This window comes from Talpa occidentalis, unplaced genomic scaffold (assembly GCF_014898055.3).
Source record: "Talpa occidentalis isolate TD23 unplaced genomic scaffold, MPIMG_talOcc4v2.1 talOcc4.10, whole genome shotgun sequence".
Classification (NCBI taxonomy): Eukaryota; Metazoa; Chordata; class Mammalia; order Eulipotyphla; family Talpidae; genus Talpa; species Talpa occidentalis.
The window spans coordinates 24119158-24248442 of record NW_023600993.1 but is presented as its reverse complement, the minus strand read 5'-3'; the positions used below and the strand labels follow the sequence as shown (position 1 = coordinate 24248442).

The following is a 129285-nucleotide window of genomic DNA, read 5'->3' as shown; positions in this document are numbered from 1 at the left end:
TATCTTGTGTTAAGCAGCTTTACTGAAGTATGATTTACATTCCATAAAATTCACCCATATCAAACTGCAATTTGAGGAGTTTTGCTAAATTTATACAGTTGTTCAGGCATCACCACAATCCAGTTTTAGAACACTCCTTCACCCCACAAATTCTTTCATGCAGGAAATCATCATTCCCTCCCAAACAACAGACAACTAATCCATTTTCTATCTCTTGTAGTTTTGCCTTTTCTAAAAATTCCATGTGACTGGGACCAGCATGTGCTGTCTTCTGCATCTGACATCTTTCCACTTGTCAAAATGTGTTTGAGGTTCACACATGTTGTAGCATGTTCAGGAATTTATTCCTCTTTCTTGCTGAGTAGTATCCCACTGTGGGAACAGACCACATTTTGTTTGCTGGTGACACCACGTTTGTCAGCTGGTGAGTGTTTTAATTGTTCCTAGTTTGGAGCTATTGTGAATAATGCTGATCTGAACATCCACTGCAATTTTTTGTGTCAGATGTTTTCCTTTCTCTTGAGTAGATACCTAGGAGTGGAATTGTTTAGTCACAGGGTAAACTGTTTGACTTTTTAAGAAACTGCCCAAGGATTTCAGAATGTCTTTTTTTTTTAAAGATTTATTTAATTATGCATACAAGAGCTGGGGCACAGGCCAGAGATGTGGGGCGTGAGAGGATTCACCAGATACAGATTCACTGGGGAACAGAACAGGCAGACTGACTGAAATATACTGCTGAAGCGAGCAGCGGGTGAGTCAGGAGAGGTCTGCTGCACCATGTGCGTAGCTCCCCGGCCAACCAGGGATCGAACTCGTGCAGCAGAGGCTGCAGATAGCTTCATAGTGTGTTGCTTAACCCCTTGCACCACCAGGGAGGCCCTCTTTTTTTTTTTTTTTTTTTGATTTTTTATTTATTTTTGCATAGAAGAACTGGGGTACAGGACAGAGGTGTGGGAGTGGTGGTGGTTGAGAGGATTCACCAGAGACAGAGCGGGGAATAGAACAGGCAGACTGATGAAATACACTGCTGAGGGGAGCAGTGGGCGAGACAGAAGAGATCTGCTGCGCCGTGTGGGTCACCTCCCTGGCCAGGGATCAAACTCAGGCCGTCTCAGTGCTGAGATGGTAGCACTGAGACTTAACCCCCAGGCTACCAGGAAAGCCTCCAGAATGTCTTTTTTTGAGACTAACAAGTAATAAAGAAAAGGCTGAGACACATTCAACAGAGCCCCCCATCCCTAGTTAGCACCCCTTCTACCCTTTTCCCTTCTCTGCCTTAAGCTGATTATTCTCTCTCTCTCTCTCTCTCTCTCTCTCTCTCTCTCTCTCATCCAGCTTATTCAGAATGAAATAATTTAGTGTTCATCTGAGTTTGTGTTTTTTGATTGCTTCCCCAATAAACAATGTATCTTCTATCAGACAACACAAATAGAAAATTATCTGTGTAGTCTCTTCTTCTTGCCTTAGGAACAAAAAAGTCATTTTCTGAAATCACTTTTTTAGTCAGTGTGAGGGATTCTGTCTGGCCTGCGGTGGTATACCACAGCTGGTGTGGGCCACAGCCTATGAGCTCTGAGCAAAGTCCTGTCAACATCCAGATAATTGGAGTGAGGTGGTTCTGGGTTTAGCCCAGTCCCTGCTCTAGGTCTGCCTGAACATTACTGTCAGGACTGTCCCTGGTCCTCCAATCTTCACTCCTGAGTTTGTTAACTGGACACCCAACAGCTGCCTGGTTGCCTGTAAATGCCTAGTGAAGATTCTGCACAAATTCCCCCTCCAGGTAGTTATTCTACTTGTACCCTGAGGGACTTCCCCTGTGGGAAGCTTCCACCAGCTTTAGTCCTCTGAACTCCAGAACCGGAAGCCTGAGGAGAGAGATGCAGGGATCAAGGTTTGCTCCAGAAATTGTATTATTTTCATTTAACTCTTATCCTCTGAAGTTTCTAGGTTATGGTCTTAAATGTGAATGATGCTTAATAATAATAAGCACATATAAATTACTTTTTAACATTTTTTATTTGCATACAATATCTCATTCAGTCTTTCTAAGAATCTTTTGAAGACATGGGATAGAGGTTGTGCCCCCCTGATTTGTGGTTCAGGAAAACTGGAAGTTGGAAGGATTCTGTTTTACTCAATATTGGGGGAGCCAAAATTAAGACTTAAATCTCTTGCTTCCCAGTTCCACACTCTCTTCCCCATGCAGGTTTCCTTAATTGATTGGGACACAAGGAGCAAGTTTTGGGTCCCATTTGCAAAAAACCCCAAACACAAGAATAGACTATTTCAGCCATACATCCTGATTTCCTGTCAGCCCAGGTATGAGCAGTGGCCCCAGGTTTGGTAAATGAGCCATGAGTAGGGCCCTGATGGACACAGGTCAGGAAGTGAGGACTCAGCACGTGGGTGATGGCTTACTCCCAACGCTGGGCCTCCCTCCCTGCCAAAGCTCCAACCACAGAGCCCAGCTTCTCTTCTGCTAGAATTTGTCCTTTGACATTCAGCAAATTCCCCAGGAACTTAGCTGAAAAGTCTCATGAGCACAGGTTTCTCTGAGAGAAGTGAGCGGAGAAGCATTACATGGAATTATCGTTGAGTAGTTAAATGGGGACTCTTGGAGGGAGCTCCTTCTCGAGGACAGATGGACAGAGGATGCTGGGAGTGGGTAGAAAGCACTACAAATTGACAAGTCAAGTGCTTCTGTCGTTAAGAACCTCGCAGCTCTCCTAGTGGCTGGGCTCATCTCTGCTCTCTGCCTCGCCCAGGAACACCAACACACATTTGCAAAGCCCAAAGAACAAATACAGTAAAACAATTGAGAAGCCACACAGGAGAGTTCATTTGCAGTGATCAGAGATTGTTGGGCCACCCCTAGAGCCCTCAGTGAGATTGCCTGGTAACTAAATGCTAAATCGTTCCACTAGGTCAGATTTTTGCAATACTAAACATGAGAAAGAAGAACTAGATGGCAGACCACTGGGTAGAAGACTAGTTTTGTCTAGCTTTCTATTAAAAGTCTCTGATTGCCAGGCCTCCCCGGTGGCGCAGCGGTTGAGCACTGGGCTGCGAGGCTGCCCGCAGCCTCTGCAGCGCCGGTTCGTTCCCTGGCTGCCGGCGAGGGTCCCACAAAAAAAAAAAAAAGGTCTCTGATTGCCTAATAAGCTGACAATAGGAAAGTATTTATCGGACTACATCTTCCAGGCTCTATCCTGAGGTCATAGCAGAGTCATCCAGTCTCATGACATACCCTGCAGAAGCCAACTTGGCTAACAACTGAATTCTGGTCATTCAGAAGGAAAGAGGCAGAAAATGGTCTTTTATTAAGAGTTACTCTGGGCACGCAAATAGCAGTGCTTTGGAGGATAACCAGGGTCCATGTTACCTAGATAGCAACATATTGAATGTGACCACCACAGAGCAGCTCTGACCCAAACTTTCAGCCCTGCGCACTGAGCGGAGCACCCTTCAACCCTTCAGCATCAACTTGGTCTTGTCTTTTTCTTGTTAGCAAAATTTTGCCATTTTCTACTCAGTCAGTCTGCTTGTTCTGTTCCCCACTTTGTCTCTGGTGAATCCTCTCACCCCCCACACCTCTGGCTTGTACCCCATAAATAAATAAATCTTTAAAAAAAGAAATTAATGAAATAGAAAATGCACATTTGATAGAACATATAACAAAGCCCATAGCTAGTTATTTTCAAAGAGTGATAAATTGATAAACATAGGGAAGAAGTTCCTCTGCCCCTTTGTAAGCGTTTTAGCCCAGAGCCAAAGACAATCTCCCTTTCTCAGCAAAGCCAGAATCGGCCCTATAAGACAACCCTCCTTGACTTCACCGAGCCCCAGAGCGCAAACCCATAAGGGAGCTCCATTTCTCTAGATGTATAGCTGTATCATGAAGCAAAGAATTTTGAGTCCAGAAAGGGGAAACAAGCTGCAAAGACACGGCAGTCACAGCACAGCGAACACAGGTCTCGGGATTACCCTGCCCCTCTTCTCCCCTCTCCCCTCCCCTTCCCATCTTGACCACCTCAGGGTCATCACATATAGTATCAGCTGGTTAAACAAGGCCTCAGCCTGGCATCCTCTCTGCTAAGTTGCCCCAAAGAGCAATTTGCCTTAGGTTTGTTCATCCATTAAAAGAGGGCCTCCCTGGTGGTGCAGGGATTAAAGTCTCAGCCCTGTTAAGCTATAGCCAGCTGAAGCACTGAGCTCGATCCCGGCCAGGGAGCAACCCTCATGGCACAGCAGACCTCTCCTGTCTCGCCCGCTGCTCCCCTCCGCAGTGTATTTCAGTCAATCTGCCTGCTCTGTTCCCCACTCTGTCTCTGGTGACTCCTCTCACCCCCTACATCTCTGGCCTACATCTCGGTTCTTGTATGCGTTAAATAAATAAAAATGAATCTTTAGAAAAAGAAGATTTTTAAAAATAATAATAAAAGAAAGGGAAGAAAGAAGACTTGGACTTTGGGCAGGACCGTTACCTGATTCCTACTGTGACAGACTTCCATAAATTCCTCTGTTGCAGGACTCACCGTGTAGGGTAAGGAAAAATGTCAGGCTTTTCTGCCTTCCCGCCATCAGGATAGATGACGGATCCTTGCGGTCCTGAATGCATGCCTGATGGCGGGCACCTGGAGTAGGGTGTGGGCATAGGTAGATGGGATTCACCTGGGCTGAGACTGGGCTTTTAAGGGCGGCGTCACGGGGACAACAGCAGAAGCTGAAAGAGAAGCAAAAGCCAAGAGAAGGCCAGAGAGCCCAGAGTGAAGACCTGCTGGGGGCTGGGAGGCCTGCCAGCCTATCGGCCCCACAGCACCTCTGCCTGCCATGTACCTGGTAATCTAAAAAAAAAGCCTGCAGGGCCTCCCCGGTGGCGCAGCAGTTGCGCGCTGGGTTGCGAAGCTGCCCGCGGCCTCTGCGGCGCCGGTTCGATCCCCGGCTGCTTCCCAGCCACTGGAGGAGGGTCCCACGTGGCGCGCAGACCTCTCCTGCCGCCCGCTGCTCCCCTCAGCAGTGTACTTCAGTCCTTCTGCCTGCTCTGCTCCCCGCTCTGGCTCTGGTGAATTCTCTCACCCTCCCACGCTTCTGACTGTACCCAGTGCATGTATAAACAAACCATCAAATAAAGAAAGAAAGAAAGAAAGAAAGAAAGAAAACATGCCTCTATTAAAAAAAAAAAAAAAAATCTCTCCAAAACCACTGAGGACTCTGACTCCTCCTTTACCCGGTCTGCATGGGATCCTAGACAACCTGCTCAGTGGTCATTCCTGCCCTTACACACGGTTTCTCGCCTCAGCTTTAAACTTAGAGACTGTGTTTTCTGGGGCAGGGGAAAATAAAAAGAAAATGTGTTGTCTTCTGATTGCTGTTCCAGGGAAATGCATAGGGAAGAACTGTTCTTTTAAATTCCCATTTAAAGAAGCTGACATGTCTCATAAAACCTCTCCACCTTCACAATAAATGTGTGAAGATCTGACAGTTTCTTTGGTACAAACGCCCCCCACCCACCCCCGACTCCAAAAAGAGTGTTGGATCCCAAGCTAACTGGGGACATCAGGACAGTTATCAGTTATCTCACCTAACGGTTTTTGAAATAATGGCCAATGCGTGTTTTGACGACACTTGCACTTAATCCTTCGCTCTCCCGTTAGCTTGGCTGCAAGGTTGTGATGTGGATGCACAGAGCTCCCGCAAGACAGTCCTGTGCTCAGGAAGCACACTTCATGAAAGTAACAATGACAACAAAGAAGAGAAATGTCCCTCTTTTAAAGGCAAAGGTCATATAAACAATGATCCAAGTCACTGAGTCTGAGGTTTGGGACGTGCATATTAGGACCATTTTGGCAAAATACTCTGTGAGCCTCGGAGGCAGAAGACCTGGACAGGAGAGCGAGCTTTCACTGTCCTTTAAGAGCCAGATTGCCCTTGATGTTCACTGCGGCAGGGGCTGTTCCTGCTTTCTCAGCTTCACTCTCTGTGGCACTTAGATCATTATATTCTAGTGATTTATTTACCATTCACCGAGAGCCTTCCCGGCTAGCACCGTAAGATTGCATTTCTTGTATGCTTGGTACCTAGTACAGCACATCCTGCCCACAACAGGTCCTCCAGCAGTGCTTCCTGGATGAAAAAATGCTTCTATGACTACATTCACAGATTGAGGGTGGGCCCACATGCTTCCAGTTTTTACGTACAGGCCCAGACGTCAGCTGATGGGTCAGCTTTAGCAACTGACATAAGATTTGTACTAAAAACCTTTCCAAGATTTCCACAAACTCCTGGAGGGCTGGCTTTTTCATAATAAGCCTAGATACTCTGCCTCAGCTTCCACTCATTTTATTCAGTTCTTGAACCATCTCACCATCCCACACATTCTTTTGCAGTAACTTGACTCAAAAGTAGAGTCCCTGAGTTTCATGAAAACCTCACCCACATTGGGCCTTTGTTATCTTTAGCACTTTACAGAAGCTTTGAAGAAATTGGGGACAAAAGGGTGGTCTATATTGCAATTTATCAATAGCATTGAATATAATAAAGTCCAGTGTTTTTTTTTTTTAAGATTTATTTTATTTATGCATACAAGAACTGGGGTGTAGACCAGAGGTGCGGGGTAGAAGGTGTAGGAGTGTGAAAGGATTCATCAGAGACAGAGTGGGAGCAGAACAGACAGATGTACTGAAATACACTGCTGAAGGGAGCAGCGGGCGAGACAGGAGAGGTCTGCTTCCCCATGTGGGTTTCTTTCTGGCCGGCCGGGGATCGAACTCATGCTGCAGAGGCTGCGGATTTCTTCATAGGGCGGTGCTTAACCCCAGGCGCCACCACCAGGGAGGCCCAAGAAAGTCCGGTTTTTATAAGACATTTTCGTCATGCATGTGGGTTGGCCATCCTTTTAGCTTCACCTCTCTCCTCCTCTTTGTCCACTCCTACCACTGAATTTCTAATAATTTAAAAATTAAACACGCCCACCTATAATCCTGAAATGACACCTATGCCTTTCTCCTCCAGATCCAGCTTCCTCGCAAGCACCCTGAGAAACATGAGGCTCCCCTGAATTAGCAGACAGAGAAAGAGGAGTCAGAAGGAAAGTAAAAAAGACAGTTGCTAGTTTGCATCCCTGAGATGAGTAGCCAGGCCCTGGGGGTGAGGAATCCCAATGGAATCCCCACCAAGGTGTTGAGATCTGAGCAAATTATTTAGAAAGAATGATCAAACTGTTTTCCAAATTGGCTTTTGTACCAGGGCCTCCCCGGTGGCACAGGGGTTAAGACGCAACCTGTGAAGCTGTCCACAGCCACGCAGCATGAGTTCGATCCCTGCCCAGGGAGCAACCCACATGGTGCAACAGACCTCTCCTGCCTCGCCCGCTGCTCCCCTCAGCAGTGTATTTCAGACATTGCTCCTGTTCTGTTCCCCACTGTCTCTGGTGAATCCTCTCACACACACACACACACACACACACACACACACACACACACCCCTCTGGCCTGTACCCCAGCTCTTATATGCATAAATAAATCTTTAACAAAAATTTTTTTTAAATTGGCTTTTGTACCTATCTTTTAAAGGTCTCTTGTTAAATGTTACCTATCATCTCAGAGGAAAACCCTCATTGTAAAGTGCTCGCTGCACTTTAATTGGAAGTCTTCCTAGTGGTGGACTCAACGAGTCTGTGCCCTCAAAAAGTTTTCAAGATTCTTTCATTGACAACTTAAATCCATCCCCCTATATGTTCACTCTTTGCCCAATGCACAAACCCTCTGAAACTCCTCCTCAGAAGTGTGCTTCCAACAGGACCGCAGTTAGGCCACAAAATACATCTCCTCAACCACTGTGCATTTTATTTGCACGTAATGTTTTCATGGTGATGTTATTAAAATTAAGAGGAATCCCTCTAACCAGTTAGAGGCGCAGGATGGTCACAAAGCAGGTTTCTATGATTCGAGCAGACCTGGGTTAAGGAGGAGTCCTGGAGCCCTCCATGGCTTTCTCGGGCTTTTATTGAGCTTTACCTGTTGTAGTGCCAAGATGGGCTCAGGGCAGGATGTCTATGATCCTGCAGACCTGGGTAAAGGAGAGTCCTGGAGCCCTCGGTGGTTTTCTCAGGCTTTTATTGAGCTGCACATGTAGTGTGGCAACCAGGTACACGGCAGACAGGGGTGCCGGGGGCCACTAGGCCTCCAAGCCCCAAGCAAGTCTTCATTCTGGGTTTCTCTGGCTTTCTTTCTCCCCTTCTCTCTCCTGCCTCTGCTTCCCCTGGTGACTATCTCAACACTCCTCCCATGGCCCACAGAAGTAAATAACACAACAATGTAACAAGAGCAGGTGCCCCATCAGGCAGGGCAATCCTAATGGTGGGAGGGCAGAAAAGCCTTAAAACCATGTACCCCACAGTCCACCCCCTCAGGGTTTTCTGCCATACATTCTATACACAAGTAATTACAAGTTTCCTTTAACAAACACAAACACAGCAGCCATGGCCCACAAAAGAAAATACAACAGAACACAAACAATTCCAGACAGGGCACCAACCTAGTGGCAAAAGATGATTATTGGCACCAGCCGATGATCCACCACTTCTGCTGCCTAAGGCACTGCTCACACAAGGGGGGAACCACCTGGCTGTGGTCTCCACCACAAACTGCACACCACATCCACCCCCAGCATGCACTTACTCTGGTATTGGCCATTCTGTACTCTTTGGGGGTAATTGCCCAATCCTCAGGGTTTCTGTCTGCGGTCACTCCAACACTGGGCTTTCATAGCCGCCAATGCACACGCAGACCCCTGCACTCAGGCCAACGCACTGCACAAGCACCTGGGTCGGTGATCCGTGGATACAAGCTCCACATGCAGCCTCTCTTCGGTCTCCTCTTCGGCTGTGGGCTCCACCACAAGCCACGTTCCCCACCTGTCCCCCAAGGACGGGTTCCTCAGCTCCTCACCATTACTTAACAATGAGCAAGGCATCACCCACAGGTGATTTGAAGAGAGTCACTGGCCTTCTTTAGCATGCTTATGCTGCTTAACAGCCGCTCACGGCTGCCCAATCTCAGCACCAGCTTTTGCCTTGCTAAGCTGGCCTGTCCTCTGCCTAGCTGCTGGGCAGTACACAGGCTGCTGATGGCCACCGAGGCCCACTGGCCACCCCCAGATTCCCATCTCCTGGGATGTACAAACAATACCATCCTCCCCCAGGATTCCCAAAACAGAACATTACCCTGCCAAAGTTCCTCCACCCCCTGGTGGGATTATCAGTCCAAGTCCATCGGTCTTCTCCTGCATCAGCAATGGGCGAGTTCCAAATCGTGGTCCTTCTTCCTGGATGTTTCTGCTGCTCAGGGGTCCTGGGCTGTTCCTCTCAGGCCGTCTCCTCCTCCAGGCAAGGTCTCGTCCCGCAGCTCCCGGACCTTGTCCACCTCCTATGCTGCAGCATCTCTACTTTTCCCTCAGCTCCTGGACTCTGGTCACTACCTGTGCTGCCATGGCACGTCCAGCGTTGTCACAGCCTCACAGTCTGCTACTCCTCAGTCACTCCTGAGGTCTTTGGTGGGCTCCACACCCGTCTGCTTCAAATTACCTTGCTGACTTACAGCAATTGTAGGGGCAGGATGGTCACAGAGCAGGTTTCTATGATTCAAGCAGAACTGGGTAAAGGAGAGTCCTGGAGCCCTCGGTGGCTTTCTCAGGGTTTTATTGAGCTTTACAGGTAGTGTGGCAAACAGATACACGGCAGGCAGAGGGGCCAGGAGGCCAGAAGGCCTCCAAGCCTCTGACAAGTCTTCACTCTGGGCTTCTCTGGCTTCTTTCTCCCCTTCTCTCTGCTGCTGCTTCTCCCGCCTCTGCTTCTCTGGGTGACTATCTCAGTACTGAGCCACGGTCCACAGAAGTAAATAAGACAGCTTACAACAATGTAACAAATGCAGGTGCCTTATCAGGCAGGGCAGTCCTAATGGCGGGAGGGCAGAAAAGCCTGAAAACCATTTACCCTACACCAGTGCAACCATGGAGAGGTTGTACAGTCCAGTCTTGATGAAGATCTTTTTCCTGCCTGGATGGACTCCATCTATAGGGCTGGTTTACCTCCTGTGTGATCAAAAGAATGAGAACATGCTGCAGGCCCCTACTACATGCTGTCTTGCATCCATCTCAAGCCATAGGCGCTAGTGCCCACCCAGGTAGGTATTACGTCACGCCCAGGGCTGACAGCATCTTCTGCAGAGTCTCTACAAGCGGGTGTCATATCAGGATGAGCACCTCCTACTAACCTCATCTATGAGTCACGTTTTTATAGAATTTCTCTCTGTACTTCATTACTAAGTTTTCCAAAATCACAAGTCTCCCTCATTTTTCCCTAAAATAGAAACATCTCTATTATTTTGGCAGATTTTGAAAGTAACGCACGTTTATTTAAAGAAATAGACGGCTAATAGAGAAAGCATAATCCTTCCCTCTATAGAATGACTAACATCCATAATATCTCAACCAAGCTCAAAAACAAATGTTTTAACAGCATCGACCCAAATTAATCTTACTTCTTACTTCTGGACAAGATCTAAATGGAAAAATGAAACGACAAGAAAATAAAGGTGGATACATTTTCCTGGAGTAGTTTAGGACTTTAAAAAAATATTTGCTTTTTTTCTTTGTTTATTGAGGTAACATTGGTTTACAACACTGTGCATGTTTTCGGGGAATAAGCTCACCCCTCCACACATGGATGTCACCACAGCACCCCCACCATCCAAGCACCCATAACCCTTTACTCTAGGCTGCTGGGCCCCTCTCCACTTAGTTCCCAGCCCCACCCACCCTTCCCTCTAGCAGCCTGTAGGGTAAATGGTTTTCAGGCTTTTTTGCCCTCACACCATTAAGATTGCGCTCCCTGATGGGGGCACCTGCAGTTGTTACATTGTTGTAAGCTGTGTTATTTACTTTTGTTTTTAAAGATTTATTTATTTATGCAGACATGAGCTGGGGTACAGGCCAGAGGTGTGGGGGCTGAGAGGATTCACCAGAGACAGAGTGGGGAACAGAACAGGCAGACTGAGTGAAATCCACTGCTGAGGGGAGCAGCGGGAGAGTCAGGAGAGGTCTGCTGCGCCATGTGAGTTGGCCCCTGGTGGGGGGGGGGGAATCGGAACTTGTGCTGCAGTGGCTGCAGTTAGCTTCATAGGTTGCAACTTAACCCCTTGAGCCACCAGGGAGGCCCCTGTCTCCTTACATCTTTAACTGGGATGCCTCTGGGGAGCCCATTTAGCATTTTGAGCTGAGATAGAGATTGACCATGTTTTTGAAATTTATATTCCCACACCTCTATACTGTTCCTATCCTGACTTGAGTCACATTTTTCTTAGTGTCTGCCGTTTGTTAAGGGTGCCTAAGTTTGTACTGTGTGGTGTGTGGACGTGCCGTGGAGGGGCCGGGGAGAAGGTAATTTTGCAGGCTAGCTGTTTTCACACCCCAGGCCGCCACAGAGACAGGCTGACTCCAGCAAATTTGCTAAGTTGGCAGATCTGCCTCCTGTGCTCTCAGAACCAAACTGAGACGAGAAGGGCTTTGACAAGAGCGTGCTAGCTGGAGTCTCTCCACCTCCGGCGTCTCCTCCCTTCAGGAAACGCGCTGCAGACGCCTCTCAGGTCTGTCCCCTCCCACGCGGCTCCTCTCACCACCTTTTCCTGGACGGTCCTTGCCTGATTGCAGCTGCTTTCAGAGACTGGACACATATTTTGGAGGCTGAAACCTCTCTCTTTCTCCAAGTTTTATTTAAAATGGAGTTTGGGCCTCCCTGGTGGCTCAAGGGGTTAAGCACAGCACTGTGAAGCTATCCGCAGCCTCTGCAGCAGGAGTTCGATCCCCTGCCGGCTAGGGAGCAACCCACATGGCGCAGCAGACCTCTCCTGTCTCACCTGCTGCTCCCCTCAGCAGTGTATTTCAGTCAGTCTGCCCGTTCTTCTCCCCACTCTGTCTCTGGTGGATCCTCTCACACACACACACCCCACATCTCTGGCCTGTACCCCCAGCTCTTGTATGCATAAATAAATAAATCTTTAAAAAAATAATAAAAAAAAATGGAGTTTGGGGTTTTAAATTCATTGTTTCTGCTATGATTTTACAATTTCCCGGAGAAGGCAAAAATGGAGACTTCTGTTCATACCAAAAGTCTTAATGAAGTAATTTTTCACCCAAAGACCGCCCACTTATTTCTGGAAGTAGGAGGCAATTCAATTAATCTGTGACCTCTGTCATATTAAGTTTTATTAGAAATATAATGGGGATTTTGCAGAGGACCAGTGACCTTTGTGTAGTGAAATAGAAACTAGAATTGCCAGTATATAACAATTAAGTGATAAGGAAAAATTGATTCACTGAAAAATAATTGAGTAACTGCTTGTGCTGGAGAGTTAGGTGATGGTAATAGTTGGTACACTTAGTCTAATTTATGATTAACTTTTTGTTTCCTATTAGCCTCAACTTCTTGTGGTAATAAAGCCAACCTTATCGGGCCTCCCCGGTGGTGCAGCGGTTGAGCGCTGGGTTGCGAAGCTGCCCCAGCCTCTGCAGCGCCGGTTCGATCCCCAGCTGCTCCCCGGCCACCAGAGGAGGGTCCCACATGGCGCGCAGACCTCTCCTGCCACCCGCCGCTTCCCTCAGCAGTGTACTTTGTCAGTCTGCCTGTTCTGCTCCCCGCTCTGGCTCTGGTGAATTCTCTCACCCTCCCGCGCTTCTGACTGTACCCAGTGCTTGTATAAATAAATAAATAAATCTTTAAAAAATAATAATAAAGCCAACCTTACGCCTTTAAAGAGGTGGAAATGGGTTTCAATATAAGGAAAGCAGTAGGTGGATTTCTGATTTTCTGAAAGGGGAATTTGGACCTCCTTGGATCCATTGTCAGCTTTTATTTTTATTTTTTTAAAGATTTATTTATACAAGAACTGGGGTACTGACCAGACATGTGGGAGGGTGAGAGAACTCACCAGGGACAGAGTGGGGAGCAGAACAGGCAGGCGGACCCAAGACACTGCTGAGGGGAGCAGCGGGCTTGGCAGGAGAGGTACGCCACGCTATGTGGATTTCTCCCTGGCGGGCCAGGAATCGAACCCGCGTTGCAGAGGCTGCGGACAGCTTCACAGTGCTGCGCTCAACCTGCTGCACCACCGGGGAGGCCCCCCATTGTCAGCTTTTAAAGAGTAAAGTATTATGATCACAAAAATGCATGGAGCCATGATTGGTTGATTTGAATGGAGGAAGCTGCTGATCAGTACAGGATATAGGATGTCAGGTGATTGTGGACCAGTCAAGGGTGGAGATGGGCTGTGACTATAGCAAAAAAAGAGTGGTGTAGGGGGCCTCCTTGGTGGCGCAAGGGGTTATGTCACAGCACTGTGAAGCCATCCGTAGCCACTGCAGCACAAGTTCGATCCCCAGCCAGGAAGGTGACCCACATGGCACAGCAGACCTCTCCTGCCTCACCCGCTGCTCCCCTCAGCAGTGTATTTCAATCAATCTGCCTGTTCTGCTCCCCACTCTGTCTCTGGTGATTCCTCTCACCCCCCTGAACCTCTGACCTATACCCCAGTTTTTGTATGCATAAATAAATAAATCTTTAAAGAGAGAGAGAGACGTAAGGGAAGATGCCTTAGCGTCGGGGCAGGCACGTCATGGGAGTAAAGTTGAGATTGATCAATAGAAGCATAAGAGCCAAGAGTCAAAAGGGATTGATAATCAAGAGGTCAGTGAATGACCAAGCGCCCTCATTTTCTCACACCCGCGGTTAATTTCTATTTATATAGGAGCTCCCTTGCCCCAAAGGAGATCTGCCAGTCCCTGTGTCAATTGGGGCCCCTGGAACCTGACTCTGAGATCAGCATAACCGAGATCTATGCTGAGTCCTTTTGGGACTACACGGTCAAGGCAGGGAGGAAGGGCAGTAGGAGAAGCTGAGCAGCAGTGTAGTCGCAACAGATGCCTCAGCTAGTCTTATGGGGAGCTAGGGAACTGCAACGCCTCTTCAGGGTTGTCCCAAATTAAGGTAAGGGGACAAGCGTTTGCCCCCGCTCACTGTGCTGCCCCCAGGAAGGATACCTGAGAGGGCTGCTGACAGCTTCCAGGGATCTCTGCCTCGGGGAAGCTGGTAGGATGAGGGCTCCGGTGCTACCCAGGGCGTGTTTGGACAGCATGCCCTTCCCAAGCGCCCCTGCGGTCTGAAGTACCATGGAGGATGGCAGCTGATTCAGTAGCTCAAACTACTATCTCTTAAGTCTACAATTATTCTTTGTTTTTTTTTTCTTTCCCTCCTTGGTCCCTCACCCTGCCCACATCACCCCACCTTATTCACATTAACTCCAAAACACCTGCTCACCTCTCCCTAAACACACCGTGCTCTCTCTTCACCCCTGGCGCCTGCCTTTTCATCCGCTGTTTCTTCAGCCTACAATGTTCTTCCTCCCTCCTTCCAACAAACTCATGCTCTTTTCACAGGACCTACATCAAAAGTGAATTGTATTATGAAAAATTGAACATGAATCGCTTTCCCCTTCCCCTGCAGTCCCGAAACATTTTGTTTATAACTCTGAAATGAGATTTGTCCCACTTGCATTGCAGTTGATCTTGTGTTTTCCCTTATCAGATTGGAAATTCCGTGAGTTCAGAACTTACTCTTTTATCCTATTATTTCCTCTGTAACCTAGCAATCAGCTAGGCACAGAATAGACATGTGTTCAACAAATAGGAATTAATTGCATCAAATGCCTAAATTGTTGTGAAACTTTCTCAGGAAAAATCTCCCTAAAGGTTTGGCATCACCCTATAATTTTCCTTCTTGTGGAGAGAAGATGAAATTTATTTATTCCATAGAATTTGAGTGCTTACTGTGAGATACAGGGCAATCTCCTATCATGCTGTTGTTGTAATCATTTACTATAATCACATAATTATATAATCACATAATAAAAACAAATCATGTTTAAGTATCCAGTGCAGTACATTAGTACATTCTCAATCATTACATTCTCAATGCCGTACATAGTCATCTCATAGTTCCAAAATGTTTACATCACCCCAAAAGCAAACCTCTTTCTATTGTACTTAAATTAGACCTGGTCTGTGTTCCCCAAAAACCAGGCATGTTGCAACAAGGAAGGGATGTGTCTAATGTCTAAACATTCATAGTTACACCTACCTTTGTGCAGAGATCCTGGCTTGCTTTCCATGTTTCTGTTATTAAAGAGAAAGAAACTTTCTTTTTAGTGTTCTGTTGTTAGTGGGCAGAAGGAGAGGCACCCCCCCCCCAAATGCTAAATAGATTCTGCCATTTGCCACACAAAGACGAACAGACTTTTAGTAAGACCTTCAGTAGAAGAGCACTTTAATAGAATTTGGGTGCAATAAAAGGAAGAGAAGAAAAGATAATTTCTAATCAAATACCCAAAGTTACCCATCCAGGGTTGGCCCAACACAGGGCCACTGAGGCGCAACAAATTGCCAGAGGTCTAAGGCACCTTCTGGTGGGAAATCATAGGAGAGGGAAAGAAGGGGCCAGGCCAAGTCTGGAGGGAAAAGAACAAAGTCAAAACACAAGTCAAGATAAAGGCTCGTATCAGCCTTTATCAGCCTCCCCAGGGGCCTCTCACCCACATCTTTTTCAAGTGTCTCTTTCCATGCCCCCCAAGTCCCTGGTACAAGACCAAGGCTGAGAAGCAAGGGTGGCTTCTTCTTCACATGTCTCTGCTCCACGGGCCTCCTGGGGTTCTCTCCTCCCAACCTTCTCTCCCAAGTCCGTTTTAGCTTGCCCTGGCATCTCAGCTCCACCCTTCTTTAGGTGGGGCAGTGAGCCCGGAACCTCCCCTTTCCGTGGGGGATTACACTGTTACACTGAGAGGGTCTTGTCTGGGTGTCACCGAGCTTCTAAATTCCTAGCCTGGGGGATTGTTCCCCAAGTTTGGAAGAAGGGAAGCCTTGGGTTGGATGGATGACCCCACACGCAGGTGGAGAAATGGAAGCTGGGTGGACTCCGCCTCACCCTTGTTTCATACTGTATGTGATGGGGCATCAAGGGAGGGTTAAACCCCTTTGAGCAGCGTTTGTCTCTGGTGCCCTAACACTTCTTTCTTAATGTGACTCAATGAGTAAAATCACAGCTCTACTAGGAAAGAGGAGGCAGCCATTGGCTGAGCAGATCCCACAACACACTTTTCTATGACCTAGCAACATAAGTGCTTTGCTTTAATCAACTTCTCTCTTTCAGTCACCTGGAAATATGTTCTACTTTATAGATGAGAAGAACTGGAGGTTAAGAGAGGAAAGGATCTCATGGAATACAGGCCTAGGATTAGCATATCCTAGTATGCCACACAGAGGTTTTTCTAAAGAAATGCTGCACAGAAACCTGGCCCACCGCTTACTTCTTATCTGTGCTAATCTGCAGCACACAGAGGTGGAGATCTTTGTGGTAAAACCCTTTGATTGCTGCCATGGGCAAATCCATGACATAGACATTCTGCCAAGCAGTGGGAGCCTCAGGTTCTCATGCCCTCAAGGCATCAAACACAAACATGAGCAGGCAAAAAGGCTCTGTGGGACTATATACAAGTTTATTATTTTTCTATAAAGGCAACATCAACTTACCCTTCTAAAATTACTTTTCTGAAAATAGATTTTTCTGGAAATACTTTGCTTAGAAACATAGTGCATGCAATAAATTGTAAACTTACAGAGTATTTAAAATGGGTTAACCCAGGGCCTCCCCGGTGGTGCAGCGGTTGAGCGCTGGGTTGCGAAGCTGCCCGCAGCCTCTGTAGCACTGGTTCGATCCCCGGCCACAGGGTGAGTGTCCCACATGGCGCGCAGACCTCTCCTGCCACCCGCTGCTCCCCTCAGCAGTGTACTTCGGTCCTTCTGCCTGTTCTGTTCCCCGCTCTGGCTCTGGTGAATTCTCTCACCCTCCGGCGCTTCTGACTGTACCCAGTGCATGTATGAATAAGTGAATAAATCTTTAAAAAAATAAAATAAAATAAAATGGGATAACCCAATTAGTAGCTTGCAAGATAAGCTTTGTTTCTGGAGGGATTACAGGTGTCCCCAGACATTGTTAAAATCTTTATTTAGGGCCTCCCAGGTGGCGCAGTGGGTTGAGCACCGCACTGTGAAGCTGTCCGCAGCCTCTACAGTGTGGGTTTGATCCCAGCCGGCGAGAATCCCACATGGTGTGGCAGACCTCTCCTGAATCGCCCGCTGCTCCCCTCAGCAGTGTAGTTCTGTCGTCTGCCTGTTCTGCTCCCTGCTCTGTCTCTGGTGAATCCTCTCACCCTCCCGTGCCTCTGGCCTCAGCTCTTGTATAAAAATAAATAAATCCTTAAAAAATTTTTTTTAATTAAATAAAATCTTTACTTAATTCTGATTAATTAAGGCTGAGAGTAAGAACAGAGATTTATCTTAATGGTATGAAATTATTAATTATGTGATTATTTGACTGAAAGGAAATCAATGACCAAACTTTTTAATCTTACCAGAACTTTAAAAAAGGAGATGGCTATTTTCACAATTTCATAATTTTTTCTTTTTTTTTTTAAGATTTTATTTATTTATTTTTGCATAGAAGACCTGGGGTGTAGTCCAGAGGTTCGGGGAGTGACAGGATTCACCGGAGATAGAGTGGGGAACAGAAGAGATGGATCTACTGAAATACACTGCTGAGAGGAGCAGTGGGAGACACAGGAGAGGCCTGCAGTGCCATATGTGGGTAGTTCCCTGGCCAGGAACTGAGATTTAACCCCCAGGCCACCAGGGAGGCCCTTAACAGTCATTTTTATGCCACATCAGCAAAAATTTCTACCTCAATTGATGAGAGCACTTCAACATAATTAAGGAGACAATTGCATAATTTCTTAGTCCTCATTATTAGTTTTGGAGACAATATTTATAAACAAGTAAAAGACCCCAAATAAATATACATGGAACAATCTATTTCTTTGACTATTCATCTGTTATGATTAAAATAAAAACTGTCCATGGGCATATGAAATTTCACAATAGAACTTGAATTTTCATAAGTACGTTTGAATTTTGAATGCCTTGTACTTTTTGTTTGGAAATCAGACCACACTAATGCCTCCATGTCCTTACAACTTGTAATCAGCACAAACAGTTTGGCTTCCAGCAACAAATAATCCTTTGCAATGAAAGCATCAAAATCTAGGTTCGTGACTTCACTAGCTGCTGCTGCATACACCTCGCTTCATGGAAATACCATGCTTCAGATAGATATCTAGAAAAATTTTAGAACAGTGTGCCAAAGTTTTCTATATTGTATCCACAAAATCTAGAAATTAATAAAGGGTCCAGTTTTCACAGCAAGACATAATTTCACAGCAGTCCATAAGTCAAGTCTCTGCACTTCCCTTTGGAGAACCCCATTAGCTCAGGGGAAAAGGGAATGGTCTTTCCTTTCCAATATTTTCTATAACCTCATTGAAACTGTACTCAGAATTATAAGATTTACTTATTGCTGCAGGTAAACATGGAGTGAGAAAGGACACACCTCAGTACAGAACTCTTGCTGCACTGAACTCCTACATGACCTGAGAAAAAGCTGACTGCAGGGTAAGAACCCCTCCTTCTGCAATGGATTGTCAGTCTTCTTCCTGAAATTTGCTGAGACCTCTTCCTAAAATACAATTTCAAGTAAACGCTTAATTTGGGAATTTATTCACCCTGTTCTTTGCAATTTCTTTTTTTTTACAGAGCATCATGGAAATCATGATCCACGGTGGACTGTGTGTAAGATGAGCTCGGGGTATCAGGGGAGTAATTATGGAGGAGTCTACAGTATTGGCAGAACACAAAAGGGCCCCTGCACGTTTTGAAGAGCTGTATGATGTACTTGCGAAATTTCTGTCCCAGGAAAAAGTAGATGACTGGATTAAGGCAGCAGTGAACAAAAGCCAGGGTCTCTGTGGCCTGAATGGCATAGTCCAGGTGTCTTTCAAAGGTGCAGTCCTCAAGGACCCCCAGCTGCACCAGGCCCTCCAGGAAGAGTACTATATTGTAGGGTGTCCAGAACCCCAGGAAGAGGACCACCACGGCAAAGATCATCTTCACCGCCTTGTTCTTCTTCTCGTTTTTACAGTGCTGCAAGGTCCTGATGATCTTACAATAGCAAAACAGCATGATCCCAAAGGGGATCACCATTCCTACTATGTTGATCTGCAGGATGCTCACAACCTTCCAGTTTGTGGAGTTATGAGGGTACTTGGTTCTGCAATAGGTATGGTTGCGCTCAGTTTGACAAGTGCTGAATAAAAGCCCTGGAAGGGACACTAATACAGCCAGGGACCAAATGGCCAAGCTAGTGATGACCCCATAAGTCAAGGTTCTTGCTCTCAAGGAAAACACAGCGTGCACAATGGCCAGGTATCTGTCGATGCTCATGAGCACGATGAAGAATATGCCACTGTAAAAGCCCACCAAGTACACCCAGGAAATCATCTTGCAGAGACCTAGTCCAAAAATCCACTGGTCTGCAGCATAGTAGCCCCAGAAAGGGAGGGAGAACACGAACAGCAGGTCCGAGATGGCGAGGTTGAGCAGGTACACGTCAGTCATGGACTTGAGCCGCTTGTACTTGAGCAGGACCAGAACCACGATGGCATTTCCAAGCAGACCAAAAAGAAAGACCAAAACGTAGAGTGGGGGAAGGAAGAGCCCCCCAAATGCCTTGACTCCTTGTTTGGTACAAGGCTTGGGAATATTCATATCTAGATAGTAACTGTTGTAGGCAATTTCATCCAGGGTAGTGTCCATTATATCTGTGGGGTTCATTTTCAAGCCTATACGTTTCTCAAGCCAGGTCTGGCCCAACCAGAAGACCCTAATGAGGGGAAGAGCAAACAAGATTTCTAAGAACAAAACAAGAGCAAAACAGTGTTGAATGCACAGGTCCGCAGCTTAAAGTTCTTGCCCCGGGTTATAAGCACCCTTCCTAGCCCTCCCCAGAGGAAGGACTCAGTTCCGCCCAGGGAAGTGCAACCATGCAAATGAAATAATCCCACCCTTTGGAGTCAGAGTCCAAATCCCATCTCTGGCACTTCTCTGCCCCTCCTGCTGGGGGCTTCAGTTCTCTCCTTTGTAAGTGGGGATAGTGAGAGCTCCTTTACATAAAGGGGTTTTTCAAGGATTTATTTCTAAAAGATATTATGTAGTCTAGTTAATGAAATCACTTGCAGGGAAGCCAGCACCCACTGATCTCCCCAACAGCACTGTACCCAGGACTTTGCTGACACAAAAACCCAAACATTTATAAATCTACGCATGTTTCCCCTGTAACTGGTAATTCAGTAATTGCTTAGGTAATCACTGGGCTAGAAGAAAACCAGACTGGTCACCTGCCTTTATGTAAAAGTTCTGATACCTCCTGTAAGCTTTGTAACTCCTAGGTTTCAAAACCTATTCACTGGTGGTGCATTTAATCCCAGTCCCGTGCTCCTATCCATCCCACCCCCAACAAAAATCCAATACTATAAGCCAAGCAAGTATACTGAGCCACGGGGTAGAAGAACTCATGAAAGATTCAAAGAAGTTAAATGACTTTGAAAGACCACACAGCTGTGTGTAGAACTTTCGCTTTGGGCCCCAATTCTCAATGTTGCTCCGGTAACCAGATTTGGGGTGGTAAAGGGATAATGTCTCTAACTTTAGGCATTTGCTGCTTTCTGTGGTGTAAATACTGTCACCCAAGTCATCCCTGGTGGTGCAGGGGTTAAGTATTAGAGCTATGAAGCTATCACCAGCCACTGAAGCCAGGGAGCTGACCCATGTCGGCAGCAGACCTCTCCCCTGTCTCACCTGCTGCTCCCCTCAGCAGTGTATTTCAGTCAGTCTGCCTGTTCTGCTCCCCACTCCGTCTCTGGTGAATCCTCTCACCCGGCTCTCCGCACCTCTGGCCTACACCAGCTCTTGTATGGCATAAATAAATAAAATAATCTTAAAAAAAAAAATACTCCCACCCCAAAATTCCTGACTATTTAATAGTCAGCTCTTGGGTGTTAGTACAAGCTGCTGCGGCATGCCACTGCCTAGCCTCTGCTCACTCTAGAAGCACCATGGGGGTGATATGTTGACGTTCCAGGAATGGGTGGCTAATCATTCCTAAGCCAATTGGACACTAATGCAACAAGTTTGTTTTCAAGGCCCTTTAGAAAGCTGCAGTACACCATGGGTAAACTGAGGGAAATTTGTGGTTTTTTGATCAGCCCTGCATATAAAAATCAATCCTATACACTGTCCAAGGGGAATTAGCCTGACAGATCTAGAAAAGGCACATCGTGGCCAGAAACAAAATCTCCACCTCCCCAACCAAACAACCCTAATTTCCTCTGTAAATTGGAAGAAGGGGCTAAAACCTTCTGAAAGCTACACACATGCACCCAACCACTGTCAATGCCTTCCTAAGTTGGCAGATGAATCGGTTACAATCTTCTGAAAGTTACATACACGTTGGCATGTGAATCAGAGCAATTCAAAGATGATGAACTTCAGACTCAAGACCACCTCCTCTTTTTTCTAACTGTTCAGTAACTCACATCTACTCTACTCCCTACCTCCCACACTCACTGCCATACACCCAAACTATGTGTTCTCAAGAGAAAGATTTTGGTTCACTCCTGCAAACGGATGCCAAAGGCCTGGTACATCACAGCATCTCAAAAAAAAGTTTGTTAGATACATATCAATTCTACTTGAATGAACAACCCATTCTACTCTTTCTCCACCGTTTTGCCAGTGAAAATGAAAAGAATAAAAGTTTAGGAGTTAGGTGCTAATCAGGAGGACAAACAAAACCAAACATCACTAATAAATGTATGGAATTATTTTGTAATTGTAATTTCTAGGGTGTTTCTTAGCCTGGGGGTCTTGAGAGCAGGTTGTATATTTGATGAAAATTATCTGTGGGTTCTGAGCATGGGTGCTTTGGCCAGACGTGTGCAGGGCCAGTCTTGTGTGTAAGAATGCCCATCAGTTGCAGACCAGGAGGATGTGGGAACAGGTAGATGGTATGAGATCCAAAACAGAAGCCCACTGTGAGCACTGGAATGACCAAGATGCCTGTGTTGTCACCAAGTGAGTGGCTGGCCAGCTTTGAGGGCTGCCAAAGTCCACATGCCTCTCTAGAAAGCAGTGTATGGCCAGAGCCCCTGAGAATAACCCCCAGTCCCCACTTACCTTGCTTTTTTCTCCAAGCGCCTCCGAAGAAGGTCTGTGAAACAATGACAGGCTTACTCAAAAAGCACAGCACTAAGAAAGAGAGGTGCCTTTGAAGGGTATGTGGCTTCCTGTCATCGCCAGCTCCATCCCTCATTTGTCTATGCTGTTTAAGCGGCTTTAAACAAAAGGCATAAAATTGACTTGTTAGTCACTCTTTATCCCAAATTGAAAGTGAATAGCTTGCTAAATTAAGGGAGAAAATGAAGTCAGTTTTTCAGAAGAAAAACTCTTAGTTTTAAAAAATTTGTTGGGTTTTTAATTTTAAAAAATTTCCTTTTAGCTGGTTAGATGCAGTAGAAATGATCTTTATATTTTGCATAGGTGAGCTGTTTGTTATTTCCCCATCACGGATGCTCAGTGCATCCATGGTGATAAGTGATGTTCTCCAAACAAGTGGGATCTGATGTGGTCAGAGAGGCTAAACTACAGAAGAAAAAGGGTATTCACAGTAGAAAAGAGAAAAATATAACCAAATGTGTGCATCTGGGAGTGACTTTAGTCCACTCCATTGAAGCTGTGCAATTTCTACCTGATAGTGAGCTAGGTTCACAGAGTCCCTTGGGTTTGAGTAGCTGTCGGAGCCAAGGGGCTGACTGCAGACCTAAGTCTTCTGAGTACCACAAAAAAGCTTCTGCCAGGGGCCTCCCTGGTGGCACAGGGGCTAAAGTCTCAGCGCTATCAAGCTATCACCAGTAACTACAGCAGGAGTTTGATCCCTGGCCAGGGAGCTACCCACATGGCACAGCAGATCGCTCTTGTCTTACCTGCTGTTCCCCTCAGCAATGTATTTCAGTAGATCCACCTGTTCTCCCCATTCTGTCTTTGATGAATCCTCTCACCCCCTGCACCTCTGGCCTACACCCCAGTTCTTGTATGCATAAATAAATAAAATAAATGTTTGGGGGGAATAAAAGCTTCTGCCAGCTTCCAAATGGCTTTTTTTTTCCCTCTGTGTCTATAGTTGCTTAGCTAACGAGTTCAACTTAAAAGAGCCACAAATGTTATTTTTCCTGTGGAATGCATAGGCACTAAAAAACTGAGCCAGAACAGAGTTTATCAACTTTTTATTAGCACCGCTTTAAAGGAATCTTTTCAGATGTTTTTTCCTAATCACCTCTGAGTGAAATTTGAATACCACAAGTAAACTGCTTATCTGTTGATGTAGTGTATATAAATTTGTGCTTTATACATAAAAGAAATGATATTTTTACCTCCAAGAACCAATTTTTGCCTCCTTGAGGGCAATATTGCCTCTATTGAGAAAGCATGTGTTTCAGTAGTGATTCTCAACCATGTTCTTTGCCCCCAGGTGACAGAGAGCACTATTTTCAAACATTCTAGTTTGGCTTTGGGGAGTTGCTCCTGAATTCTAATGGGAAGAGCCTAAAATTTTTACAATGAACAGAATAGCCCTTCCTAATAGTTATCCAGGCCAGATTAACTGAGGTTCAGAAAACTTGACCTAGAGCAATGTTCCCTAGTATGTGAGCTATGGCACCAAATCCATAGACATCCTGCAAAATATAAATGCTGATCCATAGTCAAATAAACTTGGGGAATGCTGGAAGTGGGTTGAGTGTTTCACTGCAAGGCTGGTGAGGGTTTTCCAATCATTGTAAACTCTGGAGGGCAGAAACAGACTGAACATGTCTCAAGTGTCTCTGGTTTATAGTTGCTTGTTGATTTTTATTTTTACTTTATTATAATTAGTAATTTTCCTGTCCCTTATTTAGGTTTTCTAAATTCCTGCTATGAGTGAGACCATCTGGTATTTTTCTTTTTCTTTCTGGCTTATTTCACTGAGCATGATCCCTTCCAGCTCCATCCATGTTGCTGCAAATTGCATGGGTTTATCTTTTTTGATTGCTTAGTAATATTCCATTGTGTATATGTACCACATCTTATGAACAATGATGTAAAAATATATAAAATTTAAAAAGTAATTAAAAACAGTCTCAAGTGTCTTTGCCCAGTTAATCTATGCCCATCACGCGCAGAAACTAAGGAAGTTTCTATGTTGGAATAAAAGATGTTGCAGGACAAGCAGGAGAGCTGAGGGTACTGTGAGGAAGATGTGAGGCATAAGCCCTGGCAATTTCCTCGAGCACTTTGCCTGAATCCCCATGGACACTGGCCTGGGGTAGGAGCAAAAAGGTTCTAGAACATGAAATACCTAGAGATTAAAATCATTATAAGTGATCACTGGTTGGTGGCCTGAAGGTGATCCTTTATGGTCTAACTGAACCTGGCCATGTGATGGGATTGCATTCCTGAGGGAGGGAAAGACAGCTCTGGTAGCCCTGTTGGTTAAGAGCACTTACTTTGAGTTCAACCAACTTTATGTAAAAAAAAAAAAATTATGAAAAAGGGGTGATAATGCATGAGACTTGTGGGAGGACTAATGAGTTTACGTTTGTAAAGCATTCATCAGTCCTGGTATGTATATAGGCTCAATAATGGCATTAGTTGTAAAAATTAGGATAAATTACATGCACAGAAATCATTTTCTCTCATAAAACACCTGAGTCTGGTATGTTGCCCTTAGACATAACTAAGAAACAAGAAAATATTTGGATTTAGACTCGATGGGCCACATTCAATTCCCGGGTGATTCAAGTTAAGTTTCAAATGTCTAAGTTACAGTGGTTACTGCCCTCAGGAAAGTCAATCTTCCTTCAGGTTTGCAAAGGAATAGTGTTACTGTCCTGGAGAAACACTAGATAGGTTTTCCCTCCAAAAAGCATTTCAATACTAAATAACCCTCCACTTCACCCCAAGTGATCAAATTTGTCATAATACCTATTTCATAGACGGGTGGAAGAAGAACCCAGAGCGAGGAGGTGGTGTGTTCAAGAGACCATAGCTAGAGACATGGTCAGGGCTAATGCCTGCAATCTTGACATTTTCATAGATATCATCTTCCTTTGGGCTGAGTTTCTGAAATATGACCAGCAAGAAGCAGACTAACAAAAGATATTGGTGGCTAAACCCACCCCCAAACCAAGGTGGTAAGAGGGCCTGTACAGGCATCCAACAAGAAAGCAAGCAGAATATGAAACTACTGCGCCCCCTAGTGTACCAAGCCTTATTTTTACACCAAAGATGGCAAAGAACTTTCCCCTGGCCCCACATACCACACCAACCCACAGAAACCATAAACTCCCAAACCCTTCAGGAGGAATTTCATGGGATCAGCTGCAATGCAGTGACAATTTAAAGATGCAAGCTTTAGTGTCACACCTGTTATTTACAGCTCAAAATGAGAGAAAGCTGAAGGCAGGGTCACACATATGGCTGTACCTGGCCACAGTTGTTTGATACCTGGGCACAGGGCTATTAGGGCTGGTGCATAGCATCCCAGAGTATAAAAGCCTGAAATCAAGCAAACCTGGGGGGTGGGCCCTCATTCAACACTTATAACGGCAGGACATCACCCAAAAGCAGAGACAGTGTGAAACAACAATAAGAGGATTTATTTACACAGGGAGTGAGAAAAAAGAAGAAAGGAAGTAGGGTAGGTAGTCACAGGCTGGCATGTGGCCAGACACTGCCTGTCCTAACCCAGATAGCACCCAATGAGCAGAGACTAAAGCTGTATGTGGCAAGGTGGGGGCTTCTCCACACACAGCCCTCCTCACCAGTTCAACTGACCCAGAAAAAAACCCTCACATATATGGACAATTATTTTCAAAAAGGGTGCCAAGATCATTTAATGAGAAAAGCACAGACTTTTCAACAAAAGGTGCTAGGAAAACTGGATAGTCACCTACAAAAAATTAAAGTTGGTCCCCTAGCTTATACCATATTCAAAATGAATCAAAGACCTAACTATAAAAGCAAAAACCAAGGGGGCCTCCCCGGTGGCGCAGCGGTTGAGCGCTGGGTTGTGAAGCTGCCTGCGGCCTCTGCGGTGCCGGTTCGATCCCCGGCTGCTCTCCGGCCACCAGAGGAGGGTCCCACATGGCGTGCAGACCTCTCCTGCCACCCGCTGCTCCCCTCAGAAGTGTGCTTCGGTCCTTCTGCCTGTTCTGCTCCCCGCTCTGGCTCTGGTGAATTCTCTCACCCTCCCGTGCTTCTGACTGTACCCAGTGCATGTATAAACAAAAAACAAACAAATAAAAATAAATAAAAACATGCCTCTAAAAAAAAAGCAAAAACCAAGGGTCTCCCTGGTGGCACTATGAAGCTATCCGCAGCCACTGCAGCATGAGTTCAACACCCGGCCAGGGAGGTGACCCACATGGCGCAGCAGATCTCTCCTGTCTAGTCCGTTGCTCCCCTCAGCAGTGGATTTCAGTAGATCCGCCTGTTGTGCTCCCCATTGTTGCTGGTGAATCTCTCACACCCCGTATCTCCGGCCTTTATCCCAGCTCTTGAATGCATAAATAAATAAATCTCTGGGGAAAAAAAGCAGAAATCATATAACTCTTTGAAGAAGACACATTGGAGATGGATTTGGTGATAATTTTTTGACATAACACCAAAAGCATATGCAAAAAAAGTAAAAACAGATTGAGTGGACTACAACAAATTTAAAATTTCTAGGCATCCAAGGACATTGAGTGAAGACAGTGCAAAGAATGGGAGAACATCTTTAAAACTCATGTATCTCATAAGAAGCTAATATCTAAAAAATATTTTTAAAATATCTATCATTGGGCCTCCCTGGTGGCACAATGGGTTAAGCACAGCACTATGAAGCTATTCGCAGCCTCTGCAGCATGAGTTCAATCCACAGCCAGCCAGGGAGATACTCACATGGCCCAGCAGACCTCACCTGCCTCGCCCACTGTTCCCCTCAGCAGTGTATTTCGGTCAATCTGCCTGTTCTGCTCCCCACTCTATCTCTGGTGAATCCTCTCACCCCCACACACACCTCTGGCCTGTACCTCAGTTCTTATATGCATAAATAAATAAATCTTTTAAAAATATATCTAACATTGCAGAATTAGGGCCTAGAACCCAATGGCACAGAAGCCAAGAAACCAAGCCACCAGCTTTTTTTAAAAATTACCAGTTTAATACAATGTCCTCTAGAAGGAATCTGAAGCAAAAGGTATTAATTAAATCAGTCTCCCCAAAGATGGGGCTTTGGCAGTGTTTGTGGTCTTGAAGTAAAAATATGGAAAATGCATGTTGGTAGAGGCTGATCAGTTGCTTTCTGCTAAATTGTGGGGTAACTTGAATTTGGGTCCAAAGCTCCCCTCACTTCTGATTTTGCCCATTTAACCAAACACCAAACCAAGCCTTTCACCTTAGTTCCATGTTCCATGGATAATTTTGGTCCTAGCAATAACAGCTCAAGGGCCTGCACTCTTAGACACAAGTGGTCAATTTATGAAAGAACAGGTTTTTTCCCCCTTTTTTAAAATGGGTAGGAGAGTTTTTGTCCCATTGTTGCAAGGCCGCCCTGCTGTTCTTGCAAGATAAGCAGAAACAGGAAAAGACCATTATGACCACCATGGTTTCAGTATAAGGAAGACCTGAATAAAGGAAAAAAATTCATAGCCATTGGAAGTCAGCATCTGCATATTGTCTTAAGGCTTCTCTGCTAATGCAGTTTCATCTGTGTCACAGAGAAAAAGTTTTGAATTTTATTCATAAAACATCAGGCTTCGCACACCAAAAATAAAGGCGACAAAAGCAAAACTAAACAATAGGACAAACTAAAAGGCCTCCGTGCAGCAAAGGAAACCATCCACGAAACAAAACGGCAACCTAGCAAATCAGAGGGGAAAAATACAAATCGTTTATCTGATAAGGGGTTAATATCCAAAGTATATAAAGAACTCACATAAATCAACAACCCAAAAAAAAAATGTCCAATTACATGGGCAAAGGATATGAACAAACATTTTTCCAAACAATCCACACAGATGGACACCAGGCACACGAAAAGATGCTAAATATCACTAATCATCAGGAAAACACAAATCAAAACCACAATGAGATACTCTTAGGATGGCTACTATCCAAAACAAGAAATCACAAGTGTTGGCTAGGATGTGGAGAATAGGGAATATAAATTATTATACCGTTATAGAAAACAGGATGGAGGGCATTGAAAAAATTAACATTAAAACTACCATGTGACCCAGCAAATCCACTTCTGGGTATTCAAAGAAAATAAAAATACTAGCTCAAAAAGATAGCTATACTCATATTCACATGGAACTCATCTAAGTGTCCATCAATGGATTAATGGGTAAAACAGGTGAAGAAAAATATATGTTTAATATTTTTATCTTTAATAAAATCTTCATGTACATTTTTTTTAAGAGGCATGTATTTTTATTTATTTATTTGTTTGTTTGTTTGTTTATACAAGCACTGGGTACAGTCAGAAGCGCGGGAGGGTGAGAGAATTCACCAGAGCCAGAGCGGGGAGCAGAGCAGGCAGAAGGACCGAAGCACACTGCTGAGGGGAGCAGCGGGTGGCAGGAGAGGTCTGCGCACCATGTGGGACCCTCCTCCGGTGGCCGGGGAGCAGCTGGGGATCGAACCGGCGCTGCAGAGGCTGCGGGCAGCTTCGCAACCCAGCGCTCAACGCCTGCGCCACCTGGGAGGCCCTATTTATATAGTCTTGAGCCATTTATGTAGCCTTGAAAATTATATTTAGGCTATTTAGTGATAAATGAAAATGGTTACATTTCAAACATAACAAAGCATGGTATAAGCTTGTTAGCACCACGATGTAAATTAAGCTAAAGCAGCTTGTTGGAATAATTGTAGCCACACACAGGTAAGTGGAACATGTACACTTATGGAAAACAAAAATGTAACCCCCAAATTAAGGTAATTGTAACCACACACAAAAAAATGTGTTTTGGAATATAAATTGGAACAGTCTTTTAAGCAGGTCAATTTGAGAGTGTATGTTTCAGATTAAACTGTACCTATCCTTTGACTAAGAGATTTCTTCTAGGAATTTAAGCTCTGACCAATTCTCCTATGTGAAAAATCATTCAATGATTCAACGTAATTTCCTGAACCCTCCTACACACTGGAAATTGGGGATTTCAAGATGAAGTATCCATGTTCTCAGGTTAACAGTCCACAATAGGTGATGGACACAAGTATATGAGGGGACATAATAGTGTATAATATGTAAAATATAAGATTGAGGAGAATTATATAGTAAAATAAGCAGGTAATTTCATAAAGCACAGTATTATATTTCATTCCCTCACAAAAGAGAAATCATACCTGGCTTTGTTCGTTGGAATAAAGAGAGAATTCTAAGCAGAGAGTGCAGGGACTTGCAGATCTGTTCTCCTCTCCTTCCTGGCCCAAGACCTCTCCCGTAACCACAGTCCACCAGATCCCCAGTCAGGCCATGAAGCATCCTGGATTGGTCCCCTGCTCTTCGTATTTGTTGGAGCCAGAGGGACTGGAGCAGCGCTGCAAGTCATGTGTCTGGCTTTGCTCAATCCCGATGTCAGTTGGGACAGAAAGAATAAACTAGAACCCAGAACCTGGAACAAACTGGGTCCCAATGAGCAATACAGTTCTATTCTACTGAATGTAGATGCTGGCAGACTAAGAAGGAAGGTCCAGACCTCTAAATATTTGACTATAAAGCTGCTTAAAATGAAGGTCTTCCAGGGCCTCCCTCATGGCACAAAGGCCTACATTTCAGCATTATGAGGCTATCAGCAGCCACTGCAGCACGAGTTTGATCCGTGGCCAGGGAGCTACTCACATGGAGCAGCAGACCTCTCCTGCCTTACCTGCTGCTCCCCTCAGCAGTGTATTTTTCAGTCAATCCACCTGTTCTGCTCCCCACTCTGTCTGGTGAATCCTCATACCCCCCCACTCCATACCTCTGGCCTACACCCCAGCTCCTGTATTCATAAATCTTTAAAACAAAACAAAAAAAAAAAAGTGTCTTCATCCTCTTCTTTCAAACTGAACATTAGCTCAGCTGTGATTGTAGCAAAAAGAGAGTGGTGTAGGGAGCCTCCCTTGTGGCGCAAGGGATTGATTAAGTCGCAGCACTAAGAAGCACGAGTTCGATCCCCGGCCAGGGAGGTGACCCACATGGCACAGCAGACCTCTCCTGTCTTGCCCACTGCTCCCCACTCTGTTTATTTCAGTCAGTCTGCCTGTTCTGCTCCCCACTCTGTCTCTGGTGAATCCTCTCACCCACTGCCCACACCTCTGGCCTGCACCTGAGCTCTTGTATACATAAATAAATCTTAAAAAAAGAATGTCAAAGACTAGAGCATGGCTGGTGAAACACATGCCTCTTAATCTTTGCTGTATTAATCAACTGAAACATATATGTAACTATTTGGCTTTTGAGTTTGTTCACTCATTCCTCAATTCTGGAGGCCAATTTCAATGACTTTGTTTCAGAGATATACTTTTTACATTATTAGGATGCTCCCCAAATAATTGTTTTACTACTAGACTCTAGCCCCTTTGGTGAAACTGCAGCTGTTTGACACTGGGAGCCCATGTAGTAAAACACCGGGAGACTACTGATGGGCAACAGCGGCTCTGTGGAACAGTGCCTAGTGTCAACATCATCACCCAAGGAGTAGTATTCGTCAGGACATACACTCTGCACATACACTTCCTCCTCTAAAGTGACATACTCAATTCATACACACACACACACACACACACACACACACCATCCACCAAATCATGTTTCTAGAATAACCAATTCCCTCTACCCTGATTTTCTACCGTTAAGTAAGGCCTGGCTGAAGTTCTTCTTCCTTAACCCCAAGGTTCTATACCTTCCTGGTTAAACGCAGCTGGAGACACAAAATGTACACATACAGGTTCTTTTAAGGAGTAGATTTTTTTACTTTTTTTTTTTTTTTTTTAACATTCAGTACAGTTTTAACACTGCCATCTTATATGTGAGAGGGGCAGTAGAGAAAGAGTATCACAGATATTTCCATGACAGAGAAAGTTCTGACTTTCAAGAAGGTGACATGAGGCACCACAAGGAGAGAAGTTGGAAAAAAATCTTATTCCTACAGCTCTGAAAGCAGAGCTCCTCTGGAAGCAAGAGGTGGCTGTGGAGACTGGAAGACAAATTGCAGAGATGCACCATCATTTTTTGGTCTAGATTAAAGAGAAAAAAAAATATCAGAAAATAAGGGAACCATGATGAGTCAAATAATGAGACCAAGAACTGCAAAACCTACAGATTTCAACAAAGAGAAATGAAACTGTTTAGAAGCAGCAGGAGAAATCATGGGCCATATTCCGCAGGAACACTCCCTCCCTTAGTGTTCCCAGATGTCGAACAGTCTCTCCCATCCTTTAGGAATAAATATCCTTGTCCTCCTCTCTTCCCTGTCCTCCATCCCCTGCCATTTCCCTGACACTCCCACATCAACACTCAGTCCCAGAATCTGGGTAGCCGCACAGAGCTGTGGGCTGGGATATACTAAGCCTCTCTCTGTGCCAAAATCAAATGGAGAAGGAGATGAAGCAGGAAAGACCAAGGATTTACCTTATGTCCACATGGCCACTGAGGTTCTCTTGTGCCATATTTGAGAACATGGCGAGGTAAGAACAGTTACCTGGTATATAAAATAAAATCTATTTTAATAAAAAACATTTTCACATATTACCAGTGCTACCAAAATCTCCTTTCTGAAAATATTTAAACCTTATAGAATAAACACAAAGTGATTCTGTGAAGATGTTTTCTAACAAGAATGTGTATGTGTGTGTGTCCCTATTAATAGAATTTTGGATGAAAAAATTATTAGATGAACAACATTCACACTTATACAATGGCCTTATGTAAGAAAGCTCACGAGAGAAAAATGTATCCCTGGTACTACAGTATGTCTTGATCATAAAAGCCCTATTCCCTTGGACCTTTTTGAAACTTGGCTCAGTTTACTTTATGAGACACACATAATGTTAGTTCTTCCAAGATATATTTATTTGAATCTCTTAGCTTATTTACGGGGAAAAAAGGCTGACTGATTATGATTAATTACTGAGAGCTGGGAAAGGATTACTCTTGCATATAATTGAGAAGCAGGACTGATTTGGTCAAAAGTGTCAGTCAAGCTCTATGAAACATCTCAACATATGAAACTGCCTGTTCTGGTCCCCACTCTGTCTCTGGTGAATACTCTCCCCCACCTCTGGCCTATACCCCAGTTCTTACATGCATAAATAAAATCTTTAAATATATAAACTCACCCATTTAATATGCTTAAAAATTACTATAGCTTCTTTCACCTTCTCTACTAGCTTCTCTTTAGTGCTCCTATTGTCTCCAGAGTCCATTGCTCCTCCAATCTCACTGTCACATCCTCATCTGCATACTAGGGCCTTTCTTAGGTCAGGTGCTATGGAGTAACAAAACCAGCTTTTCAGTTCAATCTTATATATATAACATTTAAATTGAAAAGTTCAGGGGCCTCCCTGGTGGCGCAAGGGTTTAAGATGCAACCTATGAGGCTATCGGCAGCCTCTGCAGCACGAATTTGATACCCAGCTAGGAAGCTACACACATGGAGCAGCAGACCTCTCCTGTCTCGCCCACTGCTCCCCTCAGCAGTGTATTTCAGTCAATCTGCCTGTTCTGTTCCCCACTCTGTCTCTGGTGAATCCTCTCACTTCCCACACCTCTGGCCTGTACCCCAGCTCTTGTATGCATAAAAAAGTCTTAAAAAAATTAAACTCAAAAGTTCAAAATTAATTTATAAGATCTAAAGAATACTACACCATTCTCAAAAACACGGAAAATTTACATGTGAGAGATATATACATTTCTCATGAAAATGAGAGCTAAGTTTCATAATTCTTACATGTAGCATGTAAAGAGAATCATCAACAGTGCCATTCTAACACACCTCATGGTTTAGTAGTCATAGTTTGTTATTACAGAGCTCAGAAAATTTAGGAAGAAAATCTTACTACAGGCTAAAACCTAAAAAACTTCAAATAATTCTATGGTAAAGATATCACACCAACTATTATATTATATGGCAGTTCTTGACCCAATCTAGAATTTATTAGTTCTGTTTTGGCAGTTATTTAAGCACCAATGCCTGATTATATTCATGTGCAACCATTTCATCACTGACTTTAGAATAAAAAAGATTAAAACAGATATAATGTACTAATTTAAAATAAACTTGAGGGTCTCCCTGGTGGTGCAAGGGTAAGTCTCAGCACTATGAAGCTATCTGCAGCACGAGTTTGATCCCCGGCCAGGGAGTTACCCACATGGCACAGCAGACCTCTCCTGACTCGCCCACTGCTCCCCTCAGCAGTGTACTTCAGTCAATCTGCCTGTTCTCCTCCCCACTCTGTCTGGTGAATCCTCTCACACACACATCCCCACAACTCTGGCCTACACCCCAGTTTTAAAATAAATGTTTAAAAAAATTGCAGGTTCAGCAGCAGAGACTGGGAAAATATCTAGTTTGGAGACAAAAATGTATAGTGTGGTAGATCACAGTAGTCATCAAGAGGAGACATAAACTGAAGTTATCATTGGGGATCAGGATCCTTTTCAAATATGAAAAATCATCATCTTATTCTCTCACATTCACATACATCACATGAATAACAACTCTAACATGAATGCTTGGATGTTTACCTTGTGACACACACTCTGTCCGGCATACACTTAATCTACGACTGCTCTCTAATCATTCCTCACAACAACTCTTTAACGTGGGTTATTTCATTATCTTCCACATGTTGGTAGGGAAACTGAAATGCATTTAGTTGCCCCAGCAGCATCACAGCACTGGGAAGTGATGGGCCTACATTAATACCCAGGGCTGAGCTCTGAACAATTTTTTTTTAAAGATTTATTTATTTATGCATACAAGAGCTGGGGTACAGGCCAGAGGTGTGGGAAGTGAGAGGGTCCACCAGAGACAGAGTGGGGAACAGAACAGGCAGACTGACTGAAATACACTGCTGAGGGGAGCAGCGGGGGCGACAGGAGAGGTCTGCTGTGCCATGTGGGTAGCTCCCTGGCAGGCTGGGGGATTGAACTCATGCTGCAGTGGCTGCGGATAGCTTCACAGGTTGCGTCTTAACCGCTTGCACCACCAGGGAGGCCCAGAGCTCGGAACGATTTTTTCCTTCACATCAGCTCTGACACTCGGAGGAGTCAACCCACACTCAGGGCATCACTAGATAATTTATCATCTTCCACACCCGCCCTGCCCTCGAGGCCAAGGGATGCCTGGGCCCCAAACACCTCATCCCCACCCCTCAGCCTGCCCAGGTGTTACAATTAGAGAGTCACTAAAGGGCAAAAACGACTCAGGGTCACCCGCTGGAAGCGGGGGAGGGGGTTTCTATACACCGAGGTGGAGTTTGGGGGAGTTCCCCCCAATTTTTTGAGCTCCAGTCGCCCCACAACTTAGCCTTTATAGGGGCAGTGAACCCACTTTCCAACGCTCAGAGGCAGGTGCCTCTGCCCAGCCCCTATCGTTGCTCCTTCCCACATCCCGGGCCCAGCCTCCCGCTGACCCAACCGCGCCTCCAGTCAAGTTACCTCTCTCAGCGCCCAGAGAGCTTGAAATGAAGTAACTCGGCACCTGGCGGTTGGGCCGTTTAACGGTCGCGGGTTCACGGGGACTCCCAGGTCGCAGCTGGTGGCCGTTCTGGGCGCGCTCTTCCCAGCCAATCAGAGGCAAGGAAGACAGGTGGCTGCCTCTGAGTGGCTCATCTGGAGGCACCGGCCTCGCAGCCAATCAGAGTGCAATGAGCCCCTGCGACGCCGGAGGCTGTTCTCGCTGGCCTCGCAGACGCGCGGGAGTGACGTGTGTCGGGTCGTTGGCCTTGTGACCAATCGAGGCCACAAAGAGAAGCGCGTCTTAGGGGCGCTTCTGGAGTGAGAGCCAGAGGAACAGCTCGGTCGAGCGCGCTGTCAGCTCAGCGCTGTGAGGAACAGGAGGCTGAGAACTATGTACTACCCCAGCCCAGCTCACACTGTCCCATCTGACATCAGTTCCCTTCTCACTTTCCCCCAAGTTGACTCCAGTTCTCTCCCCAAAGACCTGCTTGGTGTCACCACCTTTTTTTTTTTTAAGATTTATTTATTTATGCATACAAGAGCTGGGGTACAGGCCAGAGGCATGGTGGGGTGAGAGGATCCACCAGAGACACAGTGGGGAACAGAACAGGCAGACTGACTGAAATACACTGCTGAGGGGAGAAGCGGGGGAAGCAGGAGAGGTCTGCCTCGCCATGTGGGTAGCTCCCTGGCTGGCCGGGGATTGAACTCATGCTACAGAGGCTGTGGATTGCTTCATAGTGCTGTGTTGAACCGGTCGCGCCACCAGGGAGGCCTGGTATCACCTTCTTTAAACCTCATCCAGCCTGGGCGACTACACTCTCAACTCACACAAGCCAGCCATCTTCATCCTGCATTGAGACTGCCCTACTTTTGTCCTTCCCCATCTGACTAGGGGTTTGCCACACAGCCAGGGAGTGGAGGTAGAAAGGGTACAGGAACAACTTGCAAAAGTTTTGGAGTAGGAAGTCCAAGCTTCGTGTAGAGCCAGGTTCCACCGGCTTTCTGCCATGTGACCTCAGGGCAGGGAATCAAACCCGAGATGAGCTTTCTCATGCAGAAAGGAGGAAGATAGCAATGTCTCCATGTGCCTTGCTGGACAAAATGAATTGTAAGTAAACAGGCAAGTAAATCCAGCTCAGAATCTTGTAATTTCTAACCTTCTGAAGAATGGGAGGAGGTCAGGCTAGGGTGGAGGGAGACTGATTGTAGCTCCTGCTACCTAGAGTTCTTTGGGAGCAGGCATTTCCAGATTTGGGGCAGATCAAGATGGCTTTGGCAGGACTGGGCCCAGCCAATGGAAATCCCAGGAAATGTTCTTTTAACAAGAAGAAAATGGGGCCTCCTCTGGTGGCGCAGGCAGTTGAGCGCCACGCTGTGAAGCTGTCTGCAGCCTATGCAGTGTGGGTTCGATCCCTCAATGGCCAGGGAGGGTCCCACATGGCGCAGCAGACCTCTCCTGTCCCACCCGCTGCTCCCCTCAGCAGTGTATTTCATCAGTCTGCCTGTTCTGTTCCCCACTCTATCTCTGGTGAATCCTCTCACCCTCCCGCGCATCTGGCCTATACCCCGTTTCTTGTATGCATAAATAAATAAACCTTTAAAAAAAAAAAAGAAAATGGTTTGGGTGTTGGGAGGTCGTGGGGGAGGCGTCTCCATACTATGAGAAAGGAGGGTTCTTGCTCAGGTGGGACAAGAACTAGACAGGAGCCCTCAGACCATCCCAGACCAAACCTGTGACTGAGAAGGGAATTGCCCCTGCAGCACTTTCCTCTCTGGGCACCAAACCTCTTTTGTTTCTTCTTTTTTTTTAGATTTATTTATTTACGCATACAAGAACTGGGGTATAGGCTAGAGGCGCAGGGGGCGGTGAGAGAATTCTCTAGGGAGTGGGGAGCAGAACAGGGAATGGGGAGCAGATCTACTGAAATACTGCTGAGGGAGCAGTGGGCAAGGCAGGAAAGGTCTGCTGCGCCATGTGGGTAGTTTCCTGGCCGGGCATTGAATTCATGTTGCAGTGGCTGTGGATAGCTTGATAGTGCTGAGATTTAACCCCTTGCACCACTAGAGAGGCCCTATGATACCAAAATTTTTAATCCAACAGCTACTCACATGGCGCAGCAGACCTCTCCTGACTCGCCCACTGCTCCCCTCAGCAGTGTACTTCAGTCAGTCTGCCTGTTCTGTTCCCTGCTGTATCTCTGGCAAATCCTCTCACCGCCTACCCACCCCCCCAACCACGCTTCTGGCCTGTACCCCATTCTTGTATGTATAAATAAATCTTTTTTAAAAAGGCAGAATCTTACCATTCCTCTCCCACCAATTTCACCTGTCACCATAACTACAGATTCCTACTAACATGTTTTCCCCTTGGGTTTTCTTAGTCTGAGCTCTCCTTACCTACCCCAGGCTCCCCTTTGAGACTGTCTCCTGCTTCTTACTCACTCTTGGCCTCTTGCCTATAGAACCAGTCTCTCCCAACCCTGCCCCTGCAACATCCCACCCACCAAAATCAAACCACTGTAACTACAAGGCCCCTCTGTCTTCTCTCAGAACCCTTTCTTTTCCCAGAAGCTGAACTCCTCCCCATCTATACCTCCCACAGAATCCTTCCCACCCCAGCATATAAGCCCCCATCTTCCAGAATTTCTCCCAATTTAGTCATCTCTCCTTTACACTGCAGCCCTAGGTTTTGAGAGTCACAGTTTGGGGCTAGGGTTTTCTCTGCTTTGGCTAGCTACGGCAACTTCTCTCAAAAGGTGGTTGTGGAGAGAAAAATGAGGTAAGTACAGGAGTTAATTTAAAATGTTATGAAACCATTGTAAGAGCTGTAATAATACTTAATTTTATATAAATTTCTTCCAGAAACTCACAGAACAATCTTCCACTCTACAAGGGATTGCTTTCTGATAACCCCATCTTTTTCTTATACTTCTGGCCTGTTTGCAACCCAGTTTCCCAAAAAGAAATTTGTTTTGCTTGGTGGCATGGCAATCTCAGAATGTTTGGAGTCAGGAAGAACTAAGGTAGAATTCTGGCTTTCCCACTTATTAATTCTGTCTTAAGCAGATAGATTACCACTGATTCCTCACCTGTAAAATTAGCATATTATTACTTCATTTGTTTGTTGTGATACTTAACAAGAAAATTCTTATTAGGTGTTTGACAAATAGAAGTTTTCCTTCTTTTCTTTTTTTATAAGATTTTACTTTTATTTATGTATTCAAAAGTTGGGGTGTAGGCCAGAGGTGCAGGGGGTGAGAGGATCCAACAAAGACAGAGTGGGGGGCAGAAGAGGCAGATCGACTGAAATACACTGCTGAGGGGGCAGCGGGCAAGTCAGGAAAGGTCTGCTGCACCATGTGGGTTAGCTCCAAGCTGAGGATCGAACTTAATGCCTCAGTGGCTGGCGATAGCTTGATAGCGCTTAGACTTTAAGCCCTGCGCCACCAGGGAGGCCCTTCAAGTTTCTTGATGACCAAGTCCAGTGTTCACTGGTGGAGACAGAAGCCATCTTGTCACTAAGCACAGAGCATCAGACTGCACAGAAGTTTATGACTTCCTTAACCAATGACTGGTCCAGTTTCCATGCTCCTGTTTAGGACAAGCCTGCATATGTGCTTTGCTATTTTCAGTGCTCTCCTATGTGAGATGAAGTCTAAGTTATCCCCTATGATACCTTTGCTTGACCCCCCTCCCCTTTCCTTCCCATCCTCTAGTCCTGCTTTTTCCGGATAAAACGTACAAAAATCTTCATTTCATAGTCAACTTCTGGTCGACACAGCCCAAACCTAACAAAGGCTCGTAATACCTATCTCAGGCTACTGCGGATAAGGGCATGTATATGACACACAGCGCCTGGTGCTCGGTAGGTGACTGACACGATTCCCATCACAGCATAAGCTGCCATCTTCCAGAAAGTGCCAGCAGACTCTGGTGTCAGTTGCTGGAAGGGGGCGTACACCAGCTATGCCAGGAAATGGGAAGGGGATCTCAGAGGACACAGAAGAGGAACAGCAGTATCTGCTATACTCCCTGATGACACGGGTGAAGAAACTGTCACTTGGCCCAAGTGCTATCAGCTTGTGAGTTACAGACCTGGGATTCCCAAGCGCAGGTCTGCAGCGTGGTAACAACACAGGAGGAAATGCCCACGGGGAAGATGAGGCCAGGAGACTAGAGACAGCAGTGAGGAAGCCGTGGTAATCGCACCAACAGGGAGAAGAAGTACAATGAGAGTGGCAACGTGGGGACAGCATCATTTCAGGAGAAATGACATGTATGCTCAGAGACTGAAAACAGGAAATGCAGCATGTGGGCTCCATGAGAGCATGGAGTTCTGTCCCTGTTCACTGCAGTACCCCTAGTGCCTTGAACAGAGCCCGCTCATGGAGCCATGTAAGAAATATTTGCTCTAGGACAATGCACAGAGTGACCACAGATTTAAAAAAAAAAAAACAAAAGCATAAGTAGTTGAAATTTAACTGCTTCCTAAGGTGTAACATCTTACATAGATTTCTTCATTCACTTCATGTATGTATTCAGTTTTTATTCTATGCTGGACACTATTTAGGTACAGGGAATACAGCAGTGAATGAGCTCAACAGAGGGTGATGAGGTAAAAGATAATAAATAAATCAATATACAAGATAACCTAGGGCCTCCCTGGTGACGCAAGGGGTTAAGCATAGCATTGTGAACCTATCCACAGCCACTGCAGCATGAGTTTGATCCCCAACCAGGGAGCTACCCACATGGTGCAGCAGACCTCTCCTGACTCGCCCGCTGCTCCCCTCAGCAGTGTATTTCAGTCAATCTGCCTGTTCTGTTCCCCATTTTGTCTCTGGTGAATTCTCTCACCCCCCCCATACACACACCTCTGGCCCATACCCCTGTTCTTGTATGCATAAATAAAATCTTAAAAAAAAAAGATAACCTGGTGATAAGTGCTAGTGAGCAAGAAAGAAATATTCAACAATAAAAGGCATTGTCGGGCCTCCCTCGTGGCACAGTGGTTGAGCGCTGGGCTGCGAAGCTGCCCGCAGCCTCTGCAGTGTCGGTTCAATCCCCCGCCAGCCAGCGAGGGTCCCACATGGCACGCAGACCTCTCCTGCCGTGCCCGCTGCTCCCCTCAGCAGTGTATTTTTTCGGTCTGCCTTTTCTGCTCCCCGCTCTGGCTCTGGTGAATTCTCTCACCCTCCTGTGCTTTTGACTGTACCCAGTGCTTGTATAAATAAATAAACAAATCTTTAAAAATAAATAAAAGGCATTGTCAAAGTTTCCAAGTGTAACAATAGAGGTATCCCTGGCAGGGATGGGGAAGTTGCAGAGGGAAGCCAGTCGATGGGGAAGAAAGACGGATTCATTTTTACAGCACGTCAAGTTTGGTGGTGGCAGATACATACTAGTGAGCTGAAAAATAGGATGATGAGCCTTTTTAGGTTCACAGTTATGCATCTGCACATGCTTATCTAAGAATAAAAATATTTAAAAGCAGAACCCAAATGAGTAAAGAAAGGCCCTTAAAAAAATAGAGGGTATTAACTGGCCTGAGTCCCAACTGGGCAAACTGTCCCACCCACAAAAGGCACACACTGCCAATACTATTTCCCACTTCTTCCAGGTGGTCTTCTGCCAGGATCCTGGCCTGCCTTGCTTTAGGATAAAAATGTCCTGGAGGGACTTTTCAAGAGAGGTTATGTTATGTGGAAAGTGTAGCAATAACAGGCAGTACTGGAATCACGACAAAGCCTGTTTCTCAGAGAATCTGCTGGAATTGGCTGAGAATGTTGACATGCTGGCTCCTGCCCAGCCTTCCGTACATGAGGGGTGTAGAACAGTGTGTTCTGGGAGGGTCCCTCACCCTTCCTCTCCTCATTCCCATCACAGAACTTTAAATTGTGGGCACGTTCCTAAACTTGAGTCCCCAAACCTGAACTGACCAGGTCAGAATTCCAGTATTACCCCATTTTTAGCAAGCACTCCTGGTGCCAGCCCTCCAGTTAACTGGACTCAGCTGGCAGATGACCCAGCATGCTGTTGAAATTTCCCTGTGCATTAGGGGCCCCAAAACAGTGTAGAAACATTAAAATTTCAGATTCAATGCCAGTGAGATCAGCTCAGAGAAAATACTGTCTTCAGCCAGGGATAGTACATCTTGGTAGAAATAGGTCTGAAGAGATTGGATAGGCATCTTAAAATACATGGGGAGGGCCTCCCTGGTGGCGCAACCTATGAAGCTATCCACAGCCACTGCAACAACCGATGAAGCTGTCCACAGCCATTGCAGCACGAGTTCGATCCCCGGCCGGCCACATGGCTCAGTAGACCTCTCTTGTCTTGCCCTCTGCTCCCCTTAGCAGTGTATTTCAGTCTGCCTGTTCTGCTCCCCACTCTGTCTCTGGTGGATACTCTCACTCCCCATTCCTCTGGGTTGTGCCCCAGTTCTTGTATGCATAGATGAATGAATCTTTAAAAAAAAAAAAAAACAAAACATGGGGAATACTTGACTGTAGAAGTTGCCAAGATAAGCCTCAATCATTAAAATCAAAGTTGACATATTTTGAGCAAAACACCAGGAAATTACCCCACCCACAAAAACAAAGTTGCCAGGACACCTGTCCTAGCAGGCTCCAAAAGGGCTTGGCTGAGCAAAGCACATCCACATCACAGAACCCACCAAGCGAAAGCATATGAATACCCAGCCAAAAACCATGTGTGACTTTGAGCTAAGATCATATTGAGAGGAGTATTCATTTCCAAATCCTGCTCCAAACTCCATACATCCTAGTCCCTATCAAAAAGCTACCATCCTCCTCCTTGATTACGGGTGTGCCTTCATTCCGGCAGCAGGCTAAGCATGTAGGATCAGATTAAGTGTAAGTCATAACCCTGCCTTAAAAATCAGACTTGTTGGGAGAATTGAAAAAAACACCACAAGGTCTCCCTGGTGGCGCAGGCGATTGAGTGCAGCGCTGTGAAGCTGTCCGCAGCCTCTGCAGTGCCGGTTCGATCCCCGCTGGTCTCAAAGCAACCCACATGGTGAGCAGACCTCTCCTGTTTCTCCTGCTGCTTCCCTCAGCAGTGTATTTCATTAGTCTGCCTGTTCTGTTCCCCGCTCTGTCTCTGGTGAATCCTTTCACCCTCCCATGCATCTGGCCTGTACCCCAGTTCTTGTATAAATAAATCTTTTAAAAAAAGAAAAAACCACCACTGGAAATGGTTAACTGATAGAGACTATAATTGATTTTAAATCATCCTAAACAATGCCTAACCTACCACTCACTGACTATAAAGTAGGAATGAGCCATGACATCCCAAATCCTTTTGCAGTTGGGGACATGAACTTGTTTGTATGTGGAACTGCTGGAAGTCAGCCACAAATTTAGTCCCCAAACTTTGTCCTTGAACTAGTCCTTCAACTCCTGAACTCCCCACATCGTCTAATATTTATTCCTCAAACTATAATGCACAAAATGTTTGCTGACATTATAAAATATATAAAGTTCATGCTTAAAAAATAAAGCCCATACATTTATATATACAAAAGAATAGTATTTTTGTATGAAGTACTTCTGTAGAAGAGATTCCTCTGTAACTGACTTGAAAAACTCTGGGAATAATTCAATGAACGCACAAAACTTTGATAGTCCCTTTCTAAAGTTACTAACTTCTATAATAAGGCCACTAATTCATGATTGCCTACGTATAGTGACATGGCATTTTTGTTGAGCTTTATGGGAAGCAAAACGGTTGATGTTGAGGAGTAAGGCAATGGGGTGAGGTCACTTTCTTGGGTTGCTCAGGCTAAAACCAGAGCCATTCCATACCTGGACAGTAGAATCTCCATTGACTCTGACATTTTACCATGTGTTGTATTTATTTTGTGACCTGCAGTGAAAAGAAATTTAAACTTTTATTCTTAGTTCACTCAAGATTTCACTATTATTTTTAGTGGTCAGAATGCAAAGACCATGAATAATTTGTACAGAATTAACATAAACATGAACTTCTGAAGTTATGTAAACTAGTTCTTCTGAAATTTCTAACCACTTTCCCCAAATTTATAGATTTCCCATAAAATGAGTACTTGGAGTTTCCTACGACATGGTTTTGCTTCAATCCATTAAAATGTTAAATTTTGGTGTCTTTTATGGAGTTTCAGAATTTAATGACACAGCCAATATGAAAATTAAGGAGGAAAACAGGACTACCCATTATCAGAGGGAATATCAAAGGTTTATGATAAAGCCAAGGCTAAATACAAATTTTATTTAAGAAAACATTATACTTTATTTTTTAAAAGATTATTTATGTATATAAGAGCTGGGGTACAGGCCAGACATGCAGGGGTGTGAGAGGATTCACCAGACAGATTGGGCAATAGAACAGGCAGATTGACTGAAATACACTGCTGAGGGGAGCAGCAGGCATGACAGGAGAGGTCTGCTTCACCATGTGGGTTGCTCCCTGGCCAGCCGGGGATTGAACTCATGCTGCAGAGGCTGTGGATTGCTTCATAGTGCAGTGCTTAACCCCTTGCGCCACCAGGGAGGCCCAAAATAGAATATTCTAACAAGTTATGGAAAGGAAATATAGTAAATACCTGACAAATACTCATGTTCAATGGTCATTAAAAAACTGATAAAAACTAGTAGATTGGAGATTAGGGCGACGGTAACTAGTAATAGAGCTAAGCCTAGGACAGAAAAAGTACATTAGTGGGTAAACTGGTGAAATCCAAAGAGTCTGTGGTCCAGTTAATAACACTGTACCAGGGGCCTCCCCGGTGGCGCAGCGGTTGAGCGCTGGGTTGCAAAGCTGCCCGCAGCCTCTGCAGCGCTGGTTCGATCCCCGGCCGCTGGGCGAGGGTCCCACATGGCGCGCAGACCTCTCCTGCCGCCCGCTGCTCCCCTCAGCAGTGTACTTCATCAGTCTGCCTGCTCTGCTCTCCCTTCTGGCTCTGGTGAATTCATTCTCTCACCCTCCCGCGCTTCTGACTGTACCCAGTGCTTGTATAAATAAATAAATCTTTAAAAAAAAAAAAAAATAACACTGTACCAATGTTAATTTCTTAGTTTTGATATGTTAACATTAGAAGTTGGGCAAAGGGTATACTGAAACTGTATAATCTTTGCAAATTTTTGTAATCAAAGTATTTTGAAATAGTTTAATAAAAAAGCAGCAAGAAAGGGCCTCCCTGGTGGCACAGGCGGTTGAGCGCAGTGCTGTGAAGCTGTCTGCAGCCTCTGCAGAGCTGGTTCGATCCCCTCAGGCCACGGAGATTCCCACATGGCATGGCAGACCTGTTTCGCCTGCTGCTCCCCTCAGCAGTGTATTTCGGTCGGTCTGCCTGTTCTGCTCCCCGCTCTGTCTCGGGTGGGTCCTCTCAGCCTCCCACATCTGGCCTGTACCCAAGTTCTTGTATAAAATAAATCCTTTAAAAAAAAAAAAAACAAGAGGGCCTCCCCGGTGGTGCAGCGGTTGAGCGCTGGGTTGCAAAGCTGCCTGCAGCCTCTGCAGCGATGGTTCGATCCCCAGCTGCTCCTCGGCCACCAGGTGAGGGTCCCGCATGGCACGCAGACCTCTCCTGCCGCCCGCTGCTCCCCTCAGCAGTGTACTTTGGTCCTTCTGCCTGCTCTGCTCCCCGCTCTGGCTCTGGTGAATTCTCTCACCTTCCCGTGCTTCTGACTGTACCCAGTGCTTGTATAAATAAATAAAATAAAATAAAAAATAAATCTTTAAAAAAAAAACAAGAGAAAAAAAGCAAATAAAAACACAGTTGGTAGAACTGTAAACTGATGCAACTGCTATTGAAAATAGCATGTTACTCAGAAAGTGAGAAGATTACTATGTCCCATCAATCACACTTGTGAGTGTGGTTTTACATCAAACATCATTTTGGGCATGGTGGATCTATGATGGTGGTGCCTGTGCCACCTGGGTTTGTCTAAGTAACACTTTGATATTCACAAAATGATGACATAACCTAATGATGCATTTCTCAGTGTTTCCCTGTTAGACAAGGTATGAATGTATATATCCAAAGGATACAAAGCAGGATCTCCAAGAGATATGTGCATATGCTCATTCACTGCAGTATTATACACAAATGCCAAGAGGCAGAAGGAACCCAAATGTCCAGCAATGGGTGAAAGAAAAAGGAAATGTCAGGTATACATACCAGAATATGATATAGCCAATAAAAGGAGAAATCCTTACACATGCTATAATATGGATGAACCTAAAAGAACATTGTGCTCAATGAAAGAATCCAGTCACAAAAGGATATATATTGTATGATTCTACTCATATAAAGTATCTAAAACAAAATCATGAAAACAAAAAGCAAAAAGGCACTAGACAAGGGCTTGGAGTGAGGAGAGGGAAGAACTTGTATTTGGATGCATATAGATTGTTTTGCAAGACATCCAAGTTTTAGAGATCAGATGTACAATAATGTATAGTTAAACACTGTTTTTACAATATAAAAGATTAAAAATTCAACTAAAATATTTTAAAAGTTAATTTAGTAGATGGGTTTTAAAAGTAGAGTAGACACAACTAGGAATTTTGTGAACTGGAAGATGGGTTAAAAAAAAATGAAGCACAGAAAGACAAAGGATGAAAACACCAAGTGAGGGTAAGAAATACAGAGGAGATGTGATATGCCTTTAAGAGTCCCAGACACAGGGCCTCCCCCGTGGCACAGTGGTTGAGCACTGGGTTGCTCCCCGGCCACCGGAGGAGGGTCCCACATGGCGCGCAGACCTCTCCTGCCGCCCGCTGCTCCCCTCAGCAGTGTACTTCGGTCCTTCTGCCTGCTCTGCTCCCCGCTCTGGCTCTGGTGAATTCTCTCACCTTCCCGCGCTTCTGACTCTACCCAGTGCTTGTATAAATAAATAAATCTTAAAAAAAAAAAGATTTATCTTTAAAAAAAGAGTCCCAGACACAGAAAATAAGGTAAAAGCAATTATATGAAAATATAAAATTTCCAAAATTAATGGAATGCCATGTCAAGCTATTGATTGAAAACAACTATGAATGTCAGACAACATAAATAAAATGGAATCCCCATGTAAAACCATCATACTAAAACTGCTAAGAAACAAAGATAAAAAGAAAATCATCCAAGAGAGTGGACATTAAAATAAAGTTACCCTCAAAAGAACCATGCTGAGGGCCTCCCCAGTGGCGCAGCGGTTGAGCGCTGGGTTGCGAAGCTGCCCTCAGCCTCTGTAGCGCCGGTTCGATCCTAGGCTGCTCCCCGGCCACCAGAGGAGGGTCCCACATGGCGCGCAGACCTCTCCTGCCCACTACTGCTCCCCTCAGCAGTGTACTTCAGTCCTTCTGCCTGCTCTGCTCCCCGCTCTGGCTCTGGTGAATTCTCTCACCCTCCCGCACTTCTGACTGTACCCAGTGCTTGTATAAATAAATAAATAAATCTTTAAAAAAAAAAAGAGCCATGTTAAAATTGACAACTAACTGACTTCTCAACAAACAACAGAAGCCTGAATACAACAGTTCCAAAAGGCTAAGATTGTGGTGATGGTTGTGTAACATTATAAAAGTACTTAACGTCACTGAATACAAAATGGTAAATTGTTGTATTTTAGCACAATAAAAATTTGGAAAAGGCTGTAAGAAGCTAACTTCAACCTATATTTCCAGCAAAAATATACATGATTAAGGGCAAAATAGACATTTTTAGACACACAAAATGAGAATTTATCCATGGACTTAAATAACACGATATTCTTCAGGCAGAAGGGAAATGATCCCAGATGGCAGCTTAAGGTTGCAAGAAGGAATGAAGATAACATGTCAATAAATCTAAAATATATAATGCCCTGTGGGTTCTTAAAAGAGTATTAAAAACATACTTCAACAGACATACAAGTCAAAGGTTGATTAATGAGGTTAGTATCCTTGCATTGATGACAAAAGTATAAATTAAACACTGGACATTTTAAAATGTTTTATTTTAAAATAAAATTGATAGACAAGTCGAAGAAATAGCACAAATAATTCCAGTATTTCATTTATCTAGATTTGCCAAATTTTAACATTGTCTTATTGCTTTATTTCCTCCCTCTCACCCTTTCTTTATGTCTACACATATTTTACTGAATCATGCGTTGGTTGCATTTATTATATGCCTTTAAATATTAAGACATTTTCTTACATAATCAACATACTTTCCAAATTTAGGAAATTCAACATTGATATAACATATCTAATCTACAGGCCATTTTTCAACTTTGTCAATTTTCCCTATAATATCCTTTATAGTAATTTCTTCAACAGGATCCATTGTATTGTTTCAGTTGCCACATCGCTAGGTTTTTTACATTGTTCTTTCATCAGTATTTTGAATGACCAACTATTTTATAGAATGTAATGTAACATTCAATTTTGACAGGTTAAGATGCCTGTTATAATCACATGGATATTGACCAAAGGCAGATTTAAGGTGAAGCTAGTGATCTAACTTCTGTCTACTTCAGGAAGGAGTTAGCTGTGGCACTAACTCCACTTGGGGATCCCCGAGCTGTGGGAAAGGTCACAAGTCCAGCAATTTCTCCCCGGCAACAAAACAACCCATGGTGGCTCTCACTGCATGTCACACAAAGTATATGACTTAAAGAATTTGTAGTTATTTCCTCCCTAAAAACCTACCTTTATATAGTTACTACCTGCTCCCCGCATCTCCACCCTGCAGAGGCCCCTGGGGAGATGGGATGCAGAAAGCAGAAGCATCTCAGGAGCGGGGAGGACCTGTACTACCTGCTGGATCACTGCGTAGCCAAGGGCAGGGGAATGGTGTGCATGCCTCCCCGCCCAAACACACTGAACGAGGGACATGTAGCATAATGTGAAAGGAAATGTTCTTAAACTACCAATTATGAAAGGAAATGTTCTTAAACTACCAATAATAAAAGACAAACTTAAATCAATTCTGCCAGGTAAAATAATTTGTTCCCTTAAAAAATTATCAAAAATCATTCCTCTAAAAAAAAAAAATCATTCCTCTATGAAGAGGCAATTAGCGAATTCAGTCAAAAATACAGGGTAAAAGTATTAAGAGATGTGTTGTCAGTTAACAAGTTTCTCTACTTTTCTCATTCTACATGTTCTTATTTGTATTTTTATAGAGAGCCCTGAAAATTGTAAAGGCTTCAGACTCGACTAGTTCTAGCTTTGTCAGTGGTTAACCAGTACATAAGAACAGGAATATATAGTTTAAAAACTAAGAGAATGAGAGAATCATTAGAATCCTTACATCAAAAAATTAAAAGGAAAGAAAAATAACATTGAACAGCAAGAGCAGTAGAAAAGCACATAGTAAGCTGGTAGGGTGAAATTAAAATATATCATTACATTAAACTAAAGCTAAACAGACAATATTTCAGCTTAAAGAAAATTATTTTCACACTGGGAATTTAAAAATGTATAATCCTGCTATACATTATTTAAAAACACATATGTAATATAAATATACTCAAGAGGGAAGAGAATAGTCCTCCCATAGCATATCTTTAAAAAAAAAAAAAAAAAAAAAGCTTCCCAAGATTTCAGAAATTAAGATTTTAAAACCTTTATGCTCTTCAATGTTTCCTATTATTTTAAAATACTGGTATCCACTTACTAAAAAAAGAATCATTGCTCACCAGCCAGAATGCCACCTCTGGGCCCTCTCCCTCAGGATCTCTCCCCAGGGAGTAAAGCACATACGCCCTTACTTATTCTGGAGTAAGGATGACACGGACACATATTTCCATGGAAAAACCCTCTTGTTTATTTGATTAAACAAAAATAAAATAAGCTGCATAGGAACAATTTTAAAGTCCAAAGAGACACCAACTTTGTTTTAAGGCTGCAGTAGCTGATACAGCATCTCCTTGCTACCTTCTCCAGCCTTCTCTATGGACCACAGCGATACATTCAGAAGCCTGTTAGCTAACACAGGAGTTTTTGAACACTTTTCCATTGGTTCTTCATCTGCTCATTGCCTGTCATGCCAGCGGCCTACAGTAAAACAATTTAGGATTTTAAAATAAAAACCCAAAGGGTGGGAGAGACCCACACTGAACAAAAACCCATTTTAAAGGTTTTGGGGAAAACCTTTGATTCCCCATTCTTCACTTAACTGATGGGATCCACACCATCACAGCAATGTCTATTTTAAGCAGTCACAAGAGGCAGTCAGCACCCCCAGATGGGCTTGCAGTATGGTTTCTGTGGCCCAGGGAGTTACTCTGGTGGTATATATTCCTTATATCTTCTCTGCCTTGGACAAATAGAAAAATAAAAACTTAAGTCATTCCAACATCAGGCAACACACCCATGTTAACTCTCCCAATTCTGCATTTTCCTTTCTCATCAAAACAAAAACAGCAACAACAAAAAAACACTCAGATCTGAGTCACAAAAATTAAAGCATTTTGCTGACCAGGCATGACAGCTAATGGACAGTATTATGCAAGATTCATAAAAAAATACCAACATCCCTCCCACCCACCCAAATATACCTAACATGCTAGTTAAAAACAACATCCCTTACCCACCCCACCCTCTCACCTGCACTGATTTTAGGGGGAAAAAGAAACCATACCACCCTAAGGAATAAGAAACCCCAGAAACGTGAAAAATCTTCCTCTGAAGAAAGATAACTACAAAGACTGCTAGAAACATAAAGAACTATTACAGAGCTGGTTATTTAAAGAAAGTAAACACTTTGCTACACATGTTAACATTCAGTCAGTGTGCTCTGAGATAGAGCTGTAAGACAAATACTACCTGAGCTTGAAAGTTAATACAATCATTAAAAGGAGGTCTAAGACCATGTGGATACACACAACTTTTAGAACCATTACTGGTTAAATGATGATGGAAAAACATCCCACCAGGCTGGCTGGTTAACCCGTAAGATCAGTTTTAAAAATAGACATCATTGAGGTATTTCTTCACCATGACATTTAAACCCAATTCACAATTACAGCGGTCTTAGGGTCCTCTCTTCCAATCAAAACAAAAATTAACTAGAGAAAGGAGAGAGGTGGAGAGGCAATACAGTATTATCATGGTAATGTGCTTCTCAACTTTATCAAGTATTTAATCAACAAGCAAAGGAAAAGAAAACCCGTCAACATGTTACCTTTGGTAGAAAAAGAAATTAAAAACAAACAAAAAGCAACACAGACTTCACCAGTCACTGCTCAGCACAACAGTAAATGTTGCAATGTCATGGTGATGGACATCATGCCTGGGTCCCGGAAAGCTACAAATACAATCAAGAAGTCTAAAGAATTCTCATTCCCTTCAAATATTTGATGTTTCCAACAACTAGACCCTTGGAATTGCTCCTAAAAGGGTAAATTTGTAGACATTCAAAATATAAAATATTTTTCTCTTGAAGAGAAAAAGAGACCTAAAGGTCTCTATTCGCAGTTAAGTCCTCAATAAGTCACGTGAACCAGTAGTTTCATTAATACTGAGCAATATGGTGGTGGTGCGCACAATTCCTGGCAGGGGAAGAAAAAGCCAGACTGGTATGAAATACTTTTTATGACTACATATGCCTGAGTTTAGGAATAATTTGGTTTCAAAGTTTATTTTTCAAGGTCAAAAACAGTTCTCCTGGGAGAAATCTGTTCTGGATTTATGAAAACATTTCCTTCTAGAGGTAGCTTCCCATTCCCGCCGACTCCCTAGTGGATTAATACTATTTTTTTTCAGGAACTGTCAGGTGCTAATAACATGAGGTAGATGATCTTCGCCAAAAGTGAGGTAGAAACTAAACAAAAGCAGAGGTATTGTGGGAAGTGATGTGTGTCCTGTGCCCCTGGCCCGCAGGAAGCCAGAGAAAGCTAAAGAGCCTCTGGAGGTGCTGGCTCTACGATATCATCACACGCAAGTACAAGAGTTTGACTTTTATACAGCCCCAGACTGTTGGAAACTCGGTAAGAGTGATGTTTTAAATAAATACCCTAAATACTTTTTGGCACCATTAAAAAAAGAAAAAAGAAAAGAAAGAAAGAAAAACAAGCCTATAACTTTGGCATATCTTTTACTATCTACCAGAACACAGCAATCTTAGAATCTTCCAAAGAGGAAGACAACACATATACAAACAGTATTTTGCTGCCTCAAGTCTAAAAGACTCCTCAAATAATTAAGCTTTGGCTTAACTAGAGTAAAACAGACTGAGCCAATCTCAAGCTATTCTCCTACAACTCCATCACAAAGTGCCTTAAATCTGGCAACTTGTTTGGCCCAACACATAATTTAAAATCTGTTTATGGTACCCTTATATGTGTTTCCCCAAATAAGTTAGACTTAAGAGGGCATCCATCAAGCAAAGAGTTAGTGCACTTGGGGTACTGCCCAGGCCACTGGGCTCCAGTCAACTTGCGTGCCACCTGCCAGCCACGTAATACAGCACAGGTTCTAAGAGCACATTACTGCTCAGACCACATTTACAGAGGAATCGTTTCTTCAAAAATTAACACTTTGAAACGTTAAGTCAGTGTCAACCAAAAGTGGTTTTTACCTGTGGGTTAAATTTCCTTTAGTCATCTCAAACCTATACATCTAAATCTAATTGATATCTCCATAGATAAACTGACCTTCCACCCCATACTCCAGCACCTGTCCAAATCAGACATTCATGGGGGTTATTGTGTCAATATCAGTGACTCACCAGTAACATTTTATCCTCCTCCCTCACAGCACCCAGGACCCTATCTTCTAACCATGTTAAAAAGACCCCCTCCCATCCCCTCCCCATGCCCCTTGACCCAATTCCTATCTGCCCTAGCATCACCTCATAATGGGCAGTGGACACACATTTAAATATTCCTATTTTTAAACAGCCTCACTCACACTAGGGAGTTCTAAACATTTGCTTTTCGCATCTCTTTGATTTGGAGCATTCTACATTGTACAATAAACACACTCCAAAGTGCTTTGCACCAGTCCACGTGGGTCAGGAGTCAACCATGGGCAGCCACAGATGGCCAATGTTTTAAAAACAAAAGCTTCCCAAGTGTGACCATGCTTCTCAAATGGCAACCAGGCATAATTCTGGGTGCAAAAGGTAAGGCGGTGTGCCGCCACTGAGAACAGGGAGCCAGGACAACACCCACTTGCACACTCAAAGTCAGGGGAGGGCTTACCAGCTTTAAGCCTGCGAATCGGGTCAGTCTTATTAAGACCTTGATTTATTTCAGCCATGCAAAGAAACCCTGGCTTTACAACCAAATCCACATAAAAATTTTAACTAATAAAGCAGTTTTAGTTACAGTTATTCACTAAGAAAATCTCTCACTCAGGTCCCAAGATTTTCCCACATATGGAGAAACTGGGAAGACAAAAGTAAAGATGATGGATAGTACAAAAGTGAGGATGGAATAATCAAAGCAGCAACTACCTGAAGTAAACTGCCCCAGTCATTACCTAGGTTTCTGAGAAACTTTAAAGAACTTTTAAGATCATTTCCTCAGTAAAAAATATTTAAGCATTTAAAAGCAGTTGTCTTTGGTATTTAAAGGGTGATATGGGGGTGAAGGGTGGTATGTGAGGGAAGGAGGATTAGCACCAAGTTATTCTGAAATAAAAACCAATAAAAAATGTTTAATTGCATGATGTCTTTACCAAAGAGCTTAGGGGACAAAATAAAAGGCAACTGAGTATGAATTGGAAAGGGCTCATCATTAAATTCTTCAATAAAAGGAAAAGGCGCTTTTACAAAACATGATTTCCTAACTCCTCCCCACCCTGTAATGCAGCAGCTGGGAGGCAGCTGTGTGAAGCTACTTTTCAAATTTTTGAATCCATTATTACATACCGCTCTCCTTTATGAAGCAATGTTTCTCTCCCTTGGTCACTCAGAAACTAAAGCAATGAGAACACACAGGTACCTTTAAGCAGAAACTGAATGGCCAGAAGAGGTGGATGGGGGAAAAGACCTTGATTAGTTCTCCACATTGTTCCCCATCATCTCCTTTTCTTGGGATGAGAAAAAACAAATTATTTGTGAATTTATTCTGCTCATTTAAAACTACATATTGCAACAGAAATTTCTCTTCAGTAAGGAATGGAAACTGATGTCAGTCTTTTTAATGAAAAGGACTTTCACTTGCAAACCTTGCTTGCCAAATGATCTTATTAGTCCGTGTGTGGAAAGAAGAGGTCTCCCGGTACTCCACTGCTGTCTGAAAACACCTCTTTTTCCTGAGGTGTGTTACTCTGGAAAGTAGTTCTTACTTCATTGTGGGAGAACACAGGGACCCATATGGGTTTTGACAAGCAGGGTATTTGCTTTTACCTACTTCCCAATCAAAATACAGGTAATGCCCAGAAGCATAGGTTTTGTACCTAGTTTACCACAAACACTGTAAAGTGACAAATGCCATCCCACAGTACGGCAGTGGGAGACTGGCTTAAATTTGCATTCTTTGGTACCAAGAAGTAAGTTTAACAGAAGATCTTAGTCCTTACATTTCAGGCTGGGGCAATTTGGTTTACAAATCCTTTACATTCAAAGGCCTTGCTGGGGGAGGGGGCTCAGGTTAACCAAGAAGTCCTACAGCATAAAAGCAACCCTAGCAAAGGGTGTGGGGGTGGACTGTAACTATTAATGTGACTTCAAACATTCAATTTCCCTGAACATCCAAAGCAGGAAAAAATTGTGCTTTTAAAATAAAAGTATATCCCTTTGCCTACTCTTCCTAGCAAAACAAAGAACTAGCATTACAGAAAAACATTCAAACTAAGGTTAGGGATTGGCCCATGCCCTCCCACAGTTTGGGGGTGCCTTGCTTCTTTATCGTGCTCTCCACTTACTACCCAGCACATGCATGTCACCCACACTTATGTCCACATGTCAGTCCAATGTCTGAAAACCCTCTTTATAACCAACAGCAAACTTGACTGTTTAAGAATACTTTTGAAAAAATCCTGAACTACATCTACTTTCTGGTGGAAACTAAAGTGTAAAAAGAGGTTTCTTTAGGAGGTGGCATATCATTTTCAGCTTTACTATTTCGGTGCAAGATGGCTTACACAAATACACACCTATCTTCCCTTAAAAAAAAAAAAAATTACATATCCTAAAATAGGAATAGTCTGCTTTTCTCAGCTAGTAAGTGACGGCCACATCGTCTAATAAGAAAAAACTCTGAACAGGATGATAAACACTGAGGTATAAAAGGAGAACACAGCAAAGTTATCTGTTGCAGCATTTCAAAAAGGAAACAAAATTTAAAAAAAAAAAAAAAAAGATTTTTCCAATAAGATCACACAACACAATCTAACTCCATAAACATAGTATTCTCACGAACACAGAAACTCTATAAGCATTTTAAATCCTATTTTTCCATGTCTTATAATTTTTTGTTTTTACTTAGTAGTTTTTTTTTGTGTTTCCTTGGCTCAATCTACAGAATTCACCCACCACACACATCCAGTGCCCTCCCAGCCACAGAGATGCGAGGCTTGTGCATATCACGCCCCACCGGAGAGGAAAAGGGAAGCGTGAACTCCACGGAGTGAGGACAGGAGGAGGGGGCAGAGGGCCTGCTGGAGAGGAAATGTACAGATTGATGAGGTAGATAGAAATTATCACTTCACAGGCTCAATCCCTGCAGAAAAGATAAGTACATTCATCTGTAAAAAAATAAAGATGAGGTAGGACTTAAGCAATGTTGTACTCTTCTTGTTCTCTTTTAAACAAAAGAAAAAAAGAAATTTCCCTGAGACTGTTTCGTCTTTGAAATTCAAAAGGAGAGAGAGAGACGCACACATGCACACCCCAAACACAGAAGCCTAGAAAACGTGATTAGAAGACGAGGATTCGATTGTTGCCAAAGTCCACCACAACGATCATTCCGTCTGGGGTGACGGCGATGCCGGAAGGGCGGTCCATCTGTCCAAAGCCGCTGCCCTGAGCACCGAACTTGCACAGGAAGCTGCCGTTGGACTCAAACATCTGTACCCGGTGGTTCCTGGAATCGGCCACGATGATGCGACCCTCCTGGTCCACGGCCACACCCTGCGGGCGCAGGAACTGCCCATTGCCGGTACCCTCCGAGCCCAGGAAGCGTGCTGACTGGCAATCGGGGTGAATGACCAGGAGCCGGTGGTTGTTGAAGTCGGTGACCACCAAGTGGCCCTCGTGGTTGAAGGTCACACCCCGCGGGGAGTCAAAGTGCTTCCAGAGAGCTCCCTCGAAGCCGTACTTATTCAGGAAGACTCCATCCGGCCCAAACAGCTGGATCCGGTGGTTCCGAGTGTCAGAGACCAGGATCTTGCCTTCAGGATTCACAGCCACATCCCAAGGGTAGTTGAACTGCCCATTCTTGGTTCCTTTCTCACCAAACTTAAGGAGGAACTGGCCCTCAAATGTGAAGATCTGAATGCGATGATTGTCCTTATCCGCCACCACAATTCTTCGGGAGGCGTCGCAGGCCACTCCGGCTGGTCGGTCAAACTGCCCGGGCCGGGAGCCCAGGGTGCCGAACTTGTGGTGGAAGGCACCACAGGGCTTGAACACCTGGATGCGGTTGTTGCTGCGATCCGCGACAATGATATAGCCCTCCTTGTCCACACTCACGCCCCAGGGGCGGCAGAGTTTGCCGTCGCTGTCACCTTCACTGCCGAAGCTCAGGCCGGGAAGCCCGATGCCTACGTAGCTGCGACCCGACTTGACCACCACCTTGAAGGGGCTGTTCTCTATGTGCTGGTTGCACATAGTGACGGACACCAGGTGCTCGCCCTCTAGCTGGGGCCGGTAGCTCACCACATAAGTCCCATTCTGCTGATCGCTCACCTCTGCGCCAAACAGATTGCCATCAGGGCCGAGGACCACGGCTGACATTAGATCACCTCCGGAAAGACGAGGTTCCCCATCGTGGTCATAGCCGATGACGGTGAAAGAAGCCACCTTGCCCTGGAGCGCCCTCTTGAGACCATCACCCGTGGCCTTGGTGAGTGGTGCAAAGGCCCCGCTGCTGACGAATCCGAAGGACTTGATGGCGAGATACAGTGCCTGGTCAGGGGGTGTGAACATGACCCGGTCATCTTCCTGGGGCTGCAGGAGGCTGCGCACGGTCTTGAGCTCCTGCACCTGGGCCAGCATGCGGTCTCGGGCCAGCAGTATGTCCAGCGCCCGCCCCTCCTCCAGGACCTGCTGTACAGCGCTGATGGTGCTTTCCAGCTTATTTAGGTTTTGCCGCAGCTTCTCCACCTGCAGGTATAAAGACTTGGCTTTCACCTGTCGAATCTTCTCTACCTGGAGGAACAAATGAGAATAAGGAAAAGAGGCCACAGGGGCTTAGAACCAAGCTCAGAAGGCAACACATAACCCAGGCTCTACTCATGAAGCCTCACAAACCCCCTTCACCAAGGAACACAAAACACAACTGGTTTAACACGCTTCAAAAACGACCAAATCCATCGGCAGAGGAAAGCTGAGTAACTTCCAGATTAAAAGATGCTAGAAACATGACAACTACAGCTGTGCATCACTCACCAACAGGGATGTGTTCTCAGAGCTGCATCACTGGACACTCCATCTTTGTGTGAACACCACAATCTAACGACGCAAATGGAGATCGTACTGTCTACTTCCTATAGCCAGACTGCATGACATAGCCAACTAGGACCACTGTTGTATATGTGGTCCGTTCTTAACCTGAATGTCATGAAGTGATGCATGATTGTAAATGCAAAGAGTGATCATGGATTGGAGGGGGGCACATTAATAGCTCTTAAAGCCATTATGGAGAAAATTGGTGAAATCTGACCACAATCTGAGGACTAGACACTAACAAAAGCACCAAGATTCCTGATTTTGATAGCTGTGACAACTCTGGACTATATAAATGAATGTCTTTGCTCAGAGGAATGGAACACTGAAATGTCTACCCACCACATGTCTATGCATACAGAGGATGATGAAGATGGAGCAAAATGTAAATGACTGAGTCTGGGTCAAAGACATACACAATTCTCTTACTATTCCTAAACTTTTCTGTAAGTTAGAAATTATGTATAAATAAAAATGAAAAATTAAAGTCATCCAACAAATGTTTACTGTGTACCTACTTTGTGCCAGGCACAAGTACACTCCTTGCTCTCACAGAGCTTTCAAAATGACAGATATTAGGCAAGTAAACAAAGAAAAGAGCTAAGATAATTTCAGAGAGTATAACAACAGGGTGTGAAATTCAAGTAACCTGGAAGGCCTGATTTAGAGGGCTGTCAGAAACCGTTCCTTACTGGAGCTGAGACTTGAAGATTGACACAAGCAAAGGGAGGTAAACAGAGACTGACCCAGGCAGAAAACAGAGAGGCAGGCACTTATTTGAATTTTTTTAAAGTTTTTAAGATTTATTTATTTATGCATATAAGAACTGGGGTGCAGGCCAGAGGGGTGGCGGGGGTGAAAGGATTCATCAGAGACAGAGTGGGGAGCAGAACAGGTAGACTGACTAAAAACACACTGCAGAGGGGAGCAGCAGGTGAGACAGGAGAGGTCTGCTAGGCCATGTGGGTCAGCTCCCTGGCTGGGGGATCGAACTCATGTTGCAGTGGCTGCAGATAGCTTCAGAGTGCTGTGACTTAACCCCTTGTGCCACCGGGGAGGCCAAAAAAGCCAGTTTTAAGTAGGGAGTGACATGGACAGATTTGTTTTGGTAAACGTCAGCTACATAAGTGTGCACTAGAGAGAAGCAGCAGATAAGGAAGGAGATGAGACCCGTGATCATTCAGGTGAAGGAAGGTGGTAACACAGGCAGCCTAGGGGGCTGTGGAGGTGGAGAGAAAAGCAGCAGAACGGATCCTGGAGTCAGAATCAGCAGAGCTTCCTGATAGACTGGAGGACAAAGCTAGTCATGCAATCCCCCCCAAAGTGAATGTTGAATGCTGCTACAAAGAGGCAGAAGATAGGAGACAGTGTGTAGAGAAAGCAAAAGTATTTGGTGAGGACCTAATTCAAAGGTACAAAGTCCCCCGTTTCTCTAAGTGTCCTCTTTTCACATCTGAATCTTAAGTATAGGTTTTAGAAACCTTCAACAGGGGAGACTGAAAGGTCCCACACCCCAGATTTAGAGATAGTTTGTGGTAACTGCTAGCCTGCGTTGTTTCTAAAGGAGCCCTTCAAATATAAGATGCTAAAAAACAAATATAAGATGCTGTTTTACATAAACATGGACCCTAACCCACCAAAATAATCCCAGCTTCATAAATTCTGAAACCATGGTCATTGGGAATGTGGGATTTTGTCTGACCACGAAACTGTCATCCCTCCGTTCTAATACAATAACTAATCAAAGTCCTCTAATTTTAAGTGATCATTTCCCTCATGAAGGGAATAAACAAGCCGCCTGGCTAGTTCATGCTCTCCTGCAGAGGACCATGACACTTTGGAGTGCTCCACCAAACGATCTGAAATCCACAGAAAGTCTTAAGTGTCCACTATTGGGTGACCAAGGGTTTAATTTTTCCTCTTGAGGGGCGAGGAAGTGATTTTTGACCCATTTATGCTTTCTCATCTGTCTACTATGAAGGCAGGACGTGTGTGTGCACATGCTCCTGTGGGGACAGATCAAAGAGAAGCTTCATCCTTTGGTCTTGAACTGGGTCAAAGCTCTGGGCTTTATGATTCTTCAAGAGCTGCTTGCAGCTAACCTTACTGGGGAGGTCAAGTCCCCCGGAAATTTTTAAACCACAAGAATGAAGAGATACATGAGGAACTGGTACTCAAGTAACTCATGTCCAATAACTAAGGATACAAGAAAACAAAACACAACAAAACTCAGGCAAAAACAGGCAAGAAGGCTTTGTTGGAAGTGAACAGAAAAATCAGCAATTAATAAAAGAGAGGGGGTATGCCCACAGGCTTTTGGGCAACAAAACGTAACCAAGTGTAAAGTGAAATGAGACCCAGGTGTGTCCAGAATGAGCAAGCCTATTTTGGAGTTATCTGAGAATGAGCTGTTTATCCTTTTTAAGATTTGACGCTTCTTCCATATTTGCTTTTCCTAGAGTAAAAATTTCCTTTCCATTTGTCCTGGAAAAAAACTGCCTTTAGAGAGGACCCTGAGTCAGCCTCACAGGAGGGAGGGCAACTAAGGTGAAATCTGCAGAAACTCCTACACACAAAGGCCTTTTCATCAGCAAATCCAGAAGAGCAAGTTTGTGACAGAGCTCACCGCAGAGCTCTCAGGTTGCAAGCAGGCCCCTTTCAGCTATAATTAACATTCGTGGGTGGCATGAGACTGGCAGACCACGGGGACATCTGAGTGTCTGTAAACCATGTCAGGTCCACAAAGGTGCCTGAATAAAATATAGCTGAATTAAATCTTGGACTTTTCCCACCCAAAGAAAGGACTTTTCTTGTCAAAAGTAACTAAGCCAGATTCCTTGAAAGGTTGGAAGAAGCAGAAAGCAGCTAATTATTAGCTAACTAAATGAAAGCTGCAATGTGAAATCCAACATGGCCTTCTAGAACATGCTGGCTGGATGCAATAATTGCTAAGGGTCACTTTCAGAAACTACGATGTCATCTGTATCACCATATAGTTTAGATGATCAAAACAAGCTTGCTAGCTTGAGTGCACCCCTTTAACTGGCTATGTATACAGTCTAACTCATGTCTTCAGGTAATGAAATTAAAGTGAGCAGGTATTGGGCTCTAGCTCACGGACAGGTATAGTCCCCTCTTCTTCCTGAGTGGGAGTGAAGCATCAGAGAAGGAAATATTGGGGTGGTGCCTTGGGTGGAGAGTCTTTCCAGATTCCTGATTTCCTTCTAAAGAGCGCACCCACATGCTGCTCAGCTCTCTTTGTTGCTCCAACAGAAAAAATGGCACATGTTGACTGCCCTCCTATGTGGCAAACTGCTTTTCACAAGGGGTCAGGAAGCGCAACCAGCCAGGACACCAAAAATGAAGGATGCTCTCATAAGGACATTCTCAATTATATTCCTTTCTTTCTTGCTGCCTCCTTTTGAGTGTGTGGAATATAAAACCTGAGACTCTGTCCAGTCTTGGGTAGCCCCCAAGTTCTGGAAAGACTTATTGCTTCACTACATGGACAGCACCCAGTTTTCTAGAGAACCCTGCCTGTCTCTGCCAACAAACTTTTGAACACTACTGAAAGTTTTCTTAACTCAAGAGCCGGGGCCAGGATCTGATGTGAGAATTCTAGTCAAGTTTTACTGAGGTTCACAGAAGAAATATTGGCCAACCACCTAGGAGGCCAAGTGGGGGGCAGCCGAGTGGGGGTGGCATGCTCTCCATTACCTTCCACAGCAGCTCACACTCCCGCTCCTCCAGGGCCTTCTTATGTCTTGCAGTCACGGCTTTGACTTCTGACTGTACCACCTTTGCCTTCATCTCCACCTGTTCTGCCACCGTCTGGGCCTGCTCGATGCTCAGCTGGAAAACCAAAAACAACCTCAAGGCATCTGAAGGAACTTCTTCACTCATCAGACAAGACATTTAAGTCCAGGCACTTTTTTGGACCTGGGAAGTGAACAGCCTTCCTTGGCAGCCCCCATACTGCACAATCCACTTCCTTGGAAAGAAAGCAGGGACTTAGGGAGAGAAAGGCAGCTCTTGGACATGTAACTGAAGAAGCTGCTGGCAAGTGCTGGATTTTTTTGTATGAGAAATGGCACCTACGCTGTGGATGACAGGACTATTAAGAGATACGTCGACACAGTGAAACCAGTGTTGCTGGGTCACAGCCGAACACTGGGAATGAGGATCAGATGCAAAATATACTCTGGACGCAACAACTTCCCACAGACTTTGCAGGAAAGCACAAGGGCCTGCATATCTCTCACATGCGGGGACAAGTGGCCGCCCTGCTCCTTCCAAGAGAACCAACACAAAGTGCAGACTGAGAACATCACTGGACCCAGCTCAGAAACCACGTGCGAGTCCATCCTGCACTACTATATACCCCACCCTGTACCACCAGCCCCAGTCAGTCAGCTTAATCAGACGTATTATTGTTCATAAAAAATTAATCGAGACAGAAGGCCTAGTGTTTTCATTAATATTACATTACATGTCTTGAAAAGCCATAAGGATTGAGAGATTGAGGTATTAGATCAGGGAGGTGACAGTGACCACTGCTGCCGGTGCAACACGTTTTAGAGCAGGTGTCCCCACCAGGAGCAGGGTCTGGATCCTGATGGGGTCTCAGGAACCAGGTCATGGTAGCCAAGCCCCCACATGCCCTGCCTGGATGAAGGATTTCAGATATGGAATACAACTAAAACTTGGACAGGCTGAGTAAGCAGGTTAGATGGGTCTTCATAGGAGTCAGGAGACCGAGGTTCAAATCCTGGCCTTCTCCATCCTTGGTGAGCCTGAGGAAAAGGTAGAACAGTACCAGGCACAGAGCAAACCACTGCTATTACAGGGTGTTCTGCAGGCTAGTAAGACCATTCTTTGCTGCACCCAGCTCAGCTCCTGTCATGCAAGCAGGGCCAGGTAACCTAGGCCTATTTGCACTTCTTGCCTTACTGTTTTTAAATCATGGTAAATACAAATAACAAATTTTACCATTTGTGAATCTAGCACATTCAACATTGTGCAACCATCACTAGTATCTGATTCCAGAACAATTTCATCACTCAAAAAAGGAAACCCCACGCCCATTAAGCAGTCATTCGTCATTTACCCCACAGCAACCACAGTCTACTCTGTCTCTATAGATCCGTCTACTCTGGATATTTCACATAAATGGAGTCAAACAATACATGACCTACTTTACATTTATGAATATAATTCCCACTAAACAGTTGTGACTTGTCTTAATCACTTCTAATAGGGGCCCCTCTTTGCCATCTTTAATCCTCTCCATATGAATGACACATTATTGGTATGGGAACCACACCCTCATTGCAGCTACCCCAAACCACTCGTGGCTGACAGGCCTAGCAGCTCACTACATTTTTGCCCCAGTCCCCACAAAGCCTAAGGGTCCACTGAGTGGATCAGAGTTGGCACTTGGTTGCATGGCCTGGAACGCCTTCATCACCAAGTTCCCCAAAAACTTCAAACTAGCTTAGGTGACGCTTCCTTCCTAAAACTGGAAATGAAGGACACTCTCCCGTTGTGTTTTATTACTCCATCTTTACAATCCTGCCCAAGAGTCACTACATATCAAACTCAGAGGAGATTTAAGAACAGAGTCCATAGTACTAAGCCACTGGGTTGCAACAGGAACACTGCACGCATTTCACATTTGCTTGTGTCTATGCCATAATGACACAAAAGGCACCAAAGCAACTTTGCTGGGTTAACGATTCAGGTAAATTCAGGCCCATCTGAAACCTGAGAATGTTGAGCTTATTTGGAAATAAGTTGTTTGCAGATCTAATTAGTGAAGATGAGGTCTTCCTGGATTAAGCTGAGTACTGAGTCTAAAGACTGGTATCCACAGAAGGCCAGATGAAAACAGAGATGGAAAATCACATGAAGATTGGGGCAAAAACTGGGAGATATACAGCTACCCCGCAAGGAACAACAAAGCACTGCAGGCCATAACCGGGAGCAAGGAAAGGAGGGACAAGGAAAAGTTCTTCCCTGGAACCTTCAGAGGGAACATGGTTCTGTTTATACACCTGATTTTGGACTCCCATACTTGAGATAATGAGAGAATTAATTCCTGCTGCTTAAAGTCTCCCTATTGTTAGACCAGCCTGAGAAAAGGAATATGGTAGCCAAGAAAATGAAGCAGATGCATATATTCAAATTACCCCAAAGATAAGAAATTAGAATGGCCAATCAATGAGGTATACCTATGAGCAGGTATTACAATGGAGTTGGTAAATTTCCAACACCTCAGGCTATCAGTCCTTGTTGATTCAGAAAGAGAAACTTCACTAGACATTTTAAAACTGCCAAGGCCAACAGCGCCCTGAGGACTAAAGACACAGTAACTGCAGGAGCTACCTGCCCTGGGACTGGAAGTGGGGAATGGAAGGGGAGTGGGGGTGGGGAGGGTTTCACAAGAACCCAGAAATATGTAGACGTTATGTTCTACTCATGCTGGGAATTGCAAAACCTGGAAGTTGGAACCAACCTCTGTTATCAGGATGAAATAATGTTGCTGATAATGAACAGAAGTCAAAGGGAAGAAGCAATTTCTTCTTCCCACTTTCAGATGTGTGTGGTTTGATGCACTGCAGTCCTAGTATCACATGGATAAGAACTTAATAACCAGTACACCCTGTTTTCAGATGTGCTGGTTATTAATTAGCATAGAGCTACTCCAAGTAGCATGTGACCCACATAACAAAGCATATGTCATACTATTTTTTAATTCCTCAGTGGAAAGCACGGGTGGCAAATTGCTTTCTACCTGCACCCATGTCATGTCATTTACCAAAAAGATTTTTCACAAAAAACCAGAAATAATAGGCTCATAGTTGGTCAGGGCAAGAGAGGCTGGAGAGCAGTGATCACCCTGTACCCCAAGAGTGGATTCACACAGTGTCTCCTCCCTCTCCCCGAACTGTCTCCCAATCAGATATGCACTCTGGTGTATTCTTGCCAGTTCCTTGCAGATGCTAGGTTGGGAACGCCTATGACAACTGTTTCTTCCATTCTTCAATAGAACTGGTACAAAAGGGCTTACAAATAAGTTATTCCCAAGCATGCAAGGATAATATTCCTAAAGTTAAGAGTCATAAAAAAAAGTCGTATGTGTAGACACAAAATGGACCTTTCTGCCCCAGACAGTACACAACCCAGTCAAGGACTGCATTCCAGGATGTGCTGAGATGGATCCCTTTCTCTAAAGCAGGTAGGAGGTAGGTGGGTGAAGGAAATAAATGACAATGTGTGACCAGCAGCCATAAAATACAGAAAACATAAGTGATACACTACTGGACATCAACCACAGAGACGTATTTAGGGACACAACTCCAACAGCAAGAGAAACAGAAGATGGGACTACATCGAACTCAAAAAAGCTTTTGTTTCACAGAATAAACCACCACCCAAAAAAAGGGGTGGACTGCAACATAAGGACTGGGAGAAGCTATTTGCACATTACATAAAGAACTCCATACACCTCAACAACAAAAAGCAACCCAACCAACCAACCAACCAACCAACCAACCAACCAATAAATAAATAAATAAATAAATAAATAAATAAATAAATAAATAAATAAATAAATAAAGGGTAAAAGACCTAAATAGACACTTCTCCAGATTAAGGCATTCAGATGGCCTGTAGGCACATGAAAAAAATTACTTCAACATCATTTATTATGAAGGAAATGCAAATTAAAACTGCAATGAGATATCATTTCACTGCTACATCAAAAACACCGGGGGGGGGGGGAATCAGGTAGGTGAGGATACTGAGGAAAAGAAACACTTGCCTACTGTTGGTAGGAATGTAATATCGCATTGCGTCTAATGGAGAGCCCTCAAAAAAAAATAAAATCAGAAACACTGTATGATTCAACAACACTACTGCTAGGTAATTACCCAAAGAATATGAAAACTAATATGAAAAGATTTGTTAACTCCTATATCCAAAGGAGCATTATTCATAACAGCCATGAAGATATGGAATCAACCTAAATTAAAGAAATTGTGGGAAGATTACTCAACTATTAAGATTACTGATTTACTAACAGAGGGAAAGTAATAAAAGTTTGTATCTCATTTAAGATTATGGTGAGCCTGCAATGAAACCCACTGTGCATAACCAGTATGATACAAGGCTGGGTTGTAGTCAATGGCTACAAGAAATGCTATGCAAGGCTTCTTCTTGAATCTCTATAAAAGGCTGGAAGAGTATGCCCACTTCTCTTCACTGTCCAGAACGTCAAGGTGACAGACTGAGTTCTGGCAGCCCTTTTGAGACACAGGGATCAATGTCAACACCAAGGAATGGTGGGACAGAGTTGAAGGCTTCTCCATCGACTGCCTGTATCACAAGACTTCTTTTTTCAATAGGAGAGATGAAATCTTGAGATTTAAACCGCTATTCTGCGACGCAGTGAGGACCTTCAAAAATTCATTGCTGGGGCCTCCCTGGTGGAGCAAGGGGTTAAGTCTCAGCACTACGAAGCTATCCACAGCCACTGCAGCATGGGGTTCAATCCCTGGCAAGGGAGGTGACCCACATGGCGCAGCAGACCTCTCCTGTCTCACCCACTGTGTCTCTGGTGAGTCCTCTTACTCCCTACACCTCTGGCCAGTACCTCAGTTCTTGTATGCATAAATAATCTTTAGAAAAAATTCATTGCTAAATTCATTCTGTAGCTGATTCAAACAAAACAAAATCTTCATCTATCACAGAAAGCAGATTTAGTGGTTATCTTGAAACAGGAAAACAGAAAGGAAAGGAATACCACTAGGAAACTTGTGGAGGTTCATAATCTTGACTGTGGTGACATTTTCAAGGGTGTCAAATCTATGTTGAACACTTTACATATAAACGGATTATATACCACTTTTCCTCAAGAAAGTTGAAACAATTTTGCTTCCTTCCAATCATATGAAGAAAACACTATGATTAATATTTTGGTCCATTTTTATTATCCTCCCCTATTTCTTGCATTCTTTTCTGGGTTTCCACAATTTTTTCTTGAACCAACTTCATGGCTTTCTTGTTTTCATGAACACTATGTTTTGTTTTATGTGGTCACAAATTTTATTTTCCCCCAGAGCAATAGAAACTACTCTTGAAAAGTTGTGAAATACAAGTGAAAACTAGCTTCTATTTTTTAACCTTAAGGGGGAGTTATATGTGTATTTTTAAGAAAATACCACTCCCCCCAAAATTGTATGTTGGCTGACTACACACTTTCTGCTCCAATGTTCATACTAAGAACAGAAAACAGTCTTCACAACATCTCCATTGTACTCTTTAATACAAACACTATTAAATGACAACATAAACAGCATACAGTTGGGCATCCTATTTCATTAACATTTTGACTAAATGTCCGAAAGAATCAAGAGCCCAGTGCACTGCACACCCAAGACAGCATTTTAATGGCATTTCTACATCTCTTCACCCCATGGACCTCATGTCAAGATTTCAGTGACTGTCGTTTTTTTCATTGCTTAGGGAAACCAATAAAGGAGGAAATACTTATTCATACAAATCTAATAACTATATAAGCAAATAAAAGCATACCCTTGTGCTAGAGCCTTTCCCAGTATCTTCCAGATGCGCTTTGTAAGTGACTTTTGGAGACAGGGAATCCACCTGAACCTCTCAGAACAGGGTTCTCCCTTAACATAGAGGTTCAGGTCAATATTTGCTGAACACAAACTCCTGTTCTCAGTGAGTTTCAGTGACACATAACTACATCATCCTGACCCCTACTAGGAAAATGAAAACTGGGGCCACACCAAATCTCTTGGCCTTGGGGACAGAGCTCATTTCAGTGGCTTAAAAGGCAACAAGCTAGCTTTTTGGCAACTGGTTTTTAAGCAAGGCTAAGAGTCCTCAATCTTTACCTCTACTTCCCCTCCCTGCCCTAAAGGTGGGTGCTGACATTACAGAGTTAACTCAGAGGGAAAGAGCTGTTGTGTTTTTTAACCAACACCCAAGGACTTCTTTCTTAACAGGTATGGGGTGGTAGAAGGGGAGAAAGACATGCTCTACTTTCATAGAAGGTCTCCAGACAGTTTTCCAAGTAGAGTCAGTGTGCTCAGGATCTGATGCGCCTTTCAGATAGAAGAAAGGTGTACTAGATCACTGAATGCAGTTTGTGTGATTCCATAAGGGCTTTCTAATAAGTGAATTCACACTTGTGCAGTTGGTATTCCGCAGGTGCACAGCAGTGTGGCCATACAGATTAGCAAACTTAACTCCCCCTGACCCCAAGTACCAACCAACCACCTGGCTCCTCTGCCCAAACTGCTCCATGATCCAGTATTTACATTAGCACCAGGTAGGTAGTACCACTAACATTTGGTTTTCATTCCAAGGTTATTTTCACTGTTACAGCAGAATCTCAGCTGACAGTGTATCTGCTTTAGAAGGTTAAATATGGGGGCCTCCCTGGTGATGCGAGGGGTTAAGACGCAACCTATGAAGCTGTCCGCAGCCTCTGTAGCACAAGTTCAATTCCCAGCCAGCCAGGGGGCCACCCACATGGCACACAGCAGACCACTTCTGACTCACCCGACACTCCCCTCAGCAGTGTACTTCTGTCGATCTGCCTGTCCTGTTCCCCACTCTGTCCCTGGTGAATCCTCTCACTGCCCCCCACCTCTGGCCTATACCCCAACTCTTGTATGCATAAATAAACAAATCTTTTTTAAAAAGTTGAATATGGTAAACAAAAACCTTCTGCACCCTCTCTGCACAAAAAACTACAATTTCCACTTCCCTGAGATTTCATCATTTTAAACACAGATCTCTCTTAAGCCTCCAGCAAATCACGACAACTCATCTTTCTCCCCTGAGTGTTTCATGCCAAAAAGGACAGAGAACACCAACATTCTCTCAACTGTGTCAAGGGCACTCTTAACTGTTTTCAAATATCCATGAACAGAAAGGAGTTAATAAGATCATCCTGCATCAAGGGGATACACCCAGAAACCAGTTCTTAGTGTTCCCCAGATGATGCCAACAGCAGCCAATGTCCAAGATGCATCAGCAAGGATAAGCATTTGACAAGGTCCTAACTGCAACATAGGAAAATGATTCATGGAGACAGGATTGAAACCACCTAAAACTGTGCATGCCAGCAAAGAAGAATTTAGCAGCAACTAAGAGACACTCTAAAGCCATGAAGGAAAGGAACTCTGACACAAAAATATGACAAAAATCAGTCTTTCAAGAAATATGGACCCTCAAACTTCAAATTTTATGACTTTAATATCAGATAATCTGGCTCATCAGAAAGATTTCCTCAAAATCATGCATAGGAACTTGATAGTTGCTGAGAAACTTATTTTAAAAACAGGCCTCTCTGGTGGCACAGGGGTTAAAGTCTCAGCACCATCTAGCTATTGCCAGCCACTGTGACATCAGTTCAATTCCCCACCAGGGAGCTAACCCACATGGTGCAGCAGACCTCTCCTGTCGCGCCCACTGCTTCCCTCAGCAGTATATTCAGTTTATCTGCCTGTTCTGTTCCCCACTCTGTCTCTGGTGAATCCTCTCCCCTCCGCACCTCTGGCCTACACCCCAGCTCTTGTATGCATAAATAATTAAAAAGAAAAACTGAATAGTAATGGTCTCTGTCTAAAAATCACTAAGTGTTCAGTCTTTCTGCAGTCCTGACTGAAATATACTAATATCCACTTGGATTGGGGGAGGGAGCTGGATGTGAAACAGGCAGATTAGGTGATAGGGGCCCGGTCTAGGTCTGAAAGCACCTTACAAGCCCTGACTGGCCACATCCTTCTATCTTCACAAGACTGCTAGAAGACATCTCCCCAGCCCCCCAGGGTACACATGGTATCACACGAACTAATCTGGGTCACTGTTCCATGGTCCTTACAAACTGGCATCTGCCTAGTAGTCTGCACATGCCATTTGAAAAGGAGTGGGAAAAGCTTTGGGGAAGGACAGGGTGTGAAGGGACTGACCTGGATAGCCTGGCGGCCCTGCTGGGCGTCAGCCAGCAGCTGGATGGTTAGTGCCCGTGAGTCCTGCAGCGCCTCCTGGAGGTAGATGAAGCTGTGGCCCCCATGCCGGCCCACTGTACACTCACGACAGATGGGCACTGAGCAAGTGTCACAGTACAGGTGCAGCACCTGGAGACCAAAGAGGGAGACAGGCATCAATGAGAGGTGCGGGGTGGGGGCAGCATGAAGGAGGAGTGCTCTGACCCATAAACCCAGACGCACTACCAGCAAGCACACTCCTACAGGGAGTAGGGGCAGAGCAGTCAACTGTAAGCACAGCTTGCTCCCCGCCACGTTCCCACCCGCTCTGCCCTGTTCCCATCTGCTCTGCCCCAATCAAGTAAAAAACAACCCATTCCCTCATTCCCCTTTTTCATTCAGAACCACAACTGAGACACTTCAAAGGCAAAGATGAGACGAAACAATCCTCCGGGCATGAGATATTTCTATGTCTTAGATTAATTACCCAGGAAAGTTATAAGATTATGTTTCTCTGGTCTGAGATTGGTAGCCCTAATGACAGAATATGCCAAGAGCTTCTCTTGCTACCCCAGTCTGAGTGTGTACAGCAAGGTTAGGGGCCAGGATCAACCACCCTTGCACCCTCCCCATCAAGGAGATTAATGCAAAGGAGCTTTCTCCCAGCAAGCTCTGGTTAAGCTTCTGGAACGAGTGTGTGTGTGTGTGTGTGTGTGTGTGTGTGTGTGTGTGTGTGTGTGTGTGTGTGTGTGTGTGTGTGTGTGAGAGAGAGAGAGAGAGAGAGAGAGAGAGAGAGAGAGAGAGGGAGGGAGGGAGGGGTTGGCACAAACCCCACCTGCTGATAAATGAGGAGGTCTCAAGAGAGAAAGTTCCTTGGCACAGAAAATGGGCCAGTTTCATTGTATCCTTCCACAGAACAGGGCACTTAGCACCACTCTCCGTAAATGTTTGCTGGATTGCTTTCAAGAGCAGAGCTTAAATTTGCCTCTCGTACACCTGGCTGTGAAGGAAAGCCAGCCAAAACGAAACAGGCAGGGAAGCAGTGTCCAAGCAGAGTCCTTTAGCTTACACAAGGGACTCAGTCCCCAGATGACTGAAAGGAGGGTGTGACTCGCTCAAGGCCACACAGCTAGCAAGGAAGGGCATGGCAGGAAGCCTACGGGCGTCAATGAGGAGCTGGTACCAACACAAAAGATACCAGCCACCTCATCCAGAGCACAAGCAGCACCATGCTAAGTGTTTGTGGAACTCAGGATACAGACAGGAGAACTTCTGGGAAATGGTTCTGGCCTAGAAGCAGGGCAGGGTGGGAAATATAGTGAGAAAAAGTAATAGGAAGGGAAGACTGGTGATACCCAGTCAGCTAGAAGCCCAACACAGAAAGACCTGGGGGCAAAGGCTAAGAACGCTGCTTCTTGCCTCTTTCCAGGTCTTTTATTAATTACCCCAAATCTTGGCAAGGAGCATGTCCACTAGGAAGTGCTCTTCCAAGTGGCCTGCTCCACCTAGGGTTAGGAGAGTTAACAGGGAGGCGTGAGAGCTACAAGGGCTAGGCTGCCTCTCTGGGAACTCCCAGAAATAGGTAAGAGGAAAAGATTTAAGGCATTATGTTCCTATTTTTAAAGAAATGTTTGTCTGGTGTGGCAGATTTTATGGATCCTATTCCCTATTTGGTAGGTGGGAAATGTGATCAGGTTTGTGACTTTACTACCCTTTCTGTCCAGGGAGGTGCTATTCCAGCAACCACGGTAGAGTAAGACCACCGGGTAATGACAATTTGCCTTCTTCAAGGCCAATCGCTTTCTAAAACAGGTCCATTTAGAGGTGGGTGATCTAACTTTTCTAACCCGACAAATCTCAAATTCTCAAGCTAACCTTAAAAACGAACTAAATAATGCTCAATTGTATAGATTCGGGGGGAATTCCTGCACAATCTCATTTTATGACAGGGTGCTAAAGCAATTCTCTCACCAGTTTCAAGAACCCAACAGCACCCTTCCATTTGCTCTTTCCATTTGTCATGGGAATATAAAGGAGTCAGTCTTATGCTAGTGTGAAGTGTGAAAATCTCCCATCAGATGGTTCTTTTTAAATTAGAATGAAAACAAGCACTGAATCTTCAGCTCTGCTCCCTCTCATCTCTTGTATCTTTCTAAGGATTTACCTTTCCTGGAGCATAGCTGTGGGCACTGATGAGCACCCCCTTGCTTTCATCAGTGAGGGTGCAAGCAAACGGAATGGTGTAAGGATGAGACGGCTTGCATCCATCTGCACAAGCAGTCAGTGGAAGGAACCTGGGCTGTTAGCCTGAGCTAGCCCATGGTACTACCTGCCCATGGAATCTTCTGTCCAAACACTTGGTCTGAGCTCCAGTTTCACGTGAAACGGAACCTCAGGAGATCCCTTCACCACTTAAATCTCAGGAACCCTATTATCTCCAGGAAGTGGACATCAGAAATCAAAATGCTATGAAATAATTTCTGGTCCAAGCCATGTGCCCACTGTGTGCAAAGAATTAAGGTGGTTTTTCAGCTTGTTATAAAATCCGACCCTAGAAGATACCATGACAAACCCCATGACTGGTTGGCTTTTATAGGAATGTGCAGACGTAATGGCCAGAAGAGAAAGCCTCATCAGAATAGGTAGCAACTAGGGCCTCCCCGGTGGCGCAGCGGTTGAGCGCTGGGTTGTGAAGCTGCCCGCAGCCTCTGCAGCGCCGGTTCGATCCCCAGCTCCTCCCCGGCCACCGGAGGAGGGTCCCACGTGGCGTGCAGACCTCTCTCCTGCCGCCCGCTGCTCCCCTCAGCAGTGTACTTTGGTCCTTCTGCCTGCTCTGCTCCCAGCTCTGGCTCTGGCTCTGGTAGGTACCTGAAGTCCCTGGCACCAGGTCCCTCTCCTCCAGGACCTAGGTACCTCTCAAATGTGCAAAAGTCACCCCACCCTCACAGGCAGTCTCCACACAGCATCATTTTCACACATAGATTTCCATGCAGCTCTAAGTGCCCAGAACACAACAGATGATTTCAGATGTGTGCTAGTTTCTGTAGTTCAGGCTGGCTGTAGGGACCACGGGGAGGGGGAAGCACCCAACTGAATACAAGAGGCACAGCACAGGTGAGTGAAAATATGACCTCAGTGGTTCATGTAATCTACATACCATTGGTTTTTAAAAGAACATTGTCCAAAAATTATAAAACACAAGCCATCTAACTGAAAATTGGGAGTAAAATTTTAAGATTTCACACTCCATTTAGAAGCTCCTCCCCTCATCAACTTTCAGTTTCTAAGCTCCCCGCCCCAAAAAATTGCAGTTTTAATGTTGGTCGCATGTGGTCAATGGGCAGTAATACATGGTGCTCTTTGAACCCCTGGGAATCATTTTAGAAGAATGAACTGGTGCTTCCATCTCCAAAGGATTGAGCAGCAGAGGGTTCACCACCAGAAATGTGGCAGAGGCCCTGAACTACAGCTCTGTGAAGTGGGGGAGAGGGGCTGGAGATTGCTGTCCTCTGGCGGCAGGAATTCCAGGGTCTGGCACAACCGGACTTCCCCAGGAGATGTGTGGACACGCCTCCCTCCACCCCATGGCGACAATCTGGCTGCCTCTGCTGAATGGAGCAGGCTTGACCTCTGACCTTGCAAGTGACCACCCTCTTCCCTGCCCCCAGCTTCCAGAAGGCCCCACCTACTGCCTTCCTCTCCCAAAATTTCTAAAATACCAGGCAGAGACAAAGACCTCGGAATGCAGGCCCAGCAGGAAGGGAAGGGAAAGGTTAAAGAAAAAATAAATAAATAAAAATACCGCGTGGTAGGTTTACCTTAACCAGTTTTTAAAATAAAGTTCCTTGTTAACAAACAAGGCCTTGTGCGGGTGCTTTAGAATGTAGCTTTTTATCCAACAAGGAACACATATCCCAGGACCCCTGTAAAGACCACCACACATCTGAAGGAACGAGCTTCCAGTTCAAAACACAACTACCCACATGAGTTGAAGAATGTAAACTGAAAGGAAGGAAAGGCCTTTCGTCAAAATGCCTCAACTGAAAAGTATCAACGGCTGTGAGCTTAGTATTTTGAGATGTCTTTAACACCCCTTAAAATGAAATCTGGCCGGGCCTCCCCGGTTGAGCGCTGGGTTGCAAAGCTGCCCGCGGCCTCTGCGGCGCCAGTTCGATCCCCGGCTGCTCCCCGGCCACCAGAGGAGGGTCCCACATGGCGCGCAGACCTCTCCTGCCACCCGCTGCTCCCCTCAGCAGTGTGCTTCGGTCCTTCTGCCTGCTCTGCTCCCTGCTCTGGCTCTGGTGAATTCTCTCACCCTCCCGCGCTTCTGACTGTACCCAGTGCTTGTATAAATAAATAAAAAAATAAATCTTTAAAAAAAAAAAAAAAAACAAAATAAGAACTTTAAAAAAAAAAAAAATGAAATCTGGCCTCCCCAAAACTCTGACCTAGCCAAGCGGCAGTCTCCACTCAACCAAAAGGGTGTTTTCCGCTTTATAGATAAGAGGTCTCTTGGGTGACCACCTTTCTACCTTACCTTTCTACCACTTTTGCAGGCTCACCTATTAAACAATGGCAAACCGGGCCTCCCCGGTGGCGCAGCGGATGAGCGCTGGGTTGCGAAGCTGCCTGCAGCCTCTGCAGCGCCGGTTCGGATCACCAGCGAACAGGCAAGGGTCCCACATGGCGTGCAGACCTCTCCTGCTGCACCCGCTGCTCCCCTCAGCAGTGTACTTCGGTCCTTCTGCCTGCTCTGCTCCCCGCTCTGGCTCTGGTGAATTCTCTCACCCTCCCACACTTCTGACTGTACCTACTGCTTGTATAAATAAATACAATCTTTAAAAAAAATAAAAAATGGCAAACCAAGTTCAAGGAGCAAAGTCCAGCCATGAAATTAAGTCCACTAGATAAACTTGATTTAGGGGAAATACACTGAGGCCCCAAACTCAAGGGAGAGACACCCCGGAATTTTGTCCATGTGGTTGCGGTGAATGGGGGTGGGGACAGACAGAGGGGAGGAGGAAGGAGTTTAAAGCTCTTCAACCACAAGATGGGGAGGGGGGTGTGTGCTGCACAGGGAGCATCAAAAACTTTTTTTTTTTTGGTTTATTTACATAGAGAATATGCACACATGTTAAATGCAAGAAAAAAAACTAAGTGCAAGTAGTTTTCATCTCCCTGATTCTCAATTATTTCTACTTTTTAATGTAGCCACGCCAGACAAGCTATATCCTATGCATGTAAATGTTCTGAAGACACCAACAGCAGTGTATTACTTTTCTCAGTTAACTCTTACTAACTTCGGTCAAGCTACCTGTTTCTGTAGTGCATGTGTGATGTTTGCCTGTTAAATACATCACAACTTATTTACTTAGTACCTGCTGTTTCCTTTCTTTAAAACACCACCAGCTATATTGCAATGAATATCCTTATTCTTTGTAACAATCCCTAAGATTTCACTTTGGTAATATATTCAATGGCCCTATCACTTGATACATGCAAGAATTCTGGAATTGAAGGTTAAGTCACATCAGCCTCCATGTGTGAAGAACACACCAGTTTCTGTCCCAGTAAGACTAAATGTACACAAAAGTTCAGCAGGGCAACACCAGGAAGATGGCCAATGCTGGGTTAAGTTCCACAGGTGCTTGGCTGGAAGGCCCTGTGGATTTGGAGACTGAAAAGAATTATATGCTAGAGGAACAGCAAGAAAGCCTTGTGTTTCTCTCTACCATAGGGTCTGCCAGGGAAGACTGTCCCTCACACAACCACACAAGGGGGTGGAGGAAGTGGAGCTGCTTCTTGGGTGTGTCTCTAGACACAGCAGAGGGGGTCTTCAGAAAAACCCACCATCCCATTTCTGCAATACCAATGCCTGACAGGTTCTGGAAATGTAAAGTTCCCACACAGCTATTTACAGGCTGCAAAGAACTTAGTTTTACCTGTAACATTTAGCGTGAATTTCCATGTATTTCACTAAAGAAATACCAATAATTGTTATTTTGTGGTGCCACTTCTCAATATTTGTACATGTACAGTATTAACTTTCTAAAATCACAAAGTTGAATGTGAGACACAGCTGATTCCAAGGATTAGGGTAAAAACTTAAGCCCTAATAAGATTCATTCCTGGGCTAAATGAGCAAAAGAAAGGGTCATGACTACCTACCTGGTGGAGTGGGAAAGTCTAAGAACAACTCAAAGTGAGGTCAGAGCGGCCTACTCAGCTGTAGGCCAAGGTTTTTGATTTTGACTCTATGGATGGGCAAGGCAAATCCGACAAGGGCCAAAAATAAGAGAATACCCACCGCTCTAAAAACTTCAGATTCAATGCAGTTGCTGATGTCAAGGGAGCATCCTAGTTTGACCATCACAAAACACCATGTGCTGTTCACATGCGGTTTCAGCGCCACCCAAAAGCCGTAACTTAATCCTTTCCCTGTCTTTTTAAAGGAGAAAATCTTCACACCCCCCATTAAGAAATGCTCCCCAATTCCCAACACCACCCAACCATCACCACCCCCAACACCTTCAAAACCTGCACGCTCCTCTCTCACCTGCAGCCCAGAACCTCAGAGCCAGGGGTTTCTACTTTATATTCCTATAACCCTGCCCAAGGTCCTCGCAAAAACTGTTCCTTCCCCGGAAGGGCCCTCTACTACAGCGGGGGCGTAGAAAAAAACAGAATCATTGCCTTTTTAAAGCTAAAAACAAACCCTCAAAGCAACATATAATTAGAGGAGCAAGTTCTGTTTCCACAGTTAAAGACTTCAATTTGCTTAAGATTATTTGCAGATCTGGTGAAAACTAACCCAAACACCAGCTTGCAGAACTGTCAGAATTATAAAAGTGAGCTCTCATCCTGGAAGAAACCCATTTCCCCTCTAGCACCGACTCCTGAGGATGAAGTCCCCCAGAACAAGGACAACCCAGGCAGCTCGGCACACGCACCTTCAACAGGTTTTGCTAGAGCCAAAGACTAGAGTTTCACAAATGTGACTACAGCGGCCTCCCAAAGCGGAGGGAACAGCAGTAAATCTGACTCAAGAAAGGGCCTTTCCGGGACAAGAAAGGAAGGCATAACCCTGGTCTGTTTTCTTTCTGGAATTCTGACCCTGCTACTCAGGCAGCTGAGTTTAACAGGACAGGTTGCATCCCCCAGGTGAGCTTTAGAGATGGAGGTTGAGGCGGGGTGGGAAGAGATTTCTATGCCTCTGTTCATTTCCCTTTCCTGGGATACCCACCCAATAGCTTTTGATAAGTAACAAGTTCTCCCGCTATAATCTCACTTCTGGAGAACCTGGCCTGCAAAGCCGCGCCGCCCCCCCGCCCGTGGCTCTTTAGACCCAGGTCAGATTGTGGTTGTCTGGCTGGAGCTTAGTCAACTCTGCCCAACACACATGCACAGCTGGAGGCACACTCATGGCCAGCCATGCCCATGCATGGCCAGCCATGCCCACAGCCTGGACTCTCACTTTATAAAGGATCCATGTAGGAAAAACAGTGTCTTCTGGGCAGCAGCAACAAGAGGCACACCTGAGCTACAGGTTTTCTTCCGACACGTCCAAGTTACATTCTATGGGCACTTCTGAAACATGCTAGAACTGTGCTTGGGATTGCTGCCCACCAGACAGAGTAAATTTGTTTACTTAATAAGACTTGCTTACCAAAATAAAAATTGTTTACAAACTCATCATGTTCAAAAATAAAAACAAGACAGCTAGCTACATCAACAGAGAAAGCCTATAGTATACAGGATTAATTTTCAGCAACGAAAATGAATGAACTACTGATTTGTGCTATCACACAGATGAAACACAAAAAAGCATTATGCTTGGTGGAAAATGGCAGAATCAAACTGCATGAATCCATTTACATCGAGACAAAACTAAAGTGAAAGAAATCATGGGCCTCCCTGTTGGCGCCAGGGGTTAAGTCTCAGCACTATGAAGCTACCTGCAGCCATTGCAGCACTAGTTGGATCCCCAGCAGGGAGTTGACCCACATGGCACAGCAGACCTCTCCTGACCCACCCGCTGCTCCCCTCAGCAGTGTATTTCAGTAGATCCACCTGTTCTGTTCCCCATTCTGTCTCTCGTGAACCCTCTCATCCCCATGCAGCACCTCTCTCTGGCCTATACCCCAGCTCTTGTAATGCATAAATAAATAAAATCAATCTTTAAAGAAAAAAAAAAAGAAATCAGAAGGTGTACCTGAGAACACCTTCTGGAGGGCTGGAGGGCACTGTTCCAGGGTGATGGAAACATTCTATTTAATAGTTACAAGCTGTGGGCCTCCCCGGTGGCGCAGCGGTTGAGCGCTGGGTTGCGAAGCTGCCCGCGGCCTCTGCGGCGCCGGTTCGATCCCCGGCTGCTCCCCGGCCACCGGCGGAGGATCCCACATGGTGCGCAGACCTCTCCTGCCACCCGCTGCTCCCCTCAGCAGTGTACTTCGGTCCTTCTGCCTGCTCTGCTCCCCGCTCTGGCTCTGGTGAATTCTCTCACCCTCCCGTGCTTCTGACTGTACCCAGTGCATGTATAACAAAACAAACAAACAAACAAAATAAATAAATAAAACATGCCTCTATAAAAAAAAAAAAAAATAGTTACAAGCTGTATGTAACAATCAAAACTCAAAATGTATCTTATAATCTGTTTGCTTCTTGTAATTTATACCTTTTTAGAAAGAGGGGGTGCAGTCTCCTGTCAACCTAGTACTGGTGGACTGAACTGGGAGCCGAGCTCCAGCGTGACCCTGTTCATAGCTGGGAACTAATAAATACTCGAGTATAACTCCATAAATGAGTTACTACAAGGGCCCCACATAATTTACTTCTAATCGGTTGCTACCATTCTTCCTCACTATATTCTCATTAGGTATTATTTTTCCTTCACCATCACTATAAATATTATCTTAAGTTCTCTCTGGAAAGAGGCAAGTACCACACGAACTCCCTGGAGGTTTTGAAAAAAATTAGAGCCCTGAGTCCGATTTACAGCACCACAGGCAGCCAGCGGTCACACAAAGCCGTATGAAATCATTAGTGTCCCAGCTGCCGCCCCGGCATGCATCTGACCTCTGGTGTACTAATGAGTGGCCCTTGCAGCTTCCAGCAGCATATAAAAGATCTGCTCCAACACAGAGATCACTGTCCATGCAAATTACAGATTTTAAAGCCAGACACTGAAAAGTTGGATTTTAACATAGATATGTAGTTATCCCGATGTCTCCAAGGTCGCAAAACAGAGATACAGGTTTAATCAGTTGTGTTCTGGACAAGTGTTACTTGGCGGCTGAATTTTAAAAAATGGCCAGGCTCTGTAGGTGGCCGTGTAACTCGGTCCTCACCTCTTAAACAGTGGGCTACATTGTGCACCTGAAACCCTCCCCCTCCCACCCCCCAAGTAGCAAAAGGGGTTTCAATTGCCAGAGTGCCTGAGATCCTGGACAGGTGGATTTAGACAGAGTAAGGGAAGGCACTAATCGCTAAGCAAGAACTTTCCTGAGAAGGAAGCAGAAATAATAAAGACCCAGTGAAGAATAAAATTAACCAAAAAAGGTCTTAAAATATTACTCCCTTATTTTCATCTGTCAACACACTACAACAAAAATTTTCCTGTATCTCCCTATTCCAACAATATCTTTTTTTATCTTGAGTAGCTGGGCTACCTCCCTCGTATTCTGCCTTGGGCAAGAAAGGGCCAGCTCTGACCTTCCCAAAAGCCCACACTGTCACCTGTTGGCAATTTCAGAAGCGGGTGAGGAGGTTATTATCCCAGTATCCATTGCTATTAAGAATCTTGTTTTAGGGCCTCCCTGGTGGCGCAGCGGTTGAGCGCTGGGTTGCGAAGCTGCCCGCAGCCTCTGCAGCGCCGGTTCAATCCCCGGCTGCTCCCCGGCCACCAGAGGAGGGTCCCACATGGCGCGCAGACCTCTCCTGCCGCCCGCTGCTCCCCTCAGCAGTGTACTTCGGTCCTTCTGCCTGCTCTGCTCCCTGCTCTGGCTCTGGTGAATTCTCTCACCCTCCCGCGCTTCTGACTGTACCCAGTGCTTGTATGTATGTATGTATGTATGTATGTATGTATAAATAAATAAATAAATAAATAAATAAATAAATCTTTAAAAAAAAAGAATCTTGTTTTAATCCATAATTGTTCACAGCAGAAATTATCTGAATTGGGAAGGGGACCAATCAAAGACACCTCTGAGGTTTCTCAATGCCAGTTAAGTGTCCAGTGCTTAGCAGGGGACCAGGGCAAGGATTCCAAGCCCCATGGCCTGGCCTCTTTTGAGGAAGTCCTCAGAATGCCCCAACTTTCTGAACAGCACACTCTTGCAGCACCTCCTCTTTCCCTGACACCTCAAGAATCACCAGGCTTTTTCAGCAGTTTCCTCTGTGAGTAAAAGGCAACATAATCAAAGGTAAAGGGAACTCTACCCAAATCTGCTAGTGCCACAGTAGGGATCAAAAGGAAAGGCCTTACATAGTCTTGTCAAGAGATAAGAATTTTCTTTTTCCTTTTTTTTTTTTTTTAGTTGGCAGTTTGTTAAGCAACAATTTAAATCACAAGACCCTCTAAAAATTAGAGGAGACAATCCTATGGAGATCCCACAAAAATGCAGTTGCTGGTCAGAGCCAGGAGACTAGTTTTAAAGAACCACTTGTCACCCTAGCTAGGAGTCACCAGGGGAACAGGAGAGCAGAGGCGAGGCGGTTCTGTGATGTAGGTAAGATCGCAAAGTGGGTCTCCCCACCTCAATAAAGAAGAAAATCCCAACTATCGTGAACAATGCAGACCTCCACCTATCACTGACCTTGGCAGAGCAGATAGGGTAGGGATCAGAGCAGCAGAAACAAGGCAAACAAGAGCAAATTATCTCAGATTAAGAACCATTAACAAGTAAATAGTGTTTTTAAAGAAGGATGTGGGAACTGAAACCAAACTTTAACAATGGGTGGTAGACAGGTAGTCTAGGCAAACCAGTAGAAATTGATCCAACAGGGTGGCAGAAAAGCTGGATTCCACTCTGAAGGGATGTGGCCAAGGCAGAAGGGCCCACCAGTGCTGACATCCCAAGAGCACCACTGTCAGCAGAGGGTCAATTCAGAGGCCAAACCAGCCAAACAATCACCAGCAGCAAGGACAGATATGAAGCCCTAGTGCCTTGGAGTTCCCCAGCCTCTTCCCATGAGTGTGCAACTCTTCAACAGCAGCAATCTAAATAAAAAAGGTAACCAAATTGAGTCAGGGAGCACCACAGTGCAGGCCAGTGGGATTTCAGGCAGGCAAATGCCAGCTAACTAGCATATTAAAATTCAGAGCAGAGAACTAGCAGATAAAACCCATGGAGTCAAACTCCTCTTTATAAAACCTAAATGAATTCCCAGTAACACCCATCATACATTATATTTTCTCTCAAAGAAAAAAATTCCAGTTTCTGATACAGACCTTTCTCAGAAATTGCACTTCACTCCAACAAATGATGCTTGTGGGAGTGAAGTATCCCTTCAAACTGTATTTCTGTGCCATCCAATAGATAGGAATGGGCAACCTGCTGATCCTGACTCAATCAAGAGCTGCCACCCCCTCCAACCCATCTTCTGCCCCCACGCCCACCCTCCCAAGCAAATAATCAAGAATAAGCTCTTAAATTGAAAAAGATGAGAGATGGGGGGGGGGCTGTTTCTCACTCTGCTAAGCTGTTGAAGCAATCAGGTGGGCCAGTTATTGTAATCTAGTTTCAGGAGGTAAATAAAAGTAAATAAAGAACTGTGCTTAATTTATCTCCACTGGATTGCAGAAATCCCTGCCTTCCTTCCTGAGGGCCTGTGCTGATTAAAAACAACAAAAAGCTGCCCCTATTTTTGTTAGGAACTAAGCCAGGAGAAGGTGAGCAACCAGGGAAGAGCTACCTAAATATTTAGCTCTATTCAATCCTCTAAATCATTGTTTTGAATTTCTGGCCCCAAATGGTTTTTCCTTAGTCCTTCTACCACTTTAACCCCACTGCACCTAAAACTCAAAGGGCCTTTCCCCTAAGAGGCACTAGCCCAAAGTCTCAGACTGGCCAGTCCACTTTTTGTTCAGCCATGGGGAACCTCCTGGTTCTTCAACTATTTCCCTCATGCACAGCCTCATACACACTAAGATGCAGGCACTGAGTGTACAATACCCTTACCCAGTGCTTTGTGTTCACTGCTGATTTTCTTTACCATTTATACAGACTTTAAGGTTGTAAACTAAGAGCCTTGGAGATTTGAAAAACTACAAGAAGCTTCCATTCTTCTAGAAGTCCTGGTTGGTCAGTCTGAGGACATCTATTATGCCATATTGTCTAGGCATATTTATAAGAAAGCTTGTGGGATGTAAAGTATCCCTTTCGCTCTCAAAAATGGTCCCATTTCAGGCCTCCCCGGTGGCGCAGTGGTTGAGCGCTGGGTTGCGAAGCTGCCCGCAGCCTCTGCAGTGCTGGTTCGATCCCTGGCCACCAGAGGAGGGTCCCAAATGGCGCGCAGACCTCTCCTGCCGCCCGCTGCTCCCCTCAGCAGTGTACCTCGGTCCTTCTGCCTGCTCTGCTCCCCGCTCTGGCTCTGGTGAATTCTCTCACCCTCCTGCGCTTCTGAGTGTACCCAGTGCATGTATAAATAAAATTAAATAAATAAATCTTTAAAAAAAAATGGTCCCATTTCAAAACCTGCTAGAAAGAATGGGTAAGACAAATGAGGAATAAACCAAAATACAAGAGAACATACAGAGAAAATACTTGCCACCCAGAAAAGTTGTGCAAAATGACATCCCAGTGTAGGATTTATGATGGTTCCATGCCATGGGGGAGCAGGGAAATAAGAACTGGTTTAGAAAGAAAAGGACAGAAAGAGAGATACAGTGGGAGATTTACAAATCTCAGCCAGGGTCACCCTGTGTTCCCCAAAACTACCACCCCCGAACGCAAAGCTTAATTCTGGGATAAGCAAATCCCTCTGGGAAGCACTTTTTCGGGAAAGCACTCCCGAGCCTGTTGTCACTGTCCAAGATTACCAAGAGGCTTGGGGCTTGTTTCCTGGGTTTCCCTACTTCTAACTATTGTTGTCCTTGTGTCCGGCACATAGGTGCTCAGTAAGTATTTGAGTAATTATTTAGGAGGGTGGTTGGCATTTGTTCGGACAAGGAAGCTGGGGGGCTGAGCAGCCCGTAGCAGAGCCTCCCAGCCCCACCCTGATCTCCACAGTCTCTCTGGCATCTCTCCTCTGTCTCAAAAATCTCTCAGTCTCTAGCTTCTCAGCCCAAGTGTTGACAATCAGGCATGTGTACCCAGCACCCAGACTCCCAAGCGTCTTCTGCATCAACACAATCAAGACTGCAAGTGATGGCCACAGAGGCTACTGATATAAAAGGCCTGATTAATTCTGTTTACCCTAACACTGCGCCACGGAGCAACTTGACTCCCCAGTTAAATGGCAGGAATCACACTATAAAACTTCCAAGCAAGGAGCTTTCACGGTTTGGAAGACTCCCTTTCTGGAAACCCAGTAGCCTCCCGAGAAGAGAAACGTAAACCACCGGGAGAATCCAGGCACTGCACTACCAGCCAGGTGGGAAGGCTACCTCCTAGAACAAATAGAACAAAAGACTCCATGAACAAGAATCCAGTCTACCTACAGAATCATGAAAAACAATCAAAACATTTAGTTGAGGTATAGCTGACATTAGTTACAGAATGTGCAACATAATGATTTGATATTTGTGTATTACAAAATGATCAAAACACTATTTTTAGGACCTCCCTAAGTGGTGCAAGGGGTTAAGTCTCAGCACTGTGAAGAGATGGCCAGCCAAGGAGCTAGCCACGTGGTGCAGCAGACCTCTCTTGACTGCCTGCTGCTCCCCTCAGCAGTGTTTTTCAGTCAATCTGCCTGTTCTGCTCCCCACTCTGTCTCTGGTGAATCCTCTCACCCCCTGGACCTCTGGCCTGTACCCCAGCTCTTGTATGCATAAATCTTTTTTTAAAAAGATTACTTTGTATGCATAAATCTTTTTTTAAAAAGATTACTTTATTAGGTAAGAGGGTAAATACAAAAAGTTACTTAAAATAGATAACAGAGTGTGATGAATGGTAAGTAAAATTATTGTGATCGTTTTATAATAAATACAAATATCGAATCACTATGCTGTACACCAGAAACCAATATAGTCTTAAATGTCAACTGTTATTTTAAAATTAAAAAGATAAAACAGTTTTTCAGTGAATTGGAGCTGGGGTCTAGGAGGCTTTCTTTAGCTGAATAATGCCTTCTTTCTTCCTTGAGAAAGGCCTAGGAATTGAATGAAATATTCAATGTCCTTTCCCAGCTCTGCAAATAGCTACTTTCCAACAAATTTTAATTCATGGATTCCCTTGCTGAGCCTTGATCAGGCAGCAGAGTAAAGAGGGAGAAGGGATGGGGGGAGGGAGAGGGAAGAGGGTGGGGAGAAAGAGAGAGAGAGAAATTCCCATTCCCTAGATCCTAAGAGCTGTTCACAACCTCTCAGAACCTCAATAGCCCACTGAGCATGTCAAAGACAGGCGGTGACACAGGTGGTTCTCAAGAGATAATCTCCCATCAGAATGTGATGAAAACAAAGCCATTAAGGGAGGAGAGGGGAATGCAAATCCCCAGGAAGCCTCCAAAGGGACCAACCCTTAAGTTGTCCTTCCACAAGACTCTCCCACAAACTTCAGGTCTGCCTGTGGTCCAGGAGCTGCATTTCTCACCACTGGGTGTGCTGTGATGTCAGGAAATGTCTTTTACTTATATTTCTTCTCAGGTAAGAGTGAGTCCCTTCTCCAATAAACATGAACCTTTACAAACTACGGTGTATAGATGGGTTCAAGCCATCCAGCTAGGAATGGGGTACTTTCTTTAAAAAAAAAAAGATGGGGGCCTCCCTGGTGGCACAAGGGGTTAAGACACAACCTATGAAGCAATGTATGAAGCTATCTGCAGCCTCTGCAGCATGAGTTCGATCCCTGGCTGGCCAGGGAGCTACCCACATGGTGCAGCAGACCTCTCCTGTCTCACCCACCGCTCCCCTCAGCATTGTATTTCAGTCAGTCTGCCTGTTCTGTTCCCCATTCTGTCTCTGGTGAATCCTCTCACCCCCGCATCTCTGCCTATACCCCAAGCTCTTGTTGTATGCATAAATAAATAAATCTAAAGCCAACTGGAGGGGGGGGGGTGCCCAACAACAGGGGACTGGTGAGATTATGGTTAAATAGGTTGATTACTGGGCAACCATGAAAAGATGGAGCTGCTCTGGGGCCTTGGAATGATCTCCAAAATACATTACTATGGAAAAATAAGGGCATGGTATGCATAATACACTATTATTTGTGTAGAGGAAGAAAAACAATAACAAGTATTACTTGCTAATGAAATCCACAGTGAGGGGTGCCTGGATGCACTTGATGTCACAGAAGATTGTGTTTTTCATCCTACAGTACACCAAACTGGAGTGTGTCTATGTAGGTACATTCTTTCTCTCTCCCTCCCTCCCTCCCTCTCTCACACACCTTAAACTGCAAATACCTTTTGCTCTATCTTTCGTTCCTAACATATTTCCTAAGGTAAGCCACATTTTAATGCTAAATAACAAACAATAATGACTGATTTTATGGAAAGTGAATATGAACAGAATGCAAGTAAGTATTTACAGTGTGGACCCAATCAGGGAAGGGAGGTATGCATCACCCCGCCCTTTTTATTACCATAAAATAATGATACATACATAATTTTTATCAGTTATCTTATTTAGGATCACCAGCAATTTAAATTTTCTAAGACTCCCCCTTAAATTCTAAGATTCCTCGTGCACAAATGAGCACGAGGCCCAGGGCACTCCCCTAAGGTTCACTCACCAATCTGTGTCAGACCCAGAAGGAATTTAATAAAGGTGAGCGTTTCTGTAAGTATTTACAGGGGGCCGGTCCTAGGACAGGATCTTTACATATCTTAACTTGTTTGAATGCTCATCACAGCCAAATTATCATCCTCATTTTACAGATGAAGAAACTGAGTCCTACACTAAGGTGCCCAAGAACAAAAGCAAAGCGCAAGCAGCTGGGTCCAGGTAGAAACCACCCAGCTTTGCTAGCTGCCTCTACTCACCGGCCTGTTCCTCTATCAAGCTTCATCTACCCAGCTAGGGTTTTGTAATCCTCGTGGCATGAGCATTGTTTGAGCATTGTTATCTACATGCCAACTATCACTGCTTTAAAAACAGACAGTAAATAAACAAATAAATCCCCCAACTGAATCCTTTTCTTTGTGACTTCAAAATTCCTCAATGTCTCCCTATAGCAAATAGGTCAAGAATAAATTCCTTTCGAGTTTAACATGCCTGACTTGAGCAGCACATTCCCAAGACACCCTAAAATGAGGTATGATGAAACCTCTGGAGTCAAAAGTCCCTGTCTTGCTCTGGGCCTCTGCTCTCCAGTGCTCACCTCTGAGGGCCTCCTCCTTCTGAGCTTCTTCCTCCCTACACTGCATTTCTACCAACCACTCAATCTTGGCTCCTAATATCTCATATTTCTATACAACCCCCTCAGGCATAAGCCAGTAAAACCTATTTACTGCCCCCACCCCCACCCTCCCTCTGGTCAGAGGGAACACTGCCCTCAGTGTCCTCCTCCAGGATGTGCCCCCAGGGGCTCCAGTTTAGGCCACAACACTGTCCCTGTCCCTAATTTCACTCCTGGCCCCACAATCCAAAAGGCTACCCCTAGGGGACCTGTGATCAATTTAGTCCAAGGCTGGGGGCCAATCATAAATCGCTGGGCCCAAGATGGCAGCTGGTCCAATACAGGGCCTTTGTTCATACAGCTTCCCTCAGGCTGCTCCAGCAAGAGGGTTCCCGGAACATTCTCTCTCCCACTGAATAGCTGCTTGCAAGCAGAGAGTGGACAGAAATTCCTTCCCCACCCCCAAAGAGATAGCTGTTCTTATGCCTGGACGGTAATATCAGCCATTTATTTTTTTTGCCACTTTGATAATCTTTGGACACTTACCACTCACCCCCCCACCGCCCTCTTGCTACCCTGAAATCATTAAGTTCCCCAAAAATTAATTTCTCATGATTGTCACATAAGAGGTGATTAATTTAAACCAAAATTGCCCCTTCCCTCTCAAAGCTGCAGCTCTACCATCCTTACTGATAGGAAGAAAAGGTATGAATAAAACCAACCAAGAGATTTCATACAACTTTATATTTAGTTGAGTGAATTTAGTTGAGGAGGAGAAAAGCATGAAGTTCAAGTTAACTCCACACAGGCTTTTCACCCATTGTATTTAGCTCTGTTAACAATTGTATTCATTTCCTTTGCTAAAAGTAGGCTGCAATTCTAATTTCACTATCTACTTAGGAGTGTGTGTGGGTTTTTTATAAGTGGAGTGATGGGGTGTGAGGGGTGAAAAACCTAACACATTTAAAAGAACTTCTCCCTGTGCCCCACCAAGAAACACTATCAAAGGAGGTTTTTAAATGTCTAAGTAGCATTTAAAATGCTACTTAACTTTGAATTAAAAATACCAGTGACATTTTTAACCGCATTTTGTGAAAGGCAGTTTTTCAATAGGCTTGTTCACCAAAGTTTTTAAAAAAGAAAACATGGACGGTGAAGAGGATTGTATTAAAAATAATTTGTTTCATTGTGTTTTTGATAAATAACCTGTCCAATGGGGAGGGGCTTAAATCCCTCCCCCACTCGCACCTCAGGGCTTCTAATTAGAATGGGGTGAGTAGTGGGGGTGGAGAAATGACTTGAGATTTCGGGATTTGATCAATGCAACATGTTAGGGGCAGAGCACAAGGTCAAAAGGAAATGATTAATCCAGCAAGAGGAACAGGCGGATGGGGCAGGGAATAGTTTCCCTACAAAATCCTCACTAATAAATAGGTCAACAGATACTCTGGTTAGCTTCGCTCTGCTCAGTACGTCATCTTAAAACACATTTTTTTAAAAATCCAAAGAACACTAATCTAACACAAGGTAGTTTTCCTTAGAGGTTATTGTTATTTGTCAATTACATTCCAGCCGTCTAAAATGGGGGTCCAGCATTAAGCAGAAGGGAGAATGATTCCAGTCATCTGAATGAGTATGACATACTATGACAATTTCCATTACTGGAGGGAAATGCTGATCATTGATGGAGAGGGGATATTTTAGGCCTATTTAAAAGAACTTACCAGTCAAGACATACAATATCCCTTTGAAATGCTATGACATCAACACTCTGAAAGTACATAAATAGGTCCAACACAAGAGGAGGGGGAAGGGAAATGCCTTACAAAAAAATCCTCTGGGAGACAATTTTCTTCTTAGCTTTTTACCCTCTCTAATGCTTGTCTGCTTTTAGAGAATCACAGGCAAAAATTCATATTACTAATTAATGACGTAAATTCCCTCCTCTTGTTTCAGGGCAGTCCTGATACAAAGCCTGTATGGAATTAGCTCAGGACATCCTTTCCCCTAACACTCTTATCACTCCATTCACCTACATAAAGCTCAGGCTTGCCACAGGGCTGGCATTGTCAACAATGTTCAGAATTGCCTCCACACTTTTATGGCCCACTGTGTATGTGCCCTCATCTCCAAAAGAAGCAAGCACCCAGAGTGGAAGGGTTTATTTTCCGCATCATCCTCAGGGTCAAGTGGGCTCAAATCTGAAATCATCCAGGTTGAGCAGGGGTTTTTGTTTCACTTTTTAAAATTTATGATTTACAGATGACTGTGTTGCTTTTACAAGTACTGAAAACGGTCTCCCCAAGAATGTTCTGAGAACCACGGGATCTTAGAAACAACACGGGAATGCCCCTCATTCTGTGAGCACTACACTCTGACAGTGGTACCCACCATTCTCGGATGTGCACGAGGGTGCCTGGGCAAATTCTCAGAGGTCCCTGACTATTGATTTAAAGTGGGGGGAGGGCCTCCCCGGTGGCGCAGCGGTTGAGCGCTGGGTTGCGAAGCTGCCCGCGGCCTTTGCAGCCCGGTTCGATCCCCGGCTGCTCCCCGGCCACCAGAGGAGGGTCCCACATGGCACGCAGACCTCTCCTGCCACCCGCTGCTCCCCTCAGCAGTGTACTTTGGTCCTTCTGCCTGCTCTGCTCCCCGCTCTGGCTCTGGTGAATTCTCTCACCCTCCCGCGCTTCTGACTGTACCCAGTGCATGTATAAACAAACAAACAAACAAATAAATAAGTAAAACATGCCTCTATTAAAAAAAAATAAAGTGGGGGGAGGCCCCTCCCCAGTGGCACAAGGGGTTAAGTCTCAGCATGGTGAAGCAAGCAGCCACTGCAACACAGTGAGCTAAGCTGCATGAGAACTCTCCTGTCTGGTCCACTGCACCCCTCAACAGTCTATTTCAGTAGATCTGCCTATTCTGCTCCCCACTCTGTCTCTGGTGAATCCTCTCATCCCCAGCCCTGAAACCCTGGCCTACACCCCAGCTCTTGAATGCACAAATAAATAAATCTTTAAAAAAAAAAAAAAAGTGGAGGGGAATAAGGTTCATTAACATGAGTAAAACAGGAGAACTGGAATTCTGTCCTCCCCCATTCTTGCTCCTTCCTCCAACCATGCTGTCTGCAAGTTGCAGAGGGAAATCTCAATGCTGGGTTAAGGACTTTGACTTCTCTGGGAAAAGATCAAAACTTCATAGCAGCCCCACAAGATCTGATTCTGTCTTGTCCAACCAAATTGAGTCCAAGGCACATCTTTTAAATTTAACTTACAATGTTATAATGACTATCCCCACAGCTCTCTACATAAGTCCCCCTCCCCCAGATCTCCCAGGGCCAGGTTCCGCAAGTTCCTATTTTTTTAAACAGATGAACCCTTAAACATTTTTTATTTTTATTTATTTATGCATACAAGTACGGGGGTGTAGACCAGAGGTGGGGGGGGGGGTGAGGGGATTTACCAGAGACCAGGTGGAATGACCGAAATACACTGCTGAGAGGAGCAGCATTGAGACAAGAGAGGTCTGCTGTGCCATGTTCCAGGCCCCCATTTTTAAATAGCCTCTTAACCCTTACCTAACCCCAGACCCAATTGTTGTGGGGAACTCAATGAAGGGGCTCTTGAGGATCTAGAAATGAGAATACCATGACATCTCCAGGGCAGTTTGGTGTGACCTAAGGGGCAGGTGGGCAGCAACTCATCCCTTATGAGGCTCAGTCTCTGGGTCTTCCTGCATTCTTGAGTCCTGGCTGCTCCCTGTTAACCCAGGAGGACACCCCTCCCAGAACCCCCCTCTGGTACACCACCTTGGATCAAGGTGGTGGCCATGGATCAAGGAGCAAAAATGAAGGACACAGACATTTTAAATTTTTCCTGGTAAGGGGAAAGTAGCCTCACAGATGAAGGGAAGTGTATTACTAAAACGCATTTCCCCAAAGGAGCATGGGAAGAAGTACTCAAATATAGAACTATAAAAAGAGGGCAGAGAATTAGCAAAATAAAACATCTCCTTGTTTCTTCCAAAGGACCTTCCCAACAACCCCGTGCCTTGATGACTCACTCAGGCCCCCATCCCTCCAGGGAAGAGAGCTGGTTTCAGGGACAGAGTGAGGAAACCAGCTGACTTCTGTAGAAAAGATAAGTGTTTATGGGCCAGGCCAGACCTTGTGGAACTCCCTTGGCAGGATTCCTGTCCTGCAGACCCATGAGGACAGAGAGAAAAAATGAGCCCTACCCTGGGGTTTACAACTGTCAAAACATTTCAGACCTGTATATAGGAATTCACGAATTATTATCTCTACTTAACAAGTAAGGAAATCGAGGCTAACAGATTAACTGGCTTGCACAAGGTCAAGCAGCAGTAAATGGTGCTTGGTGTCTTGTGTAAAACACACCCAAACAGATTTTTCTAAAATGTGTCCTAGCACAAGCCAAAATAGAAAGAACAGAACAGAGCCCCATGAAGAGAGTGACTAGTGCCAAGATGCGGGGCCAAAGTGGGAGAGGATAGGCCTTCAGTGGTCAGCAAGTTCACTGGTCACATGAAGAAAGGGCCACATTTAACTGAGCACAAAGCTGAGCTCACAACAGATAACCAACGTGTACAAGCCAAATGGGTGGACACGGTAAATCAGGATCTGGGCTGGATGCTTCCCGAGATCATCACATTCAGATAATAGCACAATGTAATGAGTAACAGTCTGCCCTCCATTTTGGTGGGGGAAACTCAAGTTTTGCCCCTATCATACAGCTGGTACACAATCTGACCCAGAAACCTCATAAAAGATCCCAAGAGGCATGCAAGTTAGCGTTATCAAGCCACAATACACACAACTGGTCTGAGAGCTCATATAAAGCTCTGCTGCCTGGTGTGCACTGCTTTAAAGATCTGTGTCATGTGAGAGACCCTAAACAGGGCCCCTCAAAACGTATTCTCTGCATGAATCTGTCTTGTTGGATTGTCAGCCCAATGTCATTCACATCAGAGAACTGAAGGAGTAAAGGATGCTATCTCAGAAAGTTAATGATCCCCTTGAACCCTTTTTTCAAAGGTGAGGGCTGGCTGCTGGTGGATAAAGCTATGACTCAAAGTTGAAGAAATATCAAGTTGGTTCCTTCGCTGAAGCGTCAATATTATCAAGGGCTGTTTAAGTCGGCTTTTGATGATAAATGGGTGTTAACAACTCGGGTCCAATCACTTAGATGGGATAAATAAAACATAATTTATGATTGGCAATGGGGGAGGGGTAAAATGCCAGTGCAAAATAAAAACAACTGTCTATCATAAATTATCTGTTTCACTTATCCCACCATCCAAGTGACTGGGTTGTGCTCAGGATTCTGCTGTGACCTTAAATCTCCTCTCCTGGGGCATCATTTAAATCTATTTTTCAGAGGCCAGGGGCATCAGAACCCTGAGGTGCTAGTTAAACATGCAAATGAGCCCCACCCCAGTTTTAAAGATTCAGAATCCCGTGGGGTGGGGAGCCCTAGGGTTATCTTCTCCCTGTCCTTGTTCAACTGGGAAAGGCTGATTGAAACAGGAAACACAGAATGAAATGAGAAATCATAAGCAAGCTCGTTGTGGGCAGTCACTAATGTTTTTTGCATAAAATACTTCTACTCTATAGTAGTTTTCTTCTTTTTCACATCCAGGCACCTTGAGTCCTTAACAGAAAAAAGTGCATTATCTAGAGTGATTTGCATAACACTGAATCCAGGAGGATTGATGGTGCTCCCTCACAAAGGCCGGAGGTGTAGTGTTTCCCGGCCAGGGACCAGATTAACCCTTGCCCACGCCCTGGTTGCTTTCGGGGTCAGCTCTGCACCTTCCCAGAAAGCAGCAAGACAGAAGTTTTCCTGGAGGTTCTAATGGCCCTTGGGAGAAGATTCCCTCTCACAAAGTTACTTGTCCTTGGCTGAGCTGGAACAGAAAACCCAGCGGGTAACGGGATAAGCACGAAGGCAGGCAGCCTGCTTCCCGGGGAAGATTAAACACAGTTAATTAAAAGCCTGCAGAACGGGAGGCAGAGGGATTAGCTGGCAGGGGGAAAGGAGGGACCTGCTAGCAGGAGAGGTGATGCCTAACTTCCCAGAGTTCTTTTTGTCTGTAATAATCAAGATTTAATACCCATTCCATTTTGACAGATCCTAGTATTCCTCGACTAAAGGGAAAAGGACTCTAGTAAACCTGTCCCCAAGAGCTAGCCAACACCCCACCAAGCCAAAGTGCTTTTGTCAAAAAGTTAGCAAACCCAGGAGAGTTCCTGCTATGCCTTAAACACTGGCAAGTGAAATGAAAGAAACTGGGGAGGGGGATCCTGTTAAGTGCAATACTCACTCAACCCTCAATTAAGGTCTCCTTTACATTTCTCATCACCCCAAGTCCTATTCTGAAGGTCAGGTGGGCGGGGCTGAAAATTGCAAAAAGCAGAGACAAATGCTATCCCCACCTAGCTCCAGCACCCAGGCAGTCCTTCGTAGTCATAGAGTGTACCCAGTCCACATCAGCCTGGAGAGCTCCCACTACAAAGCTCCCAGTTACAGAAAGCCCAGGGCATCACCATCAAAAAGCATTTATTAAGCACCTAACTGCCTAGAGCTTCAGCAAAGATATAGGGGCCTGGCTCCTGCCCTGGGAGAGGGTCGTTTATGACCATTAAGGCAGGCTCCCAGAGGCCCATAAAACTCCCAGGGAAGGAAGTGGGGATTAACCACTTCCTCCCACCCCTCAAGATGGGGTTTCAGGCTCGACCAAATTGCAGAATGGAGGGTTCCCGGGAGGGTCTGGGAAGGCGGGGGTCAGAGGATCCTACACCCGGCCACAGCCTCTACCAGGGGACATGACTAACCCTGGGGTTTCTCAAATTGCTTTGATTTTTACAGATGAGGGCTTTGTAGTCCCTGCTGCCCCAGCAGTTCTATGAAGCACATTCTAGCAAGTCTCCTCACTGCCCCCCACACACCCCCGCCCCACCCCAGCACGGGTCTGGACTCTGTCCAGGGAGGGACAGAGCATACACCAGGATTATGTATTTGTTTGACAAGCGCTACACAGCTACGAACGCGTGATTCTTTTACATCCTCATCAGCCAGCTTTACTGCATCAACAACTGTCCATATCCCGTGCAGTTTACAATCCCCTCATCCTTCACTCAATTTTTAGTGAAATTGATTTCAGCAACTCTTACCCAAATCTAAAGACAGCAAACTTTCAAAGAAAGCCAACAACATGCAGCAACAAGCTTGAGTCGAAAAAGCAGAGAAGCACGTCAGTGAGACTTCCTAGATCTGAGTCCTTGAGTTTGGCTCTGAGTTTCTTGGCAGTCAGAGTAAAATGAGCAACACTACACAATTATGTCATTGTCAAACCATCAATTTGAGAGGACCAACAGTTTTCCTGGCAACAAATCCAGACACAGCAGTGGAACCTGCTAATTCCCCTCCTGGGCAACCCCAGATACACAGCAAGCAGCGAGGAATGCAAAAATATAACCAACCTGCTTCTGAGTTTTCCTCTCCTCTCCTCTCCAAGCTCTGGAAATCCCTGCTGAATCACACAGGAACAATCTTTCTTGTACTGGAGAAGTGCAAGTACATACAGGTGCACAAAATTAAATGGGGTGCCCCTATGATATGTGGGGTGAGTTCCCAAGACTGCACCAAACCCTCTTCTGGAAATCACTCTCCTTATCCTACACTAAGCAAACACTTGAGGACAGGAATGGGGGAGAAGTGGCAGCACCCAGTCTCACTGTGACCAATGCTATCAGCCCCCTCCCATAAACACAGTGGCCTATGGGGGACACTGAGATCCCACAGTGTTTAACAGTAGTGGACCAAGAGTGGGAGAGAGGAATTTCCTCCCTCTCTGGGCTGGCCCCTTTCTTAGTCATGACCCTCTTTCCCTTCTTTGCCAGAAGCTGCAGTGATTGGTATTGGAGGACTTCTATTCCAGGAATTGTGTCCTGTAACAAATTGCTGTCACCAATGAGGACTCCTGCAATAAGGGTCAGGGGAGGAAGCGGGGGACTCCTGTGTGGAAGAGCCTTCAGATTGGGGATTTCAATCCCTCCAACAGCTTTAAGGCGTGTTGAAATTAGAACTGGCATATAAAACACAGCACTGTCAATTAAATTCCATTTCAGACAGCCATTTTTCCAATATAAGTACACTCCAAATGTTGCATGAAACATACACTGAAAAATTATTGCTGCATATGAGTTGGGCAGAAGACTGACCAGAAGACTTTCTGGTGAATTCTGGGAGTCAGATGAGAATCCACAAACATCTTGAGGAGAGTCCCAAACTCTTTTTTTTTTTTTGGGGGGGGGGGAGGGGGAGGGGGATGGTGTAGGCAGGGGTGAGGGGGAAGGACTCACCAGAGACAGAGTGGGGAGCAGAGCAGGCTGACTGGCTGAAATACACTGCTGAGGGGAGCAGAAAGCGAGACAGGAGGTCTTGCTGCACCATGTGTGTCACCTCCCTGGCCCGGATCCATAGAGGTGATAGAGCTGAGACTTAACCCTTAGGCCACTAGGGCTAGGAGGCCTGAGCCCCAAACTTTTAACACACTGAGAAGCCATAGAATAGTACTAAACTTGTTGGCCATTTTTTAAATGGGGAGGAGGGGTGTCTTTACTTTGATTTCTTTTCTTTTTTTTTTTTAAGATTTATTTATGCATACAAGAACTGGGGTACAGGCCAGAGGTGTGGGAGGTGAGAAGATTCACCAGAGACAGAGTGGGGAACAGAACAGGCAGATTGATCAAAGTACACTGCTGAGGGGAGCAGCAGGCGAGTCAGGAGAGGTCTGCTGGGCCATGTGGGTAGCTCCCTGGCTGGGGATTGAACTCCTGTGTACAGCTTCATAGGTTGCTCTTAACCCCTTGCGCCACCAGGGAGGCCCTAATTTGATTTCTTAATCCAATCCAGGGGTACTGAGCCAGAGACCACCAGGTGCACCGTGTCTCCATCCCTGCTGGAGGAGCCCTGAGAACTCCCCAGGAGCTGAGACCTAAAGCTTGGCCACTGAGGCCAAGGCGATCAACATTCCAGGAGGCAGCCATTCCCGCCCTTCAGGAGAAACAAAGAGCCTGAGGAGGAATTCCTGTTGCCCAAGTTGGGGGTGGGGGGGAGAGGTAGTATCCAAACAAAACTGGGCAGAAAAAAGTGCCCCAAGCAAGGGGCCGAAGAAAAGGCCCACTTCCTCCCTCCCTGTCCTGTTAGAGAACTGAAGAGTACAAGGAAGACTCCAGCACTGATATTAAAACTGGACCCGATAAACTCAGAATATATTTTGGGGGGCTGAATATATAACCCAGATGGAGTAAAGAACTAGAGAAAAATCTCTCAGGGAAATAGACCCAAATCTCCGAATTTAATCATCAATTTTTATCTTGAGGATCTTCTTTGTATTCATACTACCAATCGGCTTTTACTGTAAACCAGGTATAGTTTACAGGGTCCTTCAAGACACAGAAGGCAGGTTTTGTCATTGTATTTTGATGTACAGCTCCTATATCACCAAAGATGATTCCAATCTAGAATTTTCAGCAAAAAGGACCTTTAGAGGGGGAACTAAGCGGGGGATAAGAACTGATGAAAGCAGCCTTTCATCCCTCTAGAAAGATGGTGGACCCACAAGTGTTGATAATACAGTCAACAGGATCTTCAGACAGCTCAAAGGGGAGTAGAACACTTGGATTCTCAAAAGGCTCAGTGAGTAAGTTTGGGGGCAAACTTACACAATTCCAGGGATGACTGCTTCATGAAAGTCCTCTTTGACCATCCCCAATCACAGGTTTTAGACGGGGCCCAACAGCTCCCTGGAGCCTGTTTGAATTAACTCTGTAAACATTGGTTGAACATTTGCTTTGCTGATAAAATTCTAATCTCAATGGAAGCCACACCTAGTGCTTTTCCCAGGTTTTCAAATACCCAGCACCTCAGAGGCTCCTTCCTATGTCTTTCTTTTCCAGGAGCACCAGGAGTGGGCTCTCTTCCTCAGCATCCTCTCCTCCCCACAAAAAGGGAAAACTTTGTTTTCATGCCCTGCAATTAGTTCTCACAATATTCCATCACTACTCCAGTCCGGCTCCAGCTCAACAATCTCAACAATCTGTCGCTTAAGGTTGCCACAGTTCTCATTGGGGGCGAGAGACCAAGCATGAGATAGGAGGAAAAACTGGAGAAACAAACTCTGAACCCTGATAGCATTAGGAGACTAGGGTACCCTCCATTGCAATAGAGCTCCACAGTCAGCTTTCTAAAGTGAAGGCTCAAAATTCTGCAAGCAGGCAAACAGCCTAAAACCTACAATGAAGTTATGGGGCTGAGGGGTCACATGTCATCCAGAGAAAAGCAGTTCTGACTGACATTTACAATCGCTAATCCCCAAATTAGGAACTCCTCCACCTCAAAGTGAAATTTCCTCTGTAAATTAATATTTTCTAAGAAGCTCACAAAATTTTTCTGGAAGTCTTTGGAAATGGAAACCACCAACCCAACACCTCCAACTGTCCCAACAGGTCTGGAAAATTACGAATTTTCTCAAAAGTGTTTGCTACCCAATGGCCTAGAAGATAGGGATTTGCTCCTACTTTTCACTACCAAGGACCCTGACTCCAAGGACAAGGTGGATTTTGCTTCCCTACACCAACACCCACTGGGAGGACACAGGAAACTGGCACTGTTGTAGGGCTGCCCTTCTCCACTGCTTACCCTTTTTTTTGAACCCTTAAAAATTTTAATACCTATTCACAAAAATGTAGTACTTGTACATCCTTCAAAATCCCCAAATCCCCAGTAATTCCATTTCCCTGTATAGTGAAGTAAGGGTCCCCAGAAGGGGACCCCTGTTCTAGTCCTTTGTGTCCTCAAACACCCGGAGAGAGTCAGGCACATGGCAGAAGCTCTAGGAGAAGTGTGTTGAGTGAATGGAATTCACTTCCACATTTTCCAAGCAATCCTTGAGGAATTTGCCTCCCAGCAGGCATCTGCTCACAGGAAAACAATGTGCCCTCCCTGGCTATTTGCATTGTAGCCCTGAAATAGCAAATATTGAGAAGAGAAAATGAGATACAATCTGGGACTTCAGAGGCTAAAGTGCCTCAGAGGTTAAGATTTCTGGGAGTTTCAAGGCTACCTTTATATTAGCCATTACCCAGGACGTCAAGACATTCCAATTTTCCATCAATTAGAGACTCATTCACATCCAAAGTCCTATGATGCTAGTTTCCATAAACCCTTCAGAGACCCAGCACTAGAGCTGCAGACCAAATTCTCTAGAGATTAACACGATAAAGGTACTGCAACAAGGGAAACTTCTCAGTAGGTAAAAACAGCATCTGAAATTATCGTGGTTGGTAGCAAAGATGTATAAATTTGTCAGAACCCATTTAAATTTAAAATGTGTGCATTTGAGTGTGCCTAACTATATCTCAATAAAGATGAGAATGAGTAAGTATGCAGGTATTGTTTGCCATGCAAGGAGATGCTAGATTTCGTAATCAATTTAAACTTAGTGTACAAATAAATCGCTGGTGTATGGATGACTAAGTGGTAATCACAAGGTTAACACTGTTGCACAGTCTTAGAGAATATGACCAATGATGCTATCCAAACTGTTAACAGCAGTTACATCTGTGGAATTAGCAACTTACATTTTTTCTGGCAACTTTAGCATTTGTCTGCATTACAATGACTACTTCTCTTAGAATGAAAAAGTAATCCTATACAGAAAAAAATTGGGGAGGAGGATGGAGAAAAGATAGCCACTAAGATAAAACTATATAACCAGCAGCTCTGCTGTCCTCCTGTCTGTGCAGGCGTCATCTTCTCTTTCTCTTCTAATATAAACCTATCCTTTTTGGAGACTTTAAAAAAAAAAAAACAAACTATAGGGCCTCCCTCATGGCACAAGGGGTTAAGAGGCAGCCTATGAAGCTGTCGGCAGCCTCTGCAGCACAAGTTCAATCCCCGGCCGGCCAGGGAGCAACCCACATGGCGCAGCAGACCTCTCCTGTCGGGCCCACTGCTCCCCTCAGCAGTGTATTTCAGTCAGTCTGCCTGTTCTGTTCCCCACTGTGTCTCTGATGGATCCTCTCACTCTCCACACCTCTTGGCCTGTACCCTGGTTCTTGCATACATAAGTAAATCTTAAAAAAAAAACTATAGGGCTTCCCCGGTGGCGCAGCGGTTGAGTGCTGGGTTGTGAAGCTGCCCGCAGCCTCTGCGGCGCGGTTCGATCCCCGGCTGCTCCCCGGCCACCGAAGGAAGGTCCCACATGGCGCGCAGACCTCTCCTGCTGCCCGCTGCTCCCCTCAGCAGTGTACTTCAGTCCTTCTGCCTGCTCTGCTCCCCGCTCTGGTGAATTCTCTCACCCTCCCGTGCTTCTGACTGTACCCAGTGCATGTATAAACAAAACAAACAAACAAATAAATAAAACATGCCTCTATTAAAAAAAAAAAGTTGCTGAATCAAACCGAATTGCAGCAAGCTGTGGACTCAGAGAAAGGCTTTGCAGCAGACTGCTTGCTGGCTCATAGTATTTATCCAAAGTGACTAAAAATTGTTTTTAAAAAGGCAGATTCAAGAACCAAGGCAGTTCAAAGAGGTACCCCAAATGGCCAATAAACATATGAAAAGATGCTCACCTCACCATAATCACGGAAATGCAAAGCAAAACAACAGGACACACCATTTTCCCCCCCTTAGATTGATGGTAACTAGGACGGGTGGGGTGGGGTGAGAGGAAATGTGGCTGGTAGGAGGCAAGCTCTCAGAGCAAATTAACATTTCAAATGAGTCTCTCCAGCCTCCTAACAATGGGTGGGGGGGACAACACTTCCCTCCAGAAGGGCAAGGAGGTGAACAATGTTCAAGAGAACATTGTTCCGCAGAGGCCAAAGGTAGATAGAGAAAATTCAAATAAGGGGAACTGCTAAATAAACTCCACACCATAAACACTAAGTTCAGAGCAGTAATGACCTACAAGTCAGTACAGGAAAGCCTACATATGTTTTGAAGACAACATTTCTATATGTGCAAGTGGCTGTTGAAAGGGTTTGAAAGAAAATGCACAAAACCCAGATGTACACTTTGGGGAAAAGTAGTGCTGGGGTGGAACAACTGTTTACAATTTTTAAATACAAAGACTTGTGTATCACTTGTGTAATTAAATCAGGATTAGAGTTAACTTGTCCAATTTACTGCCTGGGAATACAAGGTAGCCTGAGAAAAATCTCAATTTTCCATTCATTCTGCAGTTAACAAGGTGAAAATGGTGACGGAAGGAATGACAGGTCTAATAAAGTCACAGGGATATACATATTCAGAAAAATTACAACCCAAATTGACAAGTGGTGTGAAATCTAATCCAAAAAACTGGGTTTGTTTTTTAAAGCTCAATGTTATTAAAAGAACATAAATTTTAGAACAAAACTGTTGACAAATTTCCCTTTTTTTTGACCCCATGAAGTGTTTTGCAAATGTTCTATAGTTTTATTAAGCACTCATTCATTTGGGTTCTTTTTTGTTCACTGTAGGCAAACCTGCCTGCCTTTAGCATCGAGAACATTTCCAAGTGCTGACTGCAGATCAAGAAATGGAAGAAACAGAAAGGCAGGGACCTCCAAGTTAGCTGTTTGTTTCTTAAGCTGCTGAAACCACAGGGTATTTTACCTTCCACATTCTGGGCTCCCAACCTGCATGGCAAATCCCCCTCCATTTTGGTACACAGGAGAAATTTGTTACAAACCAACTGAGCCTGAAGCCCAATCTCTTCTCCCAGACCTGAGGCAAACATCACCTGTTCCTCATCTTCACATTTTGATTATGACACATGATTTGTTCATTTTATTCCAATAAAATATTTATTTCCTTTCATGCCTGTCAGTGGAGAAAAGAATGGGTTTCCTAAGCTAACAGAAAATAAGTTCTATGGAGGTATAAAAACAAATAGGCACTGATTAACTGGGTAGACTATCCTTCCATTCAAAGGAATTCTGTGTTTGGTTCTGCAGCTGATCCTAAAGAATCAAGGAAGGGAAAACACTAATACGAAAACTGAAAACCCCAAATGTGAACATCCTTTTTGAGAGGAAAAAAACTTCAAAACTGGCTGCACTGGAAGGCTTTCAATTAGGGATGCCCAACTTATTTCATGCCTTTCATTACATCGTTTGTAATTAACATACATACACAGGTACATGTGTGTGTGGTTAACAACACAATTTAGCAAATAACCAACAGTAAAGCAAAAGATGCTGCAGATGAAGACAGATAATAACTTTAGTTCTCAGAAATGGAGGCACATCTATCTATTGCACAATAGATGTAAGGGTTACAAAATTAGTAGCTGTTATGACAAGTTCCAACTGTTGTCTAGAATAAACCCCCATCTCTCGCTAGGAGAGAATTTTGCTGTCCCTCCATAAATCCATTTTCATGTTATCACCACAAATAAACCCTAACACAAAATCCCTTTCTTCCCTCTGAGACATAAACCTTACTTCATCCCCATACATGGATGAGATTCTTTTTTTCTTTTTTAAAATTTATTTATTGGGCCTCCCCGGTGGCGCAGCGGTTGAGTGCTGGGTTGAGAAGCTGCCTGCAGCCTCTACAGGGTCCCACGTGGAGCGTGGAGCGCAGACCTCTCCTGCCTTGCCCACTGCTCCCCTCAGCAGTATATTTCGTCAGTCTGCCTGTTCTGTTGTTCCCCACTCTGTCTCTGGTGAATTCTCTCACCCTCCCGTGTTTGCCTGTACCCAGTGCTTGTAAAAATAAATAAATAAATATTTTTTTAAATAATTTATTTATTTACGCATAAAAGAGCTGGGGTACAGGCCAGAGATACAGGGGCTGAGAGGATTCACCAGAGACAGAGTGGGGAACAGAAGTCAGACTGACTGAAATACACTGCTGAGGGGAGCAGTGGGAAGACAGGAGAGGTCTACCATGCCATGTCTGGGGATCAGCTGGGATTGAACTCAGGCTGCAGAGGCTGTGGATTGCATCATAGTGCAGTGCTTAACCCCTTGAGCCACCAGGGAGGCCCCATGGATGGGATTCTTTTCCAAGATCCCCTTGAAGCTTCAAATAACTAAGTGGTCCACAGTTGACCTGAGCTATGGTTTTCACTTTTTATTTGCGCCCATGTGGTTTTTTAGCAAACAATAGGTAAAATTAATTTTCTCTTACAATATTCCTTTAAATCCCTGACAGTTCTGATAAAGCTAACACAAACTAGAAGACATAAATAAAAGGGGTGTAATTTTTCCAAGATTACTACAAAGGCACAACTGAAGAGCAGCTCCCACAAGTGTCTGCACTGTCTATGCAGCAATATCCCTGAATGAATTTCTTCACTCTAAGCTTGCTATTTTGTTCAGCTGCATTAATTTACAGGTGAATTGCAATTTTTCATCAGAAAACACTTCTGTTGAGTCGCAAAAAAAAGTCAACCCTGAGCAGAAAAATGCAAATGTCACCATGCCCTGTAGTAATAACACTAGTAGGTTCAATGTGACACATGTTTACTGACAAATGTGGTCAGGAGGACTCACCAGAGACAATACCCTCATCACAGCATGGCACACACTCTAGGTATTAAAATGCACCACAATCGGGTCTCCCTGGTGAAGACACAACCTATGAAGCTATCCGCAGCCACTGCAGCACAGGAAGCAACCCACATGGCACAGCAGGCCTCTCCTGCCTCACCCGCTGCTCCCCTCAGCAATATACTTTGGTAAACCCTCTGTTCTATTCCCCACTATGTCTCTGGTGAATCCTCTCACCCCCTACACTTCTGGCCTGTGCCCTAGTTCTTGTGAGCATAAATAAATAAATCTTTTTTAAATGCACCACAATCACCCAAAGCTGGAAACATCGGTGTCCCTCAACTGGTTAATGTATAAACTATGGTACATAAACACAAGGGACAACTATTCAGCAATCAAAAGGGAAGAACTCCTGACACCCAGAACCATGTGGCTCTTCACTGTTAAGATTCCATTTTAGGGGGCCTCCTGGTGGCGCTATTTTAATCCTAAAATAGTGCTATTAATCTATTATCAGCCACTACAGCACAAGTTGATCCCAGGCTGGCCAGAGAGCTGACTCACATGGCGCAACAGACCTCTCCTGTCTTGCCCGCTGCTCCCCTCAGCAGTATATTTCAGTACATCTGCCTGTTCTGCTCCCCACTGTCCCTGGTGAATCTCTCACCTCCCACCCCGGGCTTACACCCCAGTTCTTGTATTCATAAATAAATATTTTTTAAAAAATATTCCATTTTCAGAGACAAAATCATAGGAATGGAGAACAGATTAGTGATGGCCTGAGTCTGTAAGACTGACATTTGGAGATGGGACAAAATGTTCTGTACTATTGTATAAATGGTTGTAATTATACATTGTATATTCTTGTCAAAATGTGTGAAGTGAGAGATGAAAAGGTAATTTTACTATTATGTGAAGTATACTTCAATAAACAAATACAACAACCAAAACAAATCAAAATAGGAAATCACTAGGTTATTATCCTTGAGACCATCCCTCTCAGTCTAAGGTCAGGCAGCAAAGAAATGCAGGGCTAAGTGTGGGGGAGGAGACTACCTTGTGGCTGGGAGGGAGAAAAAGATGGGTGGGAAGGGGGAGCTCCCCCTTCTGCAGCCTGTACTGAACCTCCCCCCACTTAAGAAGATAACTACCAGGGAGGCACCAGGGAGACACCTGTGGTCCTCCCTCTACAAGCTGCCAGAAGCTGCCATGCACAGATGCTCCCCCCACTCTGTACCAGAGGCAGTCCCCACTTGGGTCAGAACCAAATCAAGGCCACTGGGGAAGGCAGGGAATCACCCATTCCAAACTGGTTGTATAAAGTCCGTGGGGAAAGATTTTGGAACTGTTTTGCTCACTGCCCTTTGCCCAGAGATTCCCACTTTGCAGATCTATTTTCCCAGAAATCTTTAAATCTTATGCAGTCTTATTCCATCTTTGTTCTAAGTGTGTAATTAAACCAACAAGTACAATTTATATGAGCAGGTTTGAAAACAAAACAAGCAGTCTCTCCTGCTAAGCACATAACCCGACTGGATGCAGGGTATGGGGGTGAGTAGGGCTGGTGAGGATACTGGCAGGGATCAGAGATTGGTGAGTTGGTGAAGAATAATCACACTGATAGATATGGGCTGATTACTAGTTTCAAATGGAATCAAGTCAGATGGAATCAAGTCATTGCTGCCAGGAGCAATGGCCCAGTGGAATAGCATCTTCCCAGCGGTGCTGCTTACTCACTCTCATGGCTTCTGTGCCTCACGCAGATCCTCCTTGGATCCCCTTAGTAATGGGGGGGGGGACGGGACGGGTGGACTGTGACTGATAAACAAACCAAGCCTCTGCTTTGCCAGCTGGGTCCCTGTTAGGCTCTCCCAACAGAGGATGCTAGAGGGAGAAAGGAATTTGGTGCTCCCACCTTGTCAGTTAGCTGAGTCACACCAACAATTCTGGGTGACTCCAATGGCAGCACCTGACTCCACTTCGTAGTTTTCCAACATTGGAACCAAACAGCTTCACAGCCTCCCACAACCCCTCCCCAGAAAGGAAAGACCCTAAGTCCAACCTCCTCCTTTCTGATCCTGCAGCCCTAGGATGGTAACCGCTTCCTAGTTACTACTTCCCAGATTGCACAGTGTTTGTTCTCATCTTGCCTTTCAGCTCCTCCAGTCAACAATCCTTTACATTAAATTTCCTGTAAAAGTAACTAATGTGACTGACTTCTGACTGATGAGTGGATCACCCTCACCCCAAGAGGGGTTTTAAAAAAGTAGACCCTGGGCTTCCTTGCCCCTCCTGGCTTGGTTTCATGGCCTGGGAGTCCCACTTTATTTCTGTTCTTTTTCTCCTCAATAAACTTTCTTTCTCTAAACAAAAAAAAAAAAAGTAGACCCTGGGCCTCCATGGTGGCCTAGGGGTAAGTGTCAGCACTACCACCTCGAACGCCCACCACTGTGGCCTGAGTTCCATCCCCGGCCAGGGAGCTGATCCACATGGTGCAGCAGACCTCTCCTGTCTCTCCTACTGCTCCCTTCAGCAGTGTATTTCAGTAGATCCGTCTGTTCTGCTCCCCACTCTGTCTTTGGTGAATCCTCTCACCCCCCCTGCACCTGTGGCCTGCACCCCAGCTCTATGCAAAAATAAATAATCTTAAAAAAGAGAGAGACCCTAACAAGCCTACATAGGGTTGTTGAAAGAGTTAGAAAAAATTAGGTGAAAAATTAGATTCAGGACACCCTCCTCTAGATCTACTCACTGCACAAACCACTGCCTAGGGGCCAGCCTTCCACCTAACCCCCACCATTCTCCAAGATTTATCTTAAACACTTTACCCCAAATGCCTCAACATTGAAACCTCTATCTTTTGGAAGCCAGGAACTTTAAATGTTTAGGAAAGTGGGCCTCCCCAGTGGCGCAGCGGTTGAACGCTGGGTTGCGAAGCTGCCCACGGCCTCTGCGGCGCAGGTTCAATCCCCAGCTGCTCCCCAGCCACTGGAGGAGGGTTCCACATGGCGCGCAGACCTCTCCTGCTGCCCGCTGCTCCCCTCAGCAGTGTACTTCGGTCCTTCTGCCTGCTCTGCTCCCCGCTCTGGCTCTGGTGAATTCTCTCACCCTCCCGCATTTCTGACTGTACCCAGTGCATGTATAAACAAACAAACAAACAAACAAATAAATACAATACGTGCCTCTTTTAAAAAAATAAATAAATAAATAAATAAAATAAATGTTTAGGAAAGAGTACACACCTCCCATTCTCCTCCCTTTCATTTCTGTCTTCCCTCACAGACAAACTACAAGGCTCAGGGACAGGTCGCAGACGACTCTCATCCATCTTTGGCACGGAACAGACATTCAAATATTTTAATGACAAATCTTAACACATCGAGTGCTGTCAGCAATGAGGAACGGCCCAAATTATTTCATGGTATTAAATATCCCTTGGCCATCAATCAGGAAATATTTTTGGAATTTTACTCATTTGGCTGCAACTTGCAAGAAAAGCGTAAGCCAAATTTTTTTTTCCAGGATACAGTTTCATGCATATATGTTATAAAGTTTTATAGCTCTCTCATCAAGCATCTTCATGCAAATAGCTCTAAAACACAGGTCTCTAAGCCATAGCCACTCATACAGCTCCCTTCGTAAAGGTCAGAAATCTAGAAGCAAAGTGACTTGTCCAAGGTCTCACAGCTACTGCAGAGCAGCACTGGACCTTACACATCAAGTCTAACACGGCATATGTTCTTGGCTTTATACCAAAAACCTGTGAGCATTTTCCAAGTTTATGTTCCCCTTTCCTTTCATTCCCAAATTCCTCCCTCCATCTACATGATGTGAGAAAAGTCCCAAGAAAACTTAATTTTCCAGGGGCATTTTTTGGCTTGAAACCTAAGTCTCCTTTGTTACTAGCAAAAGGAATCAAGGCAGCAGCATTAAGCAACATCATTCTAAAACTGGTGCTCAAATCCACCAACATCAAAAGAGGTCAGGACTAGGCTGAATCCCTTCCCCTTCACCAATGCCAAAGTACCTGCTGCTCTGATGTGCTCAGGGCAGAGGAAGTGGGTACTGTCAAGGAGGGAGCCCCTATTCTGAGATCCAGAACATAACCTGCCTGTATCATAAGCTAGCTTGCAGAGGAGCATACCTTCCATCAGATTACAGAGCTCTCCAATAAGACTTGTTATCACTTTAAGAGATTAATTAAGGGGCCTCCCTGTTGGCACAGGATTTAAAGTCTCAGCCAATCAAGCTATCACGAGCCACTGCTGCATGAGTTCCATCCCCTGGCAAGAAGCTAACCACATGGTGCAGCAGCATATTTCAGTAGATCTGCTTGTTCTGCTCCCCACTCTGTCTCTGGTAAATCTTCTCAACCCCTTCCCTACCCTCCTCCCACACTTCTGATTGACACCCCAGTTCTAAGCAAAAAAAAAAAAAAATCTAGGCAATAAATATACTATTAAACATCAGGGTAAGGACCAGTTTCAAAAAAATTAATTTGCCAAATACTGACTATAAATCCCAATGTTCAGAGGTTTAGGCTTTGGGGAATTTCTAATCAACGAAAGTCATCTCATCACCCCAAGCCCTAGTCTCTCCCCCATTTGCAAAGCATCAGTTTTCTCTATAAAGATTGAAGATTTTTCTTGTAAAAGTTTAAATTGCCTCTTCAGATGCCTGCCTCTAAATTCATACACACAGCTGACAATACCATGAGGTTAAAGCTTATAAAATATCCCTTGATGATCAGACTGTTCCCTTGAGCAACTTGCTGTTTTCATGAACTGTCACAGCTCCAAAAACAGGTATCATGGCTTCAAAGATCAGCAGCACTCTAACACATCAAAGAATATGTAAACCAAAAAATCTGGCATTCCATCTTTTAAAAACGCTGAAAGTATTGATATAGCCTCTAAATCATTTGCACCTATACTCTCCCCTAGGCGTGGGGAGTCCTAGAATTCTAAAATAATTCCAAACAAATATTCAATATTAGTATGTTCGGTTCTAGTTTTTCTAAAGTAAACAAAGCTTTATGCAGCTCTCTCTAGCTTGCCTTAATTGCCTAAAACACTACACGTCTTACCACTTGGACAGTGGCAAAAATGATAAAAGCACAGTTCAGTCATTATTTCTAACACTGAAAATTAGTTTTCTAAATCACCCTTTTGGAAAAGGGGGAAGGAGAGTGAGGGTAACAGTTTATAAATAAGTCATTGTAAATGTTTACAATTGCCTTTTATTATGAGACACTACTAACATTTTATGTTAATACTAATCCTTACAGCACTACTAAAGTGTTGATGCCATTCACAATCACAGATAAGAAAACTGAGGCAGAGCAAGACACCGAACATAGAATCACCAGGTCTAAGAGTGCTCACATAAAGTCAAAGTAAAGCAGACCAGAGAGCTTTAATACAAAGCATGTTCTCCAGCTATGGAAACTTTAGCATATCCATTTTTCTGCCCCAACACTTACCCACAACATTTATGTGTGTACACTTTCAGGACAAGCCTACAGGTGACCCGAAGAGAAAAGTAATCTCTTAGACACTGATCCCAGAGAGGCAAAAGGCACAGAATAAAATTTGCAGATATGGTCAAACAGGCCATAATAATGACTGTTGAAGCCACCTAGGCATAATTCTCACTTTGTATATACTTATACTGATGTAATAATAGATTCATATTTAGCAGAAAAATCTATGCAGTTTATAATATAATGGAATTTTTAAAGATTTATTTATTTATACAAGAACTGGGGTACAGGCCAGAGGTGCAGGAGGGGTGAGAGGATTCACCAGAGACAGAATGGGGAGCAGAATATGCAGACTGACCTAAAGCACTGCTGAGGGGAGCAGTAAACACGACAGGAGAGGTCTGCTGAGGCAAGTGGGTTGCTCCCTGGCCTGGAATCTACTGCTGCAGAGGCTATGGACAGCTTCACAGTGCTGTGTTTTACCCCTTGCACCACCAGCACCAGGGAGGCCCTCTAATGGTATTTTTGTAATTATTCCATAAAACATGGATTAAGTCCCCCCAAACCACTGTCATTTCAAGAAAAACATACTTTTCACTGGTAACAGGCAAGGCTGGTCAAACTTTTCAGAAGGAAAAAAATCAGGGGCCTCCCTGGTGGCGCAAGGGGTTAAGATGCAGTACAATGTAGCTATCTATCCGTAGCCACTGCAGCACCGGCCTGTGAGGTGACCAGCATGCAGCAGACCTCTCCTGACTCGCCCACTGCTCCCCTCAGCAGTGTATATCAGTACATCTGCCTGTTCTGTTCCCCACTCTGTCTCTGGTGAATCCTCTCACCCCCACACCTCTGGCCTGTACCTCAGTTCTTATATGCATAAATAAACAAATCTTAAAAAAAAAAAAATCACAGCTGCTGAGAGCTATTTAAGGAAGACACAGGTTCCTCTCACCCATTCCCTGAGGTTTCCAAACACTTAAATTTCCCCAAGACTACTCAGGGACCTCAAAATTCAGTGTGTCTAGGCCTCCTTGGTGGCGCAAGGGGTTAAGTCTCAGTACTATGAAGCTATCTGCAGCCACTGCAGCATGAGTTGGATCCCCAGCCAGGGAGGTGACCCACATGGCGCAGTAGACCTCTCCTGTCCTCTCCTGTCTCGCCCACTGCTCCCCTTGGCAGTGTATTTCAGTAGATTCATCTGTTCTGCTCCCCACTCTGTCTCTGGGGAATCCTCTTGCGCCCTCCCACCCCCACCCCCCATGCCTCTGAACCTCTGACCTACACCCTAGCTCTTGCATGCACAATAAATCTTTTAAAAAAAACTCAGTGCCAGAGCCATGAGGGGGGCTGTCCTCAGTCTACACAAGTGGCCCTTACCCACCTCATTTTCATTTGTGTACACTTACTGTTGCATTCAAATTCCATTAATGTTGGCAAAATTGCTATTCTGCAGAAGCCTGTCCCAAAATTGAGTATTCTTTTATCGCCAACCCTTCTCTTCCCAATATTCACAACTTCAATTTGCTAATAACTTTTTCACCAAAGACCACTGCTTCGTCAGGGCATCTGTGTGGAAAACTATTTTTGAACCCACGAAACTGGCTGCCAATTTTTGTGTCTATTGACCATTAAACTGGAATTTTACAGACTCGTTTAAAGAAGAGCTCACTTGATGGGAACAGATGCTCAGGTAGGAAACTGTCTGGGGTTAGTAGAAAATTCACATTAAAAGGATTCAACAAAACATCAGCCTGATAATCTTCACATTAAATATGACTCTCCCAAAAGACTTCCCAAAATGGGGTTTGGGTGAGATGAAACACAGGAATTGGGGAATGGGGGTCCTAACCCCCACTTCATTTCACTGCATACTCAAAGCAAATTTTAAGGCAACTATTAACTAAAACAGGAGGGAAGCAGGAGATGGCATCTGAGGAGGTAAAGAGTTACACTAGAATAGTTTCAGATGTAAATAGGCAGCCCAGTTTCCCCCTCCCCCTCCCAATTTTTCTGTTAACAAGTCAAAGTCTTGTCAATCAAAACAGTCAATCTGGTTTCAGTCAACTCGGTTTGTGGGCATACACAAAACCTCAAAGGGAGAAGAATAATTTCGTATTGAGCAAGCACCAGGTCACATCAACTGAAGAGGAAAGATGGATCTAGCTTCCTCCCACAAGTCACAATACTTGAAAGGTCAAGAGAAGGGGGGGGGACCCCAGTGGGCTGCAATGGGTGGCATCTTACCCCCTCCCTTTTAGGCAACTGTAATTCTTTATCAATCTTTCTCCTGGTCTCTCCCAAAATAATAGGAATGGCAAAAACAGCCTTAGTGAGGGAAGCCTAAACTCTTTGTTAGTGTTATGGGGGGAGGGGAAGGAACACTACTTTGAAGTCTGCCTGTTTGGTAGAATTCTTCCCAACCTTTAGCTTAAGTGTCATGAAGAATGACACCAAAATGGTCCTTTATTCACCAAGAATGAATACATCTAAAATAAACCTTGCCCTGTGTGAGGAACTGGATGGAGAAATGGTAAGATTAAGGAAACCATGCAACATTTAAGTTAGCAACAGAGGAAGGTTTAAATTTTAGCTGTAGAGAAATTACCAAGTAAGTTATCACTTGAATCAGGCAAACTCCTTCAACAAAAGTATTATAACCACTTCACCTCATTCCCCCAAAACTACCTCTAAATATACAAAATTTTAAATAAAAAAATGAGCCAAGCTGCTAGGTTCAAAAAATTTACATGTTACTTAAATAGGTTCACATTTTCAGTAGTGCCTTAAATAAATAAGCTATATTTTTTAAGTTGGTTTTAGCATCCTAAACATGAAATTATCTTTAAAAAAAAAAGTAATTATAAATACAGCTAAAATGGGGAGGATGACTGGGCTGGGGAAAGAAATTTTTTCTCAATCTTCCTGTTCAAAAATACTCTTATTCCGTATCTATTTAACTATGCTGTCTGCACTGCTTAATTTGAAAACACCATCATCATCAAAAATTTTATAATAATACAAATGAAAACCTTATGTCTGAGAGAAACGTGCTTGTTTTCCTCCTAAATTATCTTCACTGTTTTCCAAAATATACGTTCCCACATTGGAAATAAACATACCGTAGACCAAAAGCAAATTTATGCAACTCAAACTGGTGTGTTGTACTCTTTTTAGGAAGAAAGTCAGTCACAAAAGGTTCCCCAGACAGAGCTGACATCAGAATAGCTTCAAATATTCCTCGCATGTTTAAAGACTTGCTTGAGGTTAGTTATACCTTCAAGGCAACCTCATCAGCAAAGACCTGACAAACTATTCAATAGCTAGCCACTGCCCACTTCCCTGGAAGCCATATTGATAAAATTCATCTCTATACACGTTAGTGGAGGAGGAGCACATTCCTTTTGAAAAAAATCACAGATTACATTCAAAAGTTAAGGAAACATTATCAATAATCCACTTCTTTCCCAAGATGTTTTCACCAAGCATGTTTTAAATCAACACACCCATCAACCTATAAATACCTACCTGCTAAACTGATTCAAAGCAGCAAACTCCACTTATTTCCAAAGTAAAAACAGTTTGGCTTTGGGGTGATATGTATGCAGAGCAGACACACACAGACCCCTAGTCCTATAAATCAACAACGGGATGCGGAGATACCACAATGCCCATTTCGATTCATTTTTTTCTCTTGTCCTTACAAAAAAAAAAAAATTGCAACTGACTTATATTTTAGACAGCACATGCATGTAATTTAAAAACTAACATGCATTATGTATGCATACCTGTAAAAGGTTAGACTCTAGGAATATAGAATAAAATATATTAAGTGTCAAACCCCATTTAGAGTGACCTATTCAAAACAAGATTCGTGATCAACTCAATCCACCACCCATTATTTTAGGAAGCAAACTTCACTCTGGTTTGAGGTGATTTTTAGAGTGTTTCCTGGGGAAAAATAGTCACCAAATCTAGGTTTATTACTCACGATCACTGCTGGTTAAAATTGTAGAACTTAAACATTCGGGGGAGATTTGTTTTTAAGCCCAATGTAGGGGCTGATTATAAATTATATCAGCACCTGCACCTCATTTTCCATCCAGGACACTGGGAAACTCCTGCCCGCCCCCCCCCACCTTTGCCTAACAACAATATTGCCACTCTGGGGTGGGACACTCTGGTGGGGGGACAGCACCATTACCATCCTAAAACCCTACACTAGCAATACTAGCAACAGGGCCATTCCAGGGGACCTGAACATGTTCACACCCCACTCCTATACCATCCCTTACAGAATTCTGACACCTAAGTTCTCTGAGCCACAAAAACACACACTGGACACCCTGTAATTTCTGCTCCCAGTGTCCCCTTCAAGGCAGCAAAGGACTCACATCCTATGCGCCAAACACGACAAATTATGGGACAACTCATGAAAGGCTGGAGCAGTGTGGTCAAGTCATGCAACTCCTTTCAACTGCTGCCCCAAAACGTGTGCAAGCTGGGCCTCCGGTGCCGGAGAGGTAAGTGTTCTCTGGGAGAGAATAGTTTCTAGAGACCAGAGGGCTCGGGGCTAAGCCGGGAGAAAGCCCACAGCGGCTCTGCCTTGCTGCTCCCGCGGACGCAGCACTGACCAGGCCAGAGGCCAGCGATTCTCCGGATAAGGGTCCCCAATTACCGGCCTTGCCTTGGTGCCTACCGGCTTTTCAAACTGACCATTAAGGAACAAAACTAGCCAGGGGCAGGGGGACAAACTTTTTTTAAAATGAGCCAGTAAGGGAGTGGAGGGCAATCGATTCTTAGTACTGCATTGGAAAACTCAACTCCTTCCTTGTGAAGTTTCTAAATCAAGTTTTAAACCCGATGCTAAGAAACACCATCTTGGCCGAGGTGCTCTCGGGGGGTTATTAGGGTGCTTAAGGAAAACATTTTTGGGGGAATGGGCCCTGGTGGCTGCCTCCCACAACCCCCCTGGGTGGCCAATTCTCGGAGGCCCCTCCCTTAAAGGCCTCCTGCTTTCCAGAGGTCAGGTGGCACCAGTCACCTTAAGGCAAGGGTGCCTTGAATTATTTAATGGAGTCTGTTGACTGGGAGGCAACTCAGTGAAGTAGCACTTTTTAAAAACTGAGGTAGTCTGTGCACAATGCTTAGGTTTAACGCATTCTGTCAGTCAAACTATAAAGTGCTTTCATGCTCCTTTTCCAGCTAGAAGCATGGCCTTTAAAAGGAATATTCCAAAACAATGAAAGATCACTTCCTTGCAAGGAAAAAGGACGAATTTAGACCACAGATGGACATCCCAGAACGACCCTGTGCTTTGCTTCGTGACAATTTAGTTCTCTCCTCCAAGTACAGGTCTTTAAACTGTCACCTTTAAGCTCAAATATTCTGGCCCTCTAAATCCAGCAAGATCTGAATTTAATTTTCAGGTTTTCTTCCTCGAAATGAAAAACTAAAAAGGGCAAATTGAATTTTGCTTAAACCGAGGAAACCTGATGTTTTAAAGTTGACAATGCTATCTTTTTCCAATCAACTTCAACCCATGTTAAGCAACCCCTGTTGAAAGTTTAAAAAAAATTCAGGGCATCCCAGTACCTCCCAGTGTGAGGGGAGCTTCACTTCCCACTTTACATTCTCCCACACCGTTTGAATGGTCTTATAATTTAAAAAGTGCATAAACCTTTTACAAGTCTGGCAACACTGAGCGTCTACTGTTTGAGCCCAAATAAAATGTATGTGGGTCTTTAACTGGGAATATAAATAAAACCTGACATTTAAGCTCAACTGCAGGGAGGGAGGGCTCAATCGAACTCCCTCCCAGGAGGGAAATTGTAGAGAATTCAAGGCACCCTCTCCCTCTCAAACCCACCCCCCCATCTGACCCTAATTTTCAAGTGAATTGGCTCCATCTTTCATTTCTGCGATTCAGGCTGTTACTTCGTTTCATTCATTCATTTTTCTAAAGTTGAAGAGAGAACACGACAGAGACATTCACCGATGGATGCAGAAACACTTTTTAAGCGGAGCCCATTCAAAGCTTTAAAACTAAGGAAAAGTATAACTGCCCCCTAGCTTCATACCTAGAAATAATGTAAGGCGTCCACAAGATTAGAATTTCAACTTTTTTCCAATAGGAGGGCCGGGTTACGGCCGTCAGACTATAGCTCCGCCCTCTTCCCCCCAAATAACAGGTTAGGAGATGGGTAAAGGTGCGCTGTGCAATGTGCAAGCCTCTGGCGCGCTGGGTACCCCGCATGCCCACTCTTTTTTAAAGGCCGGTCCTCTCCTCCCGCTAAGGCAGGGCCACAGCGATGACAAGCACCCAGTGCGCGGGTGTCATACACTCGCCCACCTCCACCCCTAGCAGAACCTGGCCCTCAAATTTTCGGACCGCTTTCTCTATCTAAAGGGTTCGGGTGAGTGGAAGGTGCCTCAGTTTGTGGGGGAAAAAATAAGCTAAGCAAAGTTTCTGGCTGAAGAACGAGACGAAGCCCTGAGCGCACTCCCGAGCTGGAGCGGCGCGCAGCAGGGGCTGGGATTCTTCCAAGTCGAGCCCCGGGTGAACCGGGTGGGGACACCTCCCAACCAGGGAAACCGGTTCCCTAAGGGAACCCGGGCCGCGGCAGGCGGGCGCGGGCTTATGAAGCTATGGACAAGGCCCCCGAGCCCGCTTTTCGGGGCGCAGCCGTGGGTCCACGAAGCCGAAGGTACAAATTGCACCTCGGGGAGCCTCTCAGAGAGCCAACACTTTTTACACAGGGCGAGTAAAACAACCACGGAGCCGCAAAGAATTGGACAGGGGTTTCCTGGCCCTCAAAGAGGCGCACAAGGAGTCAAGGACTGCCAGTGCCCCAAGAAAGCCGACAGCCCCCCTCCACGAGCGTGCACGTGGGCACCAGTACCCCCACTCCACACAGCCACCCCCTCCTGCCTCGCGCCCCAGCTAAACGCAACAATCTCCAAGCTTTACCCAAAAAGAAAAGATTATTAAAAAAAATTAAGCTACAGGAGAAATGTATCCGCCCCAGAAGACAACGTCTACTGACCCACACCCCGTGCCCTCGCGGGTCTTAAAAACAGAATACAAACGAAAAACTCCGCTTAGAACTTTGGGGGAGAGGGGAGTGGTGTTCCCAAACCTCGGGAGCCGTCGGCGAGGGGTGCAGGGGGACTCGCAGGCCGAGACCAGGTCTACGGTCACACCATCCATCTCTTCCCCAATCTCTAACTGGAGACCACAATTGCCACATTTTGCCACCAGTCAACTACAAACGAAAAAAAAAGGGGGGCCCCTCTGCGACCCTTTGGGGGCCCCTCTCAGCCTTCCCCCTGAAACCAGGCCCTCCCCACACGCCCCTCCCAGGCGATTCACCTGGGCTACCTCTGCCCACCGTCACGTGCCCAAAGGGGACACCAGAAACCCGGAGAGGCCGCCCCGCGCTGGCCCCGGGACGTGGGCGATTCCGCGCGAGCGAGCGCGCGCGGCTCCCGGGCCCCGGCTCCCGCCCACCCCGCCCGGCGCCGGCGCCCGGGAGCCGAGCGGCCACTCACCTCGTCGTCGTGGTGCTGGCAGAAGCCGAGGCGCTCGGGGAACACCGAGAGGATGGAGAAGGGCGCGCCGGGGAAGGGAGGCCCGAGCCCGAGCTGCTGCGCGGCGGCGGCGGCCGGGGGAGCCGGCGGGCCGCGCTCGATGTAGTGGTCCTTGGTGAGGCGCACGCGCTGGTGCGCGCGGACGCAGTTGTCGCACAGGTGCTCCTGGCAGTCGAGGCAGCGGGACGAGGCGGCGTTGCCTTCGTCGCAGGAGCTGCAGCCGTGCGGCCGGCGCAGCAGCAGCGCGGACGGGGAGGCCGCCGGGCCGCCGGGCGCGGGGCGGGAGGGCGCGGGCGCCGGCGGCGCCTGCGGGAGCGGCGGGGCCGAGGCGGGCGCTCGCGGGTGCGCGTGGTGCGCGTGGTGCCGGTGGTTGCTGTGGCCGCCCGCGCCGGCTGGGGCGCCGGCACGGCCGTTCTTGGGCGGCGGCTCGTCGGCCGTGGCCACGACGGCGTCCAGCAGGTTGCTGAGCAGGAAGGCGGACGAGGGCAGCGCGTCCATCCCCGCCGCCTCGGCCAGCACGACTTTCTGGTCGCAGACGGGGCAGCGCAGCTTGAGCGGCTCTCCGGGCGCGCCGCCGCCCGCGGCCGGCAGCCGGTGCGCCTCGAGGCAGGGCCGGCAGAAGGCGTGCAGGCAGGGCAGGACGTGCAGGCGGCGCGCCCCGGCGCCCGGCCCCCGCCGCCGCCCCCGACGACGTGGACGTCTGCGAGGACGAGGACGAGGCCGACGAGTTGGAGGAGAGCGGCGCCGGCGAGCCGCACATCTCCTTGCACAGCAGGCAGATCTGGAAGTCGGTCTCGGGGAACGAAGCCATTGGCGAGCCGGCCCGGGGGCGGGGAGGAGACCCGAGAGGAAGAGGAGGCGAGGCGCGCCGGCGAGGTGGGTGGGGGAGCCGCCGACTCACTCAGAAAAGCGCATCGACCGGGCCCGCGATCCCGCAGCCGGCACCGGAGACGCGCGGCCCGCCCGGCCTCGCCGCGTCCGACCCGCGCGCGGCCACCCCGACGCTGCGCGCATGAAATGGCACGATCCGGAGGGGCCAGATTCCGCCCGGAGGACGCGAGGGCTGCGCGCCCGGCGGAGCGGGAGCGCCGGAACAAGTCCCGACACGCGAGGGGCGAGCGGGGGCAGGGAGGTCAGAGGACTCCCTGCAGCAGCTGGGACCGGGCTTCCCGCGCGCCGAGGGGAGCCCCCCACGAGTCCGCCGTGCAATCCCAGCGTCGGCGGGAGGAGCGGAATTTGGTTCGACGAGTATTTGGTGTGGTGCTGCGTTGCTTTAAACGGCTTTAATTTCTTCCCGGGCGAGGAGGGCGCCCCGAACGCGTAAAGGCGGGAGCGGCGCGACGCCAAGCCCGGGTCCCCTCGCGCGACGCCGGCCGCCCCGCCGCATGACGCGGCGGCCAGGGGCTCCTGGGTGGCCCGGCGCGCTGAGCTGGGGGCTTCCGCACGGCCGGGCGCGGCCTCCCCTGCAGGGCGGTCGGCCCCGCCGCAGCTGCAGCTCGTGGGGACCCGGGTGCAGTACGCACGCGCGCCCCACGCGCCTCAAGTCTCCCGCGCGCCGGCCCGGCCCGGCGCGGCCGCTGGCGCTTAACACGCACGCGCGCTCCACGCGGCCCGGGGCCCTCGAGCCCCCGCCCGGCCCCGCCTGGGCGCCTCCCGCGCGCTCCTTCCCCTCCGGTTCAGCGGCGCTGCAGCAGCGCGGGGCCGCAGGTCCCCGCGGGCCGTCCTGAATTATTCATCCGCAGGAAGATATTGGATGTACCCGCTGCCCGCTCCGCGCGAGCCGTCGTGCAATGCTATCCGAGCTCCGCGCGCGCCCCGCGCCCCTCCTCCTCACGTCCGTCCTCTCTGAAACCTTGGCAGCGAAGGGGGATCACATTTCCTTTGTCATCGGGCCATTTCGCCCTCGCCTTGGTCCCCCCTCCGATCCCGAGTCGCGGGGACGGAGCCTCCTCCCGGGCGCGCTGGAATCAGTGGAGCCGGCAACGGCCCGGCGCGGGGAGCTCGGGAGCCGCGTGGCCAACGCCGCCGGCCCGCGCCCGCGTCATCTTCTTTCAGAAACGAGTCGCCGAGCTGCGCCTACCGGGCTTTTGGCTCGCGCCGTGCGCCCCTGGCCTCCTGGGGCTTTGCACAACTCCCCCACTTCGGGCTGCGGGCGTGTGTGCGCGCGCGCGCGCGCACCCCTTTCTCTGCTTTGCCGCCTCTTCCTTCTTCTCCGGCTCCCCCTCTCCTCGGTACGCCGGTTATTGGGACTGATCGGAATTCGGAATCCTTTTAATCTCCAAAGGAGCAAACTCACTTCCGCCCGAGTGCTGGGAGGGGGTTGGGGGAGGGGACACAGGGGAGGGGGTTCCAGGCAAACAGGAAACATTAGCCCTCTCTCGGCTCTGCGAGCTTTTGTGTGCTCCCTCCCTCCGCCCTCCAACCTCCGCCCCTCTGCGGGCCGCTCGGGAGATGAACGCCCCCGGGCTGCAGTGTGACGACCTTTGAAACCTTCGGAGCGAGGAGCGGAGAGCGACTCTTCCGTTTATTTAAAAAGGAAAAAAAAGATTTCATTCTGAATCCTGATTCCACGGAGGCTGGTAGCCACTGCGCGTGAGATCTGGGTTCCCTCCCCCCGATCCCCCCCCCCAACACACACGCACCTCTTCTGGTTTTTGCTGTTTACGTTTGCTTGAGGACTTCACTTGTCTGTGATCACCAAAACAGCGCACAGTTGTGTGCCGTTGGATACCTGGAATTAAACGAATCTGAATTCTGATCTGCAGAGGGGCCAGTTCCCTTTTGAGTTCTCATGGGGGAGGGTAGCACAGGGCAGCTGTTCTGGTGACGGCCCCAGGCCATCTGGGTGGTGCCCGAGGCTGCCTGGGTGGCTCTGGAAAAGGAACTTGCTTGGCCTTGGAAAGAGGCTGGTTTGGAAGAGCTGAGAGGGCCACATACCAGGATTGAGGGAGTATCTGGTCTGGAGGCCCACCGGTGGACAATGGTCCTTGTCTTAACACTGTCAGGCTGTTCGTGACCTCTTGGGTCCTATTTAAACTCACATGGCCTATTTGTGCAGGCAGCAACCTAGATGAATCCCAAAAACGTCATGTTAGAAAGACGCCAAAAACAAGCATTCATACCATGCATTGCATTTAGAGGAAATTCTAGAACAGGCAGAACTAAACTGTGGGGACAGGAAAAGTACCCTTGGGAATGAAGGGGAATTGTCTAGAAAGGGGCTTGAAGGTGTAACAGGGTGGTCCCCAGGAAAGGGGGAGGTTCCAGGGTTTGCGGGGCTTGGGCTACCCCTCTCCCTGTCCTATAACAAAGGAACATTGTGGGGTAACGAAATGGAAATATATCGCTGTATGTATGTCTCAAAACTTGTAAATGTGCCGTGTAAGACCTGCGCAAAATTTCAGTTTGTAAATAATACTTCAATAAAAGAAAAAAAAAACTGGGCCTCCCTGGTGGCATAAGGTGTTAAGCACAGCACTAAGAAGCAAGCTGCAGCCTCTGCAGCATGGGTTTGATTCTCCGCTGGCCAGGAAGCAACCCACATGGCACAGCAGACCTCTCCTGACACCCTCTCTGCTCCCCTTAGTGTATTTCATTTAATCCGCCTGTTCTGCTCCCCACTCTGTCTCTGGTGAATCCTCTCATCCCCCACCACACCTCTGGCCTGTACCCCAGTTCTTGTATGCATAAATAAATAAATCTTTTTTGAAAAGAAAAAAATAACTTGGAGTCCAACCTGAATAACTACTCCTGGATCATAAAGATTGGGGTGGGGAGACAACCACAACATAAACATCCCCAACTCCTGTGGTTTTTGGCTCACCAGAATTCAGGGGATTTTTCTAGGAGAAGATCATCCTGGAAAGAGCTCTGAAATCCACCAAGCTGGACAAAGATCCTGAATGCTTCAGACTGGAAACACCTCCTGTAGAGAATAAAGCCATTGTGGGGTGCAGGAGCTGCTCTGAGATGGAAAAAGCTTTCCAGTCCCCCAAAGAGCCTGGCAGCCCCTTTCGGAAGATGCAGAACCAGGTGCAGGGCTGCCCTCAGGTGTGTTCTCAGCTCCTGGAAGGCATCCAATCTCAGGAAACATTCACTAAAATAAGAGTGTGGAAACTCTTCTCAAAATGAAAGCAGAGCTCCTCTGCCAAATGGAAGAGAACTTTCTGTGCTTTACAGAGGCTCTTCTCATGCTACCATCATCTATCGCCAATGCAGTGAATTTCTTCCATAATTTGAAATGGGCATGTTAAATGTGTACGTGCTCACATATGAATCTGCACACACCTATAGAATTTTCTGTCATGCTGGCCTTGCTCCAGAGGGGTGTATGTATTTTTCTGGTTTCATTTCTTTGAGTGTTTTTAATTCTTTTTATTAAAAGCAAAAACAAGAAGAAAACAAATGGGGAAGAGAATTGCCAGAAAGGAACATGGACTCAGAAGGTCAGAAAAGGAATGGGCCAGACCCACTGTCTCCTTCTTGGTTGGCCCCACCCACTAGCAATCTAAAAAGATTTTTTTTAAAGGATAATAATAGTGGGGACTCCCTTTTGGCCCAGGGGTTAAGGACACAACACTATAAAGCAACCAGCCACTGAGCTTGAGTTCTACCCCAGTCCAGGGAGGGAACCCACATGGCCCAGCAAACCTCTCCAGAGTCACCCACTGCTCCCCACTGTGTCTCTGGTGAATCCTTTCAATCCCCCCGCCCCCCCCCACCACACCTCTGGCCTACACCCCAGTTCTTGTATGCATAAATAAATTAATCTTCTTTTTAAAAATAGGATAATGTGGGAAACACCTTCTCAGTTCTCCTGATCCATAACTAAATTATTATGGAAGTGAACAGAACAGATGAGAAGTCAGCTTAGGGAGACATCCTGGAGGAGCAGGAAGGCTGTAAGAAGAAAGAGGAATCAGACTTGACAGCGGTTAGTGGGTTTGTTTCTTGGGGACAATTGCTGAAAAAAAAGAAAAGGAGATTTTGATTTCTGTTCATGAAGTAGACTCTCTTTCTTTCCTTTTTTGAATTGCCAGGACTTTGCCAGGAAACAGGACTACAGTGCAAATTTTTTTGTTTTTTTTTTTAAATAAAGATTTATTTATTTGTGCATACAAGAACTGAATCGAACTTGTGCTGCAGTGGCTGTGGATAGGTTCACAGTGCTGTGCTTAACCCCTTGCGCCACCAGGGAGGCCCTACAGTGCAAATTGTTAAATTAGCAGTTCTTCATTTCCACTAAGACTTAATTTACCATATACAAAAGAAAAAAACCTTTAAAGCAACTAGACCCTATTGTGTAGAAATACAGTTATAATTCATAAGAAGATGGTATAATAATAAAGAGCAAATGAGGATTAGACTCACAACACTACAGCTTATCCATGAGAGAAACAAGAGCTACAGATCCAGATGAAATCGATGAAATCAATGACAGTCCCCTGCTATAAACTAGTATTAAATTTTTCATTGCCAACCTAGCTAATAAACACCCTTTCTTAGAAAGGGAGGACCAAGCAAACTTCCAGATTTCTCCTCACTATTTAACATTAGAAAGGGATTACCTTCCCAGATCCTGAAAATAAATCATTTGTATTTTAAAAAGTAACTAAAAACCGACTCTGACTTGCATCTTTCTCTAATTCATCTGCAACCATATTTTGCTTCGAAGATGACCCTCTGCCCTGACACACTCTCAGACCTGAGGTTGAGGCTTAGAGCACATTGCCATCAGAGCGACTTTGCATCTGCTGTTTTCATCTCATCTTTAATTAAATATTTGAAGCACTGGCTTGTTTTAATGTCAAAACTGTACCCCATCATCCACAGGGTGCTTTCACATAATTTTTTTAAAGATTTATTTATTCCTGCATACAAGAATCAGGATACAGGCCAGATGTGTGGAAAGGTGAGAGGATTCCCCAGAGACAGAGTGGGGAGCAGAACAGGCAGACTGAGTGAAACACACTGCTGAGGGGAGCAGCGGGCAAGGCAGGAATGGTCTGAGCACCATGTAGGACAGCTTCACAGCGCTGCACTCCACCGCCTGTGCAACCAGGGGAGGCCCCACAAAATTTTTAAATAAATCATCAGAGTATTTTCTTTTAAAAACTAACCATTATATCACACTATTTTGAGACTTGGAGATGGGAGAGGAGAGTATACCATTCCCACAGATAAAGGTAGAGGGGGAATGGAGTCCTATACACTGGGCCAGTTCTTGGCTTCACCCTGACTCTGGCCTTGGAATCTTGAACAGAAAGAAGTGTGTCAGCAGCTTTCAACAGCTGAGTTCAGAATAGCAACAAGTCAGATGATACCACTGAAGTGCTAGTCACCTAGAACTAACTTGACTGAGGGGCCTCTCCGGTGCTGCAGTGGTTGAGTGCTGGGTTGCAAAGCTGCCCGCGCTGCAGCACCGGTTCGATCCCTGGCTGCTCCCCCTCCACCGGAGGTGGGTCCCACATGGTACACAGACTGTACCCAGTGCTTGTATAAATAAATAAATAAATGTACAAAAAAAAGAAAAATCTTTAAAAAAAGACAAAAAGACTGCAGCAGGAAAGCTTGAATTGCACCTCCTAAAGGTATAGCTCATTATCCATTTTTGGAAGTTAACAGTAGTTCAGAGCTCAACTATATTTACATTCCAGCTCCACCAATCCTGTGTAACCTTGGGCAAGTTACTTAACTTCTCTGTGCCTCAGATCTTCTCATGCATCTGAACTGGACTTGTTCGAGTATCTACCCTTCAGGGTTAAATGAACTACTAAGTGTACAGTGTTTGTATACTACCATTCACATATAAGTAGTCAGGCACACATTCAAATACTGGTTTTCTTTTTGTTTTATTATTATGTAGCAGAGTGGTTTGAAAACTGCCCACCTACCTAAAGTCTGTCATTGCCTAATTACTACCCTTCACTGACATCTCACACAACCAGTTTCATCCTCCTTCCCCTCTGAAAAGAAGAGCTGTGGTCTCATCTCCTGTCACTCTAAGTTCCAGACCTCACAGGGAAAGTCTGTGGCCTAGCACATTTCAGCTAAGCTCTCGGCCTAGATTTTATTTCTTCTTTTTTTTTTTTAAGATTTATTTATTTTTATATAAGAGCTGGGATACAGGCCAGAGGTGCAGGAGGGTGAGAGGATTCACCAGAGACAGAGCTGGGAGCACAACAGGCAGATAACCAAAATACACTGCTGAGGGGAGTAGCAGGCGCTGCAGGAGGGGCCTGCCACGCCATGTGGGAATCTCCCTGCCCAGCCCGGAATCGAACCTGTGCTGCAGAGGCTGCAGACAGCTTCACAGTGCTGCGTTCAACAAGCTGCACCACTGGGGAGGCGCTTGGCCTGGATTTTCTAAAATGAAATATGTGTATTTCAGTGTAAGGGGCAAAAATATATATGTTGTTTTTAAAATAAATATAGCGGGACTCCCCTGGTGGCACAGCGGTTGAGCACTGGGCTGCGAGGCTGCCCGCAGCCTCTGCAGCACCGGTTCGTTCCCCGGCCGCCGGCGAGGGTCCCACAAATAAATAAATAAAATATAGCAAAAATTAAATTAATAAAGATAAACAAAAACAATATAAAGGAAGGAAAAATAAAATATAGCAGAAAATCAAAAGATATATCAATCAAGGCCTCCCTAGTGGCACAAGGTGTTCCCTCCCCAACCAGCCAGGGAGCTACCCACATGGCACAGCAGACCTCTCCTGTCTCACCCCTCTGCTCCCCTCAACTAAGTGTATCTCAGTTGATCTGCCTGTTCTGTTCCCCACTCTGTCTCTGGTGAATCCTCTCACCACCACCCCCACATCTCTGGCCTGTACCCCAGCTCCTGTATACATAAATAAATAAATCTTTAAAAAAAAAAAAAAGTTAACTTCCAGGGCTTAACCTGATGGGCCAGGACCTGTCTGCTTTGTCCCTAATCTGCCTTTCCTTTGCTCTTCCACATAAGCCCTGTCCACCACCATGGACACCCAAACTCAACTGGTTTTAGAGATTCTACTCAGCCTCTCCCCTCTCCCAGGGTTTTTCCCTGGGGGGGGAAGCAGGGGGAGGTCTACTCCCCCTTGCCTAGTGTCTGGGCTGATAGGCAGCTACTCTGACCCATAGAGTTGGCAGAAGCGACACCGTATCCCTTCAGGTCCTGGCTTTAATCTTTAAGAAAACAGGCAGCTCCCAGCTTGGTCTCTCATAGCCCGGATCACCATGTAAAAAAAGGCCTGATATCCAGGCCTCCCTGGTGGCACAAGGGGTTGAGATGCAACCTATGAAGCTATCCACAACCACTGCAGCAAGACTTCAATGCTCAGCCAGGGAGCTAACCCACATGGCAAAGCAGACCTCTCCTGACTGGCCCGCTGGTCCCCTTAGTGGTATGTTTCAGTAGATCCGCCTGTTCTGCTCCCTACTCTGTCTCTGGTGAGTACTCTCACCCCCTTCACCTCTGGCTTATACCTCAGTTCTTGTATGCATAAAAAAAAAAAAAAATCTGATATCTCTTCTGGGAAGGCCATATGGAACATCCACATAGAAAGTTAAAGAGGCTCAGATGACCCAGCTTCCCATTGTCACCAAAGTGCCAGGCATGAGTACAGCCATTGTGACTCCTCCAGATCATCCTTCAACACCAACGTGGTGCCACAGAGCTCTGATCTTCTGATTCACAAAATTCTGAAATATATTGAAATGGTTATTGTTTTAAGCCACTAATTTTTGGGGTCATTTGTGATTTAGCAGTCAATAATTGGGACACTCCCACTCCAGTCTACCCTATATTCTCTTCCAGGTTAATGTCCCTAAGGTTCTTCTTTCATTTAAAAAAAAATAGCTTTAGGGCCTCCCTGGTGGCACAAGGGGTTAAGTACCACACTATGAAGCAAAATGCAGCCTCTGCAGCATGAGTTAGATCCCAGGCCAGGGAGAAACCCACATGGCGCAGCAGACCTCTTCTGTCTCACCCGCTGCTCCCCTCAGCAGTATATTTCAGTGGATCTGCCTGTTCTGTTCCCCACTATCTCTGGTGAATCCTCTCACCCCCACCCCCACACCTCTGGGCTGTACCCCAGTTCTTGTACATATATATATATATATAAATCTTTTAAAAATAAATAAAAATTAAAAAATAGCTTTATTGGACCCCCCCTGGTAGCACAAAGGGTTAAGTCTCAGCACTATGAAGCTATCTGCAGCCTCTGCAGCACCAGCTCCATCCCTGGGCAGGGGCCAGGGAAGTGACCCACATGTCACAACAGACCTCTCCTGTCTCTCCCGTTGCTCCCCTCAGCAGTGTATTTCAGTAAATATGCCTGTTCTGTCTCTACTCTGTCTCTGGTGAATCCTCTCACCACCCCCACCCATCTGTACCTCTGGCCTGTACCCCAGCTCCTGTATGTATAAATAAATAAAATAAATCTTTAAAAATAAATAAATAGAAATAGCTTTATTGAGGTATAGTGGACACACAATAAACTATACACATTTAAAGTACACACTTGGATAAGTTTTGATATATAGATACCCCCACAAAACCACCACAACAAGAGAAGGAATATATCCATTATTTGCAAAAGTTTTCTGGGGTTATTTGAGTGAGCATCCCCCTACAGTCAGTCCCTTCCAGGCCACCATTGATCTGCTTCCAATCATAGTAAGTCAGATTGCATTTTCTAGAGTTTTATAGAAGTGGAACAGATTCTTTGGCCAATCTGTACTATTTTATTTTATTTTTTCTTTAAGATTTATTTATTTATGCATACAAGAGCTGGGGTACAGGCCAGAGACGCAGGGGGTGAGAGGATTCACCAGAGACAGAGTGGGGAACAGATCAGGTAGACTGACCCAAATACACTGCTGAGGGGAGCAGGGGAGAAACAGGAGAGGTCTTTGCCTTGTGGGTATCTCCCTGGGTGGCAGGAGATCTAACTCCTGCTGCAGAGGCTGTGGATTGCTTCATAGTGTGGTGCTTAACCCTTGAGTCACCAGGGAGGCCCTGTACTATTTTAGAGGGATGGAGATCTGGTTTCTCCCATTCATCCTGATTACTTTGCAGTTAATGCACCTTGATATGTGAATCAGTAATCCATTTCTTTTTATTGCTGAGGTGTCTCCAATATGGATGCCCCATAATTTGTTTATTCATTCACCTGTTGGTCATCATCTGGCTTGTTTTCCACTTTTGGCTATTTAAAAACAAAGGTGCTGGGCCTCCCTGGTGGTGCAAGGGGTTAAGTACAGCACTGTGAAGCCATCCCAGCCTCTGCAGCAAGAGTTCAATCCCACCTGGCCATGGAGCTACCCACATGGCGAAGCAGACATCTGACTCGTCCCCTGCTTCTTTCAGCAGTATATTTCAGCCAGTCTGCCAGTTCTGCTCCCCACTCTGTCTCTCGTGAATCCTCTTACCCCCCACACCTCTGGCCTGTACCCCAGTTCTTGTTGAAACAAATAAATAAATCTTTAAAAAATAAAAAAATAAAAAATAAAAATAAGGGTGCTGTCAACATTCCTATACAAGGTTTGTATGAACAAGTGTATCTTTTCTCTTAGAAAAGTAACTACAGGGCTCCCCCGTGGTGCAGCAGATTGAGCCCAGCACTGTGAAGCTGTCCCCAGCCTCTGCAGGGTGGGTTCAATTCCCCGCCTGCCAGGGAGAAACCCACATGGCACGGCAGACCTCTCCTGTGTCCCCTGCTGTTCCCCTCAGCAGTGACTTTGGTCTACCTGCCTGTTCTGCTCCCCCCTCTGTCTGTGGTGGATTCTCTCACAGTCCCGTGCCTCTGACCTGTACCCCAGTTCCTGTATAAATAATAAATCTTTTTTTTTTTATTTTTAAAAGATTGATTGATTGATTGATTGATTTATACAAGCACTGGGTACAGTCAGAAGCGCGGGAGGGTGAGAGAATTCACCAGAGCCAGAGCGGGGAGCAGAACAGGCAGAAGGACCGAAGTACACTGCTGAGGGGAGCAGTGGGCGGCAGGAGAGGTCTGCGCGCCATGTGGGACCCTCGTCTGGTGGCCGGGGAGCAGCCGGGGATTGAACCAGCGCTGCAGAGGCTGCGGGCAGCTTCACAACCCAGCGCTCAACCGCTGCGCCACGGGGAGACCCGAGGCCCCTATCATTTTAATTTCCACTTCCCTAATGCCTAATGATGTGGACTGGCTTTCATCGGTTTATTTGAAAATCACATCTTCTTTGATTAATTGTTCTAAACTTTTACCTTTTTTATTGGATTGTGGGTTTTCTTATCACATGTATTTTCTTACAATTTGAGTCTTTTATATATTCTTGGATATAAATCATTTATCAAATACATGCTTTGCAAAGATTTTCCTCCCAGTCTATTGCTCGTGCTTTCCTTTTCTTTTGAATGAATTATAAATTTTTTATTTTAAAGATTTATTTATTTATGCATATAAGAACTGGGGTACAGGCCAGAGGGGTAGGGGATGAGAGGATTCACCAGAGACAGAGTAGGGAACAGAACAAGCAGAGTGACTGAAATACACTGCTGGGGGGAGCAGTGGGCAAGTCAGGAGAGGTCTGCTGCGTCATGTGGGTACTAACTCCTTGGCCAGGGATGGACCTTGTGCCCCAGTTGCTCCAGATAGCTTCATAAGTTGAGTCTTAACCTCTTGCATCACCAGAGAGGCCCTGTACCCAGTTCTTGTATGAATAAATAAATAAATCTTTTTTAAAAATCTCAAAAACAATAAACTAGATCCTGATTTTCAGGATGATTAAAAGGATTAAATGAGATAATGTGTTTATTTTTGTAAAGAATTATTTGTATTTATTTATGCATATAAGAACTGGGGTGTAGGGCCTCCCTGGTGGCACAAGGGGTTAAGTTTCAGCACTATGAAGCTATCTATCAGGAGCCACTGAAGCAGGAGTTCAATCCTGGCCAGGGATGTGACCCATATGGCGAGGCAGACCTCTCCTGTCTCCTCCACTGCTCCCCTCAGCAGTGTATTTCAGTAGATCTGCCTGCTCTGCTCCCCACTCTGTCTCTGGTGAATCCTCTCAACCCTGCCAGCTCTTATATGCATATATAAATAACATAAATCTTTAACAAACAAACAAAACTACCAGTTTACTATTCTTTACCATCAATCTCAACTTCAGACACATTATCTTATGAAAAAAAAATGTATCTCTTCAATGTGACAAAATATTTTTTAAATAGAGCCTGCACTAGGGTGGGTTGTTGAGAGAAACAGAAAAGTCAGGAGGAGGGGAGAAGGGTGAGTGCAAGTTTTTGGCCCAAGATGTTGGACAAATGAGTTGCAGAACGCTGGGGGACTGAATGAGGAATGCTGCAACTGGCATCCCAAGGACTTTGCAATTTACAGGTAGGACAGAAAACAATTCTTAGTCCTGGCTGGGCTGCTTCCAGGACTTTGCATTCTCAGATCCGTTTCTCTCCTCCCTGCTCTGCTGTTTATCACAGAGGTGCTGATTCTTCAGCCCTTCCTCCCCCCGGTCCTGCCTTAGTGGACTTCTTTTTTTTTTTTTTTTTAGATTTATTTATTTATGCATACAAAAGCTGGGTGTAGGCCAGATGTGTGAGGGGTGACTGGATTCACCAGAGACAGAGTGGGGAGTAGAACAGGCAGATCTACTGAAACACACTGCAGTGGGTGAGACAGGAGAGATCTGCTTTGTCATGTGGGTTAGCTCCCTGGGCAGGGATTGAACTAGGGTTGCAGTGGCTGTGGATAGCTTCATAGTGCTGAGACTTAACCCTTCACAGCACCAGGGAGGCCCCTTAGTGGACTTTTGGTTGGGTTTAGCTAAAGGGAAGTTGGCTCTTGTCAAAGAGAGGAAAAGCTAGGGGAGAAATTTATTTGCAAATGTGTCAAGTCACTTCTGCTTTCCTGAGCTGGCCCTGACCATGGGACTGTAGGCTGAGGGCTTATGTGAAAGCCTGCAGGCTCAGGTGAGAGACAAACACCTTGCACAACCTCACCTTGAGCAGACTCTCAGGCTCCAGGGTGTTTACTAGCCCCTCACCTTGGGATTTGCTCATTCCTGACCTCTGTGCTTTTGTACCAGACATTCCCTCCATCTGTGTGGAATACATGGTTTCCAGTCCTCCGTGGTCATCTTCCTTCGTCAAGGCCAGCTCTGAAACCCTGGCTTCCTGTCCGCCTTCCAGCTGTACAGTGCATGTCCTGCCTCCTCCTGGGGCATTGCTCAAGGCACTGCCGTCACATTGCCCAGGGGCTGTGCACATGCTCCTGCCCCTTCAGCTGGGAGTCTCTTCCCTCCATCAGTGCTCACAATTCCCTTTTACAAAGTTTGTCTCAGCCTTCAAAACCTGCTTCAAGGGTATAGTGTGATAACATCCATCTAAAGAAGTGTGCATCACATATAGGGTCATAAGCCAATGTCACCTCAATTAAAACAATTATTTTTTAAAAAGAAATTCACTTACTTTAAGTGTCTAATCTGGGAAGTGTTTCTAGGCAGGCTCCCTCCTGAGACTGAGATGCACATCCTCACATCCTCGCTGTCTTTGGGTTCCTGTGAAGACACACTGCAGTGCTTTATACCTGTCTGTCTCCTATACAAAATTGCCAGCTCCTGTCCCTCCTTGGTGGCACAGGGGTTAAAGTCTTAGCACTATCAAGTTATCTGCAGTCACTGCACTAGTTCGATCCCCAGCCAGGGAGATGACCCACATGGTGCAGCAGACCTCTCCTGTCTTGCCTGCTGCTCCCCTCAGCAGTGTATTTCAGTCAGTCTGCCTGTTCTGCCCCCCACTCTGTCTCTGGTGAATCCTCTCGCCACCCCACACCTCTGGCCTGTACCCCAGCTCTTATATGCATAAATAAATAAATCTTTAAATAATAATAATAACTCACACTGCAGTGGCTGCAGATACCTTGATAATGCTGTGACTTTAACCCCTGCACCACCAGAGAGGCCCTCCCTATGTATATATTATTACATGCATATAATTTTTGTATATACTACCTGTACATAATATATACAGTATATTCACATACTGGTATCATGTGTGTGTAGTATATATATATTTATATAATTGCTGTTCTGAACCCCTGGGGAGGGGCTAGAATGCCCCTCTATTCCTTATGACTTGCTCATGCATTTCCTAAGAATAGGAACATTATCTTACATAACCACATCACAGTGTTCAAACCAGGGGAGGACACACTAGCTCCTTATCTAATCCACAAGCTGTGTTCACACTGCACCAGTTGTTGCCCTGATGTCCTGGGTGCATTGGTTTCACCCTTCCCAGGACCCATCCAAGATGGGCCTGCTGCCTTCAGCACTTCCCTCTCCTGCACCCTGTAGTCTGAGACAGCCCCCAGCCTGCCTTTGTCTTTCAGGACCCTGACATTTTTGAAGCTTCCAGGCCAGTTGTTTTGATTCCTCACAGGTTTCCAAGTGTCCTTCAGATTTTACCTCTCACCATGTTGTTACCAAACTGCCTTCTCCCCCAGACTCAGGGGAGGGACTTTTGTAGGGCCTTGTAAAACCTTAAATAAACTACATGAACAAATTCCACTTTGACCACTATCTTGTTAAAATTCCTTAAAAAAGTTAACTCATTGGGCCCAAAGTACCTTAACAAAAGCCAGGCTGCCCTTCTCCTAGTCCTCACTGTTCCTCAAAGGGTTTTATGTGCTGTTTAATGATTTTTCACAAATAGTTTTTCTTGCCCTTAAAGTCGGATTAATTGAATTTTAATTCAGTAGGATCACCCTCTAAAAAAAGGAACACTGGCTTTGCAGGTCGAGTTAGGGCCGGAGAAACCTAATTAAGGCCTTTTTTCAGCAAAGAGGGGTTTTGAAAGGTGGAAAATTCAGCCATGCAGCACCCTAACTCACCCCTATTTTGGATAATAATAAAAAAAAAATCCCCTTTTCCTGTTCAGCAAAGGAAACCCTCTGGCTCCATCAACTCTTTTTTTTTTTTTTTTTTTTTTAATAGAGGCATGTTTTATTTATTTATTTGTCTGTTTGTTTTTTTGTTTATACATGCACTGGGTACAGTCAGAAGCGTGGGAGGGTGAGAGAATTCACCAGAGCCAGAGCGGGGAGCAGAGCAGGCAGAAGGACCGAAGTACACCGCTGAGGGGAGCAGCGGGCGGCAGGAGAGGTCTGCGCGCCATGTGGGACCCTCCTCCGGTGGCCGGGGAGCAGCCGGGGATCGAACCGGCGCTGCAGAGGTCGCCGGCAGCTTCGCAACCCAGCGCTCAACCGCTGTGCCACCGGGGAGGCCCTGGCTCCATCAACTCTTCCTCTCAAATTTGAGTCTGCTTTGTTTTGGGTGGCCTAAGATCAACCGCTCCCTGGCACTGTGGCCCAAGTCACCCTTCCATTAGCTGCATTTTCTTTCATTTATCAATGAGGCCTCATCTTTTTTTTGTTTTTTGTTTTTTAACTTTTTATTTTGATTAAAAACCTTTTTTGAGGGACGTCCCTGGTGGCGTAGGGGTTAAAGACACAACGCTATCAAATTATAGCCAGCCACTGCAGCATGAGTTCGATCCCTGTCAGGCCAGGGAGCAACCCACATGGTGCAGCAGACCTCTCCTGTCTCCCCCACTGCTCCCCTCACCAGTGTATTTCAGTAGATCCACCTGTTGTGCTTCCCACTTTGTCTCTGGTGAATCCTCTCACCCCACACCCACACCTCTGGCCTGTACCCCAGCTCTTATATGCATAAATAAATAAAAAAAAACCCACCA

At 45.5% G+C, this 129285-nt stretch overlaps 2 protein-coding genes across 5 annotated transcripts; both read right to left on the bottom strand.

The window, feature by feature from the left end:
- Window positions 1-14280: 14280 nt before the first annotated feature.
- Window positions 14281-34970, bottom strand: CCR4 (C-C motif chemokine receptor 4). Of its 4 annotated transcripts, XM_037525797.2 has the most exons (7): window positions 34775-34970; window positions 32452-32600; window positions 31745-31814; window positions 26510-26666; window positions 25069-25206; window positions 22228-22384; window positions 17610-19904 (listed from the first exon to the last, which is right to left on the bottom strand). In XM_037525797.2, exons 6-7 carry the CDS (start codon window positions 22361-22363, stop codon window positions 18745-18747), a joined length of 1296 nt encoding a protein of 431 aa, XP_037381694.1. In that variant the 5' UTR covers window positions 22364-22384; window positions 25069-25206; window positions 26510-26666; window positions 31745-31814; window positions 32452-32600; window positions 34775-34970; the 3' UTR covers window positions 17610-18744. The 4 variants fall into 4 exon arrangements, 2 of the variants coding, with proteins under 2 accessions (XP_037381694.1, XP_037381699.1); XR_005126869.2 differs by lacking the exons at window positions 17610-19904; window positions 22228-22384; window positions 25069-25206; window positions 26510-26666 and adding an exon at window positions 31057-31350 and having other exon boundaries at window positions 34775-34915; XR_005128100.2 differs by lacking the exons at window positions 17610-19904; window positions 25069-25206; window positions 26510-26666; ... (1 more) ...; window positions 32452-32600; window positions 34775-34970 and adding exons at window positions 14281-14493; window positions 15191-15225 and having other exon boundaries at window positions 22228-22266.
- Window positions 34971-51593: 16623 nt separating this feature from the next.
- Window positions 51594-114427, bottom strand: TRIM71 (tripartite motif containing 71). The gene is given in 5 exon segments (XM_037525787.2): window positions 51594-56087; window positions 60102-60236; window positions 68390-68557; window positions 113508-114219; window positions 114221-114427. Coding segments are annotated over 5 exon segments (2604 nt in total). The 5' UTR covers window positions 114358-114427; the 3' UTR covers window positions 51594-54635.
- Between the last annotated feature and the right edge of the window lie 14858 nt (window positions 114428-129285).

Bases quoted from the DNA above. Each gene is read 5' to 3' on its own strand.
- CCR4 (XM_037525797.2), bottom strand. From the start codon at position 22,363: ATGAGGGATGGAGCTGGCGATGACAGGAAGCCACATACCCTTCAAAGG. The intron at 19,905-22,227 runs GTAAGTGGGGAC...TTTTGTTCTTAG, and splicing joins CGCTTGGAGAAAAAAGCAAG to AAATCTTGTTTGCTCTTCCC.